The 144,179-nt window shown below is 41.0% G+C and overlaps 4 protein-coding genes across 7 annotated transcripts in view; all 4 read left to right on the forward strand.

Moving 5' to 3' along the window:
• The window catches only part of LOC311043697 (stereocilin), a gene marked incomplete at its 5' end in the record, with an annotated part of 17,302 nt that extends 12,308 nt beyond the window's left edge, over positions 1-4,994 (forward strand). Inside the window, 8 exons of the mRNA XM_084055045.1 lie at positions 329-500; positions 761-930; positions 1,458-1,613; positions 1,727-1,869; positions 3,252-3,400; positions 3,508-3,605; positions 4,515-4,662; positions 4,864-4,994. Of these exons, the coding sequence (XP_083911171.1) occupies positions 329-500; positions 761-930; positions 1,458-1,613; positions 1,727-1,869; positions 3,252-3,400; positions 3,508-3,605; positions 4,515-4,662; positions 4,864-4,952 (1,125 nt within the window). The 3' untranslated portion in view covers positions 4,953-4,994. The remainder of the gene's footprint in view (positions 1-328; positions 501-760; positions 931-1,457; positions 1,614-1,726; positions 1,870-3,251; positions 3,401-3,507; positions 3,606-4,514; positions 4,663-4,863) is intronic.
• A 2,710-nt stretch (positions 4,995-7,704) lies between these two features.
• Positions 7,705-108,682, forward strand: furina (furin (paired basic amino acid cleaving enzyme) a). 4 transcript variants are annotated; one of them, XR_014601420.1, is made up of 17 exons: positions 7,705-7,869; positions 14,665-14,964; positions 49,743-49,841; positions 59,878-59,976; positions 64,184-64,312; positions 65,185-65,261; positions 83,985-84,073; positions 87,358-87,530; positions 92,593-92,805; positions 94,994-95,094; positions 96,324-96,427; positions 96,714-96,831; positions 99,032-99,211; positions 99,298-99,422; positions 100,394-100,528; positions 102,396-106,822; positions 107,064-108,682. XR_014601420.1 is itself a non-coding variant. In XM_084066394.1 (16 exons), the coding sequence occupies exons 2-16, from the start codon at positions 14,755-14,757 to the stop codon at positions 103,004-103,006; spliced, it is 2,463 nt and encodes an 820-aa protein (XP_083922520.1). In that variant the 5' UTR covers positions 7,705-7,869; positions 14,665-14,754; the 3' UTR covers positions 103,007-108,682. The 4 variants fall into 4 exon arrangements, 3 of the variants coding, with proteins under 3 accessions (XP_083922520.1, XP_083922522.1, XP_083922521.1); XM_084066394.1 differs by having other exon boundaries at positions 102,396-108,682; XM_084066396.1 differs by lacking the exon at positions 7,705-7,869 and adding an exon at positions 9,151-9,275 and having other exon boundaries at positions 102,396-108,682.
• Positions 108,683-109,576: 894 nt separating this feature from the next.
• Positions 109,577-110,935, forward strand: LOC311043775 (uncharacterized protein; the record flags this gene model as incomplete). The annotated part of the gene is made up of 1 exon (XM_084055136.1): positions 109,577-110,935. One exon carries the CDS (start codon positions 109,577-109,579, stop codon positions 110,933-110,935), a length of 1,359 nt encoding a protein of 452 aa, XP_083911262.1.
• A 10,505-nt stretch (positions 110,936-121,440) lies between these two features.
• Positions 121,441-140,306, forward strand: fes (FES proto-oncogene, tyrosine kinase). The gene is made up of 19 exons (XM_084066376.1): positions 121,441-121,555; positions 122,299-122,525; positions 124,493-124,666; positions 125,819-125,915; positions 127,104-127,287; positions 127,738-127,875; positions 128,064-128,183; positions 128,619-128,741; positions 129,874-130,069; positions 130,192-130,275; positions 130,924-131,133; positions 135,113-135,235; positions 135,509-135,562; positions 135,954-136,072; positions 136,540-136,634; positions 136,807-136,930; positions 138,209-138,366; positions 138,581-138,703; positions 140,079-140,306. Exons 2-19 carry the CDS (start codon positions 122,301-122,303, stop codon positions 140,219-140,221), a joined length of 2,490 nt encoding a protein of 829 aa, XP_083922502.1. The 5' UTR covers positions 121,441-121,555; positions 122,299-122,300; the 3' UTR covers positions 140,222-140,306.
• The last annotated feature ends 3,873 nt before the right edge of the window (positions 140,307-144,179 follow it).

Genomic DNA, 144,179 nt, shown 5'->3' on the forward strand with positions numbered 1-144,179 from the left:
TATTTCTGTGAACACAATGGGTTCCCATTCAGCTCATGTGATGTGTCACACCTTCTGTGACTGTGGGCGTGGCACAAAGACATTTGGGGTACTGCATTAACTGCATTATAAAGACAAAAAACGGTGTGCATCACATGACCTGATGAAGATCCACGACAGGATCGAAAGAAGTTTTTGTACCTGGTGTGCGGGCTCTACACTCTTTGAACTGAAACCTCTTTAGCCCAGCTCCCACCAGTTGATGTGCGTTTCTTAATTGGATTTCATTTATATGACATTACTGGTTTGTAGCATACAATCTTATGGATTGTTTTTTCTTCCTGATTAGTCAGTGTTGAGTAAAGACACAGTAGAACAGGTCCTGTTTGGCAAAAACCACTGGGAAGATACTGATGTGGGCAAAGTCTGCATAACCCAGTGTATGGACCAACAGAACCAGAGAGAGATGACTCAGAACTTTCTTCGAGGGATTGTCAGAGCACGCAACAGAAGAGCTAAAGGTTTTCCCCCTGATGCATAATGTAGCATATTAAACAATTATTTTGACACCTACTGTTGTTATTACTATTGCTATTACTATCACTCCAGATTCACTGTAATTCAATAACCGTTAATTAACTTTTATAGCCTAGCTTGATTGTTTTGGCACTTGTTCACTCATGAAGTCACACCCAATGGTAGCATGGTGAGATGCTCCGCAATTAATTGTTACATCTATTGTTCCATTGTTCCATTGTTCCATCACTTTTCCTTTGTGTAGTTCCAGTGCCAAGCTGTGCGGACATTAGAGGGACATTCCCTTCAGCTTGGACGTCCCTGCAGCTGAACCGCATGTCACTGGCAGATCTGAAACAGTGTGTGGAAGTTGTCGGTCAGGACGGCTCACTGAGCTCTGACCAGCGCAGAACCCTGTGGTTAAAGATCAGACAGGTCAGTGCTGTTAAACCTGATTTATACTTCATCGTACAACGAAGTACAAATTGTATAAATTAAGCATTACAGCTCATTGTCTTTCCTGTCTGCAAGATCATTTTAAAATGTATGGGAATCAATCAGTGCAGTGCTTCTCTGCATGATCTGGGGGGGCGGCCATAGCTGAGTGGTTAGTGAGCCCGCCTATGGAGCCAGAGGTCCTGGTTGCCACAGGTTCGATTCCAGGCCAGGTCAGCATATGTGTCGATGAAATGAAATTTGTCCCTGAGCAAGACTCTTAACCCCTAATTGCTCACAGGTTCTCATTGGAAACAAGACCGCAAGGACTTGAACAACCTGTTAAAAGGAATTATCCTATCCTTATCTTCATACTGTTTCATTTTCAGTACATTGTTCACTGTTAATTTCAGTAGAAATGCCTCAGCGTCACAGAACAGCTAACCAGTTGCATGAATGAAAAATGTAATGTATAGCCATCAGCACAAGACACTATGGTTGAAGTATGATCTGGATGTTCTTACCAGGCCTACAGTCCAGTGAGACTCTTGAGACCAGAGCAGGTGCTGTCTCTGGGCTGTGTGGTGACTGAGATGGGGGAGAGGGAACTGCAGGACACTGATCTCACTGATCTTGGAGTACTGGAGCAACTGGGGACACTGACAGAATGGAGCCATAAAAAAGTGAAATTTTGACCCAGACATAGAACTTGAATTCAATAAGAGCATCTAAACGTATGGCTTATATTATTGATGATATTGCCTATGGTATGTGTAAGCTGTAAGTGTCGTTACAGATGAGAGCAGCAGTTCTAGGCCTGAAGCGGAGGCGAAAGCTGAAAGTTGAGCAGTTATCTGCAGTAGAGCTTGCAACTCTTGGCCACCTGATCTGCGGTTTATATCCGTCCGAGATCAGCAGATTAAATCCCTACAATTTGAGGTCAGTCAAAATTCTTCATATGCAGTCTTTCTGTTGTTGTTGCTGTTGTTGTTGTTGTTGTCTTTTTACTTAACCAATCTTTTTACTTAACCGTATGATGTACCCCAACATTCCTATTCTGGGGCAAACATTTCATGAAAATAGCAGATCTACAAGCTCACACATACTGTACACAAGTGAACATAGTTTAACTCCTTGAACACCTTGATAGTAGAATCCCCTGACACCGGCCCCGCTCCCCCTCCTCAATTTTCTCTGTAAATATACCCTATTATTCTACTGAACGTTATTCCAATATGTTTTGTAGTATATTTGTATTGTCTGTATTATATCTATTATTACTGATGAATTGAATACAAAGGACCACAATTGAAACAAGCCCCTGGGCTTTTTGTGTTATCCTTTTAGCATAACCTTTGACTGTACTACCTGTTAATAAGCATGTTAATAAAGTATTCAATCAATCAATAAAATCACATTGTGAGCTTGTAGATCTGCTATTTTTCCCAAAGAGATTTGGTGTAGAGAGAAAAACTCACTCACTACATAGGGTATAAGTAATTAAGACTTCAAATGAAATCAGAATTTTATTTTATTTCTTTTTTCCAATTCTACTTTTGTTGTTGTTGTTTTTACTATATTGTTGTTTCCTTCCCTGGCTGCACAATTTATTATTGTAAAATACAACCAAAATACTTGTTTTTTAAAGCTAATTTGTTACTGCTGCATTGTTGGATAGTGCATGTTGGAAAGAGACTGTAAAGGTAGAAGGGAAAGAATGAGACATGCCATATCTGAGCCTACAAGTACTACTAGTGTGTCAGTGAATCATAGAGCACCACTGAGCTATTCAGTATTAAGTGCATTCTCTTCTAAAAAAAGCAACTAAATACCTAGCACTAAGGTAAAAGTGCAATATATCAGCTAACTACTTTCTTAAACAGGTGAGACAAATTGGAAAATCAAATGAGCAAGAGCTAAAACAAATAAGTGTATCGAATAAACAAGATCCAATAAAACAAGAGCTCGTACAAATAATTGACAACAAGTAGGCAAGGCTAAGAGGAAGGGTCAGGGTACTGTTTCCATACGTATAAGTATATAGTGTATACTGGTAGAACACACCACTGGTATGGATAGCCTGCACATGATTGCTACTGTACTGTATACTCCACTCTGCATTAGTAATAGTAACATTTAGCGGGGCCGGTTCTAATTTAATACTTTTTGAATGTCCTTAAGACAGAAATCTTGATTAAATCTCAGGCAGGTCAGTGGTGTTAAACCCGATTTATTCTTCACCATACGATGAAGTACAAATTGTATATGTGTAGGTGATCAAAGCTATTAAATATTAAAATGCCTGAACCTATCATTTACAGTATGGCGGCTCTATTCCTACGGGAGATAGCCTTGCCCTGTACAGAACAGCAGATGGAGGCGTTGGCAAGTCGTCTGTCCAACCCAGATGCCTTTGGTCCAGTCAGTGCCTGGGGACCAGAAGTATTCACTGAGATTGGTACCTTGGCAGGTATTATAGAGCACTGGGCGCATTCTTTTGAGATTTGATATGGGAAACATTCATGTATATTTGATCATGCAATCAATGCACTCATCATATTGTCTTTTTTTGTCCAGTGGGTCTTGAGGACATGGTTCTGTCAGCTCTGGTACAAGAGCAAATGGAGGGAATCACACCTGGAACTATTGCCTTGATTCCTCCAGAAAAGATGGCTGTGAGTTTATACGGTGTGGCTCTGTGGGAGTGTAGCCGTCTAGAAGAGGGTCTGTGTGTCCGGAGCTAATCTTTCAAACTGCTTGACTGATCAGCACCACTTTTACTTATTGCACTTTGTGCATACTGCTAGAAGCCACAGAATGACCTCCATTTCCCCCTGCATATGTTTTTTTTTTACTTTTTGAAATATTGACTTTAATTTTATGATGGAAATCAAAGTGGCTCTGAACCTTGCCCAAATTTGGAGTCATACTTCATAGATACAGTATGCCATAGACGACTGACTTCACAGGCTGTTCACATGAAGTCTGACACCCACACTGGAGCCACACCATATCCATATGGATCCCAAGATCCACCTGATTTTTTTTATTTTTTCGTCACTAATGTTAGCCACATACTGTAGCAAAATGTAGTTGTTTCCAAATCCTATACTGTGGTCCCTGTCACTGCCTGGGGGGACGTCCATGTGCCTCCTCCAATACATATGGATTTGCCAGCTGCAGGGAGAGCAAAACGCACATGGTCTCCTCCAGGTCCCTTCCCTGCCGAACAGCAACACCGACCAACTGGCAGAGGTCACTAGAGCAGCAAGGACATGATCCCCTGATTGGCTTCCCATCAGTGGACACAGCCAGGAACACAGCCAGTTGTGTTCACTAGACTAGAGCGCCTGGCCAAGCTGGAGGCACCGTTGCTCCTTGCTCGGCACTGAATCTGGTTCTCTGCGGTGGTGGTATTTTACTTTTGTGACACCCAGATGCCCCCAAGATTTTGCTGTGCATATGATTTTTCTCCTTTTGTTTTACTAGTCATGATTAGCACGACTCAATAATACATAAGAGTACGTAAAGTACTTAATGTGTGCCTCATGTATTATTGAGTATTTGTGTAATGTGTTTGCCAGGTGGTGTTCAGTGCAACTCAGTTGTCTTGGCTGAGTGTGGAGCAGGCCTGGGCAATTACTGAGGAGCAGTGGGCAGAACTGGACCGGGGACAGAGACTCGCTCTTAACCAAGCTCAATATGAAGGAGACATCCTACATGAGTATAGAGGTGGGCTTTAACCACTTTCAACCTGGCATCCAATTGTTCATGACAACTACCCCCCCACCCCAATATATATTATATATTTATATATATGTATATACATATATATATATATATAGTGCAATCAGTTTGATATGTTACGTTTTTAAGCTATCATTTATAAAGACATGTTGAAGATATTCATGTTCTGTTCATCTACTTTCACAGGGAGGAACTTTGCTCCAGTTGCCTTGAACACAAACCGCCTCACTATATGCTTATTGGCCCTGTGCCTTATGTTATGGCAACTATTTTAAAATACACAAACTCATTTGTATTTATTGTCCTTTGACCTCCAAATGGCATGACACACATTTGTACTTAAAATAAAGATTTTGAAATGTGTTACGTAACGTATGTGTGATGTCTTAGATTCACTCCTTGTCGTGCTCTCCAAATGCATTTGTTAATCCAACGTATTTTTGCACAGCACCAATAAACTAAATTGATATAAACTGCTATGCATATTTGTGGCATAATGTAGATAGTTTTATAAAGCTGAAGAAAGTATTATGCTTTGACTTCCTAACAAATAATCCTTTTGTGTTTCATTATAGGCTATCAATAGTTCAAATGTTCTGTCTACTTTACCTTTTAACTGAGACTGATTTACAGTAGCTAGCTATGTGAGACATTTTCAAATGAACTGCGACAGAACATAGGCTAAGTAATTCACCAGCAAATCTCAATATTTCTCTCAATATTTCTCAGTGTTTCTTGTGCAGGTGTATTTTTGAGTTCAACTAGACTAGTGCACCATGCATGTACAATATGCATCTACAAGCTCACCAGGCATTGTGAGCTTGTAGATCTGCTGTACATTTTGATACCAATACTTTTGTACTTTTACTCAAGTACATTTCCAATGCGGGACTTCCACTTGTAACAGAATATATCTACATTACAGTATTGATATTTTTACTGAAGTAAACAATGTGACTACTACTTCTTCCATCACTGTTCCTTAGAGCAGTGGTTCTCAAACTTTTTCATGTCAAGGACCCCCAAATTGACACTTATTAGCCTGCGGACCCCCATTTCAAAAGATATGCCAGGGACCCCCATAAGAGAAGATTTTTCACGGCTCTCAGTGATTCTCAACCATTTTAATTTCAAGGACCCCCAGTTTGACATGCATTAGGGCTAACAGACCCCCATTTAATGGCATTTCTATCTCTGGGACCCCAATTCATATTGTAAAATCAATGTTAATGTAACTCTGAGAGTGTACAAATGGAACCAAATGGACCCTAACGGGTCCATTTGGTTCCATTTGTACACTCTCAGAGTTACAGACCCACAAGGGTCCATTTGGTTCCTAAAAATCATTTAGCTGGGGACCCCCTGGTATCCCCTCAAGTACCCCCGGGGGTCCCCGGAACCCACTTTGAGAACCAATGCCTTAGAGAGCAATTGCGGGGGTTGAACAGTTTCCGCTGTCTGACCTTGGCAATTTTGTGACAATAGATGGCGCTGTTGCAACGTCTGATGGTATAGACCAATTATTTGTTTACTAACATTGAGCCTGGATGCACAGGTGATTGTTTCACGCAATCAATTCCCAACCTGTTTCGGGGTGCACTGGTTTCAGCACACCCCAACCCCCTCTTGTGTGTGTTGGCTAGTGAGACGCGTCCTAACGAGACCTGATATAATGGGTTTCGTTGCGCGCATACTGGCTGCACGCAGCCAGTATGACGTCGTCTGTTAAGGGGTCTATGAATAACTGGAGTCAACCAGGATGACAATGGATCCCATAGTCCAGATGGATAGTTGCTCGAGCTGTGATTCGCTAGTTGGTTGTCACTGGTAACTGCTGTCGATTGACAGACAGCAGTTTCTAATAGAGAAACATGACATGTCAATTATTTGATAGTGGGAAATAAATAACGCTGATGAAACCAGGGGGGGGGGGGGGTCACTGAGATTTTTTACAGTGGTGGAAAGTAACTAAGTATCTTAGTGCTCTACTTAAGTACAATTTTGAGTTTTTTTTTAAAAACTTTCAGTATTTCTCTGAGATGTAGTGGAGTATAAGTAAAAGTACTTATACTCCACTACATCTCAGAGGCAAATATTGTACTTTTTACTCCAATTACATTTGACAAAGTTACTGATACAGATATAAATGATTATATTATTAAACATACATTAGCCTCTTTTGGCCATATTTTATACATAGGCTATTTGAAAATAGCTGATCTACAAGCTCACAACACGTAGCATCGCTTGTAGATCTGCTATTTTCAAACATTTTAGTACTTTTACTTTTGGTACTTTAAGTATATTTTGATGCCAATACTTTTGTACTTTTACTCAAGTAAGATTTTGAACACAGGCCTTTTACTTGAAACAGAGTATTTCAACCTTGCAGTATTGATACTTTTACTTAAGTAAAATATCTGAGTACCACTGTTAAAGATTCCAATGAAACTGATATGTAACGTAAACTCATAGAGCTCAAAGCAGCGGTTGCCGTGACAACCCAACCACCCAATCCCGGTGCGATTGTCTCTCTGCGGTATGGGACCTAAAGACAGGAGGCGTGTTCCTACGTCTGCACTGGCATTGCGTGGCCAACGTTGCCATGTCCGCTTAATATAAGCGACCTCAGGCGCATTTTTTCTGTAAAGTTGCTTGTAAAAATTGGTAGTTGCGGGTTGCGTTTTTTTGGGCTGGTTTCCAAAGTGTAGTTGTTTATTTCGGCTTGCTTCCAAAAAAAATGTTTAATTATTTAAACCAGTGGTTCCTAAATATTTTCATGAAAATTTGTTGTGCCCAGGGGAGCATTTGTGTTGTTAGAATGTTTCAAATAATATTCCAATTCCAAATATCTCACATTTTATTGCAAGATTTTTTGAAAATAGCACATAGGTTTAAAAGTGCTCATGTGGCCCAAGTTGCTTCTTTCGGGCTTGTTTTCATAGACCTGGTTGCTTGTTTCTCTCGCACAACCTGGCAACACTGGCCGTGTCCGTGACGTGTTTCCTGGGGGTGGTATATCGCATCGCGGACCACTCAGCTGTATAGTGGTTATCATGACTATTTATAGTCTTCAATTGGACGTTGTTATCTTCTTCCAGTGTGTTTATCGTGTCATTGAGGGGCACAGTGACGTGGTGTACGAACACAACTAGCCCAGGGGAGGACGGACACCATGTAAACGGAACCCCGGTAAGTTAATATTAATAATAATGCGAGGTAAAGTTTCCCCCCGTAATGTTAGTTCTTTTAAGGTGTGTGTGTGTGTGTGTGTGTGTGTGTGGCGAGTTCGCCGTGTGTGTAAACGCCCGGCTGGTATATATATACTCCGTAGTATGACGGCGTCGCTCGCCGAAAAGAACGGGTATATATCGCGGCGCACGTTGTTGTTACCAGCGTTGCCATGTCCGCTTATTATAAGCAACTTTGGGCTTGTTTTTCTGTACGTTGTTTGTAAATATTGGTGGTTGCGGTTTTCTTGGGCTGGTTTCTAAAGTGTACTTCTTATTTAGGCTTGCTTCCCAATTTTCTAAATTATTTAAACTAGTGGTTCTCAAATATTTTCATGAAACTGTTTTCAGGGAGCATTTGTGGTGTTGGAATGTTTCAAAGAAATATTCCAAATATTCCACATTTTATTGCAAGAGTTTTTGAAAATAGCCGATCTACAAGCTCACAACGCGTTGCTATTTTCAAATGTGCTCATGTAGCCTAAGTCGCCTCTTTTGGGCTTGTTGTCCTAGACCTGGTTGCTTATTTGTCTCACAAAATATTGCAACACTGGTTGTTACCTTGTAGGTTTAAGTTATTTTTCGGCAAGCGACACCGTTGTACTATAAGGTCTCTCAATGAAGCTTAAGTCTGTGCTCTTGGCCCTGGTACCACCGCTGGGACTGACTGGCCGAGAGGAGCGCGTTTTGTCCAATTGATCCTGATCTATCAATGTTGTTAGTTACACTGTATCGGCTCCTATGGATCTGATCAGTCAACATGCATTATGTGGTGACGTCTGTCTGTGTGAATGCCTGCTGCAGAAACCCTCTTTGTGAGCTCTCTGTCAGTCATCAGTCGTCAGTCCGATAGTAAATGTATGCAGTGGTGTAAGTATAGGTACATGTTTTCAAGTACTGTACTTCAAAAAATTAATACAAAAAACAACAACATTTTTTTTCATTTGAAAACTGGTGAAATTATGCATAATGGCAACTTTTACTTTTGGTACTTTCAGTATATTTAGATTCCAATACTTTTGTACTTTTACTCATGTACATTTTGAACACGGGACTTCTACTCTTAACAGAGTAGATCTACATTGCAGTATTGATACTTTAACGTAAGTACAAAAATCGAGTACTTTTTCCACCACTGGAGTTAAGTGGGGGGTTCGATCCTCGGACTAGGAGGAATGACAGAACTGAGAGGAAGCGAGGAGGACATGTGAGTGTGAAGTACATTGTATCCTGTTGCTGATCACAACACAACACACTGAATACAGTAGTAGTAAGCATTAAGCAGAGGCAGGACTTCTCACAATGAGAGTGAAGTTTAGAGGAGGTCCAGCCAGATCGATGCAAAATGATGATTACATGTGGTTTCTGGTGAGTCAGTCATGATGATTTAGAAAACTTTTTACGCCATAATTTGAGTTAAAGTTCTTCAAGTAACTCCACCCTACACACAGACTGATTGACGCTTGATACATTTTGCACTTGCTGAGTGAAGTTTTTCTTGTTTCCGAACTAAACTGAATTGTTGTTTCCTTGCCTACTATGCCGTAAGTAACATCGGCGTTCAAGATAATTCATATTTTACCGGAACATCCTCGTGATCTATAGATGGATATCTGGTGCATAATGTATTTCCTAAATTCAAAAATCTAGTTAGTGTGGTTGCCCAACAGGGCAACCAGACTATAGTACTCTATACACTTTATTTCTTTATTTATAGATAAACAATACTTTAGAGCGCATCTCCTCCCACAGTTTTTATCCCCCAATGTCGTGCCACATATCAAAATGACCGTCTAAATCGGGAATCGTGCGCGTGTATAGGGCTAAGAGATTGGTTGAATAGTTTAATTGATATTAATTTATTAGTGCATTAAATTTCCCCATCCACTTTAATGTAAAAGTCAAAAAACTCAAATTCAAGTATTTTTTTCTCAGAAACCTTAACAGCTAGAGTTATCAGATTTGGAGGGATAATTTATAATTAAGTCCCAAATTATTTAACAAAATATCACACCATTCGGCCTCATGGTGGCGCTATAACAGCCCCCTTTACGTTTTGGCCCGTAACTCTTGAACCGTAGGTCCTAAAATCAAAATTTCTTTTCACCTGGATTCCTTGGGTCACGACGCATCTCCCCATATAGGCCACGCCCATTTGCGTCAGGATAGATTTTTTGATATTGATTTATTAGTGCATTAAATTTCCCCATCCACTTTAATGGGAATTGCAAAAACTCCCATTCAAGTATTTTTTTCTCGGAAACCGTAAAGGCTACAGTTACAAAACTTGGAGGGGAGGTTAATAGTTTTTCGAAAAATTATTAACAAAATAATCACACCAGTCGGCCACATGGTGGCGCTATAACAGCCCCCTTTACCTTTTGGCCTATAACTCTTGAACCGTAGGTCGTAAAATCAAAATTTCTTTTCACCTGGATTCCTTGGGTCACGACGCATCTCCCCATATAGGCCACGCCCATTTGCGTCAGGATAGATTTTTTGATATTGATTTATTAGTGCATTAAATTTCCCCATCCACTTTAATGGGAATTGCAAAAAATCCCATTCAAGTATTTCTTCCTCGAAAAACCGTAAGGGCTACAGTTACAAGATTTGGAGGGGAGGTTAATAGTTTTTTGCAAAATTATTATGAAAATAATCACACCAGTCGGCCACATGGTGGCGCTATAACAGCCCACTTTACCTTTTGGCCTATAACTCTTGAACCGTAGGTCGTAAATTCAAAATTTCTTTTCACCTGGATTCCTTGGGTCCCGACGCATCTCCCCATATAGGCCACGCCCATTTGCGTCAGGATAGATTTTCCGACATTTTGAATTTCCTTCAAAACACACTTTTTGCTCCTTTTCCTTCAAATTTTGTCCTAATCTCACACAAATCGGTACACATGATCTATGGACTCATGCGGTAAAGATATCCAAACGGCATTTTGATTGTCCTTACCGTTCGTCCATAATTGGCTTCCAAAATTGGTGGGAGGGGCCCGTTTCACCAAAAATGCCAGAAATCACGAACGAAACGTCCGGTCAATCCCAAATTTGAATCACATGTCGAGGGTGCTTTACTCAACAAATTCCCAAAAGCATTTCCACTTTGACCCATAGGGGGACCGGCGTCGGCGCAACCACACTCTGCAATTTCCCCGGAATTGCGACGCGTCTAGTTGAATTTTTGTTGTAGCTCTAGAAGTCCGTAATGCGACTGTTGGCCTAGTTCTCACCAGCATGTCACTCTGAATGTGCGTTATGTAATTGATGTTGGGTGTTTATTAGCTAGCACCCACACAAATGCAACTGTTGCATTAGATTTGTTTAGTTGTATTTTATGTTGCCTTACAGGGAACCATGAACTATAGTGGCTCTTTAGCCTTGGATCAAGACTATCTAAGATGTATTTTTTGCTTTCGTTCATACGAAAGTCAGACTCTATTAAACACATCTATGACTATGATTGTCTTGATCCAAGGTTTGTGGCTCTTATAAGGCGACATGCTGTTCTGCAAACTTCTCTGGTTATAATGCAAATGGAGCATTGATAGGCTGTTACGTGTGGGGATTAGGAATGTACTGGACATTGGTATATGCTTCATGGCAGGAGCTGACCGATACCCGTCTTTCCTTGCTTTGAGTGCTCCCAAACTTGTGTCTGGACAGAATCACGATTGTCTTTATTGCGTTAAGTACATTTAGCAAGGAATTGTTCCTAGACAGTTGCACAGAAACACACTAACAAACAGTAAACAGGGTATAGGTGTGTTTGTTAGTATATTAAATACATAAAACGTGTATCTTTAGGCCTATATATAAAAATCCATTATTTATTCATTCATTATTCAGTGTTCCAACATAGTTATGTATGTATCTATCTCAGAGAGATGTTATAAAGACATGTAAATAACATGTATAAAGAAATGGATCATGGATGCTTAACAGCCCCTGTACAGTATGAGCTTTAAAGCTTTAGTTTGAAAACAAAGTTTTGGTGGATGAAGAATAGGCACTAGAAATGTGAAGTGGTTAGCTTCACATTCACACGGACTATACAACTGACTGTCAAAGTCCAGATCTGAGTTAATTGACACAACTGAAAATCACAATTTTCAGTTGTGCTGAAATGTAATGGAAGGTCTAGGTCTAAACCACCACAAGGCTGACTAACTAAAAAAATCTGAAAGTGAAAAGTTTGCATCAGTCAAAAGCATTCTGTGCCGAAGGCGCTCTAGTGGAATAGAAAGCTTTGACAGCGATAGTCCTGTGGCTATCATTAGGCCTCTGGTGTATTATTTAGTCCAGAGTCAGGTTCATTTCAGATAGCCTTGTCATCATGTTGTATGATGCTGTAGATGCACTTTTGTGAACGCTGGCCAGCCTTTTATAGCTTATGGTGGGAATTCCATATTTTTTCAAGGCTGCTTACTACCCGAGTATTTTAAATCATTCCAATACCCAGGACTGATACATTAAATATTATGTTGCAGAACTTGCCGTTAAAGTAGGTGTAATAAAAAAACGTATTTGCCAAGCTAGCTATTTCATACCATACAGTAACTTTCCTCCAAAATGTTTGAATATAGACTTGTTTAGCCTATCGATCATCCTTGAGGACAGAAAGAATCCAGAAAAATATCTGCACACAGAGTTGCTTTATTTAACACATGAAATCTTATTCTACATTGTTCATAAAGCTTAAGAATTTTACTTTCACTTTGACTCATTAAAGTCATATTTTGAATCTTGACTTGTTTATTGCTATTAAAGTCAAATGAGCTAATGTTTTTTTTTTTGTATCTTGGAAAAATATTTGAAAAAGAATTAAACTAACATGTTACTGCCATTTAGTGGTGTGTTGGGACCACTGACCAGTCATTCAAGATAGTTGACATTGTTTCTTAAGAGCAGTAAAAGGGTAGACCTTTTGTCATTCCATGATGTGTGGCTTGCATGTTGACGTTAAAGCCTGCTGAATGGCTGAGTGGCCCTATGAGGTCACAAGCGGAGTCTGTACTTTGAGCCATGCTTTACTCAGGACGTTACAGGGCAGCTTTACATGCCACCCCTTCTCATTTGCACAGCATCCTTTATTAAAACACTACTACTAGGAAGGTGAGTGAGGTATTCTGTCTTCTGGCTGGGGTATAAAAATATAGCCTAAGTAGTCTTCGTTTTCAGGCTACACGACTGTCTGTGACTGTGTGTGGACTAATTTGCACATTTTGCAGATAATTGCTGGATTAAGTGGCCAGTTTAAGATGCCAACTATTGAGCCAGTCAACATTTTAAGGGTACAGGCAAGAATTCTTGTTTGATTTACATTGAGAATTTAAGAGGTAGTCAAAAAGCTAAGTTATTTAGTTGTTACTGGATAAAATATGTTTGTATGTATTCTACTGCACTCTGACCGCCTCACTCTAACTTCTTACACAAATGTTTTTATGAAATATCCAAAGACTAATTGAGATGTGTAGGAACATTGCAGCTGATAGGAATGTCAAGATCCACTAGAGTAATGGCATGTCCAAAAGAGTTCTTCTACTGCTTTCTCATTTCTCTAGCTTGGTGTTGTTACGATATATTGACATTATGTCTACACACTGTAACATCCTGAGTGTTAATTTAACTGTGTGAGCGTAACATTGCACACTATTCAGAGTTGAATTAGACTAACACTCAGGATTTCAGAGTACATGATTATGTTTTTTCCCCTAATACTTGTAAAAAAGCAACAAGCCAATTAAAAGGGAGTACGTGGCCACCATCTGCATGTCTCTGAAAATAGTTGTGGCAACATGACCTGTGTGCCGTTTCACAACAAATGCTGGTTGCGACACAATGTTGAAAGATGGCTTTGACCACATCTTACCGAAAGGCTTTTGTATGGTGAAATATTTGTTAGTCATCCACAGGTGTGTACTGTGTTCACATCCTCGTCATCACTGTACAGTGTACATATTTATATTTAGACAATAGCTTGTTTGTCTTGTATTATTCACTTGAGTTTTCAGTTGTTGTCAACAAGTGTCAACTGCTATTATGTTGACTTCAAAGGGTATATAGGTGCCTATTATACTGCTTTCTCCCTATTATCTTGACTGGGTATTTATTTGGCCTCTCCTTCCCCTTTTAATGCACAAAAAAATAGCACAATGTTTCTACAATGAATGTATGTCGGAACCCTGGGTTATATAGCTACTTTTTACATTATGTCTATACTTTAGTTTTTCCTCTTAAATGTGAAGAAGTGAATGAAAACATTTGTCCTGTTACTTAGTTACAGTAAGTGAAACGTCTCTCTTCATGCCTACACTTTCATTTCACCAAAATCTGTGACCCGTCGGAGTTTGTTACATCAGAATGCGCTGATTAGGACTGGCAGAATCCGCTTTGGTACCGTTTGTGTGCTAAAAGTGATTTTGAGATTGGTTTCCCCATGCAGTCAGAGTAAAGATGAAAAAAAAAAAGTCCTTGTCCTTCCTTCCTAAGTTCTGAAAACTTCTTTCATAGCCAGGAAGCTATGATAGATGTTCTACCAAAATTCAACATCACTTTTATTTACTTATTTTAACACGTTATTTATTTTTGGCTCATTAAATGCTTTTTATGGTTCCAATGGCTTGAGTGTGGCTGATTCTAGACTAACATTTACCTGCTAGTAGAGATTCTCAGACTCTTCCAAGGGGTGTTTTTCATTCAGTTCCAACTCTTACTGCAGTAATCTTTCTTTCCACTGTTTTCTTCAGGTGACCCGTGTGCTGTGACTGTCCCCTCGTGTGTCTCTGTACTCCTGCATGTACCGTTGGAGAGACACTGTGCACAGAGACTGAGAACCTATGGCTTTGGGCCCTCCATCTCCCTCATTGGGCCCTAGGCTCAGGCTGGTAGAGTTGCTGCTGGGGCCACTTTTGGTCTTGCTGCTTGCTGGCCTGGGAACAGCACTGGGTCAGAAAGTCTACACCAACACATGGGCTGTCCACATCTCTGGAGGTCCAGAGGAAGCTGACCGGATTGCCAGTAAACATGGTTTCATCAACTCGGGACATGTGAGTAGACTTTTACTTTTTCATATTGTTCTTCCTGGGTTTCATTTCCTTTCTCTAATGCTCCTGTTAACTTTGCTGACTAATGGCAAAATGATTATGCTCGCAGAAACGGTGCATAACAGCACTGGTCTTTTCAGGGCATTGGTAGTGTTTGGAATCTTTGAGGAATGCCCAGTGCTGAAGGGCTTCAGACTATTCACTAAACTGCTGCTGTTCGTGGAAAGAATTTAAACTCAAGATTTGTCAGTTGTGGGATTATACAAGTCAGCAGACTCCTGAAATCTTAAAATAAATTAGCTGAGTTTGCCATTCTTTTTCTTGTGCATTTGTGTGCGTAGACTACTGTACACAGTAAAATCCTCAGTGTTGATTTAACTCAAAAGAGTGTACACATTTGGGTCCATCTCCACTTTTGGTAGATCAACACATTCATAATGTTTTTTTTTTGTTCTGGTACTATTTTGTTATTATTGGTTTTGGGGGGGGGGGGGGGGGGTATACAAATATATGGATATTTGTATTCATTTTAATTCAGACACTGCCTGGAGCTATTGTTTTAATACTGGTGGCATAAAAGGATAACACAAAAAGCCCCTGGGGCTTGTTTCCATTGTGGTCCATTGTACTTCACAAAAAGTACCATATGGTATATTTATAGAGTTTGGAGGGGTGGGCATAGGATTCTACTATCAAGGTGTTAAACTATGCTCAATTGTATTTTAAAGTCAGCCAGTCTTTTAGGTTAGTTTTGAGTTTGGGCTGGTAGTCGAGAACCGTGACATTTGTTTCCAGTTTTACAGGAAGTGATTCATAAGCCTGATATATGAAGCCCAGTGTCGCTCAGAAAAAATGTAGATGTACAAGCTCACAATGCGCCATACCACAATGTTTCACTCAGACCAGTAGTGGCCTGAATTAGAGCTTAGTCAATGTGGTCATGATCTAAACTGTTATTTATGTTCTGAATCACAGAGTGCAGACTAATGAGTAATCTCACTCTTGTCATCCTTTAAATATGTATTGAGGCTTGACCATGGGGGAACCAGGATCTCAGATGAGATGAGACGATGAGATGAAATGTAGCCTACTCACATACTTTGTTCAGGACTCTAGAATCAGTTTGTTGACTTGAGAGTGTTGTAATGTTTGCCCTATTGCAACAAGTGGGGCACACAGGTGGGAATTTTTTTGTATTTTGACTGAGGGGAAACTCCTATTTAATTTAACTGACTAAAGCAGTTCCAGTTCATGTGCTATGTAGTTTGTTGTTTATTTTAAACCTGGGTATGGCAAAACTACAATATATTCTCAGATACTTAGTTTGATCATAAATGCCTGTGTTCCAACACTTTGTATGACATCTATGAAAATGTGTTTTACAGCCTTTAGAGAAAGATTAAAGTTGAATAATCTCTACTGTAAATGTATGGTCTAATTGCTATTTACTATTTTGGGAGTCCCATAGTTATGGCACCTATTTTCAATGGCATATTATTTAAACCTTTCCTTGTATGATTTTATTGAAGAGACCTAATGATGGAGCACAGTGGTTGTAGTGTGTTTTTTTTTGCAATGGCTTTTGTCTACTGACATTCATTTAGTGATTATCATCAAACCTTGAGCTTAACTTTGTTGTATTTGGCCCCATTTTAAGTGAACATCTTAAAGTATGTTTTCTAAGAAGGTAACAGGGAACCACAATGACTTGACACGGTGGACTGCAGAGTTTCAACCACAGGTCTGCCTCCAACACCTCTGCGGTGGTGTCTGCATACCTCATTTTCTGTTTGTGGATTTGTGATTCACCGAATGACACCCCACTCTGAAACCCATACCTAAAAACTCACTGTAGGGAAATGCCAGTTGGCAAAGGGATGTCACTTTAAACCGCTCAAATGAAGGTGAAACCTTGAGAAAATTCCCGGTAAAATACCTACATGCATACAAAGTCTGACAAGGTTGAGCAAGCATTCTCGACCAGCCCCCGCTTTGCATAGCCAAACACGGTGTGCCTATTAAAGCTGCCAAGGCCGAAATACCAGGAAAGGTCTAGCAAAACATTCTGTACCGCCTGCCCCTCTGAATTATGTGTGATGTCGTGAATTTAAGGATGCTTATGACCTGGCTATGAGGGTGATCTTTTGAGGAATGGTGGTAGTTATGATGATGATGATGCATGAGTCTATGTCCAGTGGTGGTGCTGCTCGGTGTTGTAAAGTTATGTTACAGTCATACAAAGCTCCTAAACTCATACAGCCTGTATAAATGCATGAGAAACACTGGCTATTGCTGTTTAGGAGACTGCCCATACGGTACACAGCCGTACGTTGCCACATCTACACCTCATTAAGGAACCACATAAAACAATCTCAGCTGTTCAGCCTACAGCCTATCATGGGTATTATTTGTTCATCACAGCATCATGGTATGCATTAACTTTGAGATGATGAAGGGCAGGCTATAACTGTGTGTGATGACTATAATCAAGATTGACTTGATATTCATAATTTCCCCTGACGAGAGATTTAATGTACATTTGAAAATTAAGCTTGCACTTAAAAGCGATGGGAGTGGAGCCATTTTCCCTAAAACTGAAATGAATGACGCTTCTATCTCCATGAAGGATGTCTGGTCAGGCGTGGTATGTCCCAGCTGTGTGAGGCGAGGCTTTTTTTCTGTCTCCTTTGCTGGTGTTTGCAGGTGTTTAATTTAGTGGAGGAGAGATTGAGGGGAGGATCAAAGACTGCAGCTGGGCAGCTTTTTTTAACGACTCTACTGATTGTTTCTATTGTTTTGCCCTTCACTGTACACTACCATTACAACCCCCCACCTTCCCTTGGTAGGGGTTGCAAGTTGCCCAGTCTATGCTAAGGGATGATGTATGCTGATGTCTTGCACCAAAAATAGCCGATCTACAAGCTCACAATGTGTTGGAATATGACACTGTTAGCTTGTATATATGCTATTTTTGGAGCGAGACACAGTACCAGGTATAAATCGGGTATAACATGAGCTTGATCCACCCTGAGGTTAAAAATTGATGAAGGATGGACATTTTCAGTGACTTTTAAAGAACAATAATATATGTATATTTTTTATTTATGTGACTATTTAGTCAACAATATTTATACCACACACCGTAAATAGGCTGTATAAGAATGCCCACAATTGCCACAATGTTTAAGCAGCAACTATAGTGGACCTCAATTTGGAAAAGCTGAAATTTAAAATAAACAGATGGCCAACCATAGGAGGCCAAGCATATCAGAATAGCTAGGAGCCTAATAACATTTTGAATGTGCTTATCAGTTCCCATAATTACATACAATTTTGTAACCCTTGAAACCACAAGCAACCCACCAACTATACTGTAGTGCTGTAGTTGTTTGTGAAAGTTTATCAGTTGAATTTGTGAGAGAATAAACTGAGGTTGCACCATATTAAACATCTTCAGTTGATTTAGTGACCAGAGTGACTTCTGGTCAAATTATCTTTTTAGTTTATCTTCTGGGCAACATTTCCGGACTGTAGTCAATCATGTACTAATGTTTGTAGACTGAAAGTACAAAACTATCACGACCCACTTCCTAATATTGACTTTCACACATTTTTGTGGACGTGTCTGTTATGCAGGTTTACAAAAGTATTATTTAACCCATTTCATTAAGTTACATCTCCCCATCACTATTAAAAGGTAAAATCATTTGACCAGAAGTCAGCCTGGTGCCTAAATTAACTGAAGAGGTTTAGTATAGTGCACCCTCAGTTTAGGCAGGTATCTTAGCAATATACTGCAGCCTACCATTTGTTTATCTGTCAACACCATCCATAAGCCCAATGGAGAGTGATGTTATCATAAATAAACTCATATACCTTACATGACCTAAAAAAAAGTGCATTAATATTCATTTACCTGAGAAGAACTAAGAAATTTGCATCTCACTGTTAAATGGGTGCAGGAAAACATACAGTACCTGGTCTCGGCTGTAAGGCATTTTCATCATGAATAATAAAATAAGTTAAAGCAAGGCAATTTAAAAACTGCTGACCTTAAGTTGTAACTTGGTATTAACTGCCAGTTTACCTATTGTGTCCTTCCTTACAGGGTGATTATATATTGTAATTTAGAGTACATTTCTGGCCTACAACACCAGACTTGTACATTTGGGTAATTATACTAATAGTAGAAGGAGGCATGAGCTCGGCTCTGGGAGTGTAGCGCCCAGGATTACAAAAGGTGACTCTCCATCAAACGGACTACTTCAGACTACAACGAATCGGTGCGATGGAAACCTAGCTTTAGACAATTGGCACTGGGTCGAAAAAATGGGGTTGCAAAATCGCGGGATAAAAATCTAAAGGAAAAAATAATTATGATAATAGTTAAGTGTCGTAAACTGATTAGACTGGGCAACAATAAGGATCAGTCCAAAAAAGTGACTGTACTTACTTATTTTCATATGTCATGTTTGGCTTTTGTTTAAAGTGAACCAAATCGATGGACAATTTCTAAGATACTTTTACCAGTATTTTAGGTCTTTTAATTTTTGCTCTACCAGAGGCAATTCAACTTTCATTATGCTCATGAACTTGCTTGCAAGTAAGCGCAAAAATGATCTATAACTAACTTATATGCTGTGAGGCTATTTTCAGGCTTCACTTTGTCTAAGACAGTTTACTGCTTCTGGCTTAATGTTCTCACTCCCCTGATTGATTACAGCCTGATGTTATTACTAAAGTTAATATTATAACTGTCATCATCGAGTGGTATTGTTGTAGCTTCATTTTTCCAACTTGACATTTTGCTACAGATCACATAAAACCAATGGTTTTAAAGATACAACTCAATTTACTGTAGGCATTTTATCCAGAGCGACTTACAAAGGTAGACCAACCTGTACAGGATTTGTCTTTCAGAACTTCTTAGAAAAGAGTTCGCTATTATTATTCAAAGACTTTGTGTACTGGAACTTCTGTTTTTTCTTTTCCTTGTCTCCCACACCTGTGTTGGAAACTGACTGGAATGTGAAAGCAGGATAGGTTGCTATGAAAGCAGGTTAGGTTGCTGTTGACAAGAAGACAATCATGCCACTGCGCCATTCACTAATTTCACAGAAAAGTCTAGGCTATTTATAGCCAGCTGTGGAAGATGGAAGCTAATTTATATTTGATAGAAGGCCTCATTGTTTTCTACCCACTAACTTCAAAGCGGTTTATAGTATTTCTTAGAACCCATGTGGTTTCCATGTTTCTCTGAACATTCTGTGGTTTCTGTCACTTGTGTTGGCTGATAGAAACTACCTTATGACGAAAAGTGCAACTGCTAAAAGTGTGGCTATTTTGCAACCCAATGCTCATGTAGCTTGTTCTGCTGGTTCACCCCAGGGTCTCGCTTGAATGAATGGATTGTGTTTGGAAAACTGTGCCCTCCCTGGCACAATAGCAATAGCATATTACACAAGACCACAGACATATGGCCCATCTCTGCATGTATCATATCAGATTACTTATTTTTTCCCTGATCTGTTCCAGGCCTTTGATAATGTAGCGTGACTTTGTGTAATAGCCTATTTTTCACCACACTGAAGTAAGAATATTGGATGATTGCTGCATTTGCTCGCTTTAGCAGGAGTTGTGTCTGCTCTGCCATTTCGGCATTAAACAAACTGCCTCGCTAACAGTGTGTGCTAATATGTATGACTATTTATGGAGATTTAATGTATTGTCTTCACATGTTGTGTGTGCTAATGTATTTGTTTCTTGAACGGGCTGTGAAAACAAATTTTCCTCTGGGACAAAAAAGTCAAATCTAATCGGCTATGTGAAGTATATAGGAAGTTAAAGTGGATATTCTACATTTAGTGCATTTTGTTTGTGTTCTTTTTGTTGCTTCTCGTTACCATTCTAGTCTCCTTGTAATTAATTTGTAGCAGTTGACCTTTAACAAAGGGAGGAGGATGTAAGGAGGTTCTGACTGAGAACTCAGACAAGCTGTTTTTGCTTTTAAATTGGCTGTTGACTTGGTTAAGTGAAGTGTCAGAACCAACTGCACCTACTATGAATCACAGGGCCATAGAAACACTAGTCTCTCCTGCCAAACACCGCTTTACTGTATGTAATATGTATGTTAACAGTCCATCCACCTCTTCTGTCCGTGCTCTGACTTCTCTACTTCCATACACGATTACACAGGACTTCCATTGGATAAAGAGGATTTTGGAGTGATATAAAAGAAATATAATCACGTGTTCATGGGAATGTTTTCCTGTAAATGTCTCCAACTCATTTACCCATGTCTCCAATAGCTGCTGGGTTTGAGCTGTCTAGACAGTGATAAATCATAGCTGACCCCTCTGTATTTGACCCACCCCCTGCACATTGCTAAAGTGAAGCTTCATTTTAGGGCCAGCTGAGCTCATATAAAACAGAGAAGACCAGACCCAAAAAGGAGAGGATGAAGGCATAGAGCCTATAATTGCCCCTTGGAGAAGTGAAGCTGTTAACTGTGAGGCAACAGGGGGTTGAAGATATTGTCTGGAAAAAGATGAGAGACGATATGATTGGCCAGGAGGTGACTTGGGAGGAAGCTGCATGCTGAGCTCCAAGAGGAGCCACACTCCAGGATTTGCTCGGCTGCACACAGGTGCTTCCTCCCTATTGTTCTGTGTCACCATGTAAACACGACTAAACACGAGTCAGCTGCCAGACAGACAGTTTGTATCAAACTGCTCCGGGCCTGTAAGACCTCTGATAAGAAATGCAGGGTCTCATCAGATTAACTCGTTTTGTAACATGGCTTCATTGTAACAGTGTTTTTTGTGTATTCAGGGTTTATTAAGTTGGACTGGCCCTGTGGAATTTCTATGTCCCTTGACTGTTCAAATATGCTATAGCTATCCTGTATATTGCCAGTGGTAAATATTACATGATGGTTTACCATGTTTTGTAAGCTGACTTACTTCTGTATTAATGTTTAACGGTTTCCTGTCTGTTCTGTGGTTCTGTTCTACATCAGCCAATGAGAGCTGACAGGTCTAACGGAGCGCGCAACTCTATACAGCATGTGTAGGACGCTTCTTATAGATGATGCTGCTTTGAAGCGCTGCAGCAAGATGGCTGCACAATATTCAGCCTGAACTCTAGGACTGGACCCTTGTTTGACCTGGATGGGTCCCATTAATACACTGAGTGGAATGCGTCTCATCTGTAGTGCAGAGCATTGTAGCAATGCTGTGTCTTTGGTTCCGGTGTCTTTGTTCGGAGTGTTCCTGTCAATGGGAGAACTTCCCTTTATTTCATTCTCCACCCTCCATCACACTAAGTGGAGCCAGATTATCAGGCCATCTCGAGGCTGTCCTTTGATGAAAGCTAATGAACTGCAGAGATTGACTTGTCCTGTGTGTTGAGATGGAGACTTGCTGTAGTCAGAAGGGGAGAGAGAAAAGACACAGAAATGGAGGCGACTGGTGTTGTATCTGAATCTGTACAGTGAAAAAAGAGAGAAAAATTACCGTACATAATTATCTGCTTTAATTAAAAGTATTCAATTACATTGCTTTATAATGTGTTTTGATTGCATTATTATATTATTATTGCATGAGTACTAATTATCACTTATACCTGTAATTATACAGTGTTATATGTGAATTATGTTGCATTTATATTTGATCTTTATAAGATATTATAGAATGCCTTATAGTGTGTCATGATTATTGTTATAAAGCATTATGAGTTCTTATAACTACAATTATACAGTGTTGTAAACAGATTATGAATAGTTGTAGTATGCTTATAAGTTATAATGTACTATAGACATGGGATGCATACTGTAGCAAGTGTTAAAAAAAATCACTTTGGATGTTGTCTGGTTCTTAAGCCAGGCTATCTCCTTCAAACCCTCACTACCAGTGGTACATGCAGTACGCCATGGAAAAGAAATGAGATCACACCTACGCACATCTGTCTGTACCAAAATAACTTGACCACGCAGGAAATTAATGTCTGTCTTAAGTTGATATCATCCAATTTAACCCTGTTGTTTTTCTGTGGTTAGATGTGGTGCCCATGCCTTCGGCCATAAATGTAACTTGAACCCATTAAATCCGTGAACGCATCTCAGTCATTTTAGATGTCTTTGGCTATTCAAAAATGGCAGATATACAAGCTCACACACACTTAGATTTAGTGCGTCCTCCACAGACCCGCCGACACAGTGTGGTTTTTCGGTTTTTGACAGCTGCTGGTCCAACAGAATTCCCACTCTGTGCTGCACACGCCCAGGTCATCGGCGACACACACGCTAAATTTCAGGTTAATAGATCAGGCGGTGCCCCAGTTATGCCCTTGACAGACACACAGATAGACAGACGGACGCAGGAACAGGTTTCGTGAATGTATAGATAGATTTCTGTACAACTGCTGATCTGACTGACTTTCCACTCAATACTGCACTAAACGGGAAATGGTTAACCCATTAAGACCGGAGGCTGATTCTACAAATGACTTTTAAATCCCAACAGTTTTCTGAAAAACTTATGTTTCTATGTCAGTGGTTCTCAATACCTTTTCATGTCAAGGACCTCCCAAAATGATATGTATATGGCCGCGGACCCCCATCTCAAAATATTTTGTTCCAGAGAGTCAGGGACCCCCAGAAGCAATGATTTGAGGTTTGCTTTTAATAATTGTAGATCTGCTATTGTAGATCTGCTATTTTTGAACAGCCAAAGTATAAAATAATGGATACCTAAAATGACAAAGATTCCTTCCCGGTCTAAATGGGTTAATTTCAATAGCACCTTTATCCAATGGTGGAGTAAACCATGCAAGGTAGGACTGGTAAATTAATATTCAAATTTAGAATATTCCTCGACTATGGGGAAGATATGTATATTCAAATATGAAAATTAATATTCACATTTTTGTAATCTTTATTTGACAGGGACAATACAAAAAACAATGTATTATTGGATTCGAGCACTTGATACATTGTTTTTTTTAATATATATATTTTTTATAATAATAATAATAATAATCTAATATATTCGAATGTCTGCCAATTTTTAAGATCAATATTTGAATATAATTTCTGAGGAAAGTTACCAGCCCTACAAGGTAGTGGTACCACCAACCCGGTCATCGGGAGCAGTTGAGGAGTTAATTTTCTTGCTCAAGGACACTTTGACAATAACCCAACGGGAGCCGGGGATCGAACCCTGAACCTTGGGTCCTCGGTCTACGCCAAGTTTGAGGTTTGAAGATTTTGTGTGTGTGTGTGTGTGTGTGTGTGTGTGTGTGTGTGTGTGTGTGTGTGTGTGTGTGTGTGTGTGTGTGTGTGTGTGTGTGTGTTTCTGGATCTGGATCTAATCTCACAAAGCGCTGGACCAAACAGCGCCAAACTTGTATGCACATTGCACACTGTCAGTAGGCTCCACTGTTGTTTTAATTTGACATATGTTTTACACTTGTAAAATGTAAACTTTGATTTCTTTTTTCTTTTCAAATCATGTGGAATTCAGGATCCATCATAAAGTATGAATTAATGTCTACCAGCACTCACTAACAACCTTCCTAGCCAAAAACAAGGAGGTATTATTGTAATCGGCTATAAGGGAATTGGCGAGATATGCTCATAAAACTGCCACTGATGAGACCCGTGAGAATGGTAGCCAAAAGAAATGTCCTGAGAAGTGAAAACGGCTCATGTATCAGCTCTGCTATCTGTGTTGCTTTGGGATACATGTCCTCAGGATGATAAAAAATGTCTGGACCAAGCCAGCACTGGGCCGCACCCCTCCTCCAAAAGCAAAAACATGATCCTGACGAGCAGTAGAAAATCCCAATCGGGTCAGCGGGCGGCTGTCTCCCAACCTACAGCAGAGGCGAGGACACCCAGATTGTCAGGGGCCCTGGGCCCTGGGAACTCCAGCAATAGAGTCCCAGCACCGCTCAGTCATTACCCTGCTCTCCCACGAGAGAGGGGTTGGGGGGTTGGGGGGGTTGGCGTGGAGAGGCACCACACACAGGTCAGAGGGGCTGTAACAAGAGCCAGATGTGCTGAGGGGACACAAATATACATGGACAAGCAACTCTCTCCTGCTCTCAAGGCATATACGAACACTTACACACTGAGGGGGTGGGGAGACAAGTTCAGTTCAGTTCACATGCTGGGTTAATTTACTGTTTGATCAAATTGAAATCTCTGCGTAGATTTTTTTTATTTTCTCAGGGAAAGGTTGCCGAGCAGGAGACTCCTGAAGAGATTTGGAGATTTTTTGGTCAATGTTTTTGTATCGGTCGAAAATTAAAAACAATCAATCATGTAATGATGAAACTGTAAGATATTTCTCATACGTCTTTTAAAGTATGCGGTGACAGAAGTGGAAGATTAAATTGTCTTTTGTTGCAGGGAAGCTCGAGTTGGACTCATTGTTCAGTGCTGTGCGAGTACTCAAGAGACCGCCTGGCTGACATTCAGCACATTTAATAACTCCTGGAAGTTGCTGGTAATGCCAGTGGCTTGGATCTAATGTCATGGACCGTATAACCAGGACTGAGACTGGTCCCTTGTGATGGAGCCGCTCGTATCATACCTAGGCCTGTGTGAATCTCACTTTACGCCCTCCACCCAAAACGGACATGGGCACAGCACTGCCTGCCACCGGCAAACACATACACACGCTATTTGTGTTGTATTTTGAAAGGGCCCAGGCTTAGATCAGATAAGCCCTTTTACAATGAAAACAATGAGGTGAACCTTTTAAAAGCCTGTAACCAGCCTAATGGAGTGTGGGAGGAATGCAGCATTTAGGTTTTTGCATTTTTATGACTGTTGCTAGTGGTTATTTCCCTGTAATATGAGTCCTGCTTACTTGTAACAGATCCAGGGATTTGAGCTGTGTGCTCTGCAGCACAGTGTAACCGAGGAACTAGGTTCACATGACAGATCAGGTGTTGGTAGCATACAGATATAGCTAACTACACTGGATACATTCCTGTTGAAATACAGATTTCTTAGCACTCTTGTGGCGCAGGGGTACACCTCCTGTCCACCCCCGCAGGGGTTTGAATCCTCTGCAGTCCCTCCGTTTTGGCCAAGCGTCCTTACAAACACAATTTGATTGCCCACCCTGCCCGGCTTCCCTCCCACGAACACGGGCACTGTCGCTGCACCAGCAACTCCTACCTACGGGCTGGGGTGTTGAACGTTTGCCACATGCACTGCATCTTACCGTTGGGTACTCCTCACTGGCAGGTAAACCATTAGGGATCAACAACAGTAACAACACATACACATAAGTGTAAAGGAAATTTGGGAATTGGCTACTAAAAAAGAAAGAAAAAAAAGAGAGATTTTTCTGCACATGCTTGCTCTCTGTTGTCAGGGATCTGAAGAAATGAGATGCAATGTATACAACCTTTCAGAAGTCTAAATTCATTCAGTTGGCAGTGGCACACCGAGCCAAGCAGCTACATTACGGTGCACTTAAATGCTGATTCAGAAAGTTATCTTGCATTAAATAAATTACGTCATTAATTTTAGATCTTTTCGTCAGTCTAACTGAATGAATAATGCATCAAAATGAAAACATGCTTCATTCATGTTGTACCAGAAGATCAAGTGAAGTCTTGGTCTTTATTGTGAAGGTTTGATCTGAAAATGTTATATTCAGTGTTCTTTTTTTATTTATTATTTTTTTTACTTGAATTCCTGATCCTGTTTAGCATTTCTTTTAGACAATTCAAGAGCAAACAAGCCAATAAAAACATGCACCCCCCCCTTTTTTAATGCCATGTAACTGGTTATTCCTACTTACATCTGTTCCAACCATTCCTTTTAACTAATCTCCCTTCACCCACTTTTTCCACTTTAGACTATCATTCTCCTTGTTAACTTCTCCACCGCTTACATTCCGTAACACCTCATTGAAATTCTCTGTCACATTTTAATTTGACTTCCTCTTCCTGCATGTTTTTCTTGTCTTTTCAATGAACTCTCTCTCTCTCTCTCACACACACACACACACACACACACACACACACACACACACACACACACACACACACACACACACACACACACACACACACACACACACACACACACACACACACACACACACACACACACACACACACACCAGCCTTCTCATACCACAATACACTCAGCAGCATGTGATTATTTATTTAATGTCTCCAGTAATATGTTGACAGCCTTCCAGCTTGCCAGAAATGAACGGGCATGATCATCTGTATTATTACCAGCTGAGTCAGGTCTCTGCATTCTTCATTTTTTTCTGTTTAGGATGAGCTTGACAGATGCATTGAAATGGAGGAAAAGACAGAGGGAACATTTCTATTTAGGCTGCTGAAGTGTGCTGCAAAGGAAGTGGAATATATCACGTCAATGCAGAGTAACAGTTATTGTGATGCGTTTTACTGCTCATGAATATTTGAACACTGATGTACCCTATGAACTGGGACTGTGGGGTATGCTTTTATGTGCTTGACAGAATCTAAGTTGCTGTAAGGCTGTTGCATGTTTGTGACATGCTGTTGGTGTAGTCGTCTGTCCAAATGACTCATTTAGCCTCTGTTTAACCGAAACTGAAACATGTTTGTGTGTTGTGCAAGCGCCTTGAGAATGTGAGCCGGGGTTTTACAGTGCTCCTTGTTTGAGAGAGCATGAGTGTCGTGTGACAAGTGTCCAACTGTTTGTGTAGCTGGACGATGGTTCAGCTAAGGGGATGGACACCACTGTTTTGGACAGGATGCTGGGGTGGCTATAGTTGGTAAGCCTCAGTGACTTGCTCTCGCTCCCAGGGCAGTACTCCAGACCTGTTTCGGAGACGGACCTTGTCTGCTAAGTGTGTTCAGCTGTGTTCTGCTGTGGTTGTGGAGGAGATACTTCAGCTCTCAGGTTTCCCCGAAGTCCAGCTCTGCCATTCCTCAACTTGCCAATACACGAAGTAAACCACAAGGCCTGCAATTATGGTTCATGTGAAATAGCTGAGCCCTGTGCTGTGTTTAGCTCTTAGGGAGCTTTCCCAACAAGTGGGTTCAGTCCACAGAAAACAGTCCACCTCCCACGGCTTCCCAGACCTATAATACTAGCTGTCTGTGAAAGAATCTCTATTTCCTTCTCGCTCTCTCTCTCATTCCTCACTCTCTCATTCCTCACTCTCTTCCTCCTTCCCCTACGTGCATAACAACCTGAAACCTTTGATTATCCTTATTTTGGAACCAGGTTGGCTTGTTTGTCTGTTGCTGAACCACTTGCTATTTTGGCTTCAGCTTTCACCTCAACCTGATGCAATACATTAGTCTTCAAGTTACATGGAGCCTGTGTTTGTGTTTTATTTACCACAATAGACTGATAAAGAACTGCTAATGTTAGCATAATCTTTGTAAGTAGGCTACTCCTGTATAGTATTCTCATTGAAACTGGGGGCCTGTGGCTAGCTGTGCTCTGTGGTTTCAGTGAGGAAGGCTTAAGAGTGATTTATACCGAGTTGTGTGCCAATGTCGTGCACCAAACATAGCTGATCTACAAGCTCACAATGTGTTTGTAGTTTACTGCATGTAAACAACCATAAATAAGGCATTACAATGCTGAGATGCAATTTTTTGTCTGTGGACAAATTTGGATATTACCTCCCCCCTCCCTCCCCAACCCAAATAAGAAAAAATCAAAATACTCCAACTCAAGTTCAAAATATCGGATTATCCCCATGACAATGAAGTTGGCTTGTTGAATAGAGACCTTGTCAAAGTCTTTGTGTGACTTGTTGAATGTTATGTTCATAGTGGTGTGGTGTCAGACTCAGGGAGTGGTTGTGGTCAGCCTTTCTGTCATTTCCTTGTAGCCAAGCAGTAGCACGGCTGTGGCATCTAGGAACTTAGAGGAACCCAGCAGTTGTCATGGTAAAGTACTGGCCTGACAGCCTGCCCTGCATCCTCAAAGTTCAGTTTGCACTGGAACCTGTGAGAGAATGGAATGTTGTGGGCCAGCATGCCTCTCTAGCCTACTCTGGACAAACCAGGCGGCAAGGATCCGGTTTTGAAAATGAAGTCGATGAGGAAGTCTCATGAAAACGCTGCGTTTCTCATTAATGGCAGAAGAATTAACACTCCATTCAAGTGAATGGGTATTTGGCCGGACTTTACACTTGGTTATATTACCGTATTAAACATTTACATAAATACAATATGTTTTCAATCGCTGGTTTAAAGTATGTTTCAATTACCATAATATGCGTTTTTGTAAATGATGGTCCCATTACCATCAATCGAACTGGGTTTGATTGGGGAAAAAAAACACACCGCAGCCACTTGCCGCATGGCAAATTCGGAGCTGGTGTGCATGAGGTCATAGAGAACCATGTGTTCTTTTTAAAAATGATATTGTCTTTTTTTTACGTGCGAAGAATCGTACCCTGTCTGCAAAGGCCTTTACTGAACTGTTTTCTTATTCATATTCTTATCAATAAGAATAATGATAGATAAACTAAAGGCAAAATAACCTTTTGGCATATACATCAAATGTATATGAAATGTATATGTTATATATTGTATGGTTATATCTGCCATTTCAGACCACGAAAACCGTTTGTTTTTCATTATTTTCACGTTGGTGCCTACTGGCACAGAAAATTGGTTGGTGCCCCAGGGCACTCGCTCGGTGCGAGATAATCCAATCCAGAGAGAGACAGGGAGGCAGACAGTGGAGACAACTGGTAATCACATGCCAGCATTGGCGCACTACTTTCATGGCCGTACATAGAAATGTCACTGCATACGTTATTATTAATAAGAGCATGCCTCCTGGCTGAGATTTGCGCTCTGCTGAGCGCATCCGTCTAGTTTTTGCTTCAGCTGGTCAAGGTCACGCAGTGATGAATTATGAAAAATTCCAATATTTCAGGGAATCCTTTCACAAGAGTTGTTGATATTGAAGTAAGGAGCCCGCGCTTGAACAAGCTGCATCTGTTCGGTTCCTATGAAGAGGAGAACTTGTTCAAGTCTATTGCTAAATTAAAAAACTCAAAGCATGTGTGTGCTTATTTAGGAAACGAAAACAAAATGGGCTGAAAATAACTCAATCTGCAAACGTTTTCATGCAGTACTAAAATACTGTGTTCAAATGCATGTGTTCATGATGCTCAGATGATGCTCCGATCACACAAAATCTGAATATCAAATATATAGTCATATGGAGATGTTGATTCATCCTCAAATGATACACAAACATTTAGCAAATCTTTGTATATTTCAGTCATACTGTAGCTTATTTTGATATATCAAAATAAAAAATAGGCCTACCATCGGACTGTATCAAAATGTGATCTATTATGTATGGCTTATCATTTTGTAAACCTCCCAGTACACCAATACTCAGCCCTAGTGTTTATCAAGCTATTGTTTTTTTCCACTGTTGCCAGCTGTGAATCAGTAGGGGGATAAAAATGATCAGGTGTCATCATGTGTACTTAGAGGACATAAAACGCATCCGGTTTATGCTAGGTCCTCTGTACAGATGGCAGATGTCTTACGATGCTGTTGGGCAGTGACATGTAAACACATTTTCCCAGTTCAACCTGTTCCCTTGGGCAAACAGAGCTAATGATCAGTATGCTACTAAGCAATGTCTAAGTTATACTGTAGAAGAAAATAAGTACCTTTTTATATGGTCGTGTGATGAAAGAAGGTGGGGCTTTCAGCTGGATGAGTTGAATAAAGTAAACTGTGAAAGTGGAAGTCGATGTTCTGCTCACAACTGTTTTTGAAAACTGATCCTGGACACATGGACTTGACTCTACTCCGCAGCCATGTTGAATTGCTTTATTTTCATTGATGCAAGATGTTGGACAAAGATCATGTACAGCATGCATAGTAATGTACTGCTTGGTGTGTACACACTGTCCAGTCTTTTCAACGGCAGCACATGATTGATTGGCTGCTTCTTTTTCCACAGCCATTTCTGAATGATTTGACAGGGAGCTGAAATAAAGCCAGCCATGTGTTCAGCATCCCCTGACACTATGGTGATTGCTACTCATACTCATAATGTAGGCGTAGATGAGAGTTGTTTTCTACTATGCTGCTGGATAGTATTAATAATTTGCCTTCGGTTCCTTACCCAACATATCTATCCTGAATTATTTGGTTGGAAGAGCTCATTTATTTTTCTTGTCCAGGGGGGGGGGTGGGGGTCATGAATATTTTTCTTGATCGACATCACCCTTAATAAATTAGAAAATTATCCATTTCAAATCGGGTAGAAAAAGTTCAGCGGTTGGCAGGCTATGTGTGTGAGCCGCTGGCAGGGGCCAATATAGAGGTGTGCTCCTTACTGGATTGGTTTTCACAAACCTTCAAAGGGATGTGTTATCATTATAAACAGTGATACACCATTGATTGTATAAGATGGTGAGCTGTTGAATTTCTCTTGGCAGAGTCAACTTCCTGGTGCTGCCAATGAATTGCTGCTACTGTTACAATGTTAGCATTGAACTTCATCACCTCTCTGTGTAGGCTTCATCTCTCTGTGTAGGATTGAACTTCATCTCTCTGTGTAGGATTCAAAGCCCAGACCAAGAGAATAGAACACTGTAGCGTACTGTAAATAGCACATAAGATTTGTTACCACCTACAAACTCAGACACAGCCTTACTAACTAGCTTATATTAATGTGAGGCACATGTACAGGTAGGGCTGTCACAAATATGAAATTGTACTTGGCGATTAATTGTCGCTCAAATAATTGCGATTAACGATTTAATTGTTTCTGTCGTTGAACATTGGAACATTATGTATAGAAATAACATTTCTGTTTGGCTTTTAGACTTCGTAAACTAAAGTTGCACAGGAAAGGAAATTGACGATTATGCAAAAAATAATTGTGATTGTGACTATCTCAAATAATTGTGACTAACCCAAATAATTGCGACTAGGCGATTATGTAATAATTGTGACGGGGCTATCAACAGGACCTGACCACAAATGGAAATCAACCTGTTAACTGTTATTACAGAAGTGTTTACCATGACACTGAGCATAATGCAAACTGTGAACATCAGCAGGAGCTCCACAAAGCGCTTCCCCAGTTTTCTTATCAGATCAGTGCTTTACTGTGGCCAGATCCAGTGACCCACTGTGCACAGTGTTGCAGATGGGTTTAAAGACCACTGTGATATTTGTGGAAATGCTCCTTAAGTTACTGGATGTGCCTTTGGTTCCGCTTTCAGATAAATGTCAAAATGGATTTCAGAAAGGTTCCCTGGCTGCTTTCTTCCCTGAGCTTCCAGAGTTCTGTTTCCTGAAACTTTTTACACTTCCAGATAGCAGTGGTGGAAAGTAACTAAGTAAGTACAGTACTTGAGTAAATGTACTTAAAGTACAATTTTGAGGTACTTTTCCAATTGTCTGTACTTTTACTTCTACTCCACCACATATCAGAGGCAAATATTGTACTTACTTCTCTACAATTATTTGAAAACTTTAGTTACTAGTTACTTTGTAGATTTAGATTATTATTACAAAACATACATTACCTATTTCAGCCCTACAGTATATACATTTCGGCCATTCGAAAATAGCAGTTCTACAAGCTCACAATGCGACGCATTGTGAGCTTGTAGTCGTAGATCTGCTATTTTCAAAAGATTTGTATACATTTGAAAACGTGTGAACGACTTTTACTTAAGCACATTTTGAATTCCAGACTTTTACTTGTAACAGAGTATTTCTACATTGCAGTATTGATACTTTCACTTAAGTACAAAATGTGAGTACTTTTTCCACCACTGCCAGATAGCCACGGCAGTGGCTCAGGAGGAAGAGAGGCCATCTAGGAACTGAAAGGGTCACGGCTCGATCCCTGGCTCCCCCTGGCTTTGTGTGGAAGTGTGCTTGAGCAAGACGTGAACCCCTAAATGCCCTAACCCTTGCATGGTTGCTTTTGCTGTCGGTGTGTGAATGGGTGAAGGTAAACGCACAATGAAAAGCACTTTGGATTAAGGTGCTATAGAAATGCAGAACATTTACTCTGTGAAGTAGGGATGGGCCACTTTGAAGTTAAAGCAGACTATAAAAACAATGTAGGCCTACATAAAGTCAATATAGCCTAATCTAGATGGAAGGATATTAGTGTGTGTATATCTAATCAACTCATATTTAATGTAAATCCTATTATTCTATTGCAAGGAGGCGCTCAATATAACAATAGGCTGCACATTGAATATTGGCCAAGTTCCCCTTCAACGACAAATGACAAGTTATTTAAAAATACTTTCAGCACAACTTCATGCAATCATGCAACCCTTTAGGAAGTTTATTTCAGTACCTTTTTTTTATGTGTGAATAGTCACCTGTAGTATGTTAAGATAAAAGCACTGCAGTAGACAGGACTGCCATCATTGTAAGAATTATAGCAACAAGAGATTAAGGTCTCTACCCATCCTTTACCAGATCTGACCTCACTAACCAGGAACATCTGGCACATCTTCAGCTATATTTGCTGCCATAAATGGAATGCAATATCTGCCAAGGTACACATAATCAGCCTTCTCATTGAAGGAGGCTACATCAACTTGAACAAAAAGTCCAGTTTTGAGAAAGTTTTAGATTTTTTTAAAATTATTTTGTACGTACCTTTTGATTCTGCGGAGCTTATTGTTGTACTTATGGGTCATGATTATTATATTTAACCTTCCCCAAGACATGAAAATGGATAAAGAGACTGGATTTGGTCAAACTTCAGTTAAAGGCTCATTTATACTCCCAAGTAAAATACAGTATGGGCCTCTCCATTCACGTAGTCTGCGTACATTTTGATCCATCGGCTGCACGAATCCCCAGACCTCAGCGATACGTACATGTACAGTACTGTATATACAGAGCAAAACTGGAGGACACATCGAACATTACACAGTGAAGAAGAAACACACCGAGCACTTTGGCTCAGTGACACAGTGCTGTGCAGTTTAAAAATGCATGTGATGTGTGCAGACTTATCTAAATCTGACCATTTTATTTTCTCCATCAGATATCTTGGTTACAAGAAGATTGAGCTAACAGTGAAGTTTTGTTTTTCATTATTTATTCAGTTTTGGGAAACCACAATCTCAGCTGGTTTTACAGTGCGAGGCTAGGCTAGTAGTTTTGCTTTTGAAGTTTGCAGACATAGCATCTGCCCATTAATGACCCCCCCCCCCCAGCAGATATCTTAGGTACAAAAAAAGCTAATAACAGTGAAGTTCCTATGTGTGGTTTGTATTTGGTTTTCGGAAACGAAGATCTCTATTTAGCTCATTATCACAAGTTGGCTAGAGCTGGTTGAATCACCCTGCCCTCTAGTGGATGAATATAGTATGCATCCGTTCTGAACGGGGGTATATCTGGGCCTTAAGCTTTGCCTCTGTCTTTACTCTTTTGCCTACATGGTCCTCCTGCATCATCTGTGGAACATCATGGTTCTGGTGTAAAGTCCCAAGTGGAATTTCTGAAACAATCCCAAAGTGCATGAGAATGAATATAGAAAGTCAATTCAAAGTGTCAGTACATGTATGCTAGAGATCCTCAGTATCCCCATATTGAGGTAAACTACTATTTGACAGGGACACTGCTAGATGAATGGATAGTGCTTCAACCACATAATCGCAACGTCCCTGATGTCGCAATGTCTTTTCCCCCTTTCTGCGCCTACTCAAGATCCTGTCTCTGTGCACTGTCCTGTGTAAAGAAAATGAAAATCATGTGGATCTCGTGATCCACATAGGAACGGCATGTCTTCAATGTGGATCTCGGACTTCAGGTGGCCAGCCTGTGACGTCAGTTATCTATGACGTATCTATGATGTATGACTCCACATTGGGCAAGGTTTCAGCCCGAGATAAGTTGAGAGCAACTCGCACACCAAACTGCTTTACTCTCTTCTGTGGTGCAGAGAATCCAAAGCCACAAAAACACAGAATGCACACATGCAAAGAACGTGCACACAGAATCGCCTCTGCATTGACTTTATTAAAAACGACTGATCGTCGCACAAGACCATCATCAGGATCAGATCCTAGACTAACATTATGAAATTAAAGTTCAATATTTTACAAAGTATAAAACGTATGTGAAAGAACATTTGGAGGTACTTTTGTTCTTTTGCCTACTGGCATTTTGCAGAAGAAATTTGGCACTAATCTGTTCACCAGTTTGCAAGATTACCTCTGGACATGCACGCACGCACGCACGCACGCACGCACGCACGCACGCACGCACATAGAGGGCTAGCCTCCTGCAGAGCTACATTGTAAAACAAAAGAAAATAATTAATCTCTTGGCCATTACCACAGCATTTGACTTTGGGCCAGATTTGAGAGGTGTCAGGCCTGGATCTGATCCAGCGCCCATCATTAAAGGGATGTAGTAATACTGATGATTTAGCATTACATTTAATTCGGACTTTGGAGAGGAATTATACATTTTTCCCTCCAGTGAATTATTAGCATAAACATACCATTCACATCATCTCGTCATTTACAACCCCACACTGTTGAGACTGCTCTGTCATATACTCCTTGTTTTAGCTTTGTCTCTGTTAGAGCAAAAAGCCTGAGCCTTTCCCTTAAACAAGGTCACAATGGATAAGTAACAGTTGATAAACCACCCAGTCATCCGTACATAGGGATTTGCAGGTTCTATTTCCTGAGTAGCTTGAAGTGCTTGGTGCATACCCTCTGAGAAAATGCAGACATCGTGCCTTGGGGATATTGCGAAGGATTATGGCCTGAAGAAAAAAAGTATTAAGTATTTATGAGGATAAATCTAAGTATTATTGTGGTTGATTTAACTGAAAGCAGTAAGTCTATCATGCCCTCATGTGAATTCACTCTTTTCACCAGCCTGCTTTGAGAGATAAAAAACGACTTAATCCACATAATAGTTCCAGCGATTTATGAGTCAGAAATTGGGGCTAAAGTGTTGAGTTGATGAGGGCTTATCATCATCATCTCTTCCCCTCCTCTTACATGATACAACACCACCCAAATAGAATCCTAAAGTGATTTTTATCATTGTAGCTTTATCTCCATGGTAACGCCAGAAACAAAACGCCTTGGAGGAATGTTCTCATATCTGTTAAAAGGATGTAGCTGCAGCAGTGTGTTTGAGTTTCTATTGTGGCCATTCTTCCTTTCACAGTGAACTGAGGAGGATCACAGATCGTATTATTTTACGTGTTGTATTATTGCACACAGTAAAATCCTCAGTGTTAATCCATGTGTTTATCCATTTGTATCTCAAATTAACACAGAGGATTCTGCAGTGTTGCCAGCAGTGGAATGAGGTTGGTACTCTAACTCAAGGCCGCAAGCAGTGGCATATCCACGGGTGGCCCAGGGTGGCACCCAGGGGATCTGACTGGCCACTCCAGGTGCCACCCCTTATCCTAAAGTTTAAACTATGATTGGATATCTGAATGGAATTCATATAATTGAATTACATTTAATTCAATTTGTCATTAAATTAAACCTAAAACACATGAGTGAAATACACTCTATGTTAGTCATTTAAGTAGATTAGGGTAATGTAGATAAAAATGTTAAATGAATGTGCGAGTGTGAGCGCACATGCGCTGGTACCCCTGCATAAGGCAGTGCCCCTCTTGGGCACAATTGCAACACTTCAGTTGCAATTGAATCACAAGGGATCAAACCCAGCAACACAAAAGAGCTCTTTGAAATATAGCTACAGGGTTGGGTACGACTACCCAACCCTCTGTGGAGGGACAAAGTAATGATGGAAGTGTTCTACATGGAGAGTTGTTACACAATTAGAGGCTGTACTCTCTACAGAGAGCCACTGTGGTGCTCCATGTGGCTTTGATGAACCCGACTGGTATTTTTATCCAGTGTGCTTTTATATTAAGAGTGGGGGCTGATAAAAATAAACGTAGACGAGAGTTAATCTCATTAGCATCTATCCCCATGGCCTGTCACCTCCACCATCTTCATCATCATCACCACGATCATCGTATGTGTGTGTGTGTGGATGTGAGAGGGAATGAGACGAGAAAGAATAAGAAGGGGAAGATAAGCGGAGTGCACAAGTTCGACCGCGAATGTGACTGGTGATTAATTAGATTGTTAACTATCCTGATGTAACTGTCTTTCTATTTGAAATGTAGACAATGTCACAGTGACTATTGTCCTTGACCTATATGTCTAAACTCCCAGGCACTCTCCTGTCACCATTAACCCACTGTCACCTTTTTCTAGACTGTTCCAAGTTCCACACTCATCTCAGACATTAGCCTCTTCTTGTACTCACCAACATTCCATCTTAAAAACCTCTTAAAGGCCGACTGGAGTTTGGAAATGTCCCAAACAACCATTTTGTAAGAAATAATGAGTCATGAGATCAAATTACATTTCTGTGATGTATTTTAATGCAGAAATCTCCATCTGCACTAGTAGGGCATGACTCACCCCTGCATTAATATTATTGCTCATGTTTATTCATCAGCAGTCATTAATTCTGTCAAACCCTAAATCTAACGAGTAACCTCCTTCATGCATCTCTGCACACCCTATTCCTGACAGGGGGCTGAGGACCATACTATGTGCTTGCAGTGTTATTGGTTCAAATCTGGCTCATGACCTTGTCACATGTATGTCAAACTCACACCCTCTCATTTCTGTCCCTGATACTCTACATCCTTCTCATTTCACAAAGCAGGAATATCTGAAAAAGTTAGTAGTTCATAGTTCTATAGATAATTCCATATTTGAGATTAGAATTGGCATTCTCTTAAGGTCTCAAAAGCAATCACACAATCCTCTCTGTGACAGGACTGCATCCATGGTGCTACAATCTAGCATATATCCTCTGTTTCCCATTTATTTCCCCTCTAACTTTATCTCCTCTCTGTGATGCTGTCTCTTTCCATCTCCCCTCCTCCTCAACCCACCGGGTATAAAAACAGACGGATGTAATGGAATTCCACTCTTAACGAGGATCAGCTCCTCCAGACATCTACATGTAAAGGAGACATGTTTGGATAGCATATCTGTCCACTATATGACAGCAATGACTGTGTGACTTTTGATTTCCAATAGAATGAGCACGGAAAGTGTTTGGTTTCAGGCTGTTATAGATAGCAATGTCAGACAAGTGCAATAATGAAGATTGTTCATGGAGGAAGTTCTGTGTCTGATTATATAACAGACCCTTGGACTGGTTCCATTTGATTCTATCTGCTTTGCTGCTTGTTATGTTGAAGTATCTTGCAAGACTTCAGGCCTTTTTTTTGCCTTTTTTTTGTTTTAATGAAAAACATCTGAACATCTCAAACAAGAATTGCACCGCACAAAAAAAACAGCCTCTGCTTCCCTCCCTGTTAAGAAGCTTTAGTGCATCGTAAAGTAGGCCACCAGACTGTAGTCATTGTATTAAGGCAGACATTAAGGGTTTCTTGCAGTCTTTGTGGGGTAAGACGTTGTTGTTGATACTCATGCGGTGGACTATATAAAGGAAAGCAGTGTCCTCCCATAAAAGAAAAAAAAAGCCCTCCAGTCTGTAATTTCTTTTAGTCGGTTTAAATGTGTGAAAACCTTCTTGGTCAGGTCTTGTCTTATCTTGCTGGCTGTTATCACTGGCTATAAAGGCTTGAGACCACTTAAGATTGTGACTATATAATTTCCTAGCTAGTGTATGCAATTAACAGGTTCCCGTGCTACAGTTTAGACTGTGATGCTTACAAGAACATGTGAGTGCATGTTTTATACTTTGGATAAGTCATATCTGTGTTGTTTGTTTGCCACCTTTAATTGCTGTTGAACCACCTAATGAGGGTGCAACAAATAGTGATTTTTATTTGAAGATACATAACAGTATTTATTTACCATGTTTAATTATTCTGAATTTATGGTGAAATGTAACGGTCAAATAATATTCAAATTAATAGTACAATTTGCATGATTGATGCCTTTGTTAGTAATACATTTTCAAAACTTATTTTTGCTGCTCTGTGCACCTGAATCTATTCACATTATTTAATAATTAACAAGAACTGTTTTTGAAGTTGTGCTACTCAAACTCGACCCTTGGTCTCCTGCACCCTGACAATATAAACTAGACAAACATAACATTCTGTCTGTCGGTCTGGAATAATAGCCTAAATAAAAACAACCCATGAAATATTCATTGCAATGGAGACAGCCATTGACATTTTTATTGGGTTCTTTGTGTTCTAGCGATGTCACTTCCGTGAATAAAGACGGTCACATTAACCATTGATGTTTTAGGTTGGTTTTGGATTATTTTAAACTAGAGTTTCGGGGGGCTACGCCCCCCTCAACCCCAGCCGCGCACGGGGCCCAGCGTGGCCGCGTGTATATTGGGGTACTGAAATTGCTGGAGTAAAACTGTGGAAAAGTTAAAAAAAAAAAAAAAAACTGAAAAAAATATATTTTTGATGTTTGAGGGGGACCCCCGCGGACCCCCTGCTGGTCGACGGACCCCCTGTGGAGTGTTGGGACGCGCGGGGACCCCCCTGGAACATGGCGGACCCCTTCGTGTTTTTTTTTTTTTCATGAAGGTGGTTGCTTGTTTCTGGCGCTTGTTTTTAGAGAACCTGGCATGCCAACCTGAACTTGGCAACCCGACTGACATCAGTGACGTGTCCTTGGTATTTGTACTTCCGGGTTGCATAATGATGACATCACCCCAGCGAATGCTGGCGGTGGCGTTACACCAGAAAGGTTCCCCAATCCCTATTTAAATGGAATAGAATTTCCCCGTGGGATAATATGGATAATACAGACGCTAAATAGTCTCTGGAAAGTACACTCACATTTATATTTAAAAAATAAGCTAAACTACGCCGTATCAAGGATTTTGGGGACGGACCTATTTTGGGGTGAGACGTCTTTCCGGTTTGTCGCGATCCGGTCGCTTTTCTTTTTTTTTCCGACCGGATCATATACCCGAAAAGGAATGCTGCCCAGGCTAGGTGTAGTGAGCAATGAGATGTCCCCTACGCGACGCGTAAATTCAGCGCGGCCGCCGTGGCGAGTCAGTTGGCGACCTGTGGTCTGGCGGTGCGTTGTTTATTCGATAACAGAGCTGTGGGGTGTCCGCACCGAGGGTGCGGAAGTCGGTCGCCATTTATATAGTTAGATGAGCACCTGTTTAAATTTAAAATTATGTACGAAATACAAAATCGATGGAGAACAAAAGAATATATGAACTAATATGATTATAAAATTACATTTTAATAATTTATCCAAAATGAGATGAGTACAAATCTCAGACCATTCTGTGTGTGCAATTTGCTCTGAAAGATACTTTTAACCCCTCCTGGGGATGAGTCAGATGAGATTTTCCTTCATTCTCTCGCTGGGTTATGCCTGAAGTCTGTTCACTGTTGAAGGACACTTAACTGGGTTAGTGATTCAAAACAGGGAAGTAAATAGCCGAGAGGGAAACGTCCTTAATGGGAACTTATCAGGTCATTGGCCACGTTGCTTTTCCGCAACAGTGGAAAAGAATGAAACACTCACTTGCTGAGTTGACAGGTGTCTGCTCCTGAGCTACATGCATTGAGCTGCCTGTTATTGATTCTAGTAGAAGCTACTGTATAGATATACAGCCATGGTAAAACTGCGGCTCTGCTGATTTCAGGGCTGTGTGCTTCTGTATGCCATCCCATGCTTATTTCCCTGGACCCTCGCAGTAGTTTGCATGTGGATCTCAATGTGTCAAGAGGTAGACATTTAAGCACCGTAGTGTTGCAACAGTTAATCGAACTAATCGATTTAATCTATTATAAAAGTAATTGGTATTAATTGTTATTGATTTTTCTAAAATAGATCTACACCATGTAGATCTATGTAATAATCATTAAGATCGATAGTTGCTGCACTAAAGGACAGTCCTCATCGACCCCATGCATGCACCAATAGACCTTCAGCACCAAAGCTATTTCACTGTGAACCTTTTACACCCTGATCCACTCCATGAACTAGAGGTACGCTATGGCTGAACGCTTGTCCTCTATTCATAAGTCCCACGACATAGGTTGGGACATGAAAGGTTAAATTGTTTGTCTTTTTTCTTTAATGATAATTTCATGGCTCATCTCATTTAATGATGATGTGTTAGAGACCCCCTTTTCCATAGAGGGTTTTATAGTAAGAGTCAACATTTTTAATAATGCTTTTATTAACCAGAGTTTATTGTCCAAACAGATTTTTTTTGGTGAGGTTTTATCTATTGTATACGACACACCAACAGCACGCCAACAACATAATAGGCTGTAAAAAAAAAAAACAGGCTGAACAACATATAAGGGAGAAAGGATGTGGAACACAAACTGGACTGTTGATGTGATTTCTAAGTTAAAAGAGTCACATTTGTTTGTATAGAGTTTGTATAGGGTAAAACTTTGAACCTAGTCCTTAATCACGGTTACACTGTCAACGGCTCCTGGATAAGAAAAATCTCCCAAGAACTCTTAACTAAGAAAGTACTGTAACTAAAAGTAAGCAACAAAACGTATATCTAAAAGCATGCTACATACTAAATCTCCTTAAAGTGATGTGCAACTTTGGTAGAACCTTGAGTTGTCTTTTATAGCTACCATTAGTCCAAATATTAGAAATCGTTCTGTGGGCCACTTCTCAATGAATGACTGAACCCAAAGAAGATTCTGGGGCATACGATTCACTATATACAATTGTATTTATAGAGTGCAAACAAGTCAAAATATTGTCAGTCATCTTTATCTGTTGCTTCTGTTCTCTGTGAGCAAGCAACCGGAAGTAGTTATTCAATTCGCTCTCATTGTGTTCCAAAAAGGTCTCAAAATCACACTTAATAAGCACGTAAGGTGGGTTCTGCCACTGTCTAATACACAGTACTCTGACGGAAGTTCTCTAATGCAGCAACAATTTATAGGTCCTCAATACTGGTGTAACGTGAGATCCTACTGCTACCATTAGACTAGACACAAAAGGTGAAAAAGAATTACAGACCAGGAGTCTTTTTTTTGCAGAATCGGCTTTGTTTGACACAAACTGGACTGTTGATGTGATTTCTAAGTTAAAAGAGTCACATTTGTTTGTATAGAGTTTGTATAGGGTAAAACTTTGAACCTAGTCCTTAATCACTGTTACACTTTCAACGGCTCCTGGATAAGAAAAATCTCCCAAGAACTCTTAACTAAGAAAGTACTGTAACTAAAAGTGTCTGTCTAATACACAGTACTCTGACGGAAGTTCTCTAATGCAGCAACAATTTATAGGTCCTCAATACTGGTGTAACGTGAGATCCTGCTGCTACCATTAGACTAGACACAAAAGGTGAAAAAGAATTACAGACCAGGAGTCTTTTTTTTTGCAGAATCGGCTTTGTTTGAGGTTGTTTATGTGCTTAAAGTGTTTCTGCAATGTGGGCCCCTTTTGAAAAGCTGTTGTGCCAGGGACCCCCAAAAGAGAAGATTTGTGTTGTTTAGTTTTAGTACAGAATTCTACAACTGTCTATTACTGAAGGTGGGGAGATAACCGTGTTGGGAGTGAATTTTATGATCTGAGTAGTCATTCTGATACATTGAGCTAACTTCTAGCGGGTGAAATAATAATTAAATTAAACTGTTCCTCATTTTGCTGGAGACCCTTAAGGACCCTTGTCGGTCCCCAGACCCTACTTTCATAATTAATGCTGTGTAGGCCATTACATTGACAATTATAGAGGTCTCTAGAATAGCCTAAACCCCTGAATCACTAACATAATGGTCAAATGCACAGCACTGACTTGGGTCAATTTGTTACAGTGGAAGAAGAGACCATAGACTGATGTTTAGGCGTTAAGCCACAATACGAGGAATAGTTCAACATTAAACCATAGGCTAACACTACCCCCAAAAATTTACAATTTTGACAATTTAAGACTAGCTCTGTTGTTTCAAGAAGTGGGCTTTGCTTTGTTTTAGCGTTGCCTTCGTTGTTTTACAAATGTCACACAATTCACCTTTTCATCTAAGCCATTTGGGCTTTTCAGCACTATTAACTCAATTTCTTTCAGCTGTTTTAAAAACTAGCAAGGCACTGCATAATGGTTGCTGTTTTCTAGCATTGGAGAGGAATATTGCCAGTACGTTGTTGAAACTGGATTGGTATGTGGATAAATGCGCAAAAGTTGGACCTTATAAGGCTTCCTAAACTCAGTTTATCTGGCAGAGAGCTGCAGCAGTTTGGGTTTGGCTTCATTCCAGGTGTGTTACAGCATTGGACAAGTGCACTCTGGCTACCCTTTCACCCCCAAGTGCATCTCTGTGGCCTAGAAATGCAAAGTGAGGCTGCAGTTGTTTAAGACTAAATTAATTATGTAGGTGCGTACAGTAGGCCTATATGGCATAGCTTAATCTCAACTCTGTGACTTTATTCAGACAGAACAAATTCACATTCTTATCTCAAATAATAAGGTTAGAGAATCAATCAAGCTTGAGGTGGAAGGAGAGAGGGTGACTGCTGTAATGGAAATGATTGAGGAGAGAACCGATGAGGAAGTATAGTATATTCTGTGTGTGTGTGTGTGTGTGTGTGTGTGTGTGTGTGTGTGTGTGTGTGTGTGTGTGTGTGTGTGTGTGTGTGTGTGTGTGTGTGTGTGTGTGTGTGTGTGTGTGTGTGTGTGTGTGTGTGTGTGTGTGTGTGTGTGTGTGTGTGTGTGTGTGTGTGTGTGTGTGTGGTATTAAAAGGGAACTACTGGTTAGGTCCAGCTGCCAGTGAGGTACACTTTGCCCCTTGCATCTCTGTGTTGGAGGCAGCCTCATATCATAAAGTTGGTGAATTATTTTTAGAAGGGTGTGTCGATGCACTGGGGTTTAATGATGCTCCCAGAAAATGACATTGATATTTGGGAATGACTGCGATGGTTGACACAGTTCGAAGGTATAAAAAGGGAGATCCCGCACACTTTTTTGTTTTTTTGCAAGTACTTTTCGGTCCATCGGGGCTCCCTGATGCCTGATGAAGGTCAGTGACAGAAACGTTGTTCTCACAATAAAAACACTTTTTTTGCTGTAATTGAAGATGTAGGGATCTCCCTTTTTCCTGTCTCATGCATTGACTGCCTGCTCCTATGCACCTGACCCATAAAAATGGTCCGCGACCCAAAGATGAGTCCGACCCACTGTTTGGGTCGTGGACCATTTTGATTGGTCACAAGTATTATATCCCCTTTTTTCATTTCCTACATTTAAAAAAACATATTTATTATTTAAAAATATTTTAAAAAAATAATAAGAAGTGAAAATAGCAGATCTACGCTCACAACGCATTGTGAGCTTGTAGATCTGCTATTTTCACTAGTTTGGGTCTGGGGAAAATGTCTAATTTCTCTTTTGGGTCTTGAGCTAAAAGGTTTGGAAACCACTGTGCTAAAGGACCCTTTTAACACAGTTTGTGAAGGAGAAAGCAATTTAGTCAAAAACACAGTACATGTACAGTGGTTAGAGGTGGTCTCCCTACATCGCCATTGAGAAATTTAGACTCTGATGTTGAGTAGGACACCTACTGGTTGATAACGTGGTGCTGCCTGAAGCTCATAAGTGCAATATCTTCCCTGACCAACCACAGATTCGGTCCTGGGGGTAAAAATGTAATCTCTCATGAGGGAGACCGGGATTCGAATCCCAGGTAGGAAATAAATGTTATGGATTGCAGCTTTAAGTCAATGGCCATAACAACATACCCTCAGGTAGCATTTCCAAGCTATTCATGCTTTGTGTACATTATTTTACTGCTCTGTATAGAACAGAATTTCATATCACTTTTCTTTATCGTATTTTTATAAAATGTTCAAAAACAGATCTAGAACTAACTAGAAAAAGTGCTCCTCGGAGCACAGGTCTCCACCAGGTTAGATAGGTTATTGTGGCCTCCTGGTGGCGCTATAATAGGCCAATGTGAAAAGGGTGGCATTTCTTCTTAGGCCTTTCACGGCAATCGGACCTTGCATTCATGATTTGAGGTATTTTGTTCCAAAAATGTGTTTTGCTAAATTATACCTGCTGGTGGCGCTATGGCCAATGTGAAAAGGGTGACATTTCTTCCTCGGCCTAGTGGGAATTTGTGTGTGAAATTGCACGGAAAGCGCAAGCTGCGTTCATGATTTGAGGCATTTTGTTCAAAACGGACCAATCCTGCAAATTTTGGAAGCCAACCTTAGCCAATGAGGATGGAATATGGAAAATCGGACAGATCCGTGTTGTTCACATGACTATAGAGATACTGTGTACCGATTTGCATGACGTTTGGATCAAATCTGTAGGAGTAAATGGAATTGCACAAATCGGCCTCCTGGTGGCGCAATAACAGGCCCATGCGAAAAATTTGGGTCAGAGGTTCTGAATTGGCATCCAGGGAGTTGTGTGCACAGTTTCGCAGCGACCGGGCCAACGGTGCCTGAGATTAGTTGCTCACAGACAGATGGACGGACACACGGACGGACGGACGGACGGACGGACGGACGGACGGACGGACGGACAGGGGATAAAACATACTCTCTCGCCATGCCTTTCGGCCTGGCGGAGACAAAGACAGAAAAAAGAAAATGGGAAAGTCATGAGAGAAAGAAAACAAACAAATGTCTCATCACTTTTACCAGACCAAAACACCCCATTCAGTTTGTCTTCAGATATTGTTGATCTCTTTGTAAAACATAATTATGTCAACAGCTTGTCAGATGAGACACCAGACGTTTTTGATAAGTGCTTTCCGACAAGGTAAACTTGGCATGCCAAGAGGGAACAAACAAACAAGCAGCAAACAAATCATTTTTGACTGTCTGTTACTGTGCATTTAAATGAGGCTGATGGATCAATGTTTCACCCCAGTAATGGGGCTGTTCTGACTACTGCCAGTTAAGCATGCTTCTGTGCCCTGCTCTATCAGTGCCCTGCTTATCACATCTGTAAGTCACTCACCAGTCTTGAATCCTTTCCACATTTTGCTTATCTAAATGCATTTGGTGTAAATGGGCTTTTTCCCGTAGTGCAAAGTAGTTAAACGTAATGTTTGCAGCATGCTCTTCAGATTAGCTTTTTTTAAAATGTTGTTCCGTTTGGTGGCACAGGGATGGATTTACAGTTTACAGTAATGCAAAACAAAAAGGTTCAGGGCTTGTTTCTTACAGTTTGGGTGAATATGAGTGTGCATGCAATTCTTTCGAGTTGGCCTCTGAAGGTGTGGGGCTCTTTGAATGTCAAACTTGTGTTGATGCATGGGTGTGTGAGAGCATACAATTGTTGTGCGTTTTATTTTAGTGTCTATTTTATGCCATGGTTGAAAGAAATCATTCACCAGAGTGTGAAGTCATCTCTTGACTTGTACTCAAGGGATTATAGGTCATTTTTAAGTGAATTGCTATTCTGCTTGAATTCTTGCCAGCTTAGAGTCATTGCTCATCTTTTGAGCCATTCAGACATCTAATTATGTAGAAGTCAAGTGTCAAGGACATCTTGTGTAGCTATAATTTAGCAAAACATTTGCCTGATTGTAACACTATCAAAAAATTGAAAAACAATGAGAATGAAACAAAAAACATTGCAACATTTGTCCCATTAACAGGCAACACAACTATACACCAGTGTGCTCATTATGTCTGAATATATGGTGGCACTGGTTACAGGTTAGAGTGCATTCCAACCACTCAGGTGTTCTAGTGTTAATTGATCCCATGTTGTTAGCTGACCCTTTCTCTCTGCAATGCAGGAAGGATTATTTTTCAAAGCTTCACATATGATGCCCCACTGGTTTTGGCACAGAATTCAGCCCTTACCTCTTAATGTGCGTTTGCTTCCTTTTATTCCTCACAGTCTTAATATCATTCTTAGATTTCATTAAAGCTAAAGGCAGCTTAAATGTTTGGCAGCCTTTTGTGCTAACTCTTTTCATTCAGCTAAACCGTTTGGGATAGCTTGAACAAAATGTTCCAGCTCAATCAATCTTCAGTGTTTTGTTTATAAGTTGATCTCTTTTCAAAGGTGGCGTGTTAATGTGATTTAGGGACTTAATTGACCCTGCCAATCGACACCAGATTGATTGTTGCCTGGCCTCCCTGCCTCTTATCTGGACTGACACAATGGACCCACTCCTATAGCTGTCTCTTTCAGAAGAGAGACTGTGGCCTCCCCTAAAGCATTTGCATGTCAGCATTTTGCTCAATTTACATGCAGTACTTGCTTGTAGCTAGCTTCAGTCTTGCTCTATTACAGTTGCTATCCCTCCCTCATTCTCACCAACGCACGCACGCACGCATGCATGCACACGCATACACTGACCCTTTGCAATTGTGAGTTCAGCACCGAACAGCATCTTATTGTAAAATGTGTCATCTTTTCACTTGGTTATTGCCTCCGTGTTTGACGTTGGTGGCTGCATGTGTCACCCTGGCTGACTCATTGTCATTAAACAGGAGCATAAGAGTCTAGTGGACACCCCCACCCACCATTCTACATTGGACAGCAGGAATGACACACGCACACGCACACACGTGACCCGACCACACACAGGCCTCATTCACCCAGCCACTGCAACAACAGCAAGGATGAAATCACCTTTTTCCTTATCGTGAAAGGATTGGTATTTCTTGTCTGCCTCACAGCCAGTGCTTGCATTAAAGGCACCAGTTCTAACTGTCAGCTTTAATGACAGTGATTTATCCAACTCAATTCTCTTTACTGAAATCATTAATTGACTATTCAGAACCTATTACACAGCCATTAGATTGAGCACAATCCCTTTCTAAGGGCCAGGTGAACAGCTGAACATGTCCTTCTGAGTTGCTAATCATGTCTTGTCCTATGTGATAGCTCCCCCCGCGCTCTCTCCCTCGTCCCAGATGTACTATATTCATGTCGTGCAACCGTCCTTGTAAAACTGCACCACCATTGTGATAGGTGGGTGCCTGACTGCCCACTCTTGTTGATGTTTGTTTGAGTATGCATCTTTTTTTTTGTCTTAGGCCAGCATTCTCTGTCAAGGGCAAGCATGTCTGCTGGCCTGTCAATACCCTGCAGGCCCGTCATTAGGAATTATGGACAGGGGGACAACAATATCCAAATTGGGCTCCTCATCCACACCCACTCTAGCATCACCACCCCCCACCCCCCTTTACCTTTAATGCCAACATGGGCAATTTCAACCACCCCCCACCCCCCTTTACCTTTAATGCCAACATGGGCAATTTCAAATCAGCTCCTCTTGGCCATTAGCCTTGTATAGTCTTTTTTAATTTTCCTGACAAACTAGGTACGTGGCTTATCTGTCTGAGTGGGCCGAAAGGAGAGTCAAATTCCATCAGGGGGTCAACTCTCACAACGACACTGGCAACTTCAGTGAAAAAGTACTATGTATTATGTGTAATAAGTCTATGACTATTAGAAAACCTACATTCAATGTCAACATATCTCTTTTTAGTGCTCATTTTTGTTAGCTACTATCCTTTAAATTAGGTCCATATTAGCCAGCAGTGAACATGAATGAGATACATCAGGTCAATCAGTTTCAGATGCGTGAAAGCAAAGCATGCACACCTTCATGCATGATGCACAAAACCTATGCCTTGAAAATCAAAGCAATTTAGACATTTTTTCTAAAATCTTATGTTTTATCAAACTGGTTCGTTTTGGATGGGTCTGGGTCTTCAGGTTAAAAAGTGGTCAACAATATACCTTTGCATGGCCCTGGGCCTTGGGCCCAGGGCAGTCTGTACCCTGCAGTATGTACCCTTTGACCCCCTCTGACAGCAGGCCTTATAGCCTGAACTACCTGGTGTTAATTTAGTACAGAGTACTTAAAACATTCATTGCCAGGTATTCATTAATGAATTCATCCACCACTGCCAGCAGTTTTACCTTATTTTGAGTCTTTTTGACGATCCACAGAAATTATTTTTCAACGCAGATGTAAACAAACGATGTCTCTCTTCTTTCCACCGGAAAAAAAACATTGTAACCGCGATCGTCTGTTCTGTAGTTATCGGCAGTTGAATATAGCTCGTTTTCAATCTGGGAAAAGAAATCTGAAATAAATGTATTTTTATAAATCTGAAAACATTGTAGCTGACGGGGTGAAAATGTTTTAGATGACGCCATTTCCGGGTGTATCCTTGTCTCGAATTCATCATTCATAGGTTGGCGACGAGCGCCATCTAGCCTTAATCACAAAAAAACTCCAGATGACGTCATTGGCAGTCAAGCGTTGGATTTGAGATGACGTAATATTACGTCCATGGCAGTCAATGTGTTTGACTGCAGAAGATTACATGACATTATGTGCACGTGCTACTGTGTGACCCGTCTTCACTGACTGAATTATTGGGGTCAATTGGCTGTTTCCCAGTGAGCTAGCCATTAGCCTGGTCTCCTTTGCAGCAATCTGAGATCCCAAGTCAAATAAAAAGGAAAAGCGGCGCCCCCCAGCGTTTTTCACTTTTGCATTTGAGTTGCGCAGCTCTGAATCTATTCTTGAGAGATTACTTTAGCAGCATCCCATTTTTACACACTATGAGATGAGGGTTTTATTGTGCAGATGAAATGTTAACATGCCACTGTCCGACGGGAGCCTGTTCACCTTTTGTGAATACACTGATTCAGTAACGATCATATTATTTATTAGTTATATTTACTTATTTTCATACACACCTTATACGCCTGTGTTATCCATAGGATGTGACTGACTTGCGATTACAAACCTCTATTTATTTGCCTGTCTTTGTGTTTATAGGTATTTGGTGATTATTATCACTTTCGGCATCGTACCTTGGTGAAGAGATCACTGTCAGATCACAGAGGGACACAAGTACGTCTACTGATGGACCCCAAGGTAAGTCATATCTCTGGCTAGTGTCCCTCTCTCTTTCTCGTTCTCATTCTCTCTCTCTCTCTGTATGGGCATATAATCAACTTGCGCAAATATCAAAGATATCCATATATGGCCATGACGTCAGACACAACAGAAACCGTTGCCTAACAACTCCAATTTGCGCATGTCCACATTAGGGCATATCCACACTCCTTCTGATAAGGCAGTACAAAGCGCCTGCCCGACTTTGGTTGTTTCATTGCCAACTCTTGAATGTCTGTCCATATATGGGCATATCTGTGTGCCCCCCACAGATAGACACAAAGACACCACTGCAGTTGAACCCCACATGAACTCTAACGACCCCATTCTGGACATGTCATAATAGGCGAACATTTGGCAAAATAAAAACAACGTGGCGCATGAGCGCGTAGATCGGCTATTTTAGGTGAAGAGGTTTGGTGTTGTAGGTAAAAATGGAGGGGACCCCAGGGTGACCACGGTCAACAACGTTTACAGAGTTTAAGTGGTTAAAGAATACTGTTTGAAAAAATAACACTTCTACATCATGACAACAATGATACTGGCACATGTGTGACACTGAATAGCAGAGCCCATGTATGAAGAATAACTCTAGTCAGGAGATACACATTTGTTTATGCTAACTTTGATAATGCTTCCAGAGTTGTGACAAATTCTAGACACATTTTTGAGAGTTAAAAACATTTAGCAAAAATGTATGTCATATTTTACTGTTTGTTGCACGGATATATTGTAGTCTGAGATTTACAGTAATTTACAGTAATATACAACATATCTCTTCGTACCTTAGGTACCTCATCACTATCTGAGAGAAGTAACCATTGGGGTAGTGACATTGGGTAATGCAGTCGGCTGACAACCACAGGGCAAAGAGCCAAACCCTGGACTCTCATTTATCACCCTGTTTAATGGTTTTAATGGACAGCTCACAGCATCTGGCCTGTCCGTTTACTTCTTACCTTAGTGCTGAAGGGTGGACTGGAGGGTCTTGCACATGTTCCCCAGATACATGGACCACTCTTAAACCAGTTCCTTCTGCTTGTCTATTCTAAATTAACAACTTAACCACATTAACCATGGTGGGCCTATTTTGGGCATGTCATTATGGGCGACACGTTTCTAAATTTGTCAAATAGTTTTGAATCGTTTTTTCGTTTCTTTTTTTTGGTGGCAAAAATAACCGATCTACTAGCTCACAACGCTTGTAGATCTGCTATTTTTGCTATTCTCGAAAGTTTTAAACATTTTGAAAGATTTTCATTTTTTTCACCCATAATGACATGCCCAAAATTGGGACGCTGCAATTAGTCTGTGTCCTACTCAGGGGTGCAATGCTCTCTGGGCGGCCTTGCACGCTGTGCCGGAACCTATTTGACCAGGAGCACACGCAGGGCACACACGTAGATTTAAAACGACTTTAAATTCGCACCTCAACAAAGTTTTCAAAGGCTCCCGACTCACACCTCGCGAATTAACATAGGAATAAGCCTAGATGCATATCAATTGTCCATCGTGTGACGTGCATCGTCATTGAAATAGAGTGCAAGAACATACCAAACTAGACGCGTCGCAATTGGCAATTGCAAAGTGTGGTTGCGCCGACGCCGGTCGGGACTCGAGTAATACGCTGGGAGGAATACCGTCGGAGACTGCGCCAATTACATTGTCACGTCACTCCTGAGATCGCTTGCGTTTCATTTTGAAGGGACTGACTCCCCCAAAAATCATGTTTTTGCATCAAACGGTGACATTTTGCACATTCGTGGCGCCCCCTATGGGTCAAAGTGGAAATGCTTTTGGGGAGTCGTTGAGTAAATCACCCTCGACATGTGATTTAAATTTGGGATCGATTGGACGTTTCGTTCGTGATTTTTGACATTTTAGGTAAAACGGGTCCCTCCCACTAACTTTGGAAACAATTTACGGAAGAACGGTAAGGACTATGAAAATGCCGTTTGGATATGTTTACCGCATGGGCCCAGAGATCATGTGTACCGATTTCTGTGACATTTGGACAAAATATGTTGGAGGAGGAGCTAAAAGTGTGGTTTGAAGAAAATTCAAAATGGCGGAAAATCTATCCAGACGGAAATGGGCGTGGCCTATATGGGGAGTTGCGTCGTGACCCAAGGAATCCAGGGGAAAATAAATTTTGATTTTACGACCTACGGTTCAAGAGTTATAGGCCAAAAGGTAAAGTGGGCTCTTATAGCGCCACCATGAGGCCGAATGGTGTAATATTTGTTTAAATAATTTGGCAATAAACTATGAACCTCCCCTCAAAGTCTGGTAACTGTAGCTCTTACGGTTTCTGAGAAAAAAATACTTGAATTTTAGTGTTTTCACTTTTCCATTGAAGTGGATGGGGAAATTTAATGCACTAATAAATCAATATCAATTAAACTATGCAACCAATCTCTTAGCCTTATGCAAGTGCACGATTCCCGGTCAGACCGGTCATTTTGACATATAGCACTAAATTGGGAAAAATAAACTGTGGGAGGAGTAGCGGCCCGAAGTATTGTTTATCTATAAATAAATAAACAAAGTATAAGGAGTACTATAGTCTGGTTGCCCTGTTAGGGCAACCACACTAATGAGCATTGCATGCCTGGTCCTACTGTACCTTGAACACGGAACATTCAAAGTTTAAATAGTATTCCTCCAGAAGCTGAAGGGAACAAAATGGGAATGTTGTGAAAACAACATTTAGAGATGTGGGAACTTGAGAAATCATGCAAATGTGTTGTACTGTATCTTTGTATTTTGATTCTCAAATTATTATTATTATATTATAAGTATTAGAACTGTATTTATTTAGCTCCTTTCAAAACCCTTACAAGGTCCTGTACAGTCAGCAAACACATAACATTACATAGAAATATTAAAGGATACAAGTAATTAAGAATAAAAGTTAGCATAAGAATGATATAAAAACACCAAAGAAAAACATCATGAAAGGGTTTTTAACAACATCTTCTGTCTTTCAGAACTAAGGAGAGCAACCACTGCAAAGGCTCAGTTAGCTTTTTGAGTCTTTGAGTAATTTTTTGTCTTTTTTGACAGGTAGAAGAAGGCCTTTGTCAGAAGGTCTGAGAGATCTTGCATTGGCAAGGTGATGCAGTAATTCAGAGATGTAGATGGGAGTCAGCCTGTGTAGTGCTTTATAGGTGATTAAAAGGACTTTAAAATCAATTCTACATTCAGTGGGAAAAACAGTGTAACTGTAAACAATGTGTACGTCGTGTAGTTGTTAGGACTTAGGAGTCTGGCGGATGCATTTTGGACTAACTGGAGCCGAGACACAGAGGAGTGACTCATAGTGCTAAACCGTGCATTGCAGTCATTGAGACGGGATGAAACAAAAGCATTAAAGATTATTCTCTGAGATTTTCAGAGATTTGCTCAGAGCACTGCAAGCATGTCGCACGTAACATGTTATTTGTGTAATGATTGTTTTATTTGTGAAATGCGTAACTTGTTATTTGCGTAATTATGTTTTATTCATGTGATTCATTGCACAAGTTCTGTTTTGTAGCTCTTGTGGCTGATTTTAACTGGCTGTCAATGTCCATTGCAGTGGAAAGACAAAGTTATGTTGAAGGTTTATGTAGGCACACGTACAGGGAGAAGAGAATGTCGTACAGTGACCACTGTCAACCTGGCATCCCCATATTGGGCATGTCATAACAGGCAGAAACGTTTTAATGAGAAAATATACATAATAATTTCCAACAGTGTTTGTGTTGGGAAAGTGTGAGCTCAGCCAGTAAATTGAAATTGCATGATGTACAGTATCAGACGCTTAGCTGAGGTCTAAGGTGGGTGAGCAACTGTTTGTCTCATTTCTACGTAATATTTCCCAAGCCTGATTGGGATTGCTTAGAAATTGTTGTTTACTTTCAAGAAAGACGGCTTTTTTTTTTTATCCCACGATTTTGTAACCCATATTTTTTCACCCAGTGCCAATTGCCTATGTAATCCTGGGCGCTACTCTCCCTCTGCCAGCCTAGGGAGAGCCCAAGCTGAAGCTCATGCCTCCTTCAATGCATGAGGAGCAAGCAGGCCGCTTCTTATCATTCGATAGGGGGGAGGTTCCCTGGTTAAACATAGCGCGTGGAAGGAACACGTTATTCCAACCAGTTCCTTTCCCCTCCATCAGGCGCCCTGGCTTTAAAAAATATATATATATGCACGTTTTGATTAGTCATGCAATGAAAATAGCAGTGAGGAGATAAGCTTGCAATTAGTGTACTTAATGATGCTCCATTGTTAAATTATGTGCCAATCATCAGCTAAAATTAATTCCTGACAAATTATTTTAATACGTAGCTTTTAAGGAAGTGAAATGCAGTGCTGCTGCATCCATGTGCCAATCTTCAAATTTAGATATGAGGAAATTGATGAAGATTTTGCTTGTGATTGAGGTTATATTTTTCACTAGTATACACAGTAAAAACTGGTCCATTCTGGTATTTTTACACTTAAAGTTAAATCAGGACTGAGGACTTTACTGTAAAGCCTCCAGCGATAAAAAATATTAAAAAAAAAAGAAGAAATCCTCTGTGTTAATGTATCCATTTGTAAGTCACAGAGTGTACAAATGTAACCTTTCTGAGTTAAATGAACACTCAGAATTGCACAGTATACGGTTGGCCTGATTATCTTGCTGTGTGGCTGTATAGAGCAGGTGCATGTTGAGAAAACCACTGTGTGTGCTTTCTCCTTTTTGGTTCCTGATGACTCTTTGCAGAACCGACACACCCACATTCACCTCCCTGTTTGGGATTTCCTCTTCCACCCAAGCTCCATTTCCTGTTTTTGAATTCCTTCTCCCCCGGAGCACCTCTGAGAAAGTCCTGCCAGTTCTGTCTGGTCTCAGGTCAGCTTATCAATCTCACCAGGATTTCTGCCCCCCTCCCCCCCTCTCTCAAAATCAAGAGTTCCCAGCAAGTGGTTGCATTCCCCACACCAGTACACCCTAAATCCTTACAGAACTTTGGCAGTTTCTATTACACTAGACTAGTGGAACTACTATTGCTTTTTTTCTTATTATTGTGTTGTATTTTGTAGTTTGTGTGATTGTACCCCCTGCTCGGGGACTGAAAATTAGCTTGTGGCTAACTCGGGTGCAATTGTTCTTATTTGAGCATGATCCCTGTTATACAAACAATAAACCAACGTATCAACAGGCAGCCAATTATCAACGGGCAGTTCATTTCCCCTTTCAGAAAATACAAATAGGAAAACACTGAAAACCATATGTTTAAGAAAAAAATAAAAAATAAACAAAATACAAAATAAATCCTGATTCACAGTAATAATAAATCCTCTGTTAAGAAATTGGCCGTTTTGGTTTTTAAAGTGGGACAGATGAGACCAAAACAAAGGAGCCATGAACCTTGTTCAAAGGGTCTCTAATTACTGGCATCTGGGTCTCTGCCAGACCCCACAGATTTGCTCTGTTGAAGGACTAGGATCTAAAGCTTGGACCAACAGTAACGGCTTCCTCTCTTATGGACCCCCACCTCTTTGACTAATGTAATGTTATCTAATGTAAATGTATAAAACGATGCCATTATTGTAGTGCTGTAGGACGTTTACCAGATACATCACAACAAACCAGTGCCATCAGTGTAGATGCCATAGATTGAACCACTTACCTACCTGTTCCTTTACTTAATCCTACCATGGTCTCATGCTGTGAAAGAAAAAGAGGGTTGTGGGGGTGGAAGGATCTTTGCATTCAACAGAGACTCTTCATGTGAAATGACTGAGTTCTATATAAGCACTATGAATTCTATCTTGCGGAGCCATTTATGAAGGAGATTTTATCTACTAACTGCGGGGCTGTCTGTTGTGTCAGCGTCTCTATTAAAGAAATCCCTTGTTTATTTCTCACTTTAAATATTTCTTAAGTGTCTGTCATTAAAATTCCAACTAAAGAGAAGTGATTTAGACAGACAGCGTTTTCAGGAGTTCACTGATCTCATGTCGGTTAAAGCATAACAGATAATGTGACACAGTACATTTCACATGATATGTAGCCGTCTTGTGATGTGCTCTGGTGGATGACTTGCTAATTAATCAGTGGGTGCTGATGGCAGTACCCTGTTATTAATTTCCTTTTGTAATAATGTAGCTAATGCAGCTGTCAAGTCGCCTTACTAACTTCTGTGGCCGATCATGTATCTGCTGTATGATGACAATTGACCAGGGTGTTTCATTGGAGTATTTCACTCTTCACAGAAAGTACTAATTAGAACTCGTAATTAATCAGAGAGGTATCATTACGTGTTTATTTAGCAAGTAATTAACTGTAACGTAATGACTAGCACACAGAACTAATTTTAAACTTAATTATTTGACAAAGGTTCCCATGGGAGACTGACTCAGCGTCTGAGTATGAGCAATCCTTTAGTCATTAGGAGATGTGAAACATTCATCATCACCACTTGAACGACCACTTACAGCACTGTCGTCTCCACATAAATCCAACATACACACAATGCTCTCTCTCGTAACACACCACTTAGGAACAAGACTTTCTCATTGCATCTGTATCTAAAATTTACAAGCACTGTCATTGGCATTGATATGTCTAGGTCTAGGTGTACCCATCGGTTGCACACTAAATGGATGTTACTGTCAGTTTCTCTAATAGCTGTGCCCCTATGTGACTGGAGAACCCAAGATGGGTGGCTAATCTGAACGTCTGCCTGGCAGCCCTAGAGCCATGATTAAGTGGTCATGTTGTCGGCTACGTTTTCAGGAGCGTGTGCAGAGGCTCCGCCATGGCACAATTGTACTCTACTGTACTGTTTGTCTTCCTGTATAACTTTAGCCAGACAGACTTTGGCTGCTGTTGTTGCGGTGATCTCTGTTCCCATCACGGAAAAATATTGCTGTTCATGACTCCTGTCCCCTATGCTGACATAGCTTGGTGAGATCTGATGAGTGTGTAAAGCAGACGAGAAAGAAGGAAGACAGACTGCCCCATGTTTCCTCGCCTAGAGTAGGATGAGAAATAAATGGAATGTGTTGCTATCTGACAGGAAACCACACAGACCGGTGGGTAATGGAGTTTAATTGGGACACTGATGTCAGTGTGACAAAGACTCATTTGTACACAGAGAACAACCTCTTCTGTCAATACCACTGTTTACTTTCTGTAGAAAAGGCTATTTTACCCTGCCAAGGCTAAAACCTCCCTTATGTTTTGTATTGTGCCATCTACAATGCTTCACTTCCTCTACTCACCTTCCCTGTCGGATCTAATAATATTATGACCTTCTCAAGAGAGATGCCTACTGTGGCAACATCTGCTCCAGTTGGTTCCTGTATGCTTATGTACACTAGTGTCAGAGCTCTAATATGAACTCAGAACCAACATCTTCACTCCATATCCTACACTTTTCATCCCCTTGACAGTTTTTATCTGGGCAGTGTTGTAATTGTAATCATGTTGTTTCTGCGTAACAACTAGACTAGAGCAACCATCATTCTAGTTAGTCTCGTGTTTTCATCTGCGCTTCTAGAGATCTGCAGAGGGGAAGGAGCTACTATAGCTGTACTGTACGTTTCTTTACAGTATGTATATTCTAGAGGGTCGGGCCGCTACGCTGCCCTCACATGTAGAGCTCGGGCCACTACACGGCCCTCACACCTACGTCGCACCACCAAACTGACCGATATGCCCATATATGGAGATCTCTGTATCTGTCAGACCGTGTCCCTTTTATGCCTATACATGGAGTCCCTTTTATGCCCATATATGGATACGATCCCTGATGTCATCAGTATATGCCCATATATAGGCATGCCCCCAGACTCTGCAGTGGTGATGCTTCCAGACTCTGCGGTGGTGGGCAGCTACTTTACCACTGCGGCACCCGAGCGCCTGTACGTTTCTTTACAGTAAACGCAAGCCTAGTATAGAGTTATTTGTATCTTATGTATGAGTGAGCCGACACATGTGATTATATGGGCATATTTCCTAGAAGTAATGATCAGGCAAGCCGGAACACTTTCACTTCTTGAGATTCTAACTCACTTTTCTGTAGAATTTCTTATCTCCGACTTCCCAGTAACAGACAACATTGACACGTCATCCTAGGTCACCAGGTCATTTAGTGGACTGTTCTGTGGAAGAAAATAATAATAATAATCTTCACTTTCCTACATTACTAAATGCCTGGTCAGGGACCACATGCAATTCCTTCACGGACCACCAGTGGTTCACGGACCACCTGTTGAAAAGCCCTGCCGCATAGATAAATATTCAACTGAAAATAATTTCAGTTTTGATTTCAGAAATCAGTTATTTTTGCGAGCAACATTGTCATGAGCTGGAATATAAATTAGGCTTTAACCACTTTTAACCTGGTGTCAGTGTTTTGGTCATTATATATGAACTTTATTAAACTATGTTTTGTTGCTTTATGTTATTTAGTTTTGCCTACTGTGGCAACATCTGCTCCAGTTGGTTCCTGTATGCTTATGTACACTAGTGTCAAAGCTCTAATATGAACTCAGAACCAACATCTTCACTCCATATCCTACACGTTTCATCCCCTTGACAGTTTTTATCTGGGCAGTGTTGTAATTGTAATCTTGTTGTTTCTGCGTAACAACTAGACTAGAGCAACCATCATTCTAGTTTGTCTTGTGTTTTCATCTGCGCTTCTAGAGATCTGCAGAGGGGAAGGAGCTACTATAGCTGTACTGTACGTTTCTTTCCAGTATGTATATTCTAGAGTGTCGGGCCGCTACGCTGCCCTCACATGTAGAGCTCGGGCCACTACACGGCCCTCACACCTACGTCGCACCACCGAACTGACCGATATGCCCATATATGGAGATCTCTGTATCTGTCAGACCTTGTCCCTTTTATCTCCATACATGGAGAGTCCCTTTTATGCCCATATATGGAGATCCCTGATGTCATCAGTATATGCCCATATATAGGCATGCCCCAGACTCTGCAGTGGTGATGCTTCCAGACTCTGCGGTGGTGGGCAGCTACTTTACCACTGCGGCACCCGAGCGCCTGTACGTTTCTTTATAGTAAACACAAGCCTAGTATAGAGTTATTTGTATCTTATGTATGAGTGAGCCGACACATGTGATTATATGGGCACATTTCCTAGAAGTGATGATCAGGCAAGCCGGAACACTTTCACTTCTTGAGATTCTAACTCCCATTTCTGTAGAATTTCTTATCTCCGACTTCCCAGTAACAGACAACATTGACACGTCATCCTAGGTCACCAGGTCATTTAGTGGACTGTTCTGTGGAAGAAAATAAAAATAATAATCTTCACTTTCCTACATTACTAAATGCCTGGTCAGGGACCACATGCAATACCTTCACGGACCACCAGTGGTTCACGGACCACCTGTTGAAAAGCCCTGCCGCATAGATAAATATTCAACTGAAAATAATTGATTTCAGAAATCAGTTATTTTTGCGAGCAGCATTGTCATGAGCTGGAATATAAATTAGGCTTTAACCACTTTTAGCCTGGTGTCAGTGTTTTGGTCATTATATATGAACTTTACTTAACTAAGTAAAAAAAAAGAATCGTTCTACAAGTTCACAGCCAGCCATTTTTGTTTACATTTCTTTCTATTTTTGTTATTTGTCATACAACAAAGTATATAGGCCTTACGTAGTTAATGTTTTGTTGCTTTGTTATTTAGTTTTGCCTATGTGTGCACTGATTTGTGTGTGCACAGTGCGTTCTGTGTCATCTCTCATGTGCACCAGTCCAGAAATTTTAATTAGTCTCAGACTGTTCTGGCCTTCGTTAGTCAGTCTCATTAGAGAAGCCCACAGTCGCGCTGTGTCTTGTGTCACCACGCTGAGAATTGGGATCTCTATGAATTCGCTTGACACTGTGACCCTCATCATTATGGTTTCACTATCTTATATCGAGCAGTGGTGCTTACAGCTAAATGTTGGTGACATCATAATTCATAAATGTATTTGCCTGTGTCTGTGTTCTTTTCTCAGGTAATGTGGGCAGAACAACAGGTGTCGAAACAAAGGAAGAAAAGGGATATCTACACAACAGAGCCTTCAGACCCCAAGTTCCATGACCAGTGGTACCTGGTGAGTAGGCGGGAGCACACCTGGGTAGCAGCATTGTTGACTGAAACACAATGTGTGCACGTGTGTGTTTGGGGGGGGGGGGGGTTCACAGGGTTTCATTGAGCTGGTCGTCTATTTGAAAAGGAAATTACCCCAGAGATCATTCACCATTACAGTGTTTGATTTGTCTGTCCTCTCAAAGTCAATATACAGGTAATTTAAATCCCAACTATGATGTACAACACGTTCAAAAGACGGGGCAGATTTCATTCAGTCTTTTGTTTGTCTGAAAGCCTTGGTGGCTAAGAGTATAATTTGCAGAACAAACACAAAGTAGAATGACTTTAGCTGTAGGATTGAGATACAAAAAAAGGCCCATATACAGTACACTGCAGCTTTTAGATGTTACATTGAATGCACTGGTTTATTGTACATCTCAGCCTGCAACAATGATGACTTCAGTTATTGATGATACATAGGACCACAATGGAAACAAGTCCCCGGGACTTCTTTGTGTTATCCTTTTAGCCTAAATGTTTTACTGTACCCCCATGTACCCCCCCATTTTTTGTACAAGCTCACAGCGTTTTGCAGTTTCAAGACTGTCTTTGTCTCCTTTGGAAATATCAATCTTTATAAATATATAAACAAGATATACCAGAGGTCTTCAACAGGGGGTCCGGGACCCCTAGGGGGTCCTCATAGTTACTACAGGGGGTCCGCCAAATCTTTGTGTGATTTTTACATTAACCACTTCAACCAAGCATCCCTATTCTGAGGAGAACTTTAGCCAAAAATAGCAGATCTACAAGCACACAACGCCTCGCGCTGCAAGGCGTTGTGCACTTGTAGATCTGCTATTTTCGGCAAAGTGGTTGGTATAGAGAGTCAGGTATACTAAGTATTGTTTAAGTGCATGGTTAAATGTCTGGAAATACACATTAACATGAATCCAACATGATAGTGCTGTGAAACAAGTCTATGAAGCTGCCTATGAAATCCATGAAACAAATAATATTCTATACAATATATAATGGGGGTCCCTGCTTTCTCTCTCTCTCAGCCAAGGGGTCCTTGGCCTGAAAACGTTGAAGCCCCCTGAGATATATACAGTATACACTATGCAGGCATACAATCAATCCCCGTTCTAGGCGGCTTGGCCTTCAGCCATAAAAACATAGAGACTGTAGTGTAAGGTCATGCTGTATTTTGGTTTGTCAGCCTGAGCTCAGGGAACACACCTAGAATGGTTTGATTGGTTAGCACTACCCATCCTCTGATTGCAGCAGTTTTCAAGGTTTTGGGTCAGTCATAATTCTACCAGTCCCTAGCTGGCTATAAGTTGCTTTGCTGAACACCACACCGGTCAGCAATACCACATTCCCCTTATTCCTTTCTGCTCCAGTGTGGTTTCTCTTGTTGAACTTGTGAAATTCAAGGTGCCTTTTCATTATATAAAAAATGTCATATACGTTTTTTCATGACACACGAGTGTGTGTGTGTGTGTGTGTGTGTGTGCTTAGTCGGAACGTGGTTGCGTGCACATGTGCTTAGTCGGAACATGGTTGTGTGGTTGCGTGCACAAAATTCTCTGGGAGATCCTATACCATAGCCAGAATTCCGTTCACTTAAATCTATACATTTAGTGAAAAATTATGCATTTATTTGGTCAGTCACAATCTGGGACTCATTTTCATGATTTTGTATTTATTTAAACCAATCTGTATGGTAGAGTATGTTAAAACAATATAACTAGCACAGCTGCAGTGGTTGGAGGTGGACTCCCTACTCTTCTATTGAGATTTCAACCCTGATAGGGTAGGACTTCTGGTTGACAATGTCAATAAAGTTATTTGAAGCAGACTGCACACTGGATTGGACACTAGACGTGCCACAGTCTTTATTATTGTAGTTCAGACATCATTGCATTTGCGATCATATTTCTCAATCGGGAGAGGGAAACAAGTCAAACTACAGACATAAAACGTATGGATTGTAGCTTTAACGTTATATTTAACCTTTATGTAAATGTCACACCAATCACAAAACTTGGGATGGAATTCAATAACACAATAGTTGCCCTATCGACATGCCACCATTTTGGGCACCTGCATCAGATTTTGTCCATTCGAGGGGAGGGTGTAGTGAAAGGTCAGTTGACTAGTTTATCCTGCACCACAGGACCGAGTTGGAGCGGTCTTTCAGGACAGTGCTATAGAGCCCTTAAGTCCCATGTCACACTGACATCACGCAGGCATGTGTGCGTAGGCAGGTTGCAGAAGAACCCGCTCATAGGACAAAATGGGGAAAAAGGCACTTGCATGTAAAAATGCATTCCATCAAACTTTCGGTTGCAGTTTGCCTCCCAGTGCGGAGGAAGACTGCTTAGAATGTGTTTTGTGACCTCTCTTCATTTGAATTATACTGTATATACTCTTGGTTTCTTATGTGTGTAAGAGATTCCCAAACAAGTTTTCCTCAAAACCCCACCCCCAATCGCTGTGATTGACTGAAATGTCGTCATTCGTCAACGTGTGATGTCATCAGCTGTTCGGCGCGGGCACTTGTTTGCCTAGTGGTTCACTTGGGACGTGCCTCATTAGCCTCTTACACAGGACGTTGAGTGAACTGAAGCGAGTGCTCTGCAAAATGACTGCGTTGAACACAACTTGTGTGCGCACACTTAAGGTCCTTACACACCGGGGCGTTTTTTCCGTGCGAATAATGCGTTTTTTTTTTAAACCTTATAAAGTCAATGGCTCCGTACATGGAGCGAAAAGGCGAAAAAGCGAAGCGAAAAAGCGTCTTTTAATTATTCGGAACGAGTCCGAATTTTGAGTATATTCGCATATTCGCATATTCGCCCGGTGTGTAACCACCTTAAAGGTCCTTACACACCGGGCGACACCGGCGAAAATAGCGAATATACGCAAAATTCGGACTCGTTCCGAATAATTAAAAGACGCTTTTTCGCTTCGCTTTTTCGCTTTTTCGCTCCATGTACGGAGCCATTGACTTTATAAGGTTTAAAAAAAAAACGCATTATTCACACGAAAAAATCGCCCCGGTGTGTAACAACCTTTAGTCTCGATTTATTTGTTTACAAACAATTTGTCTATAAAACAAGTGTGAACTTGTATTCATTATGAATACCAAAGTTATACCAAAGCCTTTGAGGTCCTGCCTCCTTCCTTCTGTCCTGTCTTTCAGGTACAGGCAATGTGGATGTGGACTTGTGAACAGTGAATGATTGTCTCTCACTAAATCTAGATGTTGTGTTGAGAGAGGTGGATTGGTTGGTGCATGGGTACAGATATAATGTTCTCCATTTTGTCTTAATATCATTGATATTTTTGCTATAAACTCTTTGATAAATGACTGTTAAACTTCAGATCACAGTGTAAGATCACAAAGCTGTAAATTCACTTACAACCTCAAGATTAGAGCGTGCTGTAAGGATATTCAATTCTCAAGTAACTAGACAGGGGAAAACCTTTTATTTGATGATCTTATTTTGATCAGAATGAAACATTTTACGTGTGCCACTCTGTGACTCGTCATCACCCTCAAAATGCTTTAAATTCCAAAAGCCCTTTCTCGTTCTCAAGGATCATTTCAGAACATGGCTTTTGGCAGTGATGGATTTCTTTCCTTAGAAATTCGATAGAAATGACACCGCCTGGGTACCGAAAAAAAAAAGGTAGTTTTTTAAATCGAAGGGGAGAGGAAAATGGAGGGTATTTCAGAGAAATTATCTTCAGTTGAGGGTGCATTCGAAAAAAAAATGGATTTGAAACGTAAAACATGGTGGTATTTTGCCAAAGGTCAAATCGAATGTCAAGTGAACATCAAAGTGTCTGCAGAGTGATTGCTGCTATCACCACATTTGCTGGTGCTTTGCTGACAGAGCCTCTTGTGGGAGAGACTGCTGTTAACTCTGATAAAAGATGCAACCTTAGGGGACTGTGTCTGTTAATACTGAATGAAGAGGCTGCTTTCAACATGGCAAAACCTTCCCTTATCACAGTGGGGAAAGTTTCTGATTTCTTCTGAAAGTTGCAAATCCAACACTTTGTCTGGCTGGAAGCATTACTCCAAAGCCTACTGTCCATCTGTCTAGAATGATTAGAGAAAAACATGCCAGTTACTTTGTTGCTCGCCAGCTCATGAATACCTCCCAGATTATTTAATTCTAACAATTTCTATCCTGGGCTTTCTCTGTCCACAGTATAATGCAAACCACCGTGATCTGAATGCCAAGGGTGCCTGGGAGTTGGGCTACACAGGAAAAGGGGTGGTGGTGTCCATCTTGGATGATGGCATAGAGAAGAACCACCCTGACCTGAGTCAGAACTATGTAAGTATCTCTTCCATATACTGTAGAACAGTGGTTATCAAAGTGGGGATCCGTGAGGGGGTTCCCAGCGAAATGATTGATAGTTAGGAACCAAATGTACCCTTACAGGTCTGTAGCTCTCAGAGTCATGGGGGTTTGTGGCCCAAATGCATACCAAAATGGGGGTCCTTGAAATACAAAAGTTTGAGAACCACTACTATAGAATGTAGATGGTTTCAGTGGAATGTTTTTGATACGTTGCCAGGTAACAGCTGCGACTACAGCGGACCTCCTCAGGTTTGTTCTTGCATTACGTGCTACGTGTATTAACACCACTATGTCCTCATCTAGTATTACCAATATGTTATTAGTCCCACGCAGGGGTAGGACATGAACTTACTTCAGGCACGAGAGAAATATAATGACAACCTTACTTGATTGCTAAATAATGCCGTTATCAACCGACTGACATATAACGGATAACGTAGTTTTGCATAGTCAAACGAACAGAGATCTCCGCCTACTGATATGTCCGGTGACATCTGAATTCAACTAATGGGAAGAAACTATTCAGAAATGTAACGAATAACAGCATCACAGAACCAATGCGAAGACTTGAGGGCGTTGCTTCCTATGGGATGGTGTCAGGATTGGTTTTCAAAGCAGTATGCATAGGTTTGTTTCTGTTGGTTTTCTCCAGCGGCCAAGCTCATTCATTGAATTTAGATTTCCTGAGACATATCAGTGGGTCAGAGATCTCTGATTGCCTGGCTACGCGAGACTACGGCTAACCTAAAAGCTGACCATAAGTCAGACAAAACATTGTTATTGAACAACAGATGAAGTTTTCTCTTTGTTTAGCGTACACTAACAGCTTACCCCTCTATCCTCAGGACCCAGAAGCCAGCTACGATGTGAATGATGGGGACCCAGACCCCCAGCCACGATACACACAACTCAATGACAACAGGTACAAATGGATTTTCATTAGTCTGTCTAGGTTAGCAATGAAGGCAGTGCATCCACACAACACATCGCATGCCAAAATCCAACAGATTTTGACGTGAGTGAAAACAGTACTACTGTTTTGGTCATGGAACAATGTATCCCTGTAATGCACTCGGTCACGCCTTTGAGCAGACAGATGTACCGGACCATAATAATTTTTATAGGTCAGAAATGAACAATTATCCGCTAACTTGAACTTTGCCCCCAACTCTAAGCTTGTACATTACGTTTTTGTCTCTTAAATCACCTAGCTGGCACCAGAGCACTTCTATAGCCTGGTTTAGTAGAACAAATTTGCTGGTGTTTGTGAAGAAAGCGGCCTCTTTTTTTGCACTGGTCTCTGTAGGAGTTGTTTACTACCCCTGTGATATACTATTCCCTCTCACAGAGAAGTTAGTGAATTAAGGTCATCAACATTAATGAAACGGGGCAAATCGTCTGGCGCTTGGAGAAGCTTGTTCTTCATTCCCACTGCCTGCCTCCCCTCTGACTTGAATTTGTGATTTTCTGTAATCTGCTGTTTAAGGTGAATTGGCCAGAAAGCCTCTTTTCCCCCTCTTTTTTTCTTGAGGCTCACCATGATGACTGATGACAGGCAGTGGAGGTTATAGTTAGGGACGGGTGGAAAGGTCCCCAATTGAGACATGGTCCTGCAACAGGCAGCATGCAGAATAAATAAGCCAGAGGAATAAAGCCAGAGCTTCAGATGACTCATGTCAACAGTAGCTGTGTTAATACACTATCTGCCCTCCTGAAGGGGTCTGCCACACCGTGCAACAAAATATGTGTAAATGCCCCTGTGCGGGTTCAGTAAACAAGAGCTATAAACCACATTAACCCTCCCTGACTTACCTATTTTGGGACAATTTTAAAGCTTTTAAAAATAGATATTAAAATAGCATCTACAAGCTCACACCGACTTTTTCCGCTATTCATCATGTGACATCATTCTGGTAAGGGGGGTAGTTTAAACCTTCGATCGTTTCTCTCTGGTTGGTATTACTTCTGTGCATGTTTGTTAATGGTGTCAAATTAGAATAATATATCATAGGCCGTTGTAGTGATTGATAGAAGAGATGTCCTACCAGGATTTGTCACCTCAGCCTGCAGTAGACGGCCATCCATCTGTAAACAATTTATTCTCTCAGGGACTATTTACTTCTCCATTAACGTGCATAATTTCATGAATGACCGTGGCTTAATTAGAAAGAAAAGCAGACATGCGAATAGCCGAGGACATGATGTGGGTCTGTCAAGAAAATTGTCGGAAGAGAAATGGGAGAAAAACTGGAGACCCATAGTGGAAGATCCATAGTGGAAGATGCTTCATGTTGATGTTCACTTCATATAGCCTTTGTCCCCTTTCATTATCCCAGCTCAACCCAGCCCTTATCTCTTGCCACCCAGGTCTCTGTGGCTTCCTGTAGCGTGCGTGCATGCGTTTAATGATTGATTGGTATGAATGCATGTGTAAACATTCTGTGGGCGGGCAGGGAGCTGCATAAGGTTGTGCTAGACTGTATAAGGGCCTGTTCCCTGCAGAAAGCCCACCTCTGTTCACCTCCATAAAGCTGTCTTTCTTCCTTTAGTATACAGGCAGCAGTGAGGATGGCTCTGCTGCAATGTGTCCATTCAGCCTCATGTTTGCCCGAGTCAACATGATCTAGCCATTTCTCTCTCCAGGGTTTCCTCTGACTCACATCAAGATGTTCTCCAAGTTCACAGTTGTGCCCTCTTCTCCTTGGCTAAACCTGGAAAAATGGGAGGGGACCTCTCAGAAACGCTCACTCTTAAGTGGAGAAAACCAATGTTCACTGTCTGATTTAGTGCAGAGCTGGCTTGTACCAAAAAGAAAACTATCAGGAACACTTAAGCCACAGAGTAATATACAATAAATGTAGGAATATGCCTTTGTGGCAATGGAGACATTTTGATACCTATGATATTAACATAAGCAATTGTTGTAAAATATAGATATTACATCTTGTAAAATATAGATATTCCATTCAGGTATGCATCCATCATTCACTCATTATAAATTCACACAGCATGACATGCAGTATGTCTCATGCTGCTGAGGCAGATGCTTGTAAATAAGTTATGAGCTTAATTCATGTACAGTACACACATGTGCAGACATGAGTATTACAAAACTGGGCAAACAACACTTTGGCAATAAATGGGTTGGCACTAGTGACTATAGCACGATTACCAGTGACTGTCTGTGTGCAGGCCTGCAGGGAGGTTGAGTCATATACTCTATTTGACCGCAGGAGATTTCCCAGAAATTCAGGAACTTTTCTCCTTTTTGCCCGGAGGACATAGCTCCATATTCATTTCAGGAGCATACTGTAGCTCTTGGGGCAAAAAAGTCATACCGGTGAGGTAATACTAACCCTCCCAAATCAATTGAGGTGAACCCAGCAGCACTGTACACTAGAGGTGCAACAGTTACTCAAACTACGTTAATCAACTTAACAGTATAAAATAGGGGTTTAATAAGATTTATAAATTTAGTCGATTATAGAAAATGTTTTTTCCACATTTGGTGATATATAAAACATTTTAAAAAATATATGAAAAAAAATGTGGTTCAACATTATTCATTTAATCCAAAAAGTAAGCGATAATCTAAGAAATGTATCTATAGTTGCAAACCTGCTGGCTACTGAACACACTGGTTGGTCAAACGCTAGGTCTGCCTTGGAGAGAAATGATACACACACGTTTGTTTAAATGGATAAACAGAAGATAAAGAGAAGATTGAAAGGGTCAGTTTAAAAAACAATGTCCTAGGGACACAACATTTAACACCACAATGTTGTTTTTATGACCAGTATGGAGGAGTGAGATAAAGTGTGTTCTTAGGTCCTTGTTTTAGTACTTTAAGCCACGATAAGCTGTTTCCTTATCATTTGTTCCTATGGAGAGCAAAACACAATGTGTTTTGGCAGTAGATAGTGTTTATGACAATAAGGTGTGAGAGAAAGTATTTTATAATGACTACAGTGTTATATTTACTGCAGCTGCAAATCATGTGCCTCTGACAAGGCGCACTACAAGCACTACTTTGTATCAGAGGAGACGAGACAGTGAAGCAAAATAAGAAAGTGAATCAAAATAATCCGAATCGTGAATGAATCCTGTATTTCCCCTGTGCTGTGCAGTGGTTTAAAGAACAAGTCAATTACAGAACGGCATTAAAATATGTATTCACTTGCACTTCGCTGCACTGCTGGTGAACCATGTCCAAAGGCTTTCTTTTTTTAATCTCATCATCAGCTCATCATCTACAAATTCAATCAATGTTTAAATTACTGCCGTTGAGTAATCAATCTACCGAATTGCAATGCTGTACAGTACGTATCCTGGTACACTGTGAATATAAATTGTGTAGTACATGGGTCTTCAACAGGGGGTCCGGGAGTCCTCAGAGTTACTACAGGGGGGCTGCCAAATCTTTGTGTGATAGGAACTTAAAAGATAATACAAAATGTAGTAACCACTTAAAGGTTTCATAACATTCAGTTTTACAACACATTAAAAGTCATGGTCCTTCAAACGTGTATAAAAAGTTTTAACTGAAAATTCCACTCTAGTGAGCCATTGCAGGTTTTTTTCTCTCACATTTCTAAAGCCCTTTCAACTGCAATGAAAAAATAAATCTTTGTCTGCGGGTGTCGCTGTTGGAGGAAAGGATTGGGGAGGGGCGAGGAGGGGAGTGGGCGCGATTAATGGCCTGTGACTTCACTATCCGAGGGCCAATCTCAGATTACTTTTCAGCCTAATTATTCAGAAAACCCCAGACCACAGAAAATCCACTGAATGTTCAAAGTTCAGGTTTTTTGGGTGTAATTGAGGTCATAAAACCCCCCAGAAAACATAAAAAATAAAAAAAGTGAAAATTAATTTCATAGAACCTTTAAACTCTAGCATCCCTATTATGGGGGTAGCATTTGCTGAAAAAAGCTGATCTACAAGCTCACAAGGCATCGCACGATTTGATGTAGACGGGGAAAAAAAGAGCAGACGAGGTACAGAACCAAAGGTCAAGTTATGTCTGAAAATACACATTAACATTAATCCAACACTGATGGATGAAGCAAGTCTATGAAGCTATCTATCTAATCGGCAACACAATTTTATATATTATGTAATGGGGGTCCCTGCTTCATCCGTTTCTCTCGGCTAAGGGGTCCTTGGCCTGAAAAAGTTGAAGACCCCTGGTGTAGTATACAAATATATGTTTTGATTGCTGTGTATAGCACCTTGAAACTAATTAAAGCAATCAATCATTCACACTGCAGGCAAGCACTGGATACATTGATACAGTAGTTATATATAGTTATAAGCACCACTTGGTGCTGCAGATTTCTACCCAGGTCCACTTCCATCGTGTTAATAGGTTGGAGAGTGGTCTCTTGATGGTATGTTCTGCTGGTTCCCCCTGCCTGAGGAAGTGGATCCTCTGCCAGCGTCCTGAGCACTTGGTCGTGCTGCCATCTGAGCCGACCCTGTGTCAGAACTGTTTTGCACCCTGACAGGACATACTGGAGTGAGGCATTGATGGTCCCACAGAGGCCACAGGGTGTCGTACAGTATGTTACCCTAATGAGGAAACTGATCAGAGCTTGTGGCAGTTTCCAGAAATCTTCACAGTTCATTGCTCGGCTCGCGACACCCTCCCAAGTTGTCCAGTTAAGTCTGTGGCAGCAGGGGCTGCTGCCACAGACTTAACTCTGAGCTCCTCCTGTTCAATCCTGGTGACCTCAGCAACAACACGGTCCTTCCTCTCCTTCCTGTTTGCCTTGGACCATAGAATGTGTGGGTCACTCCATTCGAGGTCTGCCCACCCTGACTGGACCATGCCCACGACTTCCTGATGTTAAAGTCTTCCCATCAGCTTCTGCACCTCCTCCTCGGCCCTCCATTTCCTTCTCTCTGGCATTTGCTTCCATCACCATCCTGTCCCTTAACTCGGATTTCAGGGGTAGCTGGAGTGAGTTCCTTCCGTATAGGCCAGCTGCTCAAAACACTGTGGCAGACCAAGCCATTTGTGGATGAAGGAGTTGGCTTTTGCCTCCATCCGGCTTACAGCTGATGAGGTGACTTTGCATGGGCCACATCACCCTTGGGTACAGGGTGAAGTGATAGCACCATGCCTTGTGCTTTCCAGGTAGCTGGCTTGAATCAATCTTTGACAGGCCTTCTGATAGCTGTTGAAGGACGGTTTTCACCATATCCTTGTCTGAGAGACCGGATGTATAATCTTCCCGGGCTTAGAATGTCTTTCCCACCAATGGTGAAGGCGACTCTGTCATTCCTCTCCCCTTTCCGCAACCAGAGGCTCCTTTACTTCTGTGTCTTGAACTTCATCCTGGACCAGGTGATCATCCAACCTGCAGGCAGCCGGACAAGAACCTGATAAGTTAGTGGTTACTAGTGATGTGCGGGTCGGGTTTTTTCATGACCCGCCCCGCCACGGAACCCAACCCGCCTCAACCCGCCCCGCGAACCCATATATAAATCTATGGCTCAACCCGCCCCGCGACCCGCGGTAAAAAAAAAAAAAAACGGTAAAATCATGAAGGAAAATAATCTTCAAGTATACACCCCAAGTGTATTCAAACTGTTTTATTGTTATTATTCTTATTCTTATTAGGAGTAAAGACAAAACAAGAGCATGTGTTTTTAGTTTTTTTTTGCGGGTGAGAGCGGCTGACCCGCTCACCCGCAGCCCGCATAATTGCCTCTGAAATCCTGACTCGACCCACCCGCGCCGCGGGTTGACCCGTGGGTCCCGCGGGTTACGGGTCGACCCGCTCATCACTAGTGGTTACTGTCTGCAGGAGGAAGGGAAGTTGATTTCCTGGATGTGAAAGGCATATCCCCCTGCCTTTTTCTTCACTACCTTAGCCCTGGCTTCATGCAGCTGCACAAGCTAAAACCTGATATCCATTCATGTTTTCAGTAGTGCAAACAATAATGTGGGTGGAGCCTGTACTTGAAAAAACAGAATGTGATGGATAGGGCTGTGAATCTTCTGCTATCTCACGATTCGATTTGATTTCCGATTCTTGGGGTCACAATTCAGTTTTTTTCCGATTTTATTTTCAAAACAAACGATTCTCGATTCAAAAACGTTTTTTTTCAGATTCAAACGATTCTCCATTCAAAACGATTCTCCATTCAAAATGATTCTTGATTCAAAACATAGGATTTCAGGATCTACTCCAGTCTGCTGGCATGAGAGCAGAGTACATTTATGTAGCTTGTATAATTGTAAAGGTTTTATCAACTGATAATAATGTAAACACACAAAGGTAAATCCAAGATTCCCCTCCCAAAAAAATGTGGTAAGAAATGCTTTAAAAAAATAATATATTAAATTGTTTTTTTAAATGAGAATCGATTCTGAATCGTCCAACGGTAGAATCTCGATTCATATTCGAATTGATTTTTTCTGACACCCCTAGTGATGGAGGATGTTAGGATGCATGTGATCCTGTAGCTAATCCTGTAACAGTTTGATTCCCACTGAACATCTATTATTGAGATACCAACTAAATTGCTATTGTAATGTAGTCTTGAAGATTGTCTTACTAGATACATTTTCAATCTTCAAGGAAGGTTTGACTCAACTAGCCTTGAGTTCATTCATTTCTTAATTCATCTAAGGAGCTATAGTTTATTATTTAATTCATCTAAGGAGCTATAGTTTATTATTTAAAGTTTAACAAAAATATTGACTTGCTTTAAAACACCTTTGTTGGACTCAGGCATTTACCTTTGATTTACTGTGTATAGTTATGGGCATTGTAATTTTTTATTTTGGATTATCCACTAACTTTGTTCCTGCCTAACAGGAGGATACCTATTACTTTGTGAGAAGTACACATTCATCTCTCTGTACTCATCCAATACACTGTGAAAGTGGTCTTTTGTTTGCATGCTAACAGGGTAATTGGAAATAGTATATAGTATTTTTCTAATGGATGGAACGCTTATCAAGGGCCATTGTTCAGAAATACTTCTTCTGTATTACAGACAGTCTGTAATTTTGGTTATATTAATCATACTAATGCTCCTCAATGATGGATGAAATGAACTGTTTGTAAATAGTGCCGCAAACAGCAGGCTGATTAATCTCACCGCACTGTGCTGAAGACATTTTCTTTGTATTACACTGTCAACGTGTTCTATAAACACTACCAGACCTTTTGTCCTGTAGGCCAACTCATTAGTCAACTGATTAAGTATGAGCCCAGGAAAACAGTTGTCCAGATTTACCTTTTAGGCTCAGCGGCAGCCTAGAGACTAATGATCAACCAGTGCCTCTGGCCAAGTCTCAAAGACTCCTAATGATTTTCTCTAGATAATTAGGCTAATGCAAGTTAGAAAAACCCAGTGAAATGAAAGAGACTGTGTGCCAGCATTTGAGTAACCTAATATGGAATCTGTCAGAGCAAGAGAAATTAGGACTTGCAGTGAGAAATTAGGACTTGCAGTGAGAAAATCCAAGGCTGTCGTGGATAGGGTCATAATTATTTCATTGTCATGTGATGGTGATGCAATTTATGAATATTCTGGGAATTAGGTCATTTTGCTATTTTATAAACATCGACGCCGTTGAGGAGAAAAATGATTTCCATTTGTTTAAAAATATGAACTTGTGAAAATGATTTTGAAGTGAAAAAAAGAAGTCTGGAATGCAAAATGGTAACTGTCAACCGTGTCAATACGTACAACTTGTTGCATTTTCTACCTTATAGGTACTGTGTTACACATTAGATAATACTATGAACAACAATGAACCTACTGTACACACTTGATAAAAGAAAATGAAAATGGTCTAATGATAAAAACTTGCTTATGAAGTGCTTTTGGGTGCTTATTGTTGGCAAGTTGTTTTCTGTTTCAGTGCCTTATACAGGTTTCAGGTGTTTGCTGTTTCCATATGTGAATAATTTGTGTTGTATAGTCACTGTCTCCATAGAGAAATAGTTCTGAATGATGTTGCATAATGATAATGGCTCTGCCAGTTGGTGGATATGAATTGTAATGTTTTTGTTAATACTGAGCCTGTAGCCAGCTGTAGCTGCTCTATGTCTGTGACTAGACTGAACCACAGGCCATGTCTGTCTAAGACAGCAGAACAATCTCTTAGCCTTAATCCCCTGTTATCACTATTATTTTGAGATCCATGTACAGCTGTTTCACAAATTTACAACGATGCAAAGGATTTTTGGAGTGACTGTAATAGGAGCTGATCTCTTTTTCTGGTTAAAAAAGAAAGGGGAAAAAAGTGTGGATGTGTGTGTAACCAGTGAGGGTAGCAGCACAGTGTTTAAAAATGTAAGTACATGCCCATCATAACTGCTGTTAGCGTAGTTGGATGTAAATCGATCTGGGAGTGGACTCACCACTTCAACTGCACAGTTTGCTGAATATTGCCAATTTGACCTACTGGTCTTGATTTGTTTTGGTCTGCTGGAAGCTTGTTCAAATTCGACTGCTTGAGCAAAACATCTTTTTGTGAAAACGGCCTTTCACAAATCTCTTAAACTAAAGTCCCTGAGTTATTTAATTTGTGTCTCATCTTTCTGTATAAACATTTAACCCTAAAACATAACCCTAACAATCATTCACTTAAATAGCCGAGACTGCATGAGAGTGTATTTGGCATGAAAAGCCTGAGCTGGATTACAAATAATAAAACATAGCTATAAATTGGCCTGGCATTTCCTGAGTTGAAGTGGTTATTTGGCAATGAGCTAATCTGTTTGTGTTGTATATATGAAGCCTGTGCCAGCATTAATTACACTCATGGTTTGAAGGTCTCTTGCTGCTTTAAACATGCAACTGTAAGGTAGTCTACTGTGTCACACCCTTTATGTTCAGTCATTTCAAGTCTTATTTAAAAAAGTATCATTTAGCACAGAGGTACAGTATGTCTCTGCAATTATAGATGACAGCCTGAGTACTTAATCATGCTTTCAGAAACGTGTTTTGGCAACAATCATTGACTAGGTCATAACCTAGCTTGAGCCTCATCTAAGCATGTTAAAGATAACCAAGAACAGTATTCAGTGTGATTATATTTGATTATGCTCTATGTCCTCCCGGTAGGGGCACCTCACTGGAAGGTGAGCCAGTAGGATACAGCACAAATGTGTGTGGGGAGGAATCAATTGGCATAACAACTAAATAAATTGGGGAGAAAAAAGGCTAAAACAATTATCGGTATCCTACCTTATTGCATTGTTATGTTTGCTATTTAGGGTGTTAAATCTGTGGAAGCAAAGAGAGGTGTTGCTGTTCTCAAGGGCATACCAGAATCAAAAGACCAAGTAGCAGCATTGGTTTGAATGATAGACGATGACAAATGGGACATAAAAACATAAAAAAAATAATGTATTTTGTACTATTTTCTAGAGAATAAAAAGAATGTTCTCCATTGATACCGTCAAATAATTGTTGGTGCGTGTGGGTGTGTGCACAAGAATCAAAAGACCAAGGAGCAGCATCGGTTTGAATGATAGACGATAACAAATGTGCACACAAGGACACATAAACTATAGACATAAAAAAATAATGTATTTTCTAGAGAATAAAAAATGTGTTCTCCATTGATACTGTCAAATAATTGTGCGTGTGTGTGTGAGAGACTGTGTGTAAGCACTCAGTTAACAGTATGCAGTAGTCATCAGTTGGGCCTGGCTCTCAGTTTAAGGCCAGTCCAGACCAATAAGACAAACTTGGAATCAAGAATCAAGTGGTGTTTAATTGTCAATTACTCATACAGGAACAAGCAGTGAAATGTTGTTACTGCCCGCACAGAGTACAAAACACTGATACAAATACTGGAGCACTCGACTAGTCTGCACGTATTTATTATTTAGCCGGGGTGACTGATGTTTTGACTTGCGTCTACCTCAGAGTCAAACATTTTGACTCTGCAGACCATTCGAGTGCTCCAGCATTTTATTTGGATCTCTCCAGAAGTGCCCAGGTATTATTTTCTCTGATACAAAACACTGATGTTGGCCTACAAAGTAACCAAAGCTATGGCACCCCCATACCTTCAAAGCCTGATCCAAACCTACAACCCCTCCCACGCACTCAGATCAGATGCAACTCCCCATTGCAGTTAGAACTGTAGACTCACTCGCAATTTTCCGCCGTAATCTGAAGACTAACATCTTCAGACTCCACCTTAGCCCGTAGCACTTGGCCTAGGCTTGACGACCATGCAGTCTTATGCAAAGGTTAAAATGTAATGTAGATAGCATGTTATTTAGACATATGTTAGGTTCCATTGTTTACCTGGCATCCTATAGTTTCAATTTACAGATGATTATTCTTTTGTTTAGACTGATGCTAGGTTCTTGATTTACTTATGACCCTAGAGATTGATATGCGTTTACCTTGCTTACTAAGTCGGTCTGGATAAAGAGCGTCTGCTACTGTAAATGCCTAAATTTGAAATGTTGGTGTGACATGTTCCAGAAACACTGTGCTAACGCAACAATACAATAAATCAATGACAACTAAATAATAACCATAATAATAGATACAATGAGAAAAAAAAACGTTGATCACATTGACATACACATTTATTCATTTTAGTTAGAGAAAGAGGTTGCACCTCAACAATGGAATGTGCCTTCATCAGAGCTCTGAAGTGTGTGTGTGTGTGTGTGTGTGTGTGTGTGTGTGTGTGTGTGTGTGTGTGTGTGTGTGTGTGTGTGTGTGTGTGTGTGTGTGTGTGTGTGTGTGTGTGTGTGTGTGTGTGTGTGTGTGTGTGTGTGTGTGTGTGTGTGTGCGTGCCAAATAAAATGGGTGGAAATGTAGTAATGTCTATTGACATTTATTTGTTTTAATTATTTATTACTTTTTGTTTTACTCTTTACTGAACTAAAACGTCAGATCCAACAAAGTCAGTAAAATGTGGTTACAAAGGTGTGTATGTCCAATGCCTGTTTGTCACGCTGAGCTAATGGCTCTGGAAAAGGATCAGGACTGATCCCTGACTATGAATGCAATCCTCTGAATTAAATCCATATTAAATCCATCACATCCTGCTCCACCGGATAATCAACCGCTTTTCATGTGTGCACATCAACATGCTTTCAAAGTGTGTTCGGGGAAATTACAACCCTCCAGTGATAATGTGTGTGTAAATAAGTGATTGAGAAATGCCCTCCTCATAGTGACAGTTGCACATGTTTGTTCGGTTGATTGCATATGCTTTGACAGGAACAACTTAATTTGATCCTCTCGTGCCCTGGCCGTCACCTCTGTAGCATCCTTCCTCTTCCTTAAACTGGCAACGGCATTGAGGTTGGGTCCATGTGTGCAGTGCATCAGGGCATCTTGGGACATCAAATCATTTGAAATGTATCTAAAGGGAATCATTATGTGAGCCATGTATACTGAGATATAATCAATCTCAGTAGGAAATCCTTATGTGAGCCATGTATACTGAGATATAATCAATCTCAGTATTATTCCTTCCAGCTTCTGTTGCCTCCCTGTAGTCATTTTTCTTCATGGGGGTCAGAGAAGAGTATAAACAAGGTAGTTTGAGAAGAGTATAAGGTCACTCACTGTTGGGTGGAATTGGAAACCTTGTATGTCCAAAACCGTTGCTCTTCAGGAAATGGAAAAAAATAACCTGTGTTCCAATGCATTCAATGTAGTTATTATTTAGTCACAACAAGCTCTTGTTAATACTTTTCAATGGTTAAATATCTATAAAACCCACAGACACACTTAACCACATTAATTGTTACTTTCAATATATTTCTGAAATAGTGCAAATACAAGCTTGTAGATAGGGTATATTTAGGATAGGATATATTTATGCGCTCTTTTGCAATGAAGTAGGGCATTAATTTACGGGGGGGGGTTGAAATATGGAGATGCAAGGTTTCTATCCGACAGTAACGATAAACAACATAGTTTGAAAAGAGTATTAAACAAGGTCATTTGTGGAAGCCAAGTGGAGTTGGATAGGTTTGTTCCCTTGCACTGTTACCAGCTCCTGTTCACTCAAAGGCTCATTGGTCAGGCTGCCCCTTCTATTTATGAGTTGGTTGTTGTTTGGCAAAGAAAATGGCAGAAATTATAAGTCACTTCATTTGTCATTACAAACAGAATCGGCATATGTGGTGTTTATCATACATTAAATATGTTTCATTTCTTACTCTGTTGCTGTTATCATAATTTAGATTAACTGCCAAAAACAATTTAGCTGAGAACTACTGCTTGTAGTTCAGAAGAAAAGAATCCATGGGAAACAAATCAGAAAATTCTGAAATTAATAGATTTTTGCTCCAGGTCTCTGTTTTCTACTCTGCAGTGATTCTGAATTGAGTGTAGTTTAACTTAATTTTAATTCAAATATTAAGAGTGCATTTTTTAAACGCATAATATTTCTTTAATTATAATAGTATTATTTGTATTGTTATTGATACATAAATGATAATTGAAATCACTGAACCTATGATACTCAACCTACCCTAGCTGACAATGTATTGTATGTTAATAAAAGGCAGGGGGAGATTGCCAGGGCACGAGAAGATGTAAGATGGCCTGCTGTCTTCTCTGTGAGGGTTGTGAATGACATCTCCTATAATATTGCTTGAGAAAGGAAAAGGAAAATTGATATTTATCGAAGTGGTTATGGAGGATGGCGTCTATAAATACTTAAACCTTGCTTGTCATTTTGATGTTTTACTCATCAGTGCTTCATTCCATTTAAATCAAGGTTTAATTTGTTACATCTCATATACTAGTACACAAGAGTAACCAAATGTACAGTAATCATAGCACACTTTGAGGTGTGTGCGTGCACGTGCATCTATCTGTGCATACAATACTGAATGGTTATGTGCGCCTTCAGGATATTCACTAAGGCTGTACAGGCTTGTTTAGTACGTGGTTGTACTGTAAATGGCCAATACTTTTTGTGAAGATCATTAATATACAGTATATTGACTACCAGTTGTGATTTGACAAAGCCAAAGGAGTGGGCTATTTATTCTCTTTACAAACTGGCCTCGTTACAGAAGCAAACGTGATTGTCATTACAGCACAAATGTGTAATCTAAATGCATTTCGAATACATGTTTTCATGATTTCAGTTGGCCCCAGCAACATAAGGTAGTTACGATGTTCAAATTAATTTCTACTAGAGCTGTCACTTTCCCCCTCAGATTGAGTTGGAACAAAATTGATGCAGAAGAAATGTATGCTAATTTATGGAATTACCTCTCCCTTAGAATGTTTAACCGTAGGTGTCTTTGGCTTTATTAAGTGTTGCTGATGATATCTGCATGGGGTACCCTATGGTAGGTTAGAAGCCTGCTTCTAACCTAGAAAACTGCTGTAACAGTACAATGAAAGAAACTGTGTTCTAGTCTCCTGCAAGGCATGTTGGGTAAATATGCTGCATAGCTGCAGGGAGCAAGCTGCTATATCCCAGCATAATGTTCTGATTTAAAAGTTAAAAAAATAACAGAAGGGTTCTACCTGGCAAAACACTCTTGTTTGCCAGAAAGCTGATTGCACAGAAGTGCCTATGTCTCAGATTAGCTGACATGCTGGGATATGATTTAGTATCTACAGTGCAGTACACACATACTGAGAAAATCACTGCTGCATTATGATTAGACTGGTACGGTATGTCTGAAGCTGTAAGAATAGGCAGAGTAGTTTGAAAATGTCAAATTAAATATTCAATCTTCAGATGTATTCTACGTTGTGTATATTATAATGCATAATTGGAATTAGTTATGTTCTAATTAGTGCCTGGTTCTTGAGTATATTCTGTAAAGAGTATTTGAGTTGCTGGCACTAATCTGTCTAGAGACACAGAGTATGTTTTGCACCCTGTACCTTCCGTCCGCGCGTGTGCGTGTCATTCTGTCTGTGTACAGCTAATCTCCGGCACCGTTGGCTTGATCGCAGCGAAACTGTGCACACACACTCCCTGGATGCCCGAGCAGAACCTCTGCACCAAATATTTCACATGGGCCTGTTATAGCGCCCGATTTTTATAGAGGCCGATTTTGGCAAAACACATTTCTTGACAGTACTCCTACAGATTTTGTCCAAACATGATGCACATTGGTACACAGTGGCCCTCATTTATCAACGCGGTGCAGACCAAATAATGGGCGTACGGTGAGATCACCGCACCTTTCGGCATTTATCAATATATCCTGACGTTGGATTCATCCTACCGTAAGCTGAGGTCTCACGTCTGGTAGAGACCAGTTGTTGACGTTGGCTGCACCCGTTTATTCCATCCTAGATCACCTAGAGCAGCATTGTCTGACTGTCTGATAAGATTGTAGATCTAGCTGCATTGAAAATAGCAGATCTACAAGCTCACAAGCCAGTGTCGCATCGCAACGCGTTGTGAGCTTGTAGATCTGCTATTTTCAAAATATATGAGCGGCGCTGCTGTTATATTTCCATGGCCACCGGGAGATCAGACATTTAACCCATGGTCCAACACACACCAGCCTTCATTCATTAATGTTCTCTCCAGGCTATCTCTCATTAATGCGGAGCCCGTCCGACGATCCGAGTCTCACTGGGAAATGGGAATAGCCTACATGACGGCTTTATTTTAGTGTAACTCGAACGCACACTGCTCGGTATGGGTTAAATAAATTAATATACAAACCGCTACGCTACGGATTACATGAAAGACGTGTGTGTGTGTGTGTGTGTGTGTGTGTGTGTGTGTGTGTGTGCGTGGGAAACTCTTTCTTATTGGCTTTTCATGCTTTGTTTGGGTCGTATTCTGGTTCTTCATGTCGTGAAGTCGGGGCTTTTGTGAATATTTAAGGGCGTGTTATTTAAATGACGCTCGTTTTAAGACGTGACATTAAGGCTGGGACCAAATGTACGCTCGGATCGGCTGTGTAGGATGCGTTGATAAATGTGACTTCGACGTTGGTGTACGGCCGAATATATGGAAAAAATATACGCCGGTTTATACGCTCCGTTGATAAATGAGGGCCAGTATCTCTATAGTCACAAAGCGAAACGGGTCTATCAAATGTTTCATATTCCATCCTGATTGGCTAAGATTGGCTTCCAAAGTTTGTAGGAGTGCTCAGTTTTGAACAAAAATCAAATCATGAACACAACGTGCAAATTCTGTGACATTTTGCACGCACATTCCCACTAAAAACGTTGTATGCACACTCCCTAGAGGCCAAGGAAAACCTTTGGCCTGCACTTTTCACATCTGCCTTTTATAGTGCCACCAGGAGGCCGACTTATGTCAAACATAATTTTTTATATTACTCCTTCAGATTTTATGTGTGATCAAGACGGATCTGTTTGATTTTTCATATTCCATCCTGATTGGCTAAGATTGACATCTAAAGTTTGCAGGAGTGGCTCGTTTTGAACAAAATGCTGCAAATCATGAACGCAGTGTCCGATTGTGGTGAAACTTTGCACGCATATTCATACTACTTTCAGGAACAAATGCCACCCTTTTAACATTTCCCTATTATAGCGCCACCAGGAGGCCGATTTTTGCAAAACATTTTCTTTATATTACTCCCAGAAATGTTGTCCAAACATCACACAAATCGGTACACATAATGGCCCTCATTTATCAACGCAGCGTATAAACCGCCGTATATTTTCCATATATTCGGCCGTACACCAACGCATCCTACACAGCTGATCCGAGCTTACACTTGGTCCCAGCGTTGATAAATGTCACGGCTGAAACGAGCGTCATTTAAATAACACGCCCTTTAAAAATTCTCAAAACGCCCCGATTTTACGACATGAAGACAAACCAGAATACGACCAAAGACATGAAAAGCCAATAAGAAATAGTTTAACCCCGATCGCCTCGCCTCGCCACACACGCCCCTCTCTCTCTCTCTCTCTCTCTCACACACACACACACACACACACACACACACCCGCCCAGCTGTGTTTCTCATGTAACCCGTACCGTAGCGGTACAATCACGTAGGCTTGAAGCCTACATGAATGACATATTATGATACCAATCAATTACATCGCCATGAATGGAATATGTTTGTATATTAATGTATTTAACCCATACCGAGCAGTGCGTGTTCGAGTTACACTAAAATAAAGCCGTCATGTAGGCTATTCCCATTTCCCAGTGAGACTCGGACCGTCGGACGGGCGAGTCCCGTCCCGCTCCGCATTAATGAGAGATAGCCTGGAGAGAACATTAATGAATGAAGGCTGGTACGTGTTGGACCATGCAGGGTCAAATGTCTGATCTCCCGGTGGCCATGAAAATATAACAGCAGCGCTCTAAACTCCCGAGTGCTCTTGCCGAAGCGCTGTATATTTTGAAAATAGCAGATCTACAAGCTCACAACGCGTCGCTGGCTTGTGAGCTTGTAGATATGCTATTTTCAATACAGCCAGATCTACAGTCTTATCTGAATGACTGTTAAAGCAGTTTTTTTAAATTACTTTATAAAATGTTATATTTTCACAGGGATTATTTATTAGTGTAGATATACATTTATGAGTGGAGTATGTGTTCAGATGCCTGTCAGACAGTCAAACAATGCTGCTCCGCAGGTCTAGGATGGAATAAACGGGTGCAGCCAACGTCAACAACTGGTCTCGACCAGACGTGAGATCTCAGCGTACCGTAGGATAAAGCCCACGTCAGGATATATTGATAAATGCCGAAAAGTGCGGTGATTACGCCGTACGCCCATTATTTGGTCTACACCGCGTTGATAAATGAGGGCCCTTGTCTTTAGTCAAGTGATCAAGACGGATGCGTCCAATTTTTCATATTCCATCCAGATTGGTGGCCCACAATAACCTACCTGACCTGGCAGATACCTGTGTTCCGAGGAGCACTTTTTCTAGTTGGCAACTCAAATGCTGACATTCTGTACATGAACCAGTAGATTTCGCACAGTCAATAGGCAGTGAATATAAATGGCTTTTTAAATGACAATGTAGAAAAAAGAAAAGGTTCATAAGCATTTGTATAATTCTGTTTGCGTTGATTGAGTCCATGAATTAAGTGAACACAAGGAATGTGCGCGCACGCAAGGAGACAGCAAGAGAGGTTGTTATAGAATATCTGTCTTATGATCTCAGAATCTTTGAAATACCTTAACATATATTGTCCCTTTCACCATTGTAGCATGCTGTGGCAGGCCTTCCTCTGACCCCACCTGACTACCGGGGCTCAGGTCCCGTGATATTTTGATAGTGGCAATGCCGTTGACATGACTTCTGACCTTTCACCTCACACCATTGCTAAACAGATCACAGGGGGGATTGGCTGATTCTCTTCCGTGCTCTATGACCTTCTGTTAAGCAGGCTAGTCTGTACACCCTGCCCTGATTTGTTTGACCAAAATAATAGCCTTAAAATCGGTCAAGTGTGGTTAAGAAAGTGAAGTTGATCTTCCTTTAATTAGAGCTTACCTCTGGATCATGGATATTATTAGAAAAGGAATCAAGCAGAATCTTGTGCAGTGCATTGCAATTTGACAAGAACAAATCCTTTACCCGCTTAACCACAAAATAAACCTACATTATTTTGAAAATAGTCGATCTACAACCTTGTAGATCCGCTATTTTAGAATATCTTTTGAAATGGTTTGAATTTTTTATTTTTTATTTACGCATATAATGACAGGCCCAACCACAGGGTTAAAGTGGTTAATACTTCATTGGTCATTGTGGCTTTCTGACTCCACATGCTACTATTTATGTATTAGTGCAAATGAAGACTGAAGAATATAGCGCAAGATATTTGTGGACTCTGCCTACAGTTCACGTCCCAGCATACAATTCCACTCTGTATGTTTCAGAATGATATTGTAATACATTTTATCTTTCGTAAGTGGACACAGTGAGGTCCTGGAAGCTTGCTGACCTGGCTGGTTCCCTGGCCAGTAGGATGCTCTCTCTCTCTCTCTATCTCTCATTACTTTTCTTTGCTACTCTGTGCTTCTTACCTATGGTGCAGCCCGGGCTCCAACAGTGTGGTGTGAGAACATCTGTTATCCGATGGGGAGACTGTGGTTTTGGAGGGCATTAAGAGTGCGTGTCCATCTGACACAACAGAGGATTGCACCTGACTATAATGTGACAATCAGCCGTTGTTTCCCTGACACGCTTCCCTGACCCTCAACTCTGTTGTGCCTGGAAGGGGAGCTCTATGTAGAGAGGCAAAGGCCTAATGAAAAGCTCTTTGTGAAAACTGCAAATCTTAAATCGCCATTTCCTCCCTCATGTGATGCTAGCATGTCATCTCATTTTCCATTTTGGCTTAACTCGGACCCTGTGGTCATTGCAAGGTTGAAAATGCTAGAGAGGCACAAGTAGTATATTTCATGATCTTGTGTTTGTTTTTTTGGATGAACTAGAAAAGGGATGAAAAGTCAACATATAGCCTCCTACGTTTGTTTTTTGTTTCGATAGCCATCTTGACCACAGTGTTTAAAAAATAACATTCTTCCAACTTATTTATTAATGTGGTGTCTCTGATAGTCTCATTGGTAGACAAAGTGCACTGCCTGGTAGGAATTCCATTAACCCAAAGTCATTTGGTTCGTCTAACTCATGTGAATTAAAGCCTCAAGGATACGTCGTTTTCTGTAACCTTTCTTTTCCATTTTCTCTCTAGACATGGAACACGGTGTGCTGGAGAGGTGGCAGCAGTAGCCAACAATGGGATCTGTGGAGTCGGTGTAGCTTACAATGCCAAGATTGGAGGTACGGTTAATGGAAAACAAATGGTGTGGCAGCTGCCCTCAGACAGGGCAGGAGTGTTCTGAATGAAAGGCCAGCAACATGGGAAGCCCTATCACCATGTGTGCAGCTTGAACTGGATAGAAAAGGACTAGTCTCCTATTGTGGGGTGTACGAGGTCTGCCAAATAAGCTAGGCCATTTAGAGCCTTATAGTTCAGCAGCAGGATAATTTTGCTAATTCTTGATTTTGTATGGAAGCCAGTGAAGGTTTTTGAATGTTGGGGTGATTTTGTTTTTACGTCTTAACCCATTTTGGGCGGGAACCCCTATTTGTAACTATACCTTTCAGGACGGGAACCCCTTTTGGGGTTCCTGTTGCTATGTACAGTATATAGCAACATACATTTGTTGATTTTTTTGAATAAATATTTGATTTTTTTCAAAAACTTAGGTCAGGATTTAGAAGGCGTTTTTAGAATCGGCCTCAGGTCTAAATGGGCTAATGTAACAATGGAGTAATACAGCAAATCGTTTCTCTATGGCAACATTTAGATTTGGAAATTGAAATATGTATGTGAATCCTTATGAACATAGATAGACAACATCACAGTGCTGGTACTTTGGGTGAACGTGAGTCTGCATGCATTATTTAAAGAACATTATGTGCTAACTGGCTCTGCAGTTTCTACTAGTGAGTATGTGTTTTCTATGAGTGATTCCTTTTTGAGTTCTGCTCTGAGAATGTGTCATAGTACGAGCAATACACAGTACGAGCTGGGCTCAGTCAGGGTCGTCTGAGTCCAGTACTCCAAGCATGTGTAATCCCTGTTAATTAGAAGCATCTCATCTATCCATTCAGTGTATGCTCTATCTCATTATTACACCTCTCTGTCTCTCTCGACACTCTGCTGCTTACTACAGCTGTCTTAGGATGCTTGAACACAATCAAATGGCGCTAGAATTTTAAGTCTTTATGTTGATTCCAGATGGTAAGCGATAGTGACTGACCCAGATGTCATTCAGTTTCACTGAAACACAAGTTGCCAGGTGAAGAGCAGTGACTGGTTATAGAGGAAGAACAAGCATCACGTGTGGTCCGCACGCACGCACTCGCGCTCTCACACACACACACACACACACACACACACACACACACACACACACACACACACACACACACACACACACACACACACACACACACACACACACACACACACACACACACACTAGACACACCCTCCCTCTTGCACAAATAGAATTTTGAAGCATTCTCCCTAAAGTGATTATCTTCTTCAGTGTGGATGAAAAGGCACTTGTCAGTGTCACCTGGGAAATAATATTTAGATTTGACTATATTTTGCTTATGCCGCAGTGCGTTTCTATAAGAATTCACCTGTAGACCATTCTCTAAATACCACAGAGTCAGCATGAAGCTTGAGCCTGGATAAATGAATAATAAACAAGCATTTGATTTATCAAACCAACGCCGAATCATCCAGCTGCCATCGAGCTTCGAGATAGGCTTGAATAGCATTAAGGGTTGTTTTTCCGCTATTTTCTGTTGCAGTAGGGATAACAATTTATGGTTATTTTTGATGCTCCAGGAGCATTATGAGGGGAAACTGGCTTCATAATCATTAGCCATTTACTTCATGAATATACTGTAGAGCCTGCCTCTATATTCATGAAGTAAAGGCCACAGCGGAATCACCATATAAATTTGATCAAATTCATGAATATTGGGAGAAGAATCAGAAAGATTATATATTAAGTCTTGTTATGCAAGCCATTGAAGAGTGACCACACAACAACAATACAAGCATAGAAGTTTATCACATTTCTTTGGTATCCTTATGCAGGGCGCCTACTAGATTGTTCTTGAATCTTGTCAGATTTAGGGTTAGATTATCTCTTATTCCCATCCCTTTGTCAGCTTGTTTTGACTGTGGGAATACCCCCCCCCCCCCCCCACCCCTGCACAAATGCTCCTTTTCAGTAACGCCCTGCTTCACACTCTCACATTCTCACCTCGGAGCTGCACCAATGTCTGTTCAAAACTATCGCTGCTTTTGCTGCTGGCAGAATCAAGCCTTGGGCAGAATGCAGAAACGATAATGAATTGACTCAATCAGGCCCACCTTGAAATTCTGACCACAGTCTTTTATACTAACTGCCTGTCACTGAGCAGCCTCACTGGAGCCGTTGGGGGTTATGTATCTTGCTCAAGGGCACTTCAACAGTGGGTATTGAGTGGTGAGGGAGAGTGTTGCTCATTGACCAGACCACCTCACCCACATATGTTCCTGCCAGACCTGAGGATCAAACCGTCAACCGCCTGGCCACAAGCATGCTCCTCTGACCTTTAGGTCACTGCTACCCCTATTCGCCCCACATTAACCTGATATGAATCCAACCTTATGACCTCATAATCAAAGTAGTTAAGTCAATTTGCAAGTCTGCCCCTTCCTTCAGTATTCTTGATTCTCCAATAGAATCAGAATTGCGGCTTTTTTCCACCCTTTGTTTTTATGTGTGGGAGGTGGGATGATAAGGAGATGAGAGGTGTATGCCCAGATGTCTCACTCAGGGACTTGTGTGACTATCTCTGGTAGAAGTACAGGCTGCCATGGGACTGAAGTACAGGCTGCCACTGACAGTTCTGTGGTGGTCCTGTTTGATGCCTCTAGAGGACTTCAAAGATTCAGAGCTTTGTTTACTTTAACCCATATGAGGGCAGTATGGAGTAACTTGACCCTCCATGCATCAAAGAGGAGAATGTGTTTGTTTTGAAGATGTCTTCGATTTCTCAACCTTCCCTCAGCGGATGCGGGCTGTAAAGCCATAGAGGGGAGGCTCAGCAGCCTGGGGCTGGAAGACTTTCTGAATTATTCACAAAATCAAGAACACACACTTTCAACAATTTTAAATCTCAGGGGAACTGGAACCTGTGCCTAAGGCTGAAGTCGTATTTTCTACAGAGAGCAAAGCTGAATCAATTTAAGGACAAAGGGAAAGGGTTCAATTACAGTAGACTGTTATAAGGGAATGCATACATTTGAACTTTATTTTGCCCCAGCGTTCATTTGTATTGATTATGATTTTTGCTCAGGTCTTTTCAGTAAGATATGAGCTGTTCATTAGATATTTGGTTTTAATGCTTTTGATTGAAAACAACTATATTAGCGAAAATGGACATAAAAACAAAATTAACAGATTTAATTGTTTCACAAGTATTTGGTATTCGTAGATTTGGCGCATTTGTGTGTGACTTGTGTGTGTGTGTGTGTCTGTGTGTGGGAACAGGTGTGCGTATGCTAGATGGGGAGGTGACTGATGTGGTGGAGGCCCAGTCTCTCAGTCTGAATCCCCAGCACATCCACATCTACAGTGCCAGCTGGGGCCCAGAAGATGACGGCAAAACTGTTGATGGACCTGCAAAGCTCGCCAAAGAAGCCTTTCTGCATGGAGTTACAGAGGTGGGTGTCTTCTGTGTGTGTGTGTGTGTGTGTGTGTGTGTGTGTGTGTGTGTGTGTGTGTGTGTGTGTGTGTGTGTGTGTGTGTGTGTGTGTGTGTGTGTGTGTGTGTGTGTGTGTGTGTGTGTGTGTGTGTGCGCGCATGTGTGTGTATTGTGTGTGTGCGCATGTGTGTGTATTGTGTAATGGCCTCAATTATGCGTTCCCAATTTCCATCTCAACCACCCTGTGAGACTGAAATTGGTATTTACTGCCTGTGTGTGGCTTGCTTTCACAGTCGGTAATTATGTATTGAACTATTGAAGCAGAAGAGGACAGTGAGTTGAACAAAGCAGTGGTCCTTTTGACCATGAGAGTTATGAATGGAGGGGAATTTGATTTGGTTTTATTGCAAATAGCAGACTCGATAAAACCCATTAGGGAAAACTTAAATAGCAGTAAAGAGAAATATTATGTAGGGACTTCTATTTATATAGTCACAGTTTTCCATAGGGCACTTTTCTAATCTGGGATAATTTTTCAGTTTCATTAGTAGATTGTGGTATTGAAAAATATTGAAGTCTCTGTATTGAGTGTAACTGGAGAAATCAAGATTGTTGGCAAAGTTTCACATTAAGCAAGTCTTCTTCACTATGATGGTTGTTGACGTGAAACATCAGACTAGTGGTAGATACAAGTACAAAGAGGAGCACCAAAATGTGTATACACTGAATGATTAATGACCACAGATAGAGGCTGCAGGGTACTCCAACCGTACACAAACTTTAGAGAAGAAAATGAAATCATAAGTACTTCGACAGTGCCTTTCAGAACATAGTTGGTGCTTGGAAGTTCTTGCACCGCCGGGATTTTGTAACTACCCTAACAAAGTTTTTCTGCATTCTGCCCAAGGCTTGATTCTACCAGCAGCAAAAGCAGCGATAGTTTTGAACAGACGTTGGCTGAGGAGGTTAGGAGGTACTAGTCTTGCATGCCAACCTCCAGGAGATACAGACACCTCACTAATGCCGCTCTGAGAACCATAAACACAACCTGTTGCAAGAAAAGGAAACCCTCCATGACAAATTTGACAACGCGCTGGAGGGAGATCCAGGTGGTAAAACCACCGGTTCCAGCACTGTATGGTGGCTTGAGCTGCGTAACTAGAATCTGCCTAGCAACACTGTGGCACGCTCCTTTGCTCAAGCCACAGTACAATGCTGGAGCCGGGTGGCGGGGTCTACCATTCAGAACTCAGAGCTGGAAATATAAAACGGTTTTGTCCTTAATACCTTTAGATGCCAACAAAGTTCTTGTTTGTTTGGAGTATGCTGCAGCTTTTGGACACAGAGTATAATATACTTATTCAATCAGTATAAGTATATTGAATGGAAACACTGCAAATGGATTTAGACTGAATGTGAACCCGACAGGGCTGATGGTAATCATGACTGTCAGGTAATGTGTCTTATTTCTGATAGCAGCACTTGTGAAAATACATGCTGCGGATTACGTTCAAGTGTTAGGAGTGTGGAACAATGACTAACCGGATAATTAAACTTACAGAATGCACACTGGACTGCCTTTACTATCTAACTATATAAATGGCGAGAAACTTCCGCACCCTCGGTGGTGACACCCCACAGCTCTGTTATCGACTAAACAACGCACCGCCAGACCACATGTCGCCTACTGACTCGCCACGCCGGCCGCGCTGAATTTACGCCTCGCGTAGGGGACATCTCACTGCTCACTACACCGTTTCCACCGCGCAACATAATTAATTCTACTCACCAAATGTCGGACAAAACGGAAGGGGAGCCCGCTTCGTACCGTTTACCGTGCGCACGCCCTCATCACCACAACAGCAGCCAGCCGCTGCGGGTTTTTTTTCCTTTTTTTCAAAACTTTTTTTTTGGTCACCATTTTCTCCAGGCACCATTTCTGCTGTAACGTCGGGTGTTTCTTTTCACCAGCCAATCACCTTTCACGTTGCCACGTCCGTTGCCACGTCGCGCTGACGTACGCTAAACAAGCGCTGCCCTGCGCACAACGCAAACGAGCCCAAAGGCGCGCAAAAATAAGCCGCGCATTGCTTAGACACAAAGTCAGACCTGGCAACGCAGCCTACGCCAATCATGTGTGAGAGATCTACAAGCTATGGGCCAGAGACGCCACCGTATCTTAGCAACAACTACAGCGCTCACTCTCATTGGTCGTGTCACGCTAACAGCAGTCTCCAGACAATGGCATCGCAGACAGCTTGCTGTTACTGCTGTAGCCATCACAGGCAGTTGCAGCACGACGGACAGGGCGCTGTGATAGCTGCCATGTCGCTAACGCTAACCTGGTTGTCATGCCTGCAGCGGCTGTGCAATCACTTTGTCAACAATGCACGTTCGTGTGGTGAATGTCTATATTGCTGCTCAGTTCGTCCATTGTAGATGGTGTATGTTTGTGTGTGTCTTCTGGAGAACTATTTAGCTCCACAGCAACTACAGTAACTAACGTAATGGCAGGACCGCCCCGTGCAAGGCATGTTAGGCTGCATTATGGTCATGTAGTAATTTCAGATAATTTCGCTCCGATTACAGCAGTGTCTATCAACCCTTTCACGCCGCCCCCCCCCCCAAATACACGTACTTGATCTGGGCCCCCCCCATTCTGTTTGACTCCGTTCCACAAGTAAATATTGTGAAAATAGCCGATCTACAAGCTCGAAACGCCTCACGTTGACAGGCTTTGTAAGCTTGGAGATCAGCTATTTCCTACATGATTGCCTCTTTCTTACATTCTTTGCCAATGTGGCCCATGTTTTCATAGCATAGTTTATTGACTACTTCTGTTGCAGAAATGGCCATTTCCTTTACTTTCGGTTTTTTATTGTCTCCGCCAGGCCGAAAGGCATGGCGCAAGACTATGTTTCACCCCCTGTCCGTCCGTCTGTGATAGCTAATCTCTCACATCGTTGACTTGATCGCAGGAAAATAACAGCCCGATGTGGAGAGTCAGTGAGAGCTGGATAAACGACGTAAAATGTGTCAAAAGGAGTCTGTACGGCTGTCGATAAATGAACACATGACGTCGGTGGGAGAGGAGATATTGTGTCTTTTGGACAAACTGCAGCGTGGTGCTGATGTTTGTTGTGTGAAGCAGCTTAATGTCAGAGTGTTTGGCTTGGAGCGCCTCAGTGCGGCTGCAGAGTTCATGTGCAACCTCTTCCAGAGAGACACAGAGACACTAGAAACTCTGCTGGGGAAAAAAAACACTGCTGGGCATTGACTTTCCTATGGACATTGATCTACACACTGCAGGTATATCTGCTACACACACAACATCAAACTACACACTGCAGGTATGATGCAGCGTTTGCATTACAGCCAGCATGCCAGCGTAGTTCCCATATGGTTTCAAGGTGGGCTAAACCATATGGACCCCATGTCAGCAATGTCAGCGGCATCCACTTCAGTCCCAACTGCGATGCCCATGCAGGCTATAAGTAGCTTCTACCTGGCCCTTAGGTGGGCCCCAACTAGCCATGTTTATGTGGGACCAAGGCGGGTCCTAACTGGGTTTGCCCATGCAGGCTTTAACTGGGTTCTACCTGGGCCCTAGCTGTACCCTAACCAACCACAGTGCAGTGCCCATCGCTCCAATTGTTGTGACGTCAGGGCTCTCAATACTGCACATTGGTGGAGGAGGAGGGTCCGCAGGGCGACCGCACACATCGCTGAACCAATGGTAGCCCACGGATGTTTCCTCTGTGGATTTACAATCTGCCCCTCTATGCCACATATCATCCGCACTACAGGGTCTTCACTGACCGAGCCACGGCCCCACTGACCCTCATGACGCTACGCCACTTAAACGTGCGGCAGCATGCGCTGGGTTGCCAGGTTTGCACAGCCTGCGCCAGAAACAAGCAACCACCTTCATGAAAAAAAAAAAAACACCGAAATGGTCCGCAATGTTCCAGGGGTGTCCCCGCGCGTCCCAACACTCCACAGGGGGTCAGTGGACCATCAGGGGGTCCGCGGACCCCCTGTGGACCCCCTGAAACATAACAAATATTATTTCTTCAAATTTTTTCCTTTTTCAAAAAAACTTTTCCCCAGTTTCACTCCGGCGATTTGGGTCCCCCAATATACACACGGCCAAGCTGGGCCCCGTGCGCGGCTGGGGTTGAGGGGGGCGTAGCCCCCCGAAACTCTAGTAGTCCATAATTGACCACACCCATCAAGCTAATACCCACCTGTGTTATGAATGAGGGGGTACAGAAGGATTACTTACTGTAAGTTAGATTTCAAATGAAGGTCTGTGTGACCAAAACTGTGTATAACTGAATTAAATACTGAGAGGTTACACCGGTAGTGCTCTTTTCTTCTTCAAGTGAAATTCTAGACGTATGCAATGTTATATTGGTGAATGGACAGAGACAACTAAGATATTGGCCTCAGTGACAACATTGTCAGATGAAGAGCCTGTGTATGGAAACACATACCGTGGATCCGTGACAGTGTTCCAAAAAGCCTGTTGGATGAATAACATATGTGCCGCATGTAACCACATTATGTACAAAGAACATGGCAGTATGGGTGGTGTTGGACATGGTATAGTCTTTGTTGCTTACACAGTTGTGATCCTTGCAGAGAGACTGTGCCACTCATTACAGTAAATCATTTCTTGGATGATGTCGGAATACTGTGAGCACTGAGAAGTTGGCTGATAAATTACTCTGAGCTGTTGACATTTAGTCCCTGCTGTCTTGTAATGCTGTCATTTGATATTTAGCTCTTTTTAATTCAAAGCATTGTATGGCCACACAGACTTCTGTGATGAATGCACAGTGTTTTTAATAGGCCTTTTCATAAATGAACCCTGTAATGAATTTACCCTTTCATCATTGGGATCCCTATTAAGGTTGCAAACGCCCCCCCCCCCCCCTTTTAAATCCTTATCATTAGTGGTGGTTCAAAGAAATAACATGTGTTGAGGAATAGATGACGGCCTTGTGGTTGTCTAGTTAATTTCTATTATGTGTTGTCTGCCCCTATTCGAAGGTCTGACTAAAATGTGTTTGCTACAGGGCCGTGGGGGTCTGGGCTCCATCTTTGTCTGGGCGTCTGGGAATGGAGGAAGGGAGAAGGACAGCTGTAACTGTGACGGCTACACCAACAGCATCTACACCCTGTCAATCAGCAGCTCCACCCAGAACGGCAATGTGCCGTGGTACAGCGAAGCCTGCTCCTCCACACTTGCCACCACCTACAGCTCGGGGAACCTCAACGAGAAACAGATTGTGAGTTGTTACGTGTAGACACATTGTCACAATTCAATTGCATGCCATCACACACTCGGGACGCTTGTGATATTCCCGCTAGTGATATTCCCTCCAGGAGTGAAGGTGTCAGAATATTCCAAAGACCTGTGGATCATATGGAACACATATAACATTCTCCCTCTCTCTCTGCATCGCTTCCTCCCTGCCTTCATTATTTAAGATATCCCCCTGTGCACATTCTGGCATGTGCATGGTGAAAGGTTTTATACAAGGCTGGAGAATTTAATTACAAAATTGACTTGACCCATGTTTTTTATATACTGTAGCCCCTGAACTGTTGAATCATAGCCAAGGCACTAATCCTTTGTGAGTGCCAGGTAATTTATGTCTTTTCACAGGAATAGATTTCAAAGCCAACTGTACAGTGTATTCCTAGCATTCTATTACATCACCACAGCTGTCCTTGTAAGTCAAACAGGTGATTTTGATCAAACATCTGCCATGGTTCTTGTGCTTTGTTTCTGATGACCACATTGATACAGTTAGAGAATGCCAGGATTATTTTATTTTTTTATGAAGAAAAAAGTTCAAGGTAGAATTTGTTTCTGCTCAAATACCAAGAGGTAACTGAAGCTCCTATTATCTGAATAATAGCGTGTCTTATTGTCTTTGTGAATATGAACACAATCCTCCCTTCCTTTAAACACATGAACCATACATAGCATCCCTATTCTGGGGGCGAACGTTTGACGACAATAGTAGATCTACAAGCTCACAACGTGACGTGTTGTGAGCTTGTAGAACTGCCATTTCTGGCAAAGCGATTCTGTGTTGAGGGAAAAAAGAAGGGGGCCTAGTATAGAACCCTGGGGGACTCCAGTCAATTAAGTATATAGAGTTCAAGTGGTTAACATTCCGCTTTCAATCATTCATGGGCTATTAAATCAAGAAAAAAATGGACTACTGAAACTGTCTTGAAATGTGGTGCTGGCACCCACATAATATGTATGCATGCTCACACGCTCTAAGTTTTCCCAAATGTACAGTCTAGCGGCAAAAACCTAATGGACAGTCAGCTCATGACATCTCTCCGACATGTGTTGGGCCCCTTAGTGCCTCACTGCTGCATGCATTTAATAGTTCTGTCACTCAGGAAGCAGAGAAGGAATACAAGGCAGTTGTAGAACATCGAGAGAGTATCTTAATGTATGCTCAGGTTTTTTATGCCTTTTGAGTTTCAGTACTTTATTCTTACTTCAACAGTTAGGAATTTGGTGTAGTGCACTCATAAAATCATGCAGCCGTAAGAGTGGACAAGACATCATCGCATGGCAAATTTATTTGTATTGGACATTTCAACAAGGCAATTTAAAGTGCTTTACACAAAATATTATTCGCATTGAGACAAAAGAATCAAAAGGACATTACAATTCAGAATAGTTAATAAATAGTTAAAAAGAATGGAAAATAAGAAAAAGAGAATATATAGTGCAGCACAAGAATCAAAGCTTTGATTTAAAAGAACAGAGTTGTAGCAGACCTGTGGTTTTCTGGGAGTTTGTTCCAGAGATATGCATACAAATTGAATGCTGCCTCTCCACATTTAGTTTGGATTCTGTGAACTTAAAGGCAACCTCAGAAGTCAGGATGGTTCATGATGTAGAACATATCAGAAATATGATTTGTAACTAAACCATTCAGTGATTTATAGACCAACTGTAGTATTTTGAAAGCAATTATTTGACAGTGTAAATATCTTAGAATTAGAGTGATATGATCCACATGTCAAATTAAAATAAATAAATAAATAGCGCTATCAAAATGTTATGTCCTGCTGGGGATTCAAACCCTGGTCATTATTCAAAATCTCACAGTTTTAGAAAAGCTCAGTATATTGATTACATAATATATGATATTGAATTATGTCTTAAGTATGGCTATGTGGATTACTGAGTATTTTTTCCCATAGTTAATTTGAGATAATTAAGATGTTTTCTTTCGAATAGAATGGCACGTTGCTTAGTTACATTTTGTGTGTGCAATTTAGCGTTTTTTTTTTTTTTTTTAATTATAGATTTGCTCAAATTGTATTTCTGGTGGAAAACAGAACTAGCTAAAGGCCTTACCGGTGTGTGTTTTTACTACCAGTGGATTGTCAGAGTTGTACAACAGACCGTTAAACCCAGTGTGACCCCATTTCTTACAGGTAACTACTGACCTCAAGTCAAAATGTACCGACTCCCACACCGGCACCTCTGCCTCTGCCCCACTGGCTGCTGGGATTATTGCTCTTGCCCTGGAGGCAAAGTAAGTGCATGAGCACAGTATGGATTGAACAGTTTACTTTTTTATCCTTTCTATCCTTTCTATTTGCACAAGTCTTAGCTGTACTGGTTAGATACTTTTTGTGTTATATTGTTTGTTTTGGACAGGTAATTTATGTTATTTTCATTGATTGATTGATTGATTGATTGATTACATTACTTAAATGTATGAAATCATAGAGTGCCATTGCACAGTCGACTTATAAAATGTCCACTTTGTGTAGAATACATACTCTCTAATAGATTTCTCTTTTGGTTGTAGGCTGCTAATGGGCTAGTATTATATGAAACAGGCCTGTATAGAAACCAGTAGTACCTGCCAGCTATGCCTGCCTATGCATCTCCTCTGGTTGATTATAACACTTAATGAATTACTTTTTAACGCCTCTGGTTCACCGAATGGGCCCATGTTTTTCCAAAAAAGGCATTTTGTTGTATAACTGCTAATCATTATTACACAGTCATGCTGCACTAATGTAGGGACAAACGGAGGCGCTCTGGAAGAGGGGAAAATTTGTCTGGTGCCAAATTGGTTTAAGCTGGGAGAAAGAATTGGAATTGGGAACAAATTGGACAAGAAAGAGATGGAGAAACGTTGATTGTAGATCAACACGTTAGTTTACACTGGCCTAGTATTAAAGATCTGTGCATGTGAGGATTTTTAATAAGAAGTAAGGAAACTTCTGCACAGGATCAGTCGTGTGATCTACTTTAACACGTGTAACTTGTCTCAAACCCTCCATGACTGCACTTATGGTAATCAGGTCTCTCATACAGTAGATATTTTAGGTAATGTTCTCACTGGCAGCCCAAATCTGCCATCTGATCAAAGCCTTAGAACTGTAATTAAGCACGAGGATGACCTTTTATTAAAGAGGAGAAATTACAGCAAACTCAACATAATTCAGGACTGCTAATTTACTGGGTTTGTCTTAATGTTCAACTGTTGGTTAAGACTGCACGCACATGTGACTTTATTGTCAGATGCCTGTTTTATCTTTTCAGTGCTCCAACTTAGTATTAAACCAGATTTCTCGTGTGTGTGTGTGTGTGTGTGTGTGTGTGTGTGTGTGTGTGTGTGTGTGTGTGTGTGTGTGTGTGTGTGTGTGTGTGTGTGTGTGTGTGTGTGTGTGTGTGTGTGTGTGTGTGTGTGTGTGTGTGTGTGTGTGTGTGTGTGTGTGCTGGTGCGTATGCTTACACACAATATTCCAGTAAAAACTTGACCTGGAGGGACATGCAACATCTGGTAGTAAGAACTTCTCGTCCCGCCCACCTCCTCACCAACGACTGGAGAACCAATGGAGTTGATCGTAAAGGTACAACTTGTCCTATGAATTGTGATGGCTATCTTCCTTTTGCTCTGACAGCTACACTTTTTAAATGCTGCTGAGAGTGATAAGTATTGGATATACCATCTATTAAACTAATTTTCCACATTAACTGACTACAGACAAGGTTTTGGATGTTGAGAAATATGTTTGACAGGGAATGCCCCTTAATGTAATTTGTCAAGACTTCTACTGGAATAATAATGAGCTGGCCTTCAGCAGGCCAATATTGATCTTTGTGTCACCCTGTCCTTGTGCGTGTTTGTTTTTGAAGTGAGCCATTCATATGGATATGGTCTGCTTGATGCAAGCGCAATTGTGTCACTGGCAAAAACGTGGACCAACGTGGGGCCCCAGCAGAAATGTGTACTGTCCATGGTCTCTGAGCCTAGGTTAGTACACACACACACACACACACACACACACACACACACACACACACACACACACACACACACTCTCATTATGATCTATTGCTCAATCACTGCAAAATCCTGAGTGTCAATTTAACCCTGTGCGTGTAAGAATCTAGCATTGAGCATAACATTTTGGGATTACATGCCCAGAATGGGGCCGCTAGGATTCACGTGGTTAAGGACCTGATGTCATTCTTAGTCATAAATATGATAATTCCTTTTAACAGGTCGTTCATGAAAGTCCTTGCGGTCTTGTTTCCAATGAGAACCTGTGAGCAATTAGGGGTTAAGAGTCTTGCTCAGGGACAAATTTCATTTCATCGATACATATGCTGTCCTGGCCGGGAATCGTACCTACGGCAACCAGGGCCTCTGGCTCCCTAGGCGGACTCTCTAACCACTCAGCTATGGCCGCCCCCACTGATTAACTCAGGCTGTGATGAGAGAATGATGAAATGATCTGATCTGATTTAGACCAGGAAGTTTAAGAAGTGAAAGCTGAGAAGATGTGGCGAGACAAGATGAACTGGTTCGTGACCGGATGGGGGTGTGAGAGGTGCTCATGTGTGACAGAGCTGCCTTGCTCCGCTGTGATAACACGTCATGTCTCCATTTTGAGCATAGCTCTGGGCATCTTTTGACATGCTCTGTTGGCTCTGGTACGTGCATGCGTTCGTGCATGTATGTAAAGGGTGGACATACTTGAAGCAAGAGGGAACATTTTTAAGATTTTTAAGATTGTCCTTCCGAGAAGAGTATCGCATCACGGTGGTTTTTAGGCTTCTATGTTATTTTTATCTGTATAACTTATTTCTTTCTGCCAATTACCTATTTTTTTCATTCTTCACTTCATGAAACTTATACTGTTATGGTGATCCAAGAACAGAAAGATCCAACTGCTGTGAACAACTATTTCTACACTACTATTGCTAGAAATATAATAAATCACTCACACACACACACACACACACACACACACACACACACACACACACACACACACACACACGCACACGAGGCAACATGAGGTGATGAGTTGTTGATGAATAGCTCAACAACATTGGAATGAGTGATGAACAGATAGAGCATTAGGGAAGAGCAGTCATCCTTTGGTGGCTTTGGTGAATCAGGGCCATAGAGAGGCATCAAGAAAACAGTACAGAAAGGAGTCATTGAAGTGGGTAAATTAACCCATTCAATCCGGGAACGCATCTGTGTCATTTTAGATTTAAGCTATTATTATTTTATACTTTGGCTATTCAAAAATAGCAGATATACACAAGCTCGTAGCGTGTCACGAGTGCCGCGCTACAAGCTTGTAGATCTGCTATTTTTAAAAATATACATTTTGAATATATATTTTTTAAAGCAAACATTTGTAAAATAAAAAATATACAAGCGCTATTAGCTTGTATATCTGCTATTTTTGAATAGCCAAAGAAATCTAAAATGACAGATGTGTTTCCGGTTTTAATGGGTTAAATCAAACCGATGTGTTGTTGTGAGTCTCAATTAAAAGGTGGGAAAATGTACTGTTCTACTGGCATGGTATTAATAGGAAAATGCTGTGTTTTTCATCCTCTGTCTCTCCAATATTTAAATATTTACCACTGAAACCTTTTTTGTTGTTCTCGTTTGCCGCATTCACTGTAGTGTACCTTATATGTTTATGTGTTTGTTTTATGATCGTGTTTGTTTCTAAGGTTGTTTGTGATGGAGAGTACTGCAAAGCAGTGCATAACGCCACATTTATTGGAATATAATTTTGGAGACGGTGTATATTATTGTTAATCATTTGGGCACCTCAGTGACAGTTTAAGCCTAATTTGTGCCCCCAGACTTCCACTCAGAATCATTGTGGATGTGTGTAATCTCCTAAGCGGATTTGGGGGTAGAAGAGACTGGTACTTTACTCCTGTAGAGGTTGTTGGTGCTACCAGACACTGCTAATCCTGTTCAAGGCCATAAACCTTCTGCCCAGTCACATACTGGCCAGAATCGACTGTAAATATCAGACCCACAGAGATGAATGGAATGTTCCAGCGGCTGGGACTTGTTTCATTTTGTGCACAATTACAGTATCTACGAGGCAGCAACACAAACCATAATCCATATGCAAGGGTGCATTGATATTTACAGTATATACTAATGATGTACTGTTTATTGCATATATCAGGAACATTGGCAGCCGTTTGGTGATTGCCAAAAGTGTGGATTCCTGCGCTGGGACAGCCAGCCATGTGACTTCATTGGAGCATGTACAGGCCCAGCTCTCATTGTCTTACAACCGCAGGGGAAACCTGGCAATCTATCTCATCAGCCCCATGGGCACACACTCTACACTGCTTGCCCCCAGGTATGCACACACACGCACACGCACCCACGCACACACGCACGTATCTCCAGTATAATGAATCGTTATATTCCTGTCCTTTCCGACAGGCCTCATGACTACTCGTCAGAGGGTTTTAATAACTGGGCTTTCATGACCACCCACTCCTGGGATGAGAACCCTTGTGGCGAGTGGACTCTGGAAATAGAGAATGTGGTGGGGGCCAGCGACTATGGTAAGTCAGCTTCCTCCCACCATTACTGTAAAAGAAGCATACATTTTTTGTTAATCCGGATGGTCTGCACCTTGGACACTGAGCTGGGTTTTTTCTAAAGAACTATTCCCTTTATAGTTGTTTACGTCTTAACACAGTTCATAACCCACGTGTTCCATATGGAACAATAAAGATTTGAAATGAAGGACTTATGTGTTTGTGCAGGCTCCTATGTATTTGTGTGTTAGACGTTAACACCCACAGCACTCTAAGTAATGGCCAAATGTTTGGGACGATGGCACATGGGTGCAGAATGCCCTCATCATGAAATGGCGATGGTGTCTACACCCAGAATCCCTGCCTCTTTGTTCTGTTTGTATGGACTGTGAAACAGACGCTGTATAGCTCCACACAACCAGCCCTAAATCAGCTTAATTTAAGCAGGGAGTATAATGAGACAGGCGGAGTGAGCCTTGCACTGATGATGCTCTCTGGCCGTGAAACAACCTAGCAGTATCAGGTTTAGAGACGGCACTTTTCTCTGCAGCAAGTGAATCCCAGAACTATACATGTCCGTCAGCCCCTCCCTCAGTAAAGATGATTTACTAAGGCAGAACCGCTCGTAACACCCCCGCAATTTATTACTCTTGAAGTCTGAGTTATGCTTCAGTTGAAAATATGTCATTTTGCTTTTCAATTCAAACGTTATTTCTGGTGAGCGACATGTTGCTTGCCACTTTGTCGCAAAGCATAAATCAGCCTTCAGGAGTTGTGCTCTTTATAACGCTTACAATAGATTCTTACTAAAGCAGAAGTCTGCCTTTAGATTGCTGCTTATTTCAAGGTATACTTTTTGGCCGCTTTGTCCAAGAAATCTAAGAATATAAAACAAGAAGGATAGAAGCTACAATTATACACCCCGGGGAATGCCAAGGCCTGTTACTTTCGGGACAATTTAACACATTTTCCCTTCCTATCTCTCCGTCTCTCAGGCACTCTAACCCAGTTCACTCTGGTCCTGTATGGAACAGGGTCTGCATCTTCCAGTTCCCCTGATGAAGAGCTGTTCTCAGCTCAGCCTGGTAATGGTAGCTGTAAGACCTTTGACTTGCGGCAGATTTGCATCGGTAAGAACAGTATCACTTTTGTCCATTGGTTACAGTTTATGCCACACACTGTAGCAGCCTCTGCGCTAGCTGATTTGGGATTTGTACAGTCATGTTGACTGTACAAGTTGCTATCAGTTGAACAGGGTGGAACATTGATCTGCTTTATCACACCGTTTTGTTTTTTTCGCATCAAGTTTTCCTATTTCAAATGTGTGAGTTTGCAAATTTACTGTGGTACCATGAATATAAATGCTGTAAACTTCATGTCATGAGAGGCTATAGGTCTGTTTTCCAATTACAAAATAGAAGAATGCTAGCCCTTTTTTTATCAGATCCTTCTGCCTTTGCAGTCAACATTTAAAAGTAATGATATCCAGATTATGTCTACTGCCAAATCCAGATGGGCAGGCCTGACATACCACTGAGCAGTGCCTCTCTGATAGCTTACAGTATATCGACGCTGTCGGGTAAACCATGTATGTCTGAAACCGTTACTTTTCAGGAAATATTGAAAAAAGAACCTGTGTTCCACTGTAGTTATTTAGTAAATACTTATTTTGTTCATACTTTTCATCGGTTAAATTGTGAGCTTGTAGATCAGTAACTTTTTGCTACTTTTGTGACACTGTAGTAGTATGACAAAGTAGGACATTATTCTATTAAAATAAAGTTGAAAGTTGAAATATGGAGATATGAGGTTTCTTCCCAATGGCAACAATATTCAAGTAAACTCCATGATAGTTGGCTGAAATGGTGATAGTCTGACCCCTGCAGGCTCTTGGTGGTTCTTACATGGCACAGAGCTCAACCAAACATACAGATTGAAAAGCTACATTAGATTTGGTTTAGAAAAAACAAAACAAAAGGAAACTAGAAAATGTGCTTCTCGGAGCACAAGTCTCCGCCAGCAGACCCGTGCTATTTTAACCAAAGGAAATCACTTACCCTATCTTTAACCATAGTTTTCTAGAAATGTTCTGATTCTTAGATTAGAACATCTAAGGATTAGAACATGTTAGCTTGGCTAACATGTTCAATCAGCCAAGCTAACATGTCCAATGTTAGCTTGGCTGATGGCACTGATGTCACTTCAAAACATGTAAACAATGTTTTGAAGTGACACACCTATTTATAGGGCTCTATTTCATCATGCGTCTCGCTAGCCAATCAAAGCACACCCTTTCAACATATTGTCACGTGTCACGTGAAGCTTGACCAATGTTAGCTCGGTGGACACACGGAAGGACGAGAACGAAAACAATAGTCTCCTGGTGGAGACAAAAATAACACAACTGCAGATTGAGTCTGAACTACAGCATGCAGTGCTTTTGTAAACTCAGTAAGTATATCATAATCTGATCTAAAGTGATTAGCATAATAATTTGAGCAAATCCCTTTGTGCTTGGAACAAATGCTTGGGTCTATGAGTCAACAGTTAAAACCCTGCTGTAAATTGGATTTTGTTTCCCCCTCCTGTCTCGCCACACTCTGTCAGCGCCCACATTTAATTGCCTTTGTAGGTAATGGTCTGCATCTGGACCTAGTGGAAATGGAAATGGGTCTGTTGACTTAAATATGCTGCACTCAGCACACAATTTGCAAAGCTTTTTGTCATTGCATTTTTAGTAAGCAAAAAGTAGCACTGGTGAAAAATGTTTGAAAATGTGTATTCTATTATGTTTTAAGACAATGTAGAATGAATGTGGGAATGTCATTTGTAACCTTTGTGAATAAAAGAATAAAAGTGATCAAAGGAGCTTGCTATGCGTCACAACACCGACATGGCAAATCACCAGGGTATTATGAAGCTTTTTTTGTTTTGTTTTATTTATCTATTTAAATCAGTGGTATACATTTCAGATCTCTTATTCTCTTTGTGTTACAGAGTGCAACGCTGGCTACTACCTCTTCAGGCAGGGCTGTGTGAAGGAATGTCCTGCAGGCTATTCTGTGGGATCCCAGCCCCTCAACTATACGCTGGTGAACTTCGTGGAACCAGCCTCCGTCCTGACCTGCCTGCCCTGCCGACCGCCCTGCCTGACCTGCAGTAGCCTCAGCCCCCGGGCATGTTTGTCCTGCCCCGCTCACACCCGCTTGGACCCGGTCTCTGGCACATGCCTGCACCTCAACCAGATCCGCGAGTCTCCAGAGCCCGGCAGCTTCATGGTGGGTCAAGGGAAAGGTGGGCCGCAGCCCCAGTACAACTCTCGGCTGCCCATCACCATCGCCGTGCTCAGCTGCATGGCCATCATTGCCACCTTTGCGGGTGTCTTCCTGCTGCTGCAGCTGCGCTCGGGTGCGCTCCCCAAGCTGCCCTCCCTGGAGGCTGGCGGGGGCCTGAGGGCAGGCTTCGGTCTCGGGGGCAATAGGGTGGTGTCATACCGCGGGATCCCCACAGTGTGGGGGGAAGAAGGGATAAACACAGACTCCGATAATGAAGAGTTTGACGTCCACAACGAGAGGACTGCCTTTATCAAGACGCAAAGTGCTCTTTAACATCCCCCCTTTCCACTCCTCTCTTGCTCTCAACAATCCCTTCCCTTTGATAAAGAAGGGCTGTGGTACTGACCTTTCACAGTCGTCTCCTGCTTTCATCTCTCATTCCTTTTTATTGTCTCTCACTGGGTTCTTATCCGGGTCCTGCCTTTGGATTGTGTCTTCCACACGTCTGTCCACACGTCTGTGGAAGACCTAATCAGAGGCTGTTGCCTCTCAAAGCTGGGGATGGCCTGAGCTCTTGCTCTGTTCACAGTTGGGTGCATTTCTTTTAAACTAACTATCTCCCACAATTCGATCTCGATCACTCGCAGACAGAATCTGTGATGGAGCCCACATCGCCCCACAACTTCAGGGTTCTTTGTGTCACAATAAACATACAAGGATCGTTTGCTTACTCCCTCTTTATTTCGTTTCCATGGGTCTCGGTGCAGTAGCCAGATGAGATTGTTAGATGTGGGGAACACAGTTTTTGTGTGTGTGTGTGTGTGTGTGTGTGTGTGTGAGTGAGTGTGAGTGAGGGACTGGGGGTAACTTTGATGAGCATTATAGTTAGTTTTGTTACAGAGAAGCTACGGCTGGTTCTGTCACATCTAGAACTAAAAATATGAAATTATAATATCAAGTAATTGGGACTGAAAGTCATATTTTGGAAAGTATTGCTTCACTGTGAACCCCTGACAATTAGCTAAAGCAAATGTTTTAAACCGCATCAGGTTATTAACCTTTTTTGGTAAAAAATCAGTATTTGAAAAAGCATAATGCAACATCCCTACCAAAGGACCACAAAATATGTCAAATAAAAGACAAAATGTAGAAATGTAACCCACACTCTGATTTCCGTAAAGTAAGTGCCTCCTCAGGGTGGATGTTCATGGATACGTCATTTAACTGGATGTCATTTCTTCCTTTTATTTTTAGAGAACCAAAAAGAGTCCATCTTGGGCGTTTGGGTATTCAGTTTTTCATTTTAGGATGAGACACAATCATAGTGTTTTAATCTCTTTCTAGTTGCGTGTCTTTTTCTAGCTGCGTGCCTCTGCATGGGTGCCATTCTGGGTGTGAAGAAGTCCTTGTCCTTCCATTGTCATCACTAATGATGTCTCACAACTCAGTTGTGAGTATTTTTATGATGTTCCCCCGCCATTTTAGATTTTAGGCTGCATTGAACTTTTTCTGGATAGGTAATGTTGTTATAATGTGATAATATGAGTTCTCCTGCCCTCTCAACCACTGAGCCCTTGCATTGTAGAACCCCATGCTGACTTTTACTATTGGCAATTACAGTACATAAATCTCCTGATAAGATTTCATCCCATCTGTAGGAAGAGGTACTGTATGCTCAACATGCTAAGGCTGAGAGTAGCTGCAGGGTTTGTGAAACATTGTCGCTGTCGGGCGGAAAACATTTATGTTCAAAACCATAACTTTTCAGGAAATTCAAAAAAGAGCCTGTGTTCCAATGTGGATCCAATGTAGTTGATGTTAAGTCACAAACTCTTGTTAATACTTTTTGTTATATATTAATAAAACCCACAGACAGACTTAACCACTTTCAACCTGCCGTCCCTGTTTTGGGAATGTAATTATAGGCGATTTGCCATGACACTGTCATACGGCGAAGTATAAATAGGGCCATAATTTATGGAGGAAAAAAAAAAGATGAAATATGGAGATACATGGTTTCTGCCTGACAATGATGATATCCAAAAACAGCTCACTAGATTACCTTTTCATTAACACAAGGGCTTGTCAAAGCAGCTGTTAGATAATGTGGGACCTGTGATCAACCTTTTATTTTTGTCATTTTTTGTACCCTACAGACCAGACTGAATGGTACATGTTATTCTCTCCATCAAAACAAATAGGCACTGCCTAGATCATACACATGTCTCTCATCATTACGACTGTGCTTATGGTCAAGTGCTCACCTGAAGCCTAATTTATATTTAGTCGCACAACTGCGTTGCTCGCCAAAAAATTACTGACTTTAAAGTGGGAAATGTGAATTGTCTTTTGACCACTCTTGTGTGAAAACATTTTGGCCTGTAGCTTTCCTTCTCTCCTTGAGCTCACAGCTTTGTACTTATACATTGAGGCAGTGTTACACTATCCTGAGACGTATTATATATTGTGTCACAGCTTCTCTACACCCATCATCCAGTCATCCTCTGGTCTGAACCTGAGATTATGTTCAGTATATTTAGCAATTAACTAGAATTTTAATGTTATTAATAGCAAAGATGATTTTTTTTTTTATATCTTCAGTGAAAATTATTCTAAAGCAGTTGTTATTTAGAGCTGTTACCTCTAAAATCTGCATCTCATAAACTGATCCAGTGTATGAATTTAGGATCCATCTTTTTTGTTATGAAGTTTCTTTTCTAGTTTCAGTACAGAACTGTGGAGCTTGCTGAGAGAGGTTGTCATGGTGATGACATGCATTCAAGACTGCATCTACCTCTCATACCGTTCAGCTATGTTTCGCTTGTTATTACTACATGATTATAATATTACTGTAAAACGTTTCATGGGAGAGCGTGGAAGATGTATAATCTCTCTCGATTTATATTTTAGAAATAATAAGTAGTGCCAGGTCTGGAAGCCTGCAGCATGAATGATAGTACCCCTAAACCTTATATTTGATTTATCGCTTCAATATATTGCCTCTAGGGTTGATCATCATGGGTGTTAACCCAAGTGCTGTAAATTTATGTTCTTGAAAATAGGATGGGTAGGAATAGTGTTTAAGTTTATACGCAGTTGTACAGCGGTGTTATGTGCCTAAAGTAGCTGGTCTACAAGCTCAATTCAGTATGAATGCATTGTGAACTTGCAGATTGGCTCTTTTCAGCATGTGACACCATGTTACAACGAAGTATTATTAATATTCACAGATTCACAGAAATGTTTGAGTGTTAAATCAGTGCTTGGAGTCAAGAGCATTGCTTTCAGTCATCTACACGATCTCTTGTTACCAAGAATTGAGAATGTTTTTGCCATATTGTTGCTGTTGGGCGGAAACCTCATATGTCCAAAACATACTTAAATACTATTTAATGTAGTTATTATTTAGTCATTTTTGTTAATGCCTTTCATTGGTTCAATATTTGTAAAACCCACAGACACATTAACCACTTTCAGTTTCACAAAAACAAAACAAAACAATAGAATGGCAAAAATAGAAGATCTACAAGTTCACAGTGTGTCACATAGTAGATCGGCTCTTTTTGCTACTTTTGTGTGACACTACTAAAAAGTTGAAATATGGTTTCTGCGCGACAGCAACGATATACATCGATTTTATGACAATCATCGTTTGTCTTCCCTTTTGGCAGGGATTGTTAGCTTGGAAGTTGTACAAGCATCACAAGAAAATGAAGCTTGATTTAAAGATCTCTTGAAAAAATCTTTCATTGGAGGTACCACTGTACCATAAATATGTTGGCGCTAATTTGATTAACGTTGTGAGGTCATCTTCTTGCACAAAATAAGCAAAAAATTACAACTAGAAAGGCAAAATAATAAATGGCAAGTATCATAAAATGAATTACCTTTCCCTGCTTGCCAATGGCAGCAGTAACTCTAAAATGCACTGGGACAGGGAGTCCGTTGCTTCAGCCAGGGGTATACACTTTTAAAAACAACCTCTAAACAGGGTTTTAGAGTCCTTATTCTCAAAAAGAACAAATATTTCTTATGAGCCCTATTCAAAATGATGTGTGAATCCTTACAAAATGTAACTATTGTTTGCTTTGTATAAATCATGTTTTTCCTTTGGGTTTTCTGACAAAAACATATCTACAGTATAGACAGGTTTCCTGTTAGTAAACATTGAGAGGAATATGACCGCGCAGCTGCGGGGGGAAGCCTATGGGTGCGTTTGGAAATTACGCACCGGAGCACACTCGCCTATTAGTTTGTATTGGCCAGTGCACTCACTGCCGCTCAGGGCTGTATTTTCGAACGCGCCTTCCACCCCCAGGCATGCGCAGATTGCGCATTCTGCTCTGTGATGACGTCGCTCGGAAACCCGTCTATAGTAGAGAGTCCTGAGCAAGTACTGAGCAGTGGTTCTCAACCTTTTCAATTTCAAGGATGCCCACTTTGATATATATTAGGCCAGTGGTTCTCAACCTTTTCAGGCCGTGACCCCCCAAAATAATCATATTTGAACTGGGGACCCCCCCCAGATGAATATTGTGAAAATAGCAGATCTACAACTCACAATGCCTTGCAACGCGAGGCGTTGTGAGCTTGTAGATCTACCCTGTAAAGTTTCATCTCTTGACCTTATTTTGGTCTAAAAAAGAATTGCGCTCTACAAAAACTCTGCTAAAAAGTACCATTTGTTGTTCTTTAACATCCAATTCATGTCCAGAATGTTTTTAAAAAGGTTCTATGTAGCTCCTCCGATTATCAGAAATGTCCTATTTTGCTTTGGTTCATTCCTCCCTATGCTACAACTATGGTGGTCAGTTTCAAGTTTGGCTTAATCCCAGCAATATCTTTGGCCTAGCCAAAGACTGATCCCATGTTTTACTACTTGTCCTGTGAGCTTATTTTGCATTTGGAAATCAGCATCCATCAACTTCTGTTTCCTTTGTTTTGCTGTAATTCCTGCCTTTAAATATCTACACAGTAAATCATTAGTGTTAATTTAACACTAACCCTACGGGTCCATTTGGTTCCATATACACAACCTTCCTGTAACACTAAAGTTAAAGTTGATGTGATAAAAAGACAGAAAACCTGTTTTTGTCCAAAAGTTGAATATATATATTCCATTAGTAATCTTTGAGTGTTCATTCAGTGTTCACCCATCTCCCCTGCTCTTAGAAAACTGAAAATACATTTTCAACACTTTTATCCAGTCAGGAGAGAGAACTCCACAAAGATAATTTATCAGCTTCAATTTGAAAGTTTTCCAGCTAAAAATGTCTCATCTTTTATCCTTTATACTGAATGAGTTCTCTCCTGATTGGATAAAATTGGTATCCGGAACTGAAAATGTATTTTCTGTTTGCCAAAGAGCTGAGAGACTCCTGTTACTGAACACTCTATAGCAATGATTGCTGTCAGAATATCAAACTATTTTACACTCAAAACAAATATCACTTACACCACCTTGAAATTAACACTGATTTTACTGTGTATAAAGAGGCAGTGGCATTCTGTTTGTTCAGCAGCTGTGGAGGGAGGAGGTAGAGAATGTATTCCATCACCATAAACTTAAGGGCTGAATCAGGTGTGTGTGTGTGTGTGTGTGTGTGTGTGTGTGTGTGTGTGTGTGTGTGTGTGTGTGTGTGTGTGTGTGTGTGTGTGTGTGTGCGTGTGCGTGTGCACGCATCTTTGTTAAAGTATAAATGAAACACTTTCGGGTGTGCAGGTTCAGTGGAGCTGCCTCATGCAGCTCTGTTGACCACTTCCCACCTCTTATGAGGTCACTGACCTGTGACTGCACACAGTGCAGTCAGTGACCTATGAATAATATAAAAGAATGAACTATATTACATGGGACATAGCTCTAAAATAAGGCCTATTTTTGTACTATATGAATGGTGCAGTGTAATTTTCTTGTAATTTAAAGATTTGTTTTGTGCTTTTATTTTCTCCTTATTTAATTGATGTCAATTATAGATTCTACTAAAAAAATAAAGATCTATGCAAATTTGATTCTGTGTTTCTTCCTTATCATGCTGTGCTGGTATTTATGTTATTTATGTTCAATTAACCATTACTAAATGGTTAACTATTAACGCAGCTAATTAATGAGACCTTCAGATGGTGCCCAGGAAAAAAGTTATATATCCATCTATAAATGGGTTAAATAGGCTCTATCCCCTCTCTCTCTCTTGCTGATTGAGCTCTGGTTTGACATCACTCTGACGCTGATCAAGCTCTGCTCTGGTCTGATGTCACACAATAGAATGAAGACAACTCTCCTACCCGTATCTACCGTCAGGAGAAGGCGTGCTCTACTCAAGGGGATCTTGAGGAGTAGTCTCTTGGGATTAACTGGGTGCAGATTCTTGATAATACATATAATAAAGGAGCATCCGCACTCTCTTCAGTTATATTCTTGATTTATTCTTTTAAGGGTGAACAGCCGCAGCAGACAGGTCTATCTAGAGAAACGGACGCGTTTCGGCACGTCGGGCTTCCTCAGCGTTTTCAAACTGTGTTTGAAACGCTGAGGAAGGCCGACGTACGGGATGTTCCTTTATTATATGTCACACAATAGAAAGCTTTGATTAATAATGCTGATTTGCGCTCCATATATGGGCATATCTTTGATAGGCATGGCCATATATGCAGAAAACAAGTCTTCTCTCAGCCTGTCGGCCTGGGGAAGATAATCTGACGACATCAATGTCGTCAGATGGGGGAGCTATTCTGACGACATCAATGACGTCAGATGGGGGAGCTACTCTGATGATCTATGTCGGATCTATTCAGTAGCACAGATTTTCTTAAACGGACCGGGGTGATTCAAGCAACACAAAACAGTTGTTTTAAATGAGCGAAATTAACTTTACCAGGCTTGATATCATCAACCAGCGTTTTGCAATGTTCGGAAAAATTAAAGGCCGAAGTGCTGCAAATGCTGAGGCGATATGTGGCACTGTGGCCTGTGATGAGCGCATCTTACGGGACTGTCATCAGCTGTACATTGATGCAGACAGCGGGCTTGTCGCAGTAGCCCAGTCTGTTGGTATAACATTGCAGCCACCCAGGAAAAAGATCACGGTCATGGTGATGGGCAACCACTCAGCTGGCAAGAGCACTTTCATCAACTGGTATGTCGAAGAGCACATCCAACGCACTGGTGTTGCTATAGAGACTCAAGGCTTCACCTTTGTTACTAGTGGCCGCAAGAGAGAATCTCTCACAGGAAATGCCACCTTTCATCTATATCCACACTTCAAGCCTCTGCAAGAATTCAAAGGTGTGTCAGAGTACCTGAGCACAGAGATCTGCACGTCGCGGCAGAAGCGCTTCAGCCTGGTGACATTCGTGGACACACCAGGCCTTGTAGATGGAGACATGAAGTATCCTTTTGATGTTGACCAGGTTCTCATGTGGCTAGGTGAACAGTGTGACCTGATCCTGGTGTTTTTTGACCCCATGGGCCAGGCTCTGTGCAAGCGCACGCTAAACATAGTAGAGGCCCTTAACGAGCAGCACGGGGACCGGCTGCGCTTCTACCTCAGCAAGGCTGACGAGGCCGGTGGAGACTCTGACAGACAGAGAGTGATGATGCAGATTGTTCAGGAGCTGTGCAAGCGGCCGGGACTCAACAAATGTGGCTTTGACATGCCTACTATCTACATTCCTACTCCAAGCAAGCCCAGTCGCTGTGTTAACCAGATTGAGGAGCTATGTCGCACCATTGAGAAAACCATCAACCATACTGTCCAGAACACACTCAACTTGCTGGAGAAGGATTGTGAGCTCATCACTGAGGCCATCGCAATTGTCCTCCAAGACGACATTCAGACCAGTGTTGAGAATCGCCGGTTGCACCTCAAAGGCTTCTTCCTGGGCCTTCTGGGGCTAAGCATGCCATTGGCGCTGATGGTCATGCTGGTCGTGGGCAACCTCTCCAGAGAACTGCTAGAAATGGCGCTGGGACGCCACATCACAGGAGTACTCTCTCTCCACCTGACTCCAGCGGTGCATGTGTTCAACTCCCTGTCTGTGAAGCAGCAGTTCTATGGATGTGGTGTGCTGGTGCTCCTCTCCTACTTCCTGCTCATCTTCGCACGTATCTCCTTAAGTACTCCACACACTCTGTCACGCAAACAGAAAAGGCAGCTGCAAGAGAAACTGGATTATGTGCAGGATGTGGTCAAGACCAAAAAGAAAACCATGTATGAAGACTACCTGCGTCAGAGTGTCTGTGATCAAGACATGGGCTGCTTGTAGAGAGAACAGCCACCACAGCAAAGGCATTCAACATTTCCTGTCTACCATAGGACCAAATGTATTCCAACTTTGCCTCGGTGTTAGACAGGACCACCCTCTATTGTAGTTGTAAAATATACTGTATGGGTGTAACCCTCAAGGTAATTATAATTCTGATACTGTGGGCTGTTATCTCTAATCCATCTAGATACTTAAATCAAAATGTCCCCTCTTTGATAAATTACAAATGATGAACACTTTTTTGTTTTGTTTTGACATATGAGCTGTAGGTTTTTTTTGTTTTTGAAAAAAATACATTCGATTTTTGTTGAATCGCACTGGTTTCACACCAGCCGGAAGGACCTCCTACAGTCCACACAGTTATACTTTGGTATTTCTTCACTGCCTCTCTTCCCCTTAGTATCCAGTACTTCCTACGTAGTTCTGCAAAGACACGTTCTGGGCCCGAATGCATCAACTGCTTATCGTACTGTTGGATAAGTAGTTTAGTGATTGAGTGTGAAGGGTCCAAAAGAATTGTGTGTTTCTCATTTCGACTTAGCTCATCACATTGGCGGAGTCGGCCGCCTACTCTTATCAATTTGCTATCCCTGTCATATTCGGGGCTAAGAGTGTCTTTGCAGAACTACGTAGGAAGTACTGGATACAAAGGGGAAGAGAGGAACTGGTGTCAGTCCACCAGCAACCACATCTCTATGATGAAACCCTGTAACCCTGTACTCTTTTTCTTTTTACACGTACACACACACACACACACACACACACACACACACACACACACACACACACACACACACACACACACACACACACACACACACACACACACACACACACACTACATATGATTGGGCTGAAACATTACCCAAATATGGTTGTCCTAGATCCACATGGCAGATGGGCATGTTGTTGTGTCTACCAAAATGTGTTTTTCCCACCTTCCAGGAAACCATTGGCTTCCACTCATTTCAGTATGGTAAGAAAATCAGCTTGCAGAGATTGTAAACTTGCTTGAGGTAAGTAATCCAACACAGTGAACTTTATGTCATCTTTTTTTCCTTTCTTTTGGTCAGTTACTGTACATGCGTGGTATGCAGTTGAATGTACAGATTGGAATTTGGCCTTTTTGTGAGAGCAAATCAGCAATTACAGTATATCAGTGACTCCAATGTAGAGTCCGCAGGATACTGTAACTTGAGTTATTGAAAATGTCACGTTTGGTGCCCTCCCCCAGGTTGGTGCCCTGTGCTTCAGCACCTCAAGCCCGTTGGATAAGCCACCACTGTCTTTGTACATGACCTTTCACTGTCTTCTGTTCCTGTATGGCCATGAGAGTTCAACACATCAACGTACAGACCATATTTTAAACATTCCAAATGATCCAAATATTTTCTTCAGGGCACCAGTCTTGGCCCACCAATGTGTCTCTCCATTTTCCAAATGGAGCGATGTGCCTGCGTCTCTTCATGGCTCTCCTCCCACAGTTTAACTTTCTGACTCCCTGATTACCACTGCTATGCCACTGAGGAGATCAAACAGCATTCCACTCTCAGTCACTATTTGAGTGGTATCAGACAGCATTGAGATGGAGGTGGTCTTTTGTTGTTATATCACCGGTTGTATCCAGCTGTGCCTCTTCTTCACCACATCCCCTTTGGGATGATGATTTAAAAACTCCTGCATCATAGCAATCAGGCTTGACTGTTAGGCCCTTGATGATTACAGTTTATTGGTTGAGGTGTAATGTTTTTTTTTGGTATAGATTTTGATTATATAGTCCTGTATTCTTGAAAAGAAGGACTTCTAGATTGACAATGTGCTTTCTTTTAATTGGTAATGCACCATATCTCAAAATACAAGCCTGTTTTGCTCTAATATTCACAAACAATACAAATGTAATACAATCTTTTATGGATTTAAAGTACAAAAACTCATTTTTGCTCTACCAGAGCAAAAATATACTTTTGACATAACATTTTCAATATATATTGAATTTAAACATTTGAAACGGTTTCAATATAAATAATATTTGCTGCACCATCTACCAGCCGCACATACTCCCATGACTTCTATCTCTATTAGTGGAGAGATGTGTGTGTCCACAGTCAGGGACACACAGACTACACACACACACGCAGGTACGCACACACATTTAAAGGGCAAGACCACTTTGGTAGAGGTTTGGGTTATGTAGTTACCTTGCCATGATGTAACTAAAGGTGGACAAGAAATCTGAAATAATTGCTCCATCAATTAGAAATTGATAATTCAAAATATGCTCCTCATTGACTTACATTGTACAGTGAAACAGCTCTCAAAGTCACTCTTTTTAACTAAGCTGATTCAGACAATATAAAACATCACCAAACCCAGTACTGTTTTTTTTTTAATAGAAATGTCAACTTCCTGTTGATTTTACTAGTTGATCCGGATCCGCGGAGCCAGTCCGGCGAAACAAACAGGAAGTTCAATTTTGTATTAAAAATCACACCCTGTGTGAAGGTAGCGGCACCTAGATACATTTTGTCATCGATATGTGTTTATAATGTGTTTATAGCCGTGTGTCACGTGAAGCTTGACCAATCACTTTGTTGACGGGTCTGACCAATCAGAACGTTGACGGGTCTGACCAATCAGAACGTTGACGGTGAACACGGACAAAGTCAGGTATAGAGCAGGATCCGCTCTATACCTAAAGGTATAGAGCAGGATCCGCTCTATACCTAAAGGTATAGAGCGTTGACGGGTCTGACCAATCAGAACGTTGACGGGTCTGACCAATCAGAACGTTGACGGTGAACACGGACAAAGTCAGGTATAGAGCAGGATCCGCTCTATACCTAAAGGTATAGAGCTTGCTCTATACCTAAAGGTATAGAGCAGCTAGCGCCGCTAAAAAAACAAACAGTACTGGCTTTGGTGATGTTCTATATTGTCTGAATCAACTTTGTTTACGTTCGTTTACATTCTAAAATAATAACTTTGAGAACTGTTTGGCTTTGGTGATGTTCTATATTGTCTGAATCAACTTTGTTTACGTTCATTTACATGCTAAAGGAATACATTTGAGAACTGTTTCACCGTACAATATACATAACATTGTGTGTATATGTGCACATACTGTATGCTGGTATTTATAAGGAAGAGAGAAACCATGACAGATGCAGGTGTGATCGTGCCACACACACACACACACACACACACACACACACACACACACACACACACACACACACACACACCTCATCTCTCACTCACAGTGCTGCATTCAGCTGTCCTCACTCAACTCGTCTTATTTGCTCCACTCGAACACAGATGTCACTGTGTCATAGTGCCATCATTTGCGGGTGTCAACTTGCTAAAGATGACAATCGTGCAAAGCAACGAATATGAGGCGCTCTGAACAAAAGTCAAATGACTGTGCTTCACCTGACTCTTTCCACCTTTCCCATCTCTTCCATAATTTGGCTTAACCTTTAAAAAAATCTAATGATGAGGATCTCGGGATCCACATGGGAACGGTGTGGCTGCAATGTGGATCTTGGCTTCCAGTGACATCATTCATCTATAACATCAGTTGTCTATGACATATCTACATTTGGGTTAGGTTTTCAGCCCCATTGACTGCATTATAAATATCAAATATTTCAGAAAATATTTAAAACTCATATGAACCAAAATAGTGGAGGTTGGCTACTTATGGAGCCTACTGGCGGTGTGTACAAGAAATCTGCGTCTCACAATATCAAATCAACCATGTCGCATAGAGGGAGGAAATATCACACACTTTCTTCTATTATCAGTATGTCGCATGTAGTAAATAGTCATCTGTTTATATCTTACCTATCATCACTTAACTGCTTTAATTTTAAGTTAATTGCATTTACTCTGTGTCCCAGATCCCTGATTAAACATCTACAGTATGACAAGAACCTCAGGTGAATGCAATGAACTTCCGGGTAGGATAGAAAACCAACAGTAGGCTGAGTCACAGCAACTTGCCTCTAATGATGCAGAGTAACCTGTTAGACAATGAATCACTAAGGACGAAGGATATTGTAGAGGGGAAAAACGCACGCACGCTCACTTTGTGGACCTATCGAAGTGCTATCACCTTCGTGCCTAACCTCATGCACCTTACCTTATGTCTAACCACATGTACATGCCTATCCCTGACATGCTTCCCTTTACTGTTAGACTTTTTCCCTCCTTGATCTCCCTCTCCCATGCACCCTCCTTCTGTTTCTTTTTCTCTTCCTGAAGAAAAATAAGAAAAAGTACAAAAACAAATGTCACCCACTTCTTTACACCTGTAAACCAGTGATGTGACAATAGAGTTGATTCTGAAGACGGAAACCATGACAAGGGGAAGGTGTGATCACCCATCCTTCACGCACGCACGCACGCACGCACGCCTGATGAACAGGTATGAGACAATTATATTTCATATTTTGGCCTATAACTCTTAAACCGGTCGTACAATCAAATTTTTTTCCCTCAGGATCCTTGGATCTTGACGCAACTCCACATCTCCGGCCATTTGTGCCAGATTACATTTTCCGCCATTTCACGTTTCTTCAAAACACACTTTTTGCTACTCCTATTTTGCCTCTCCTACTAATATGTACCAAATCAGTACATAGTATCTCTGAAGTCATGTGATCAAGATGTATGCAAAGTGTAAATTCCATTTCAATTGGCTTTGACTGCTGTACGCATTTTGCTGGCCCTGGGTAGGCAACCCAGCCTCGCAGGGGATCTGCGCTCCGAGGAATGCACTTTTCTAGTTTTTTTTTTACACCAACAATTTTGAATGTCAGGGTTACACAAATGTAACATTTGGTGAAACTGTTATAGTGAATTACTGACTTATTGTCTTTTGACCATGTGGTTATCATTTAGATTTTTATACTATATTTTGCAACGGTATGTGTTTTGTGGATTGCAGATTTCAGGAAATAAGTGATTGACAAAAACTGTAATGTTTTGAAGTGATCACATCCTCACCACATAGCTGTTCAACTGTCAACTGTAAAGGAGCGTTTTCGTGAGAGACTTTGACCAGCTTTGGTTAGAATAATTGAGGGTTCAAGGCCTATAAGGCTCGAAACGTCTTTGAAACTGTTGGCATTCATCATTATTCTTCCGCCGTTTTTGCAGTTCTGGCCACTTTTTACGAAACTCGGCAATGCCAAGCGGTAAAAGGCCCGAAACTCACAACCATTTGCCAAAGGGTGGGCTGTAGCACTCAATTGACAAATGCCAACTTTGAACAGGTACAACTCATGCCCTGTTTGACCTACAGACATGAAACTTCGATACACACTTTCACACTCTGACTTTTGACCTCTGACCTTTAGATCTCCCACCATTTTCAATTATATGAAAAGCAGTTAAAATCAAACTCCTCCTGGGATTTTTGAGCAATCTGCACGAAACTTTCTACACATGAACTTTGGATTTTCTCTAAGTGAAAACGTTAATCTTTTATGAGTCAATGAATATTGCAGTTTTATGACAATTATTCATCTGCCCCTAACACATACATGCAGACTCACATTTGTTTGAAACTTTACAGTAATGTAGAGGGTCATTCCAAATATCACTGAAACCAATCTTACTCCAATTGGCCAAAGGGGGGGGGGCTATAGCAATTTTTTTTAAATGCAAATTTTAAACAGGCAAAAGTCATGCCTCGTTTGGCCGACAGCCATGACACTTGCTTACACATGTGCCTTGACTCATGAGGAACACATCTATCACTTTGACCAGTAAGCTCCGTCCATTTTGAGCAGTTTGAAAGACACTTAAACCAGTTTTTCTGCCCGGAGTTTTGAGCAATTTGTGTGAAACGTTCTACACACACTCTATGGACCATTATCTGAAAATCTCAGTTGAAGAGAAGTTTGTACGTAAAAAAATTAAGCCTTCATTAGCCAAATAATATTGTAAAGGGCATTATGGCTTCATCAAAAAAAGAAAAATCATCTTTGTGTGCTCCCTTCTCACTGCTGTCTGTCTGTGGATCGAATAGCTCAGTCGGTAAAGTGCTGGTAATGTGCCAGCCTGAGTCCCAAAGCTCAAGGGTTTGATTCCTGTCAATGGCCATGGTTTGAAGTGTCCATGAGTGAGATTCTCAACCCCAATTGCCCCCCTCCGTTCTATCCACAATCCCTCTGCTCAGCTGTTGAGAATGCTCATTTGTTAATTGCATGGGCTGCTTTGTCTCAAGTTCAATCTATTCTGTTCCTACGTCTTATTGTGCTATTGTTGCATATCGCTTTTTGCCTCTCATGCCTCGAACCCGTTTATTGCTGCTTGCAGCTTTATTTTCACTTATAGTTACTTTTGTTTCCTGTGCATCTGAATTCATAAATAAACATAGCGTGACTTTACTTTTCTGAAGGTAAAGGCTAGCAATTTGCATGAAAACCAGCTTTTTAACTCTACACACTACTAGACATGAAATGCAATGAAAACTTTGATTGATATTTGCACTAGATTAACTCAACAGCAAATGAATAACAATTATGTAAACAATCAATTGTCCTTGTCTGACTTTGATTATTGTCTCTAGCCGTCGGCCATGCCAACAGCCCTATTTACGTATACAAATAAAACACAAACATGAGATTTCATTAGCCTTGGATCAAGACTATCATATATGTATTTTATAGATTTTGACATGTTCATATCTATGATCGTAAAATTAAGACTCGATAAAATACATCTATATGATAGTCTTGATCCAAGGCTAAGATTTCATAGTCCTGGCACAATGGCTGCAATGAGTCAACAGTGTCCTATGCAGCAGAGCTTGCCTGCAGTCCCAAATGTAATTGTTAGAAGATATAGTGAACTCACAGCCTTCTCCAACTATAACACAGGGGCATGTGAGGAACTGAGCCTCAGAACTCTCAAATTATACTGTAAGCCACAAAGCTTTCATATTCTTCTACAAGCAAGTTTTATCACAGCTGGTTCATAGTGATACAGAAGCAATTGTGTAGACTGACTCTTTTTAAGGTTTCACACGTTATCCTTATTTTGACCAAAAAGTTAAGTACTGCAGACCTAGTCTGGACATTGAAGGCCTCAATGTTAATGGGAACAACTCTCTTAAATCAGAAAACAAACACTATCTGTGACTTACCAGTGTTTAATTTTGAAAATGATTAAATATGGGAATGATAAAGGTGTAGCCTGTGTGCATGACAGGCTGCAATTAGATAAACAAGGTTGTATGAAAACTCCAACACTATCTAGGCAAGCCTAGTTATGCCCAGATAAATGCCAGTGCTGCCACATCTTCAGAAAACCTTGGAGTGAGATTTGATGGTACCAGTGCAGCAAAAAAGAAAAAGTGCCTTGTTCACTGCATACCGAAGACATTCATTTTAATTAGTTTCATAACTTCAAATCCGTACCCCACCATAGAATAATGAACCCAGTGATAAAAGATCATTATTTCACATAATTTCAAAATTCACACAATTTGGTTCACAACATTATCTTTGGAGTGGTGCTATAAGCTATCATTCAGACTTTTCATATTCCATTCAGCCAGGGCCGGACTGGGACAAAAATTCAGCCCTGGCATTTTGGTCTGAACCGGCCCACCACCCCCCGGGCCGTTTTGTCAACGGGGGGGGGGGGGGGGGGGGGGGGGTTCACTGTTTCAGCCCAGCCCTGCACTTGAACTCTGCAGCCGCACTGAGGCCCCTGCTGGAAAGCCTCCCAGCTCAAACATTAAAGTAACTAATAATTGGGCCGCGCAACCCGGAAATGACCGTAATAATCCTAAAACGGGATATATATTTGTTTTCTTTTTTGGCCCAGCGGCCCAGCAAGATCTATGGCAGTGGTTCTCAAACCTTTTGAGAACCCTTGATATGTATTTGGCCACAACCCCCATCTGAAAAGATTTTGTGCCAGAGACCCCTTAAAAGATTTTCTTTATTAAAATGTTTCAAAAAATATGCCAACATTTTTGTATTTTTTCAAGATGTTTTGAAAAGTGTTTTTTGATGCTATACTAGTTTCGCTGGGGACCTCCTGGAACCCCCCCATGTCACTGGTCCTCTGCCCATGTTCACTCCCCTCTTTCACCTCAGCTTCTAAGATTCTATCTCTTTGTATGACCCTCCAAGACCAAACACCTTTCTCTGTTCCACTTGGCTGTATCTTTACATTTTGGGAATTAATTTGTCTCCTCTGCTCAGCCACTGCAGATTCATTTTCTGCTTTCAGCATCACTAACTCTATTCTCAACATATCAGTCACGCCAGCATTTTTTTCATCTATCTTATTACAAATCTGTGTGTTAAAGAGAGATAACTTGGAATGCATTCAATGTAGCTTGGACCATAGCAATGTTATAGCAGTCATAACTTCCCGGTTGTCAGTACTCTGGAGTTTCTCCTCGGAATGTGTCACCCCTGTCGAGCTCGAGGCTCCTAGGGGACGAAATGACTGTAGCTCTAGCAATGGTGAGGACTTTATCTCGCACTGTAGCACTGTTAAAGCAGTAAAAATGTCCCGGGTGCCTGCACTCTGCAGACTCTCCTCAGGGCCCATCAACCCAGTTGCACCCAAGGTTTCTGGGCACTCTCTCTCGTTTGTAACTGTCCTGGGATTCTTTCTTGTTACCAGCATTTTTGGTCTAGACTCTAATCTGTTAACTCATATGAAGTATGAAGCATCCTAAATGCACGTTTGGACCACACATAAAGTAGCCGGTTTTGTTGAAAATGTAGTTTTGATATTAAAACTGCACAAGCTACTGAGAAGCGCATCATAACTGCTCAATGCTTGACTAGCTTATCCGTAAATTATCTTGTCTCTCACCCTCATCAATCGTTTTAATCACTTAAGCCCTATTTGCAGTTTATTGGGTGTATACTAGTATGCTCCATTTTTCCCCTCTACACCAAATCTTGCCGTTGAAAATAGCTAGGGAGATAGAAAATAAGCAAGACAGTGATGGAGCTAGTGATGGAGTGATCAGGGAGAGAGAAAGTAAACAATAGAGACAGGGATGTGGAGAGGAGCCATGATGCTTCCTTGGCGTCATCTTAGGGTAATTCAGTCTGCATTCTGAAGAAGCCTGTGTGTCGAAACGTTAATCAATAAAGCCTTGACTGGGAGCTTTTGCAAAGTCACAGTGTGCAGACTATTTTTTATCCTGCCTTGATCCACTGTTGGTTCTGCATCTGACGTCCAGCGGATGTGACAGCTTTATTTTTTCTTTAATTCAGTCTGCTCACATGCTATTTTTCTCTACAACATTCAAATGCGTATTATGCGCCATATGACAGTGTTGCACAAAAAAATTGCAGATCTACACAAGTTCACAATGTGCGTTGTCACATCGGCGATGCGTTGTGAGATTTTAGAATGGCTATTTTCTGTGCACGACACAGTCAAACGTCAAATTGGGCTTTGATCTGAACTAAGCTTGAATCTGCTGCACTACACTGCATACTCCACTATCACAGGTACATGTCTCTAGTGTGATTAGTAGTACGGTCAAGCAGGAAGGATGTCACAGTTATTGTGTCATCTTTCCTGCTTAACCTTTCTACTATCATTTTATATTCACTAAATAAGGCACTGTACCTGAACAAGGCACTAGAACCCACCATTATACTATAAAGTAGATACGGGCAAAATTACTATAATTTCTGTTTAATTTTTAATTTTTAGTTCACTTCAACAATGAAAAGGGTTGCTGAGCAGGTTATTTGAACCTGTCATGGGTGCCTCAAAATGTACTTAGTTAAAGGAGCTACACCATGAATTTAAAAAATAATAATAATATTTGATATCATATTGTTTATGTCCCTCAAACGTTTTTCAAAAGGTTTGAGCCTAAATCAAGCCTCAGATATACTCATTCCAACTAACTTCTCTCTGGCTTATAAAGCACTTTCACCTGCAATACCACATTGTCCTGTTTGGCACGGGGCGCTATTGAGCCAGTTTGTATGCATGCTATGTCCTGGTTCTGTGTGGAAAAAAAAAAAAAAAAAAAAAAGAAAAAAATGAAAAAAAAATGAAAAATGAAAAAAAAAAAAAAAAAAAGATTTTTTTTTTTTGGTTAGAACTGAAAAAACGGGAGGAATTGTTCCCAGACGTGACGTAGGGTGGGGGAACAAATCTGACGGACTGTTTTCAGACCAATTTACATAAAAAACACAGATAGCCTATGAAAGCCTGCATGCTCGAAGTCGGGTATTTGTTGGAACAGAAGAGAGGTGGGGGAGACCAAAAACACACAAAAATGAAGAAAAAGTTCAAATTCATGGTGTAGACCCTTTAAGTCAGTATAGCAATTACTGTAACAGCTTACTGTTGAACTCATAATATAAACAATGTCTACTCCTCACACAGAACAGTTTGCAGCACGCATGAGGAAGTGTTTACTTTCAACTACTTTCTTTTTTGTTCAAGGGGAAGTGAAAACGTGTGAATAGACCCCTGGTCATAAAGAGGCTCAGTTATCAGGTAGCCTACTGCTTCAAAGAGTAGCCTATGTTTTACTCTGTTTCTAAATTTACCTTCCACGGACACCATATGGATTATTGCTGAGAGACAGAAAAGATATAGTGCATAGCAGAGGTGGGTAGTAATGAGTTACATTTACTCTGTTACATTAAGTTAAGTAACATTTTGAATGAATTGCAAGTGTAAGAGTATTTTCATGCAACATAAATTACATTTTACTTTCACTATAGTATATTTTGTGAATAATTGTTTTTACTTTTAATTCTTTACATTTGGGCCAAATGTAAAGGAGGACAAGTATAATGTTTTTCAATGATTTGGCTACATTATGTTGTTTTTTTACCCATAGTTTTTTTTTTTTCAACATGTTCTGTTTGCTTCATTCTCTCAGAGACTTCAGCCAAAGAGGCTGACTGCTATTTGCATTGGCTCTTAATATTTGTATTGGACAAACATTTATAAGTTTATATATTATACATGTCAATTATGTTCTGATTATTTAAACAATAATCAGATTGAGATCCTATGAAGAATCTCAGTACTTCAGTTGTCTTTTCACTGGATGGACTCAAGTAATATGGATGATTTACTTTTACTTGGGTCATTATTTTAACCACTTCAGCATGCCTATTCTGGGGGGAACATTCCAAAACGCATTGTGTTGCGAGACATTGTGAGCATGTAGATCGGCTATTTTTGGCAAAGAGATTTAGTTTAGACGGGAAAAAACTGTACAGTTGTAACTCAAGTCTGTTTTACTAACTAGAGGGTTGGTTATAGAAACAATACTTTTACTTGAGTACAGTTTTTTTTTGCTATTCTACAAACCTCTGCTTTGTATTGACCCTCATTTACAGAGATGGGGTTTGGGGAGGTTCTCTGGTGTCCTCAAGCACATGCAGCCCTGCTGCGGCTACAAGAATCTGAGCTTCACCTGATGGAGGTTATGAAGAAATGGATGGCACAACGGGCCAAGAGTGAACGGGAGTTCTCTGTACAGCTTCACCAGATGTCTGTCATGGTGGACAGGCTGGATAGGCCTCAGTCTGGTGGAGGAATGGATTACATCAGCCAGCTCAACAAGGTGATGCTTGGGGTAGAATCGGTGAAATAGCAGGCCGGAGAGCAGGTGAGCCCGGCTCGATCAGCCCATGTGTGTGTCTTAGAGGGGCGGCCGACATTACACTGCCACCTGAAGTTCACCATGTGCTGGGCAATTTCAGGGGCATTCTTCCAAGAGATGACAAGGGAGGAACTCGAGGTCATAAATATCCTCCTATGTCACTCCAAAATCTTCCCAGGAAAAGGGCAGGCAGGGTTGGTGGCTAATGGCCTTAGGACAGACAGGTTGGAGACCCACAAACCATAGTCTTAATGGCTGGGGCACAGGAAAAGAAAGGTAGACTGCCTCAAAGGTTTGTTCAAAACCAGCGGCATTCTAACAAGAATAATAATAACCAAAAACAAAACAAGCCTCAGTCCGCTTGGTCCAGATTGGGCAGTTTGTACTGTCACTGTGTGTCTGGAAGTAGGACACAAAATGCTGGACTTGAGGAGTTGAGGCAGGGACTAACTCAACACAAGTGGACAGAGACACAACACATGATAGGCTAGACATTAACAGGGTTAACTAGACACAGGTGAACCAGATAATAATCAATAATCAGAAGATGTGCTGAGACAACATAGGAAACAATACAGTAGCTACAAAGGACAACAGGAAACACTAGAACATCCTTTTTCTTAAAAAAAAAGGGGAACATTCTTTTGAACCCTCTTTAACCCCAGCATGCCTATTCTGATGGGAACATTCCCCCAAAATAGCCGATCTACAAGCTCGCTTGTTCTGTTGAGTTTGTAGATCGAGATTTGATGTAGACGGAAAAAAGCTTTCAGAGTACCGAGTTGTGAACTCAGGTCTCTTTAACTAAGACTAGAGGGTTTAAGTGGTTAAATATTGACCAATAATGATGTTGAAAGTGGTTAATCAATATAAATAATAAAATATCTTATCTTATATCATTATTACACAGTACTGAATGTTCCCCATTCTGAAATAGTTTTTTTTTGCTCCCACTTAATACTGACATAGTTAAACATTTACTACCAGCACTAACAAGTTCCCTATTCTAAAATGTTTTAGTAACAGTAGTATAACACTTTGACTACAGAGTTCGCTCCCCATTCCAAAGTGATTTACCAAACCTTGTAAAAACAGAGACAAACTTTTTAACAGCACTGACAGGAATGGCAACCCTTAATATCCATTGTTATACTGTTATTGTTCTGTTGAGTGGATATCAGAGTAATTGTACAGTGAAAATCAAGTGTTTCAAATGTCTCCTTGTGACCAAAGACAAGGGAAACCTACAGCAGAGGTGTGCATAGTTGTCAGATTGACATATATGTACACAATATGTCAGATATTGAGTTACAATATATTAAGTTTCATGACCTTGTATTGTATTATGATTTGATGAATGATGATGAAGTGTATTGAGTCATTGCAGACAGTGACATATACTGTACATACACACCGTGCACACACACACACACACACACACACACACACACACACACACACACACACACACACACACACACACACACATGCTGTACATATACATGCATGCGTAGATACATACAGTACATACATATATACGGTACATGCCTACTTACATGTATACATACATACATACATACATACATACATACATACATACATACATACATACATACATTGTACAGTACATACGTATACTGTACATACAGTACAGTACAGTACATGCAGTACACACGCACATACAGTAAACACATACATACTGTATGCACAGACGCATACATACATACATACATACATACATACATACATACATACATACATACATACATACATGACAATATAGTTAACTCAATGTGGAAAGGCCACAGCACTGGAGCACAACAACATAGACTAGCAAGCCCATGAACTCAAATGGAGCAGTTTTTCTGCTTTTAGCACCATCCATTTATTTATTGTAATTTTTTTCATTCACCTTTTGCTCCTGTTAGTCGTGGGCTGTACTGTACTGTCAGACAGACAACCTGAGCCGTATGATGCGTAAACGGTCAGAGGACTTGCTGGATGGTCCCATAAGCAAACTGACACTCCTCATCAGAGACAAGCAGCAACTACGCAAGACCTATGCAGAGCAATGGAGTCTACTCCACCAGGAACTTAATAAGGTCTGATAAACCCACCCACGCACACACGTACGTACGTACGTGTGCACGCGTGCATGCGTGCATGCGTGCACACACGCCAATACTGAACAAACTCATGACCAAACCTTTCTAAAGTTACAAAAGGGAGAAATATCCACACACTGAAAGTTAAGCTCGCAATATTACATTTTCTTATAGAAAAAGTTTTGGTCAATGGGCCTGCATCAGTCATCAGGCATTGCATGTGTGTGTTTTTTTTTATTTTATAAATTGCTATCATTTTCAGTCCTGATTTTTCCCTCTTGTATGAATCTGCTGGCTAACCCTTTTTGACACGCAGGGCAGAACTGCAATATCAGCTATATTAATACAGAGCAGTCACATGAAATGAAAATTAATGGACCAGAAACCCAGTTTGGTGACAAAACACATTTTGATTAACGGATGTTGTCCATTACTGTAGTTTCCCTCTCAATGTTCCTTTTATTACCCAATTATTGCAGCCAGGCAAATTATGTTTATTTCAGCAATCCATATTGGTTCATAATGGTAAATTGTAGACATTTTGTTGATTTGCTAGGCCTTTTTTTGCCGTACTGTACAGATGAAGTTAGTAATGCCAATGCTCTGATGCAGTAGATTTCAAAAAGTGTGCTGTGTGACAAGTGCAGGGCATAGACAAATCTCATATTGATGTAACCTTTTCAATTAAACAAACATTAATTTGAAACACTATTTTAGGCGTGAGTGTCTGCCCCCGACACTTGATGTAGGCATTGGAATTGTACCAGAAATCTTTGTATTTATCTATTTTAATTACATTATCTTTCTGAAAATGTAGTTCCAAACTAACTCTGCATCATTCGTTTTGGAGCGGTACTGTGAGTTTTGGGAACAGTACTGAATTCTGGGGGTTCAGTTCAGTTCTAACTGAGCTATCTGAGGTGTCACCAAAAAGTCTATAAGTCTATATACTTTTCTCCATAAAATATTATGAAATATTCAAAATAGCAGATCTACAAGCTCACAATGCCTCACATCACGACACATGATCTTGTAGACTGGGTATTTTAGCAAAAGATACCCGTGTGGGGTGCCCTGAGATTTTTTACATAGTGTGCCTTGGGCACAAAAGTTTGAAAACTACTGCTTCCTATCTGTCCTGTTCTGTAGGTGATCCATACAGAGCTGGAGAGGTTAAAAAGTAGCTACAGACAAGCTGCGAGGGACGCAGCACTGGCCAAGAAGAAGTACCAGGATGCTAGTAAAGGTGGGCCGACTCTCACTTCACTAAAAAGGGGTTTAGAGGCACTCTCATTCTGACAAACCGAAACACAGAGCCATCCACTCTTTAACTCCTCTATGACAGTGTCTCCCACACAAAGGCCCTGTTTATGGGTTGTCAGTACATTTTTATGTCTTTCTACAAAAAAAGTAAAACGAAAAATCCATACAATTTTCAAAACTGAAAAACTAAGATTTTCATAAAAACGAAATTGTATTTCAGAAAATATTTAGCAATATTTAAGTAAAAACATTAAAAAAAAAATCTCTCTTTAAAACAACGAGCTTGAGAGAGCTATTTTTTAAATGGGCATTAGTGGTATATTGTCTCCGCCAGGCCAAAAGGCATGGCAAGAGGGTATCTTTTGCACCCTGTCCGTCCGCCCGCGTGTCCGTCCGCGTGTCCGTCCGTTAGCAGCTAATCTCCGGCACCGTTGGCCCGGTCGCTGCGAAACTGTGCACACACACTCCCTGGATGCCAATTCAGAACCTCTGCCCCAAATTTTTCACATGGGCCTGTTATAGCGCCACCAGGAGGCCGATTTGTGCAAAAACTTTTTTTTTTATATTACGCAGATTTTAACCAATCGTCATGCAAATCGGTACACAGTATCTCTATAGTCATTTGATCAACATGGATCTGTCCAATTTCCCATATTCCATCCTCATTGGCGTTGGCTTCCAAATTTTGCAGGATTGGTCCGTTTTGAACAAAATGCCTCAAATCATGAAAGCACCTTGCGATTTCCGTGAAATTTCACAGCACATTCACTCTAGGCCAAGGAAGAAATGCCATCCTTTTCACATTGGCCTGTTATAGCGCCACCAGCAGGTCTAATTTAGCAAAACACATTTTCAGAACAAAATGCCTCAAATCATGAATGCAGTGTCCGATTGCCGTGAAAGGCCTAAGAATAAATGGCACCCCTTTCACATTGGCCTATTATAGCGTCACCAGGAGGCCACAATAACGTACCTGACCTGGCGGAGACCTGTGCTCCGAGGAGCCCTTTATCTAGTTCATTATGTATCTTTATAAATTTGGGTCCCAGGGAGACAACACATTTTGGGTCTCGAGCTGAAATGGTTTTGGAAGCCCTGTTCTATAATGTCTTATCATTATTTTGTGTGTGTGTGTGTGTGTGTGTGTGTGTGTGTGTGTGGGTGTGTACAGACAAGGAGCGTGACAAGGCAAAAGAACGCTATGTCAAGGCTATGCTGAGACACCATGAGTTGCACAATGACTATGTTCTGTCTGTGCGAGCAGCCCAAGTATATCATCAGCAACATTATAGTAAGATCCAGCCTGCCCTGCTTGATGCACTGCAGAGCCTACAGCAGGAGATGGTGCTCATACTGTAAGCTCAAATGTGTTTATAGAGAAATTGGTGTGTGTGTGTGTGTGTGTGTGTGTGTGTGTGTGTGTGTGTGTGTGTGTGTGTGTGTGTGTGTGTGTGTGTGTGTGTGTGTGTGTGTGTGTGTGTGTGTGTGTGTGTGTGTGTGTGTGTGTGTGTGTGTGTGTGTGTGTGTGTGTGTGTATGTGAATTATTGTTGATAAGAAAACATTCCATTTGTACGCTATTCAAAATTATTAAAAAAACAAAAAGGATCATATTATTATTAGCACAACCATACTAAATGTGCAAAGCCTTTTTTTTACTCCTTTTAGCACCATCACTTTATAATAATACTACATTATTACAGTATGTATATTATCCAAATGATTGTATTGGCCACATATTGTTAACATCATAACTTGTGTGTAGCCTAATATAATAATAAGCTGCTATCCATAACCTCTGACCCAGGAGGGAGATCTTGCTGGAGTATTTTGACATTTCCAGTCTTGTCCAACATGAAGTTGAACGCATCCACAAGGAGATGTCCTCTGCTCTGAAATCAATAGACCCTGAAAAGGAATATGAAAACTTCATCCAACAGAACAGGTACTGTAGGCCTAAACGTCTTCTTCTCCTAAACCAATTAAACCACACAGCCATAAAGATGGATTATAACAACTGTGTGTGTGTGTGTGTGTGTGTGTGTGTGTGTGTGTGTGTGTGTGTGTGTGTGTGTGTGTGTGTGTGCGTGCGTGCGTGCGTGCACAACTGTCTCTCTCTTTGTCTATGGGTAGATCTGTTGGTGACATCCCAGTCTGTGCACACTTTGACTGTGGTGCTTTAGAGGACACTGATCAGCTAAAGCCTGGAGAGATTCAACTGAATGACCTCACACTGGAGGTACTTCAACACAGGTGAGTACAAAACATATAGCTTTAAGCCCTGTTCAGACTTTGTCACTTGATGTTGTCGTGCTCTGAAAATAGCCGACCTGCATGAAGCTCTCAACGTGTCATGGATGCAATGTGTTGTGAGCTTGTACATTGTCCATTTTTGGCATGTGACGCTTTATACCACAAAGCATGAATTAGGCATAATGCATTATGCTTGCACGCACACATACACGCACACGCACACTCTCTCTCTCTAACCCATCACCGTAACTGGCATATTGATTTCCATTATTCCCAGCCTTCTTAACTCTTCTATCGCTCAAGGCTTTCTAACCTATATTTTCTCCTTATCCTTGCCATCTTACCGGTACCCCGGCCTCTGTTAAACCTCTTCCTACTCCCTGTCTTATTATCTCTACATTCTGCCCACGCCTGCCCTTGCCTCTCTCTCTGCAGACTGACTGCGACAGAGGAGGAGCTGCTGCTCCTGGCTAGAGTTCTGGGCTCACAGCAGGATTCAGTCAACCACCTGGAGCTGCAACTGGAGGCAGAGAATGGGGGCATGAAGAAAGGGCAGAGGTGAGGTAACCCCAGACAGGCACACACATGTACGGGTCCATTTGGTTATGTTGGTTCCCTCTCTCAGTTACAATTGGTTGAATTAACGATGAGGATTTTGTCAGTGCAGCCAAAGGTTCATTGTGATCAGTTTTTGTTAGAGGATGCAGGAGATGTTCAGAGCACTGATGTGGTCCAGATCAAGTTTGGCCAAACAAATTGCTGGTCTGTGGGCAGTCTCTCAGTATTTTAAGCTGGACTGTAAGCAGTCTCTCCTAGAGTAGTTTAAGCTGGTCTGTAGGCACTAGGCAGTCTCTCCTAGAGCAATTTAAGCCGTCTGTAGGCAGTTTCTCTAATAACGTAATTAAAGCTGGTCCGACAGTCTCTCCTGGAGTAGCTGGTCTGTAGTAGAGTAATTTAACCTGGTAGTAGTTTAAACTGTCACATCATAGGTTTACAACGTGTAAAAAAATAAGTGAGAGAAATTCTTTGCCATCCAAGCTCCATCATTCAGTTTCAAGAAAGGTGGAAAGAGACAGAGAAAGAAACAGAACAACAGGTCAGATGTCATTGTAGGCAGTGTGTGAAATATACAAAAGGTGCATGATATATACATAAGGTGTACGGTTAAAATAGTAGTGGGATGAGGCCGTTAAAAGCAGTAGATGTAATTACTGTTATGTCCAATAAAATGAGGCAGTTTAGTTTAAGCTGGTCTTGCTGTAACAGGCAGTGAGGCCATACTTGACCATGCTTTGTGAATGATAAAGCACTGATGTGTTTAGAATTGTGGAGACTTCTCATTTTGCCTAAGGAGGATGTCTACAAGCATTAGAGGTTCCTCAAAGCGAGAGTTGTCAAGACATTAACAAGATCCTGGAGGACCTGCTGACAGCTTGCTTCAAATACTCCTGGGAGATGGTCAGATTGCCTCTCAGTTAAGGGTTGAGAGTTGCTTCAGAAATGAACAGTCTTACATCTTACGTGTGGAACTTCCTCTAACGGCAGAGACGAGTTGCTTTTTGCTATTTAATGAACTAATTTAATTGTTTGTTTTACGTTTTTGGAAAATGTCGAAACGTTTTACCTAAATGGCATGCCCAAAATAGGGAGCGAAAGTTAAGTTCCAAATTTGCCCACATCCTGCACACAGAGTGTACCAGTTCAGCAAGCTGCATGCCCTAGAGGAGTGTCGGCACCAGGTTTTGCTGACCCTGGGCACCAGAGCCAGGCTGGAGGCTCAAAGACTGCTGCTGACGGAGAGACTAGAATGGCTGGGGTCCCGTGACCCCCCCTCTGCCTTGATGCCTGATGACAACAGCTCTGTAGTCTCTACAACCACATCTAGTGTATGTTCTCTGTGGTTCTTTATCTGTCTTTCTGTCATTCTTTTAGCATGAACAGTCATCAACCTCGCTTTTCCTATCACTGTTGTTTGCTCTTACTGACAACTGTGATCTTCTGTTTTCAGGAGCCGGAGGGGAGTGGTTCCATGCACCTCATCAAGGAGGGGATCATGAACCATCTGGGCAACGTGTTTAAAACCAAATTCACAGTCAGTAGTACAGTAACTCCCTGTCAGGGCACAATAATCCACCAGCATTCTAGAGTTAGTCAGTTACAGGTATTTGTGTCTAGGCATAAGTACAATTAATGGTCATTGTACCATGTATGAACACGTCTTTCCTTTTTACTGTCACATTAGTTAGAAATGAAGGTAAGGAGAAGCCTGTAAATAAGTCATTTACAGTTTTTGTACACTGACATCTGCTGTCACAGACTAAATGTGTGCATTAAAGTTTGATAGTATGCGTACACTTAATGGCCCAGTTCAATTGTCCACCATGGTTCTTCCGGTGGGCCTCTGTTCAAGAACTTTAGATATTTTTTAAATACTTTAAATACTGTCAGTCTTGTTTAACAAACTGTACCCTGAAGTAAAGTTAACCTCTATTTGTCGTTTTACATATTAACACAGAAACATAAGTACAGGTATCCAGAGAAATATCTACAGTACTAGCATATTAGCACTTTCAGTCTTATCCAAGAATGAGAGTGGTAATAAGATAAACTTTTATGTGTACAGTATGACTACACAGAAGGTACACTTGAGATGTTGCTGCTCTTCAAAGAGACTCTCTCTCTCTGACGTGTGAACTCATAATATTGTAGCACATCTTTATTCAAGTCTTCTTGTGTGCAGGTGCCCCCAGCACAGGCACTAGTGCCAGAGGTGGACCGACCTCTGGGGCAGCAGGGTTGGTACCATGGAGCTATCCCCAGGCTGGAGGTGCAGGAGCTGTTGAAGAACGAAGGAGATTTCCTGGTCAGAGAGAGCCAGGGAAAGCAAGAATATGTCCTCTCTGTCTACGGGGCCGGTGGCTGTCGACACTTCCTCATTCAGAGAGTTGACGTAAGTCAATCCAGTGGTTCTCATACAATTTATTTTCAAGGACCCCCAGTCTGTTATGCATTATGCCACAGACCCCCATAACTATGAGAGTGTACAAGTGGAACCATTTATACACTCTGAGTTACAGACCTATAATTAATAATCCATTTGGTTCCTAAGTATCATTTAGTTGGGGGGTCCCCGGACCCCACTTTGAGAACCACTGAGTTTATCTAAGAAGTTGGTGTGCAGTGCACCGTATACAGTACCGTTAACCATTTTTGTTCCTACTTAAAATGACGTTCAAGTGATATTCCAGAGCGCCATCTACATACTATCTGGAAAACTCCCCAACAAGTTTGTGGCGTCTCAACCGGTCGAAATGGGCCTTGAAATAAAACAAAAATCATCAATCAATCAAGTGCATTACAAAGCAATCATTCACCGAACCACAGAGGGTGAGGTCATTCCCTACATCAGTGGTTCTCAACCAGTGGTCCTTGAGGGGGTTCCAGGTGGTCCCCAGCTAAATGATGGAGAGTTGGTAACCAAATGGACCCTTATAGATCTTTAATCTTTAGAGTGTAAAATGAACCCCCTACGGGTCCATTTAGCTTCATTTTACACTCTCAAGAGTTAAATTATTGTTAAACATCTGCATTACTTAATTAAAGAATTGTCATCTCTCCTATGGTACCAACATCAATACAGCATGGAATTTTGTACAAAATCGTATCCAACGATAACAAGATATTCTTGGGTCTGAGAGGCTAAATCTCATCAAATGGTGGTCTGTGGCTCAAATGCCCAATAAATAATGGACCTTGATATGAAAAGGGTTGAGACCAACTACCTTACATTACCCGCGCCCACGACACATTGCAACCCTATAACAGACGAGCAGCTGCCGTGTTCCCTGGCAGCCGTCTCCGCTGATATCCCTTGTTCCTTCCACTTAGTAAAACCGGAATGATGTTCAATTTTACCACTGTGTGTTTGTCATTTACAACGGGCCAGCGGCTATAGGCCTACTGTACTGTTCTCTATTAGCTCCAATAAAAGACCAACAGGATTGGTATCACTGGGGGAAGTCTGGTAATGGCCTATATGTTTTACCACAGATCTCTAATTTCTGATTATTATTAACTACTGTTTTTCAGCAAACTGCCACATACACAAATAGCTTGGGGGGGGAAAGTGATATGTTCCTCTATAATTTGATGGTGTAATAAGGTGATACTTATCTCACATAGAGGTAGAGAGAGAGAGAGAGAACAGGAAATAAAGTGTAGTTCTTTAAAACTGGTTACTGGCAAACACGCATTTTCCAGGAACTCCTGAATATTCAAAATAGCTAGAATTTTATCAACAGGGACCCGGTTTGTTCACCGGCCCCTCCTGGCTTTGTGTCAAAATGTTCTCTTTAGCAAGAGAATCCCTACAGTAACGATGAGCAGGCTGGTGCCTTGCATGGTTGCCTCCACTGTCTGTGTGTGAATGTGTGAATATAATGCACACATTCACCAAATCTCTACACAAACAAATACCAAACACTCAGCTTGTAAATCTGCTGTTTTTGCAAAATATTCAACTATTTTCGGGATGCTAGGTTAGGGTTAAGCAAAGCCTATTTTATACTTCCTTCTACGATGGTGTCGCACAAAAATAACCAGTCTAATATTATATACCAATCTGTCAAAAAACTAATAAATATAGCTGCAAGCAGCGATAATACGGGGCCAGCGAATGCAGAAAGAAAAAAGAAAGAAGCAATGATAAGTAATATGCACAATAAGCCATAGAAACATAGAAGACTGAACTTGAGAGAAAGAAGACCATGCAATTAACAAATGAGCATTTTAAACCCTCACTAACCCTAACCTCAGTAAAACAACGCCTAAGCCTATCCTCAAGAAACACTATGTGTAAACCCAAGAATGCCAAATCATGATCACCTCAATACATTGTCAGGGACAGGGATCGTACCAGCGACCCACGGACTGCCTCTCTTCTCATTGAGCTAGATATATGGCCTCCCTGACAGTGTCTGTTGACATCTATAATTATTTTTCGTCCATTATGAACCAAGCCTCTGTGTCCCGAACTACTCTAGATAACTGGTTCACAAACCATTTAGCAATAAAGATTTTTTTTTGTCTTTTTTGTCTCGAACTAGTGAAAGTAGCCTATCTACAAGATGTTGTTTGATTGTAGATCGGCTATTTTCCCAATGAAGTATGTCACACATTGTAAAAACATACTCTCAAATAAGCATTTCATTTTATCTTTAAAAATTGCACATGCATTATTTGATGCAGTCATGTTTTGTGCGATGCAATTGAAAAGTGGAATGACCCACCTACAGACAGAACCAGATAGACAGACAGAGTGAGAGAAACAGACAGCTCAACCTATTGCCATTGACAGGAATCAAACTCTCAACCTTCTGACTCACAGGCTGAGACACTACCTGTAGTGCTATAGCTTCATCCAGGCTGAAGTTGTCTGTTGAAGATCATAAACTTTTGCCTTCTGTCATCATGAACCAAGCCCCTGTTTCACTAACACTAAGATCACTCGTTCACAAACCATTTACCAATAGACAAATTGTAAGTCTCCTCGAAACCGAAACCAGTGAAAGCAGCCGATCTACAAGCTCACAAAACGTTGCTATCTGAAAAGTTGTGAGATTGTATATCGGCTATTTTCACAATGAAGTACGTCATACATTGAAAAAACATACTCTCAAATAAGCATTTCAAGTTATCTTCACCGTTTGCACATGTATTCATTGATACAGTCATGTTTTTTGCAATTCAACTTAAATGAAGTCTGCATCAAGTGAGGCTTGAACTGGCAACCTTATGGTCGTGAGGCACTCGCTTAAGGGAGAAGCCATTGGACCAACAGACAAGACCTGTGAAAAAAGAGATCACACAGATGATACAGTTTCACGCAAATAGCTGAAAAATCCTGGGTTTAAGTGTTTTTCAAACTGCTCAAAATTGCGGACAATTGCGGACAATCTTACTGGTCAACGTGATAGATGTGTTCCTCATGAGTCAAGGCACATGTGTAAGCAGGTTTAATGGCTGTCGGCCAAACGAGGCATGACATTTGCCTGTTTAAAGTTTGCATTTTCAAAAAAATCGCTATAGCGCCCCCCTTTGAACATTGGAGTAAGATTGGTTTCAGTGATATTTGGAATGACCCTCAACATTACCGCAAAGTTTCAAAGAAATGTGAGTCTGCATGTATGTGATAGGGGCAGATGAATAATTGTCATAAAACTGCAATATTCATTGGCTCATTAAAGCTTCATTTTTTCACTTATGGAAAATCCGCTGCATCGTTGAGTCGGCATAGGTCCAAAGTTCATGTGTAAAAAGTTTCGTGCAGATTACTCAAAAATCCCAGGAGGAGATTTCATATAATTCAAAATGGTGGGAGATCTAAAGGTCAGAGGTCAAAAGTCAGAGTGTGAAAGTTGTTCAGCATGAGGAGACGCATATGTGTATCGAAGTTTCATGGCTGTAGGTCAAACAGGGCATGAGTTGTACAGTACCTGTTCAAAGTTGGCATTTTCAATTGAGTGCTATAGCGCCACCTTTTGACGAAAGATTGTGAGATTTATTTCTTGATAGTTTTTCATGACCATCTATCATATGGCAGAGTTTCGTAAAAAGCGTATGCACGGTTCAGCCAGAACTGCGAAAAGTGGCAGAAGAAGAAGAATCAGAAGAATAATGCCAATATCAAAACGGAGCCATGCTGGCAGCCTGGCCCCGTAATAATAATAATTAAAGTAAAGATTTAAGCAGGACTGAAGTGGAAATTCCACATTGTGTTGACCATCTTTTGCACAACAAACACTGTTCCTGTTATACAACATACAGTACAGTGGAGGGGTTTCTGTATACATAAGTATTTTTGTGATTGCATGTGTGTCCATGCATGTACAGTGAACATGCATGCATGTCATGCATTTCTGTGTCAGTAGAATTTGTACCGTCTGGATGGAGAAGGGTTCCGTAGTGTCCCCCTTCTGGTGCACAACATGGTCTCCTCCAATCAGCATGTCACCAAGAGGACAGACATTGTGCTTAAGAAACCTATCCTTAAGGTATATCACACACACACACACACACACACACACACACACACACACACACACACACACACACACACACACACACACACACACACACACACACACACACACACACACACACACACACACACACACACACACACACACACACAGTAAAAGCGTTATTGTCGATAACAGCTGGTACCTTGGGTCTTGTTAGATTTTACAGTCTTCTATAAATTGTTGCTTTCTCTCCCACTCTCTCTCCCACTCTCTCTCTCTTTCTCTGTATTAAAATAAAATTAGGACAAGTGGGTTCTGGAGCATGATGATATTATCTTGGGACACAGTATTGGTCGGGTGAGTTGACATTTACTAACTGGTTGTTTAGAAATGAACTGCACATGGTGTTCTTCATTTCTGAAATGTTCTCCTTTTGTGTGTGTGTGTGTGTGTGTGTGTGTGTGTGTGTGTGTGTGTGTGTGTGTGTGTGTGTGTGTGTGTGTGTGTGTGTGTGTGTGTGTGTGTGTGTGTGTGTGTGTGTGTGTGTGTGTGTGTGTGTGTGTGTGTGTGTGTGTGTGTGTGTGTGTGTGTGTGTGTGTGTGTTTTTTGTTGTTGTTAACAGTAGGCCTACAGCAGACAAATTCTTCTGAAATGTTAATTCATAACAATACTCAAGACATTGTGAATGAACCTTTGTTTTCCCACTGGGTCTTTAGGGGATAATAGCCAGTGTGTTTCTATTGCCCAGGGCAACTTTGGGGAAGTTTATATTGGTCGCCTTCGCTCTGATAACACCCCAGTGGCTGTCAAAACCTGCAGAGAAAACCTGCCACCAGAACACAAGAATAGGTTCCTTATGGAAGCCAGGTTGGTTCGGTACAAACACACACCCAATACACACACTACATCTACATGCAAGCGTGCTCACACACGCACGCACGCACGCACACACACGCACACACACGCATCATAATAATGTTTATTGTCATATCACTGGGTGGTTTACAGGTGTAAAACTGTGGGTGAAATACATTTTCTCTGCAAGCTCCATCATTTCTTTGTTATTTCAAAGAAGAGGGGTGGGGGTGGGGACAGAGGGGGGAAATAAAGCATAAAAAACTAAGGTATCTATATATTTACACATAGCATATCTATCCGTCCGTAAAGCATGTACATGAGGTTAGAATACATGCAGACACCGTGTATTGTCTTGAGAGGCATCCAGTGTTTAGTTATTACTCTTAAAAATGTCCCCCTTTCTTTCCACCTTTATTACTGTCCCTTCATCTCCTCTCTCATCCCTGCTATTTATATCTAAACCCACAACTGTCCAGGATCCTGAAGCAGTATGATCACCCCAACATTGTCAGGTTAATTGGGGTATGCACTCAGAAACAACCCATCTACATCATCATGGAGTTAGTGGAAGGTATATTATATGATCCTTATTTTAACATATGTGAAATGAACAATGATCTTCAAATGGGATTATCCGTCCTGGTTTTCCTGGCTTTGACCATAATTCATCATAGTTGGTACTATAATACAGATTATTTAATAGCTGTAATGACAGTGATAGTGTGTGTGGGTGTGTCAAACAGGTGGTGACTTTCTCACCTTTCTGCGCACTGTGGGTTACAACATGCAGCCAAAGATGTTGGTGAAAATGATAGAAAATGTAACTTCTGGCATGGAGTACCTGGAGAGCAAGAAGTGCATCCACAGGTACGTCAAATAGATCTATGAATCAGGACACTTTAAGGACACAAACGATGAAACCAAGATAATGAAATAGCATAAAAGCATAGTGTGTGCATAGTTAGTATACCATATTACAGTATAACTGCACGTGCAGAGCACATTATTTAGGGATCGCTGTGGAAGGATGAGCACATTGCTTTTACAGTATTGCATAGCTTGCATTATGCAATATTTTTGATTATCATAAGTTTATTTATTTTTTGCCCCCATCCTAAAGCATAATTTATACTCTGTTGCATGGTGCTCATAAAAATAATTATTATTTTCAGATAAGAAGTCATTTCGAGAATGTTTCTCATTATAATGACTTGTTTTAGGTAAAAACAATTCATCACATAGGCAGAAATGTCTTTCGATAGCTTCTATTGGCAACTCCCTCACTGCTCACTAAGGCAGATTATCCAGACCAACATGACCGGTAGTAGCCCAGTTTGTCTAACTTTGGCTGCCTAGCGGATGCCTATGAAGGAAAGGTGGAGATCTGGCTGTTTTTTTTTATTTTTATTTTTACATGTATTGCTGTAATTCCTCTTGTTTATTGGCTGTGGCCACTTATTGCACAATGGGGCTTTAAATCTCAGTCCCTCGAGTTTACAGTATAGTTTATAGATATATATATATACAGTATATACTGTAGTAGTTATATATATACAGAGACTACAACAACAATACAGTAATAATAATAATAATAATAATAATAATTATTATTATAGAGCTTTTCAAAGCAGCATCACAAAGTGCTTTACAAAAGAGAGAAATCACAGGAACATAACATGCAAGAGATAAAATGTAAAATTCAAGAGATAAAGGAAATAAAGTAAAAAAATAAATAGGCCAAATGAAAAGATGAGGATAAAATAGAGGCAATGATCAATATATATTTTTTTTTAAAGGAGGAAAAGAGATGGAGGCAATGAGAAGATTAGAAACACAAGAATACATAAGACATAAAAGTACATTTCCAGATGACACTGACTGGGTAGTTTTAGGTAGGCCTACTTGGTGACAACCCGATCGCTTCAGGTAATGAGACGAGTTTTAGGATTAACCCAAAGGGCCCTGAGGATCTCAGACTGCGTTCAGTCGCTCACTTACTCACTCACTGACTGACTGACTGACTGACTGACTGACTGACTGACTCGGTCGGTCGGTCGGTCGGTCGGTCCGTCCGTCCGTCCGTCCGTCCGTCACTCACTCACTCACTCACCTCGCCATCACTTTAAACAGCCTTTCTCATTTCAGGGATCTAGCAGCAAGAAACTGTCTAGTGGGAGACGAGAGTATTGTGAAAATCAGTGATTTTGGTATGTCTCGTGAGCAAGAGGATGGTGTCTATTCTGCCACAGGAGTCTTCAAACAGATCCCAGTGAAATGGACGGCCCCTGAGGCCCTCAACTATGGTACGGCCCATTTGCTTCTGACCAACCGACATGCCTTGGAAAGGCTATTCCTTATTTTGCAACAACTCTGTTTGGTTGTGTATAAAATCCAAAAGGTTTTCTGTAAAACACAATATCATGTTTCAGATCTTGAAGGAGGAAAAAAGCACATAGCTTATGCTGGTGACAGTTAGGCAGTGTCTTTGCCAATGCTGCCCCCTGTTTGTGTTTTCAGGTCGTTACACCACAGAGAGTGACGTGTGGAGCTTTGGTGTCTTGCTATGGGAGACTTTCTCCAAGGGAATGACCCCATATACCAGCATGACCAACCAACAGACACGGGACGAGGTGGAGAAGGGTACGGAAGTATTATGTGTATGAATTTACAGGAATTTGTATATGATAATAACACTGCCTAATTCTTATTATTTTTTTGGGGGGGAAAGGGAACTTTGAGGCAAAAGGGCAGGTGAAGCACCCAAACAGTGGTTGGGGGCAATTGTAACACTGTAAAAATAAGTCATATTAACACCCTTTATCTCAAATAAAAGCACATCACTAAATAATATGTATTTTTTATAATTTAACATTTTTACTTACGAATGTTTTATATACATAATTACAATTATTTTGTATTTTTATTCGAATTATTTTACTTTAAAATGTTGTTTTTTCAAATGTATGTCTATTTTTTATTTAAATATATTTTTACTTTGAAATGTAGTGACATTTAGTGAAATATGTTCATTTACTAACATAAAAGTATGTAATCCCAGACAAAAAATCTGCTTGCATTGAAAACACATTGTTACAATTGACCCCGGTCACTGTGTTACAATTGCCCCCGATGGGGCAACCATGATAAAATCCCATGTTCTAGCTACCGTAGAAACACCTATACTAGCATATTTAATGCTGACACATAAATTATCTGACATCTTTAGACAGCAGAAGGAAAATACCGTACACTAAAAAAAATTACGTTTACACCTCAAAATCATGTTTTTGTTGAAAACTTCTGCTGAGATGAAATGATCATTCTATCATTTCATAGGCAGAGAGAGGACCCTACTGAGCATGTGCACAAGAAGTCTCACCCCTCTAGCTTATTTCTAATTAGAATTATTGAGTGTGTTACTTTTGTCCCCTGTTACTTTTGTCCTTGGTCTCCCTACTGTCTGTCAACTGCAGTCATTCTTCTTATTGTGTCAGCATATACTGTACCTTGTAAAGTACCTCAAGGCAAAATACCTAGATGTACTGTAATTATTTGTGTAGAGAGAGAGAGAGAGAGAGAGAGAGAGAGAGAGAGAGAGAGAGAGAGAGAGAGAGAGACATGAGAGATGAGAGAGACACAACGAACACAAGACACACTAATGTGGAAGTAGACGTGACATTGACAATTAACCACGTAAACCATATACTTTGTTGACAGAGGGGTCCCCCAAGGGTCTATTCTTGAGGGTCCCTCAGGGGTCATTACCCCTCCTTTTTTCCCTTTACACCAAATGTCTTTGCCGAAAATAGCTGATCTACAACAAGCTCACAACACCTGGTGACACGTAGCTTGTACATATTTTTGATGAATGTTCGCCCCCAGAATAGGACCGCTAGGATTCATGTGGTTGAATCAATTCAAAATGTTCTCTCTTCATGTGTGTATACGGTTACATGTATTTGTGCAACCATCAGATCTGACTAGAAATTCCAACTCTGTTCTCAATGTTTCCCAGGGTACCGTATGCCTGCTCCCGTCGGCTGCCCCTCGGAGGTCTACAGCCTCATGTGTAGCTGCTGGCAGTATGACTCCAGAAGCAGACCAACTTTCACCAAACTCCAGGCTGAACTCAGTGCTCTCTACCACAAGTTTCCATGACATGCTTGTTTTGGGTGGAACATGTTTGCTGTTTGTTTTCAGTTAACTAAGAATTTGAAGAACTGTTTTACATTCATGAATTATGACCCCCCCAATCCCACCCTACCACACACATTTGCTTACTGCTTACTCCCATACACACACACACACACACACACACACACACACACACACACACACACACACACACACACACACACACACACACACACACACACACACACACACACAAACAAACATGTGTCAGTGACAAAATGGGCTTGGCAAGATGAAAAGTTTACAAATCTTTTAAGGCTTGTTTGTCAGGTTTGTTAAAATGTACATTTTATAGTCATGTTGTTTTCATATCATTTGAATACATTTGCATAATTTTTACAATGAAAATGACAGAATGCGCCTGAAAATGTGTAACCACCTAAAAATATTGAGTATTTTATCCATTTCAGTGAGTGAGTGTAGTCGAAGGAGTTTATATTATATATATATATTATATTATATAGGTCTACATGTACTAGACTAGTCAACTGCTAAGAAGCACAACCATAATTACACCCTTCCTTGTTTTTCTTGCCTGTGAGTTTCAGAGTGTAGATATGCTTGTCCCTTATGAGCCTGAACGCAGTCTGAGATCCTCAGGGTCCTCTGGGTTGTTCCTAAAACGTGTCTCATCTGAGGTGATCGGGTTGTCACTAAGGACCTAAGACTAGCCAGTCCATGTCATCTGGAAATGTAGGTACTATTATGTCTGCTTTTTTAATCTTCTCATCGCCTTTATCGCCTATTTTCTCTTTTGTGAATAATATCTCTATTTTATCCTTGCACACCTCCTTTTATGTGGTCTATTTGTATTTACTTATAAACCATGATCCCACTTCTACACTACTTTTCCCAAAGTGGTTAGGATTCCTGGTTTTCACCCAGGCGGCCCGGGTACGACTCGCGGTATGGGAACAACTCTTTTCTTGATGAATTGAATACATTGTGTTATCATTTTAGCATCATTGTATAATCGTCCCCTGTACCTTTTGCAAACCGTTAACACAGTATTCAATCAATCAATCAATCAAACAAACAAACGACACACACGTGTTCCCAACCGGCATTTTGACCTTTTCCATCTTCAAATTGGGCCTCTTCACAAACGTCACGTGCAACCCGGCACGAATGAATGTCACGCGAAGCCCTACCTATCACTCATAGTGTCAGATACTCCTCCCAGACCCACGTTTTGAATGCTGTGCCTCCTCCTCCAAGGAGGGCCAGAACTGCCATATTTAAAAAATAATTAAATAAAGGAATTAATGAAATAATAAAAAAATAAAAGTAAAAATAAAAGTGCAGGTTAATTTGGAAATAAATATGCACAGAAAGAGACAAATAAATAAATGTTTTGTGTGATTACTTATTTTTCTTTTCACTTATTTCCAAATGTAGACTTAATGTTTAATGTATTTCCCATATTATTTATTATTATATTTATTATTATCTATATATTTACCTATTTCCTCAACCATAAAAATAAAACGATTCAGGACTATTCATGTATTAGCTATAAAACCCAGAGTGATCAGACCCACAATGTGATGAGATTTCAGTGTCAGGCCCTTTTCACAAAGACCGGAAGTGTTCAGTTGTAAAATGTTATCATATTTTGGCAATTTGGCATTGTGTTGGCATTGTGCATTGTGTTGCATGATATATGATAAAATGATAATGTTAACTGCACATACAGTACGGTATATAAAATATAATACGAATATTCTGGGATACACAAACCACCCTGAGCTTATCCTGTCACCCCATCCATCCTGTCAAGTAGGGCACTGACAGCCCCTGTCCCAAGCACTAGATAGCTTATCAGCCAAACATTCAGTGTTCGGCTTCTCATGCGTAACTTGTTCGGTACCCATGTAAAGATGATACTTGTTCTGAACCTGCACGTAAAGCAGCAGGTGATGTAAATGAGACAGATCATACTTAACTTGTGATGGTAGACAGAAGACGTGGTTGACAGGCAGGATGACACTGACACTCCCATTTCGTGTCAGAGGTAAGAGTGAAAGGGGTCAGGTGCAGTTCATTTTAAGGGATGTCTGAATCCTGTCTAGACCCTATCTGTCACCAGCACTACAATTCGACTTGTTGAATTACAGTATGTAGCTGTAATTCTTAATATATTTCAGTGTGGCGGTAAGCAGTGTTTAATGTGGATGCCATACATTCATTATTAATTCCATTCATTGTTCAATAATAACAAAGTCACTACCCACTAATTGCTTTAGCTATAGGAATTCTGTCAGTTGAGGAATGCAAACATGAAAGAAAAATGCAGTTGCAGAACAAGTACTAAAAGACTACTTTTTGCATAAGTTCGATTTTACTCACGTGCCGAGACACGAGAATTACATTCTGCAATGCTTTCTTCTACCTTCTGCATTTCGTTTTTTCTTCGCACAGGAGGGGGAGGAGGTGGCACATCAGGTTGGGCACTATCTCCACAGTGTCTCACCCATGCCCCTGCCTGTACTCAAGTAAAACTGGAATTATAATTATTATTTTAGTTTTTTAGGCCAAAATCAACAATATGTTTTCTTCATAAATCATCCTTACTAAAATATATATTTAATTCCAGTAAATGGAGTCATCGTAGCAATAGACTTCATATGTTCCGCCACCGTAAGGCACTGATTTTGCCATTCATCTGCAGAAAGAAAACAAGAAATACCTGCATTAATTAAGGTGTGGCATTCGTCAGTCATGGCCGATTCGCCTCAGATATGAAAGATAAAGATGTCAGCTTTAAACTGATTGCTCAACCGTCTCACTTTTAAAACAATCTCACCTGTCAAGCATGTTCTGCGACTTTCCATCTTCACCTGACAGTCCCGTGATTTTGAGGATTGCCTCTAACCTTTGCTGTTTGCTACAAACTGAAGGATTGCATACTGTCCACCAACTTCCTTTCATTTTGAAACAGTGTCCATATTATTAAAGGCATAGTTCACCCCCCCAAAACATTTTTTTCCTATCAATTAGTCACCCCATGGAGACTTGAATTCATGAATATTTTTTTGTTGGATAGACTAAAAAATCTCCATGAATTCAAGTCTCCATGGGGTGACTGATAGGAAAAAAAAGTCATTTTGGGGGTGAACTAACCCTTTAAACATAAACATCATGTACTGCATAACCTATTGTAAAAACGTTTAAATCACATCACAAAGACATGCGACAACAAAAATATGTTCAGTTCTTGGCATTGCATCTGACGTATGACTATAAATATTTTTTTATTGACTTATTCATGTTATAATGCCAAACTCCGATACTACTCTTCACACATTTACTCCGTTTGACTTTGTAGAATCTTATTCTTTGAGATCCATGTACTGTCTACTGTGTTTACCCAGGAAATATCAGACCAAATTGGCACCAAACTGAGCAGTGACCCTCATCAACCTGCATGTTGGTCAATGACTCAGCAACACATACACACTTTACACCCTTTTTTTTTGCTTTGATTGATTGATTGATTGATTGAATTTTTTTCGGCAAAAGAATGTAACACAGTTACATTTATAATACTTTTGTCTAAAAGGTCTGACCAAAAAAGTCCTTGCGGACTTGTTTCCGTTGGGGTCCTTGAACTTTGGAGACTTGTTTACTTTGTATATAGGATGCATAGATGTAAATTCATCTACAGTAGGGAGACCGGGAACAAAAGTAACAGGGGGTAAAAGTAACACACTCAATAACTCTAATTAGAAATAAGCTAGAGGGGTGAGACTTCTTGTACACATGCTTAGTAGGGTCCTCTCTCTGCCTATGGAAGGATAGAATGATCATTTCATCTCAGCAGAAGTTTTCAATAAAAAAATGATTTTGAGGCGTAAATGTACATTTTTGAGTGTACGGTATTTTCCTTCTGCTGTCTAAAGATAAGATGTCAGCTAATTTA

The sequence above is a fragment of the Gymnoscopelus microlampas genome, assembly GCF_963454915.1.
Source record: "Gymnoscopelus microlampas genome assembly, chromosome: 1".
NCBI lineage: Eukaryota > Metazoa > Chordata > Actinopteri > Myctophiformes > Myctophidae > Gymnoscopelus > Gymnoscopelus microlampas.

What these genes read in the sequence shown, in the direction of transcription:
- furina (XM_084066394.1), top strand. Translation starts at nt 14,755, where the DNA reads ATGGCTTTGGGCCCTCCATCTCCCTCATTGGGCCCTAGGCTCAGGCTG. An exon ending in CAATGGAGTTGATCGTAAAG is followed by an intron (nt 96,428 to 96,713) that starts GTACAACTTGTC and finishes TTGTTTTTGAAG; the next exon opens with TGAGCCATTCATATGGATAT. An exon ending in CTTGCGGCAGATTTGCATCG is followed by an intron (nt 100,529 to 102,395) that starts GTAAGAACAGTA and finishes TTTGTGTTACAG; the next exon opens with AGTGCAACGCTGGCTACTAC.
- fes (XM_084066376.1), top strand. Translation starts at nt 122,301, where the DNA reads ATGGGGTTTGGGGAGGTTCTCTGGTGTCCTCAAGCACATGCAGCCCTG. An exon ending in ACATCAGCCAGCTCAACAAG is followed by an intron (nt 122,526 to 124,492) that starts GTGATGCTTGGG and finishes TGCTCCTGTTAG; the next exon opens with TCGTGGGCTGTACTGTACTG. An exon ending in CAGGAGATGGTGCTCATACT is followed by an intron (nt 127,288 to 127,737) that starts GTAAGCTCAAAT and finishes CCTCTGACCCAG; the next exon opens with GAGGGAGATCTTGCTGGAGT.